Source organism: Zingiber officinale, chromosome 1A (assembly GCF_018446385.1).
Source record: "Zingiber officinale cultivar Zhangliang chromosome 1A, Zo_v1.1, whole genome shotgun sequence".
Taxonomy (NCBI): Eukaryota; Viridiplantae; Streptophyta; class Magnoliopsida; order Zingiberales; family Zingiberaceae; genus Zingiber; species Zingiber officinale.
In genome coordinates this window covers 135,661,551-135,805,729 of record NC_055987.1, presented here as the reverse complement: position 1 = coordinate 135,805,729, position 144,179 = coordinate 135,661,551, and the positions used below count along the sequence as shown (strand labels likewise).

Below are 144,179 nucleotides of genomic sequence, written 5' to 3'. Positions count from 1 at the left end.
TTGCCAATTAACAAAATGTCATCTACATATAGTACAAGAAATACCACCACGTTTCCGTCATACTTCTTGTATACACAAGACTCATCCGGACACTAAATAAATCCATAAGACTAGATTACTTCATTAAATTGGATGTTCCAAGATCTTGAAGCTTGCTTTAGTCCATAAATAGACTGATTGAGCTTACATACAAGATGCTCTTTGCCCTTTGCAATAAACCCCTCTGGTTGCTTCATATGGATGTTTTCTTCAAGACTTCCATTAAGGAAAGTTGTCTTGACATCCATTTTCCAAATCTCATAATCCATATGAGTAGCAATAGATAAGAGTATCTGGATAGACTTAAGCAAAGCTACCGGCGAAAAGGTTTCCTTATAATCGATTCCTTCTTTTTGAGTATACCCCTTCACAACAAGCCCTGCTTTAAAGGTTTCCACCTTCTCATCTATTCTTCTTTTTTTTTTGTAGACTCATTTATATCCAATGGCTTTTACACTATTTGGTGGCTCTACAAGCTCCCAGACCTGATTAGAATACATAGATTCTATTTTAGAGTTCATTGCACTTTGCCAAGATGCTACATCTTTATCTTGGAGTGTTTCATCATATGTCTAGAGATCAGGTTTATGTTCACTAGGGATCAAGTCCGAAGACTCTCCCAAAAACATGAATCTATCAGGTTGCCTAACAACCCTCCCACTACGACGAGGTACTACCTGTAATTGTGCATCATTTGTGACACGTGTTGCAGTTTCTTATGGTATCTCATCTTGTACTATTGGTACTAAATTAGACGTATCATCTCTTATTTCCTCAAGAACAATTTTACTCATGGGCTTGTGGTTCATTATATAGTCCTCTTCTAAAAATCGGGTATTTGTGCTAACAATGACCTTCTGATCTTTAAGACTATAAAACAAACCACCCTTTGTTCCTTTAGGATATCTCACGAACAAGCGAACTTCTGTACGTTATTCCAACTTATCAATGTCTCCCTTCAGCACATGTGTTGGACTACCCCAAATCTGAATGTGTTTCAAACTAGGCTTACGTCCATTCCATAATTCTGTGGGAGTAGAGGGTACTGACTTAAAAGGTACCAAGTTCAGAATGTACGCTGTCATTTCCAGAGCATATCCCCAAAATGAATTTGGTAATTCTGAATAACTCATCATTGATCTAACCATTTCCATAAGAGTCATATTCCTTCGTTCTGCTACACCATTCTGTTGGGGTGTACTAGGTGCAGACAGTTGGGATTGAATCCCGACTTCTGATAAGTAGTTCCTAAACTCTCCTAAGAGGTAATCTCCACCACAATCAAACCATAGTGTCTTGATACTTTTACCATGACGTTTCTCCACATCAGCCTTGTACTCTTTGAAATTATCAAAGTACTCAAACTTGCGATGCATTAAGTAAATATACCCATATCTCGAATAGTAATATATAAAAGAGATAAAATATTCGAAACCACCTCTCGCCTAGATAGTCATAGGTCAACACAAATCAGAATGAATCAATTCCAACACTTCTTTGGCTCTATACCCTTGTGCCTTAAAAGGTCTCTTGGTCATTTTGTTGAGAAAAAATCTCCCTTTTACAACTCCCTTTTTTTTCTTCCTTTTCTTTTCTTTTCCTTTTCTTTACTTTTGGTTTGGCCGACCCCTTGCTTGGGCACCAAGCAAGACTTGGACGACCTCTTTCTTGGGTAGGAAACAAAATTAAATGAGTGAATGCGAGGCTATGTAGAGGCTACAACAGGGACCGAGAGGAGGAATTGATTTTGGCCTCCTGATGGACTTGAGCTTCCTGTGTTCGACCCGAACACCCAACTCAAGTTCATCAATAATAACTCATACCACTAAAGAGTTATTATTGAACTACCACACCAATCCCATATTACAATATGGGCTCCTTCTTATCATGAGTGTGTTAATCTCCCTGTGTTTAAGATATCGTATGCCCGTTAATTAAATGAGTTACTGACAACTCACTTAATTAGCATCTGACTCCAAGAGTAGTTCACTCAACTTTATTATCATGTCGGACTAAGTCCATCTGCAGGATTTACATGATAAACCTTTTGAGCTCCTCAAGGGGACATCATCAACCTAAATAAATATGACACAATTTTCTTTTATAATCAACAACACCCCGTATAAATAGCACTATCTCCCAACTCATCGGGCCTATTGATTTAACGAATAAATCTCACCCATTGATAAGTCAAAGAAATAAATACTAAGTATATGTGCTTGTTATTATATCGGTATTAAGAGAACGCACATCCATAATAACAGAGGTTCTGTTCTTTTATGCAGTCAGTATAAATCGAACAACCTCAAATGGTCCTGCTCAATACACACATAGTGTACTAGTGTGATTTTATAGTTAAGACAGACTAATACCAAATTACACTACAACCGTTCCAATGGTTTGTCCCTATCCATATCGGTCGTGAGCTACTATTTATAATTTATAAGGAATTGATAACATGATATTCTGTGTGGCACTACACACCATGCTATCTATAATATAAATTAAATGGACAACTGCATTAACATATAAATAAATATAAAATGTAACATTTGACCAAAGTGATTCTCATTTCAAAATAGATGTTCAGACAAAAAGTTAGGCTTATAGTATACATCCCAACAAAAGGCGCGAGAGCATACTCGCTTATAACCTAGTCGGATGGCTCGTGAGTCTGAGATAGGCATGGTCTGCAACCTAGGGGCTAAATAAACTTTTGTAAAAAAAAATTGAAATGGCTTCACCTATATTCTCATTAAATGTAAAATTTGAACATAGTACATGAACAAATTACAAGCGTACTTTTCATGCCCTATAGGGTTGTAGATGATTCGCGCTCCAAGGTCGCTCTAATCTCTTCCCTTCTGCATCTTCAAGATAGCAAGAATTCTAGGCGAATTTTTGTACCACCTTAAATGGTCCTCCCCACTTGGGCTCCAACTTGTTGACGTCCCCAACAGGTTTAACTCACTTCCAGACTAGATCTCTGATTTAGAAAAATTGAGGGATGACCCTTCTATTATAATTTTGCTTCATCCTTTGTCGGTAAACCATCAACTGTGCCACTGCCTTATCTCTGATTTATTCTATCATATCCAGCTCCATAAGGCACTGACTAACGTTATTTGCATCATACAACCACCTTCAATCGGATTCCATACCAATCTTGATCAGAACCACTGCTTCACCACCATAAACTAGAAGAAAAGGAGTTATACCTGTCACGTCCTGAGTCGTACAATATGCCCATAATATGTTGGGCAATTCATCCACCCAGCTTCCTCCAACATGATCTAATTTAGTTTTAAGTCCTCTCATGATTTCTCTATTTGTTACTTTAGTCTGACCATTACTTTGTGGATAAGTTACAGATGTGAAGGCATACGTAATACCTTAGCCAAAACACCATTCTTGAATTTTCTTACCCTGGAATTGCCTTCCATTATCTGAGACCAGCTTGTGTGGAATTCCAAACCTACAAATGATGTGTTGTCATAGAAATTTAATGACATTTTATTTAGTTATCTTGGCTAATGGCTCGACCTCCACCCATTTTGAGAAATAATCCACAGTCACTAATACGAATCTCTTTTGAGCTAATGCCAAGGGAAAATGACCCACTATATCCATGCCTCACTGGTCAAACACACAAGAAACTAATGAAGTTTTTAATAACTTTGTGGGGTGATGGGGATGTTCTGGTGCTTTTGATAGGATAAACAAGTCCTCACTAGTTGGGCAACATCGGCTTGCAAAGTGGGCCAAAATTACCCAGTCAGTAATACATTTCGAGCAAGAGACCGACCGTCCGCATGACTTCCACAAGAACCTTGATACATTTACTGTAAAATATATTGTATGTCATCCGGACCGATGCACTTAAGTAGAGGACATAGGAAGACCCATTTATAAAGCTTATCATTGATTAGAGTGAACCGACCGACTCTCTTCTTAATCATATGTGCCTTCTCTCTCTCAACTGGCAAACTGTCCTGTTGTAGAAATAATATAATTGGTGTTCTCCAATCAATTTATAATTCAAGGTTAGCCTGTCACTCAATACAAGCTACTAGTAGTGTTTGCTCGACTGGTCTGTCTATAGCCCAAGGAATTATGGCGGAAGCCAACTTAGCCAGATCATCTATTGTTTGATTTTTTTTTATCAGGGAACTTTCTATATAATCACCTCCTAAAACTTGGTCCTCAAATTCTTGAAAGCTTCTTCATAAAGCTTAAGCGGTTAGTTATTTATCTTGAAGTTACCTAACAGTTATTGAGCGCTAATTGAGAATCTGAGTAGATTAAAATCTGGGCAGCTCCTACGTGCCAAGTGACTTGTAGCCCAGCTATCAATGCTTCATATTTTGCTTCATTATTGGTAGCTCTATAATTCAGACAAATGGATAATTACATTCTATCATCTCTGGGTGATATTATAAGGATCCCTATTTCACTGCCCTATCAGGTGAATGATCCATTCATGTATATTTTCTAGGTCTCCTAAGGCTCAGGATCTTGTACTTTTGCTATAAAGTATATTAAGTGTAAAATACCAAAAAAGGGCATATAACCATAAGGGAATTTTCTGAAATTTTTAGAAATTTTTTGGGAATTTTTTGAAACTCGTATGACAAGTTTAAGGGGATCAAATATTGGGCTCCGGGAAAGCCTATTTAGGCTACCTCATTTAAGGGAGGAAAAGTTTAATTTTTTTTATTGTTCTTTTTCCTTTTTCTTCATTTTCACCGTTTTCTTCTCCCGAGTGCCCTAGGCCTCGCGACGTCGTCTCTCCTTTTCCTAACCGGCGCCGCACGCGACGGTTCCTGCTCCTATTATTTCTTCTTCGTCTCAACCCCTTCCTCTTTCTCCTTTCTGCCCTGACGAGAACTTCCTTCCCTTCTTCTTCTCTCTGTTCTCACGAATGACTCGAGGAAACTTCTTTTCTGTTCGTCACCGGTGTCGATCCACACCATCGCGTCTTCACCGCCGACCAGGGGTACGGTTGTCGGGTTGTCCTCCTCAGCCGGTGGTGTTCCCGTAAGCCTCAGCGCCGAACCTTTCTCCTGATCCTTCTCCTCTTCTTCTGGCGGCGCTGTGCCCTAGTCGGATATGTCCAGTGACAGCAGTGTGGTGAGGTAACAGCCTTGTCTTCACTATTTTTGTTTAATCCTCTTCTCGATTCACCGATCCTTCTCTGTTCTTGATCCTCATTTTCTTTGTGGCTGAATTAGATCACGGATTGGAGACGTTGGGGATCAGTGAGTTGTGCTTGGGCTATCGGGCAGAGACTAGAGGGGTTGATGTTTGATCAGTGACCTCCTGCTTGATCTGATTGATTCCAGTGAGGTATAGTGTTCTGTGGATTTGAAATTGTGTTGTGGGTTGCTCTTTGATCCAGCAGCTCACCTTGGTTTCGACAGGACCTCCTTCTGGCAGCAAACTTGTTGGCTGAGCTTGAGGTATGGTGTAGTAATTTTGATACATGATGTTGATGAATTAGGTTTATGTGCTGAATTAGGTATGAGGTAGACTTCATGATTAGTATAATTGATTTAGGTTTGGATTATTAATCTAATGGGTTGATTGGGGATTAGGTAACTAACCCTAATTAACCGTTGGATTTAATTTAGGTAGGTTGAGGTTTATGATTTAGGGTTTTTCCCTAAATTGTTCTTGAGGATTTTTATTTAGCTATTCATTGAGTTGTAGCTAAATAAAAATATATATATATTGGTGACACAGGACTTTGATGTGAGACGAGCATCTCGACATCGGATTTGGACCGGATTGGATCCTCTTATTGAAGGCGGGTACCTTGACTTATCTATTTTGATATGTCATTTGATATGCATAGTAGTTTTTAACAAATAGTAATGATTATGTTTCATATCTGTATCAGTTTGTCACTACCGGATACTTGTTACATGCTTGTTTTTGCTTACCTATTTTGCATTTCATGTTAGTACCCACCTGATTACATATGCTTATAGGGGTAGTGACATAACCATGCCTTATTATGTTCAGGACCTAGGTTTTTATACTATATCTGCCCTGTGTACCTAGACCATTGATTGGATCTATTTATCCTATAGTACACATTATGTAGAGATGGACAGGATCAGGATATTTTCATGCTTACTGTCATGCACCATCTCACATGATTACATGTTGTGTGATAGTCGGCTCCATTATTGTTGAGCATATCACCAGTTACATAGATCTGCACACACCACCACTCATGGGTTAGTGGTATGTCAGGCAGGGTGTGTGGCAATTCTGCTATTAAGCTCCGCTGGTCCGGTGACTCAGTGTGGTAGCCGGCAGACAGTTCTGCTCTGTTAGGCTCCGTTGGTCTGGTGACGCGGCGTGGTAGCCGGTAGACAGTTTTGCTCTATTTGGCTCCGTTGGTCCGCTCATGGGGTAGTGTGACGCAGCATGGTAGCCGATAGGGATCCCTCCTCTGGACTGGCTCAGGGAGATGAGAGCATTGAGCTCCCCCACTTATGATTTGGTGTAAGGAGGATAGGTGTACTCTGACAACATCCCGTCCACTCGATCACTCATCAAGAGCAGTGATGGCAGAGTGCACGGTTGTCACAGCCCTACCCACTCGGTCTCACCATCGTGTGTGAGACGGCTGACTGGCAGTAGGGGTGACCAGGACATGTCATTGGCATCATACGCATTGATGCATTTATTGCTTGTGTTTGCTGTACTTATTTGCTGCATATTTGGTGGATGCATATGTTTGACATGCATACAAGATTTATGATACTCTCGATCTGATGACCTTGTTATCTCTATACCAAGTCCTAGTTAGTACAATTTTTCTCCTGTTTATTTCAGTTTACATTTATCATTCCTATATCAGGAGACTGTACGCATAATTATTACTATTGGTTATTTTCTTACTATGCATGTCAATAATTATCTGCTGAGGAGTTGACTCACCCCGTTGATATTACCATTTCAGGTTAAGGTTGTCCAGAGATCTCCAGTCGCTAGTCCCCCTGCAGATCACAAGGATGTTTGTTTGGTCTTTTGTTTTTTTTCTTATTATACTATCTAGACTGTGTTTTAGACTTGTTCTAGTTTTGGCACTTGGATCTTGTATGATCCTTTATTATCGCAGTCGCTAGTCCCCCTGCAGATCGCAAGGATGTTTGTTTGGTCTTTTGTTTTTTTTCTTATTATACTATCTAGACTGTGTTTTAGACTTGTTCTAGTTTTGGCACTTGGATCTTATATGATCCTTTATTATCGTTGGGTTTTCTTTTTATATTTAGTTGGATATGTTCTGCTACATGCCTGCCTAGACGGAAAAAGAGGCGAGTTGATTTTATTTGTGTCGTTGTGATTTGTGTTTTATGGGTGTAGTTGAGTAGGAATGTGATTTGAGTTTTATGGGTGTAGTTGAGTAGGATATTTGAGATGTTTTCCTTATCGATATTTTAGTGGATTGTGATACTAAACTGCGTGGTATGTTATTATATATATTGTTATTGTCCGGCCATGTTGGCCGAGGTATATGTGGCCCTGAGGGCATTGTAGAAAGTTTCATATTGTTACCTGTATAGGGAAGATGCTGCCGAAATTTCTTCTGGCATAGACTACCTAGGGCGTGACACTAAGGTTTGAGCCTTGATGGTTGCTCGGGGTTAATATTATATGTCATACTCACTGAGTTTCGTGGTCACCTTTATCAACCTTCTAGAAGCTTCAAGGTTGACAAGCACACAACCCAAGGTGTTATTGGTTAATATGATGATCGGATGAGATAAGAAATAAGGATGCAACCTTCGAGTAGATAAAACCAGTATGTACACCAATTTCTCGGGTGTGGTGTAGCGATACTCAGCTCCTTTTAATAAATGGATAAAGAATTATATAGGTTGTTGTTCTCTTTCCTCTTGCCTTACTGATGTTGCCCCATTAGCATGCTCATTGGCAGACAAGTAAATCCATAAAGTTTTACCTACTATTGACTTGATTAGTCAATTCAGATTATGGACAGTCATTTTTTAGCTTCTTTTAGATTACTGGGGGTCATGTCTTGTAGAGCTCGCACTTTGCTTGGGTTGGCTTCAATTCTCCACTCTGTCACTATGTATCCTAGGAATCAACCGCTCCTAGCTCCGAACAGACATTTACTGGGATTGAGCTTTAATCCGTATCACCTCAAAGTTGGGTAGGTCTCCTCCACATCCATGCACAGGTCACTTGCTCAGATGGATTTTATAAGGATGTCATCCACATAAATCTCCATATTTTGCAAGATCTGCTTCTGAAAGACCTTGTTCATAAGTTGTTGATAGATAACTCCTGCATTCTTTACTCTGAATGACATAACATTATAACAATAAGTGTCCTCGACAGTTATGAAGCTAACCTTTTCCTGATCATCTTTGGTGAGTGGGACTTGGTGATATCCCTGGTAGGCGTCCAACATATAAATGAATTCACACCTAGAGGTAGAATCCACCACTTGATTGATATGGGGTAATGGATAGTAATCTTTCGGACAGACTTTGTTAATATCTCTAAAGTTTATGCAACCCCGTCACTTGTTTCTTGGTTTAGACACTAGGATAACATTTGCCAATTAGCTTGGGAACTGAACTTTCCGGGTGTAACCTACCTCCAATAATTTGTCCACTTCTTTCTTAATGATTTTATTCTAATCTACCTGGAAATCCCGCTTCCTTTGCTTAACCGGATGGGCATCTGGATGAACATGGAGTGCATACTCCATGACCTCGAGTGAGACACCCATCACTTCCTTGGGCGTTCAGGTAAAAACATCACTATTACGTGACAAACATTTGATCAGCTCAGCTTAAGTTCAGGAGACAAGTCGGCCATTATTTGAATAGTAGCTTCCGACCAACCAAGTTGGATCTACACTTCTTCCTTCTCATTGTATACCAGGGCAGGAGGTGCTTCCCGGATAGTGTTGACTCCATTCTTTGAATTTTTTTAGTAACATTGGCCTCCATTTTGAGGATTTCTACGTAGCACTTGCTTGCTATCAATTGATTGCCCTTGACCTCCCCCACCTGATCATCCACTGAAAATGTTATTTTCTGACAAAAGGTCAAGACGATTGCTTGAAATTTATTTAGGGTTGGTCAGCTCAAAATGGCATTGTAGGCTGAGGGTGCATCCACAACTATGAAGATGTATTAATGTGTCCTCATCAGGGGTTTCTCCCCTAGGGATATGATCAACTTTATTTGGCTGAGTGGTTGAACTTCATTACCCATGAATCCATACAAAGGGGTTATCATGGGTTGAAGCTCACTCGGGTCGATCTGCAACTACTCGAACGCCTGCTTGAAAATGATGTTAATCGAGCTCTCTGTGTCAACAAAAGTATGAGAAAGATTATAATTGGTTATAACATTCTTAATTATTAGAGCATCATCATAGGATAATTCTACGCCTTCCAGATTTTTGGGCCCAAAGTTGATTTCGGGCCTGACCATCTGCTCTGTATTACACTTGACCGCATGAACCTCCAAACGCTGGGTGCGTGACTTTCTCGCTTGATTAGAATCTCCATTGGTCAGTCCCCCGGCTATCATGTTGATGTTGTCCCAGGCAGCATTGTTACGATTCTCCTCCTGCCAAGTTGTTAGCTCAGATTGAACTCGGGCTGGAACTTGCGCCCGGTCTGCTAGCGATAGAGGTGTTCTTTGGCACCGCTCGATTTATCACTGATCTCTCCTGGGTGAACCATCTGGCTGTTGATAAGGGTGGTGATTGGATGATGCGGTGCGCTAGCAAAATCTTGAATTGGGGTTTTGGCGATTTCTCAGAGAGTAACACTCCTGAGTATCATACGTAGTTGGCAGATGATATGTACACCACCTGCATAGTGCCTCTCAGGGGATCCCTACATGTTGCACGGCCTGAGGTCATGGTTCTTGGTGATGAAATTGAGGACCAGGTAGAGTCGGGCACTCGGAGTTAGAGGTGAAGCGGGTGGGGTGGCCTCCTTTTTCCGAAAAGCTTATGCTTCCTCCACATTAATGAATTCAGTCACCCGATCGAGTAGTAGATCAAAGTTCCTTGGAGGTCTTCTCGCTAGATCACGAAAAAAGTCGTTATCGGTAAGCCATTGAGAAAAAGCGCTCACCCAAATTTATATGATAGCTATGAGGACTTCCATAGGCACTTGATTGAATCTCTTAATATAAGCTCTAAGAGTCTCCTTAGGCCCTTGCTTGAGCGAAAAGAGGCTCTAGGGGGTCTTATGATAACATTGGTTGCTGGAGAAGTGGTGCAAAAAGACCTTGCAAAAATCCTTGAATTGGCTAATGGAGTTGTCTGGTAGTCGCTTGAACCATTGTTGTGCTGAACTGCCGAATGTAATGAGGAACATTCGACACTTTACACCATCCGTAAATTGTTGAAGGAGGGCAACATGTTCTAATTTAAGGAGATACCCTTCTTGATTAGTTGATCCCGAGTACTCTCCTATGTTTAGGGTCTGATAATATTTCGACAACTTATCATCTAGCACCTGCTGAGAGAATGGGGTACTAATTCTCTCGCGAGAGTTGTCAGTCAATGGAGCTTTTCCTTTACGCTCTTCTAGGACAGGTACTTCTCCAAAGGATTCTTGGCGTAATTCCTCTAGATCCATGTGGTCAAGATGTGTACGAAAAAGTGTTCGGGGATGCCGGATTGGTGAGAGGGGTGCACGAAGAAAAATGGAGGACTTCCTCTTGAGCTCCCCTCTCTCTCTTTGGTGAGCTGTTGTGGATGTCACAAGATTTGGTGGTGGCAACGTACCACCAGTAGTCACTTGTTGTAGCTACTACAATGCCTTTTGCACTAGAGCATTGACGATCATCTCCAGCTCCTGTTGTGTTAAAGTGATCATGGTGAGTTTTCCAACCTCATCCATCTCTGCGCCTTAGATTTAGGCAAAGATTCCCATAGACGGCGATGGTCGAATGGTTGACAAGAGCAAGATTTTTCCCTTCTTGGAGAGACCTCCTTGCGATCCTGCGCACGCGCCGATGATTCGACAGAGGGTTAGTGACCAAAAATCAGGGAAAATGATCCCTAGCAAAACCCTCTAACACTCAAGTTAGTATGGTCCTAGGTGAAGGAATTGAAAAGAAAGTAGTCACGCGAGAATAGGGTTCAGATGTAAAATTGCATACCTTACCCATGGAGAGGAAGCTCCTTTTATATTCCAGCTCCGTAATCATGAGGTGGCATCGTGTGTCGGAGTTTGTTAGTTTATTCTGTAACGAGTATACGAGGAATCTTTTATTTACCCATAGATGTATCTCTTTTGTCGTTTATGGCTCAAGCCTTTGATGAACTGTTACAGAAGTATGTTATCATACACGGTCGCCCAATGGGAAACAGGATAACCTCTGAAGGCATTCCCAAAGGAATATTCCCCAACAATTCTGACAGGTTGTTAAAATATTATTTGTTGTCTATCTGTTGAATATGTCTTAGCCAGTTAACAATGTCGATCGTCTTTACACTTGTTCTTGTATTAGGTTGCCTTATCATGTATGGAATGTTATATTATAAATCCGATCAGAGATCCATATGATGCACCGAGCATGCTAGAAATCTATTTAAGTAATACTTCGATAAAATTGTGTACGCTAAAGATTCATTGGAAATAGATATGCAACTAAGTCTCTTGACTCTGACCAATTTTATAATCGGTCGTACGTAAAGAACTTCCCGAAATTAACTGCCTCGAACTCGACCGACATTGCATCTGTCCAGGTATATATGGAAATATCTATGAGGTTATAAGACTTGAGCCCGACTGACCTATCATTTGGCCGGGCACACACACAGAGATTTATAAGATAAAGTGACTCAAGCTCAATCGGTCTTTCATCTAGCCGGGCACATATAGATTTATAAGGCTAAGTGCTTTAGGTCTGGCTGATCTTTCATTCAGTTGGACTCACGTAGATTTATGAAGCTAAGTGCATTAGGTCCGGTTGACATTTCATCCGATCGGGCACATGTAGATTTATGAAGTTAAGTGTATTAGCTTCGACCGATCTTTCATATGGTCGGGTGCATGTAGATTTATGAAGCTAAGTGCAATAGGTATGGCCGGTCTTTTATCCAACCGGGCGCATGGAGATTTATGAAGTTAAGTGCATTATGTCTGACCGGTATTTTCTCCAGCCGAGCGTAGACCGCTTGAGTTAGATAAAAAAAAAACTCCCTAATACTAAGTGGGCCATGAAATTAGATAAAAAATAAATTTTTATTTTGACTTTGACTACCACATCACCTTGACTTTAACTTCCAGATCACTTTAACCTCTACCGCCAGATCACTTCTTGAATCTACTTATTATAACTCATATCACCAACTATAAAGGTGAGATTTAAATATTTTCCAATCCTGGATGATTGCCCTATCCACTCTGTGACACTCCATCCTTTTCCTGATGCTAATGATCCAATCTCCCACGATCGAATGGACTTTGGAGACCACTGCCACTTTCCCAACTTGCAGCTCCTAGTGGGCATGAATAAATGCAACCCTACTTCAATTCCCCGTTTCAGCAGTACCTCTAACCCTAAAAGAGTATTAATAAACTTGAGGTATTGAACTGTTATTGTTTGTTATTCTATATTTCAAAGTTTATAGTACATAATCACAGGCTTACTATCGCGTGTTATACTATTTAACTGCTAGTTATATTTTATATTGGACCAATTCGGCTACAACAAAATGCTTCAAGAGCTTTATTGAAGTAACACATTAAATTAACAATATGTTAGCTAGTCCACATGAAACATCTAAAGTAATATATTTAATCGTATATTATTCTACAAATGAAGGCACTTTGGAGCTATTTTTCTTTCATCTCACCTGCTAATTCTATTTCTTTAAGCTCAGGGTTTTTGAAATTAAGTTTCCAAATCTTGATTTGATGAATCGAACTAATCGAAATTTGAGTTCAGACTTTAGGTGAGCGAGCAGCTGCAAAGTATCTCCAACTCCCACCTCCTAAGTCCTACCTAACTTATCCCTTCCCTCCATGTTCCATGTTCCACGTTCCATGTTCCATTCCCTTCCTCCTCCATCACCTCCCTGTCCCCACCTTCCTCTCGCCTTCCTTCCCCCGCCCTCCGCCCTATAAATAAACACCTTCCCTCCTCCATCCTTCCTACAATCGAACGCCCATCTCTCAATCAATTAGCCACCTTTTCTTCACTTATAATCCCTTCACCAACATGTGCAATTCCAAGGTAAAGTCCGGCCATACAATGGAGGTGGCGGATATCGGCGGCCGTCCGGTCCTGCAGCCTGCCTCCAACCGCATCGGCCCGCTGGAGGCTGCTCAGCCGCTGAAGAAGACCTTGCAGAAGTCCCTCTCTTTGCCCTCCTCGTTCGCTAAAAATGCAGCTCGAGCGGATGGGGATCACAATGCTCCTGTGACTCCTACTAAGCTCTCGCCCCCTGTCTCGCCCAAGCCGAAGCAGGCTAAGGCTGCTCCTCAGCGAGGCATTGAGTCGAACGGGTTGAGTACGAGCAGTGATAAGCTTGCGGTGCCGAAGCCGACTCCCACTAAGTTACCGCGTCCAGTGATGAAGAGGTCAATGAGCTCCGTAGGAGCCGGCCAACTGGCTGTGTCGTCGGAATCGATGGCCTTGCTTGGTTTTGACAGGGCTCCCGGCAGCATCGCCGCGGCGCAGAGGGAGCACGCCGTGCTCGCTCAAGCGAAGCGCAAGATGCGGATTGCGCACTACGGCCGCACGCCGGCGAAACTTGACGGAAACGTAGTTCCTGTTGACTCATCAACGATCGATGATGTGAATAGTCAAGATGAGAAGAGATGCAGTTTCATCACATCAAATTCTGGTGAAAAAACATGACCTTTTTTTACTCCCTTTTTCCTTCAGCGAGATCTTTGAATCGTCACTAATTTCTTGTTCTACGATTTAGATTCTGTGTATGTTGCATACCATGATGAGGAGTGGGGAGTGCCCGTCCATGATGACAAGTAAGATTCTGCGTAGAGACTAGACTAAAGAAGCTGGTTCCTCATTTTTTTTTTGTCCTTTTCACAGGATGCTATTTGAATTACTAGTAATGGCAGGAGTTCAAGTTGGTTTGGATTGGACTACCATATTGAAGAAAAGGGAGGAATTCAAGTGAGAAAAACAAAAAATATGGAACGTAGAATCCGTAAAGCCACACTAAAATTCAAGTTTACTGATATGCCTACTGGGTTTGCAGGGCCGCTTTTGCTGAGTTCGACGCAGAGTTGGTGGCCATGTTCACTGAGAGGCAAATGGCATCAGTTTGTGCAGCTTGTGTGTTGGATATAGGAAAGGTTAGGGGAGTAATCGACAACGCGAAGAGAATCCTTGAGGTACTTGAATAACTACAATGTTAATTTGTTCCTCGTCTGCATTATGTTTTGCATGCTCTCACTCTAAAAAATTTTACATCATCAAAACAACCTTGTTCTCTTAAAGGACTAGTAATTCTCAGAACAATCCTCATCAAAAACATAAAGAAGCCTCTTAATTCTTTCTGAAAATTCATAATGAGGCCATAAAGGATCGCAATTACGATATAGAGTCTTGGTGCATTTGACTACAAAGAAACACCAAAAAAAAAAAAAAAATTATACAGGAGGAAGCTGCTGCTAGTTGCCTCCTTTAGCGGCCGATGGAATAACGTGATCGAGGTTAGAGTACCTCAAAAGTTTTTTTGTCATTTTGATCTTACAATTTTGCAGCCAAATCTCTAATAGCACTCTGATAAGTACTCTATAGGCTACGTATTTAAGTTTTAACGTGACCTCAACCCACATTAAAGATTATATTGTAGTGCTCTTTATCCTACAAAATTTAGCAATATCTCTGAAAACCTACAAGCACTCTGATAAGTACTCCTTTTTTTAACACATGATTGTTTATGTCACTGGTATATCCATGGCATGAGTGACATAAACAATAAGTAAACTCACTTCACTTATTCCCTCCTGTTTATATTTATTAAAATTTAGCTTTCGTCAATTTGAATTTCCTAATCAGACAGCACGTGACTGGTTGGACAGGTCAGAAGAGAGTTTGCATCATTTGCCAATTACTTGTGGGGGTTCATCAACCATAAGCCCCTCTCTCCCAACTACAGGTCCTGCAGGAAAATCCCGGTTAAGACATCCAAATCAGAGTCCATCAGCAAAGACATGGTGCGCCGTGGGTTCCGGTTCGTTGGCCCGACCGTGATCCATTCCTTCATGCAGGCTACCGGGATGACAAATGACCACCTCGTCTCATGCCCCCGCCACCTTCATTGCTCCATGACAACAATCACCAATGCCAATGACTACCCTGCTTGACCATCACTTTGTAAATTGATTAGCTAAGTGAGATTAGGTACCCTCTGCTTATTTGTGATAGAGGAATCTAGTGAGCTGTGACCACTTGTGTAACATGGTTGTCAAGTGTGTGTGATTGAGTGTTTTTCCTTTATTTTTTCTCAAATTTAATGATAGGAATGCTAAGGAAGGAGATTGCATAATTGCATGTGCCGAGGGGACATGGCATGTGAGCTGACAGCAATTAGCATGTATTGCCATGTGATCTGACCACTACGACCTCAATAATTCCTCGAGTCATCATCCAACTCAGCACCCTTTCAGGTCATGCCATTGGGGAAGAAGAATATTTAATAACAAGCAATTGCTTTCCCTACTACTTTTCTTCCGTTTAGGTTGTGTGTGTGTGTGTTTGTGTGGCTTGCATGCTTGAATGCTTGGTCGAAACGGCTGAGATATGCCATCCAATCTTCTGAAATTGTGGCTTAAGAGACGATAAAGGAATATAGAATGTGAAATTTCGATTTGGTTGACAATTAAATGTATACCTATTGCATTGTTTCTCTTACCGTCTGCCTCAAGAGTCTTTAGCTTTTGCACTGTCTTTGTATTCCCGCTGCTGATATTTTTAGCTTATGGGCATAGAATATCGGCTGATAATATTTCGCTCAAAAATTAAAAATTGCCTGTTATTTTCGTTATCATCAAAAAGCGAATCCATATTCAAAAAATATCTCATTTTATTTTTCACCCTCAAAAATTTTTTATTTTTTTTTTTGCACTGTTAGATTACTTCAACTTATCAAAATTAATATAGGTGAAATACTATTATATTAAAATATTTTTTAAAATTAAAACTTAGTAAATAAATGTTAAAATTACTCCAATTAATTTACTAATTAAGTATTTTATCAGCGTAAAGTTAGTAAATATTTATATATGCGCACTAAATGAATTTCAATCATGTCTTTGTTCGATTGTATTCATCATCATGATGGCAAAAGGTAAATTCGCTCACCTCCAATGCCCCTATCAAGTCGTCCCAGGGCCAACACAGAAGAGGTAAATCACGGACGACTACTAGTCTTTGAAATAGTGACTAGCACATAAGGGAGATATTTATCTCGACTTTATCGAGATTCGAATCTCAGATCTCATGATAGCAACACCTCATACGCTAATCACTAGACTCATCTGAGAAGAAAAAATACAGTTCAATCGTCATCATAATTCTATTTGATGGACATTATCATTGTTTATTTAGCTCATCGTCCAGCATTGCTAGAGCATACATATGAACTTCATCAACTCAATTTATCAATACGTTAAACATTATAAGATAGAAACAATCCTTTAAAGTATACAGGTCAATACGCATACAGGTTAATACCTCCTATCTGAAATCTCCCATTTGCCTTACCATCTTTAACGGCTAGGAAGTTAAATCTAGCAAATCAAGAATCACAATTGTGAAATTAGCACGCAATTAATTAGAGATAACATTCAAGTAGCTTCGATAGAAATTTACCTAAATAAATTAGACTTGAATTTCATTTTTACTGTAAAAGCTTTCCGTTGGAAACGTCTATCAAATATTTGAGACTTCTGTTCATCCAAGGGAATCCATGTAGAACCTCCAACTTGCTTTGCCTCTAAAATCCTTCAAAACAAAGTTTCACTATAATTGGCATCAGGCTTATTATGCGATGGCCTTGTCATCCTGCGTTGCTAGTTTGACTCGTGCAATTGTTGAGTCACAGAGAGCAATATTTTGTCAATATATATCAAGAAAACATCATCCAACTTTCCTAGGTATCAAGCACAAATAGGAGTTATCATTGAACTACTTAGATGGAAGTGAATCGGGTTGACTAATAGCAATATGTAATCAACTATAGTAGCCACTATAGATGTGATTTTTATTTTTTAGAGAACTAAAATAAGCATTAGACACGGCAGAAAATAAGTGGCAGAGATAATATAATTTGACATCTCTCAACATGATCATGAATGTGTTGATAATGCCACATGAATGTGTTGATAATGGAATATCTTACCAATCCATTGGATCTCTTTCTGGAGCATCATTAGCCGATACAAAATCATATGACTGAAGCTCGCACATTTGCTCACCGGGAACTTCATAAATGAGCCAACATCCTAAGAAATTTAATTGGCGGAACCAAACGACATCACCATTCGGACAACTAATTAGTTTTATAAAAACAAATTCCAAAATGAGATCAGTAAATTTTTCAGAATAAATTACTTAAACCAAGAAAGGGATTAATAATCTAGTACAATGTATGGACAGAGACAGGAGTGGAGGATTTGCAATGCACCATTCATCAAAATGAGTTTTGCTACAAGTCCAAATTGCAAACGGAACAATGACATTCTCCAGTAACTGCAGTTTTTTGTATGATAAGCTTGCACTGAAATCTCTAAGAAACAACAGAATTGACCTATTTTTCTAGATATATTTCTTTAGAGAAGCATAGCTACCATATATGTCATCTTAGTGTAATAATCTACACGGTCAAAGGACACAACTAGAAAGATTTAAGAAATTCTTTTTTTATCAAAACATAACAGAATTGTCAAGGTTCAGTTTAATCTCCTTAGTATAGAAATAGTATTCCAAAGAGACTAAACAAAACAGAATTGTCACAGACCTTTAAAAAATGCATATACTTTAGATAATTAGCAAAGTCTAACCAATAGTTGGATATTAACAAAACTATGCAGCATATTGGAAACTTCAGATATATATTTGTGCCGTTGGATGAATGCACATCTATAATAATTTCAGTCACTCTAACAAGTTATAGTAGTAAAATCTGGCTAGGTACAAAAATGCACAAAGGAACACCACGTAGAGGTAAATAGGATCTTGAAATAAAACATGCCAATGAGTTCTGCAGTTAATTTCCAGACTTAATTGGCCTACCTTTTGCTCCATTTGGTTCTTCCCATTTAGTTGAAAAAGTACCATCAAATGCTGAGGCAGCCTAAAAGTTACATAATTAGAACACACAAAGAACCAGCAACTGAAATTATTAACAATAACTGAATGTTAAGATGGTCAATTGAAGCTACTTACAATCCCTGAAGGAAGTTCTTCACCACTTGCAAGAACTGAACCAGAACATAATCTATTAGGTTTAGGAAATTGCAAAACTTTGGGAAGAGCATTCTTTCCTTTGATATTATCAATTATTTCATTAATCACGTCCAATATCACTGGCAAAGCAATAGAAGTTTGAACAGGATCAGCAGATAAAGACACATAAAACTTTCCATCATCAACCCCTATCTCTAGCTTCAAGGAAGTGGCCAACAGCAAACTTTCAATGCAGAGAATCATTTCATTAGAGATCTGAGATCCCTTGAGCTCCATGAAAGATTTTCGATTCCTGAAGGATTTACTCTTAAGATCTTTCATCATTCTTTCAATTGTCTCTAAAACTCCAACAAAGTTGGCTAATGAAAAATTTTCAGTAAGCATTTGTGAGCACAACTTAGTCATGGCAGTGCAAATTTCTGTGACATGAACATCTACACATAATCGTTTTGGGCAAGAACTGTTTAATGAGTTGCTGTCACTAGAACCACACTCGAGTCTTTCTCTTCGCCATTCTATAGCACCACTTTGCCTTCCAGGTAATGAAATGGAGGCATCCAATTGACAATAAACCTCTCTCTCAAGTTCCTCTGCTTCTTTCTTATCACGATCTTCAAGCATTATGAGTAATTCAACTGAATATCCATTTCGACATTCTTTTCTTATCAAGGAAAGAATTGCAGCAACATTGGTTTCTGTCGCAAGGCTCCGTCTTGATAAGACCTGAAAATAACTACACATGACCAATTGTTTCCATGAGGAAAAATTAGATAGCGACTCAGCACCCTATGTATCAACCTCATGCCACTTTCTTGTGTATCTTTTTGTAACATCATAAACTCCATCTTTAGCAATAGCTATTGTATAGTTCAGCTTCTTGTTCCAGCTTCACCAAAAAAAAAAAACTTTTAGATTACCTAGTATGGAACCCAGAAGTTGTCAAAGTAGAAAACATACCCCTTTTCATACAATAATGGATTATCATAAACCCCGTCACATGGATCAAGATGCATCCATCTGCACATGCTCTCACAAATTAGTGACAGAAATTATAAGACCATCTAAGAAAAAGTCAAATATACTGTCCATACATTACCTCCCTAAAGATTGAGAAAAACACTCCGTCCATACATGATCCGTAAAATCTTGTACCTATGCATGAATCATAGAAGAAAAAGAAAGTAAGAAAAGTTTCAAATAAATTGAAATTCATAAAATTGTTGAGATTTCTACTGCATCAGAGTAATAAAACATAGAAGATTCTTAGAGTGAATGAATCCCTAGTAAAATGATAATGAAATTGGCCCGTGCTTCAAGGAAAAATATGCCATTAAGAAGGTTCAGCCAGACATTTAATCTTGATGGCCTTTTCCTTTTGGCACATGGAATTAGTAAGACATGCATATGTCGAGAAATACAGAAAGTTATTAGAATTATGAAAGGAATCTAAATCATAAAAAATTTAATGCAATGCTTAAGCTTCATTTTTCAAAATTACCAGACGAGCTTCATAACCCAAAGCTCGACAATAGAGTGTAAAGCAATTAGCCCATTCTCCACACCGACCTCTCCTGGTTTCTAGAAGCTGGAAAACAGATGTTTAATAGTAGTGTCATTAAAGGACTTTGGAAGATTGGGCATCCCGATAGTTAGTTAAAAAGCAATTACCTTGAGTGGATCATTGTACCGTGGAAAACGGGTGATACTGGAGCACATTTTGCATCTGAATAAAGATTAAAAATCAGTGAGAAGTCAAGTAAGGGCATTTAAGTGATAGATTAGGTGTTTCAGAATGAAAAAGTGTTGATCTATACTCATGGAAGTCAGAAATTAAAAGAGTACCAAAGGAAAGCACGAGACTACAGCATAACAAGTTGTCTCCCTAAACATGTAGACTTTATAGGATTAATGATATTAATTAGAGAGTGATGGCATAGTCTACAAGATAAATAACTACTCTCTCAAAGGAACCTAGCCAACTAACCACCAAAAAACAAAATGGAGTATCATGAGTTTAAAAATTATGACTGTAATGAACAAACTATACCATTCCAAGCAGTAAAGGTCTGGTGAAAAAAAAAAGAGAAATGAAAACAGGTCAAGCAGTACAAAACAACTTATTAAATGCAATGGAAAACACATATAAAAGAAACTAGTATGTTTCTAGTCTAAATTTTGTAAGGTAAGTATTAACTGGATCAATATAAAAGAAACTTGTGCGAAGCATGTACAAATATATCTAAGATATTTAAAATGAAATCTTGATATTAAATAGATACCTATAAATCTCAACACGATGACCGCCAAATTTTATCTCAGACTGCTCGGCACTGCCCATGCCAATGTTCATAGTTTCACCACCACATTTTTCGCAAGAAGGGGAATTGACCCATCTGCAAAATGTAAACTAAATTAAAGGATATAGTTGACTCATTGAGACATGTGTTTCATAACCGCAAAAATATAAGTGGCAATCTCCATTAAAAGTTTATAAACGTAGAAATAAAGATTCTAAAGCTCAACTATTAATATGGCATACCTTGGAAGATGATGAACCTACTTGGTAAATGATATAAAGTTCAACAATTCCATCAAGAATTAAGAGTCCTTTAAGTTCCCTATTAGTCCTTTATGTTCACTATGTGAGTCTTTATGAGTCCTTTATGTGTCTATGAGTTTTTGAGAGTTCTCTTAAAATGTGTGATGCAATCTCCCTACAGTGTGACAGATGCCTAGGAACCTCAGGTGTGATACCTAAGCTTCTACAATTTCACTTAATTCCAGATTTCTACTCCCCAAACCTTCCAACACTCAATCTCTCTTCTTGTGCCACATCAAGTTAATAATCCTGTAAATTGACCTACAAGATATATGACAATGCTCATTCGAAAGCACAATGCAAAGTTCTATATTGTTAATTCAATAACACAAGAAAAATCATTCTAGCCATTTGAAACTATAATTTTGCCTATTCATTAACAAAGGTGTGCTTGTTCATTCATGTTGTTGAGTGTATTCTAACATTAAATTTGACTATATATGAGTATAAATTTTCATCTAACCTTACCAAAACTTTCCAAGACATTCTTACCAAGCCTTTTCCAATGTAAGTCCTCAAATAAACATCACATTGTATGCCTAAAATAAAATTTCAATTTGGAGGAGAACCAATTTATGCCCATCTCCCAGTGACAAGAGACGACCTAATACATTTGGCTATCATACAGCTAAAAAAAAACAAAGGCAACCAATGCTAACACCATATAAACTTAAAATGGGTTATAAAAAAATTGTTTCTTTTAGAAAGATTTTAGATTTAAATCCTCCTCCCCAAAAGTGACTTTGGCTATTGTTGCTACAATGACCTAGCAAGGAGGGGACAATGTTTACTTTAGTTAATTTACAAACATAGTTTGCATTAGATGCTTAAGCTAAAAAGAATCTATTAAGTAGCCTTTCATGCATAACTAGTTAAATCAACACACTCTAGGTTTCAGGCATCTTCCTTTGCAGGAAACTAAAATAGAGAGAAGAGACTTGAGAGATAAATGGCTTTAATTCACACTCACGATTCCATTTCATGAGATAGTAATGCATCGTGTATATTCATCATGCATGTATCTGCATGGTTTGAGTAGCAATTTCATAATAACTTCAACGACCCCTGCTTGTTCATTGGTTATTTATGGCATAGAAACACCCAAAGGTCCCCATTCTCCAAAGCTCTAGGGCACTTCTTTGGTTATTCTAGTCAACAGAGAAACGGAATCTTGGATGAATGTAAGTCCAAACAGAAGATTTCAGCAGGGTACATTACATTCTAGAATTGTAAAGTAAAATTTATCAACCTGCTGGGGCAGTAAATTTAATGTGCAAAAAGAATAAAAAAATAAGCATACACTACATGCAGGTTCAGATGCAAACTGGCATCTCATTGTAAACCATGAGATATGGGGGTCACAAGAACCATGAACAGGTAAAACAACTGGTCAACTGACACAGGCATGTCAACACCAGCATCCCTTGTATTCCCCACAGCTCATTTCCCTACACGACAAGGTCATCAAGAAAACAATACCCATGTTCCCTCCATGTTAAGTGCAGTGAGATTCAAAGGCGTAGTCAGGGCTGGGCTTTGCTGGGCTCTAGCCCAGTGAAGCCTAGCAATGCCTAGCAATTTTAGGCCTCACCCAGCAAGCAATGCCCAGTAATTTTAGACTTCAACCTTGCTATGCTGGGCTAAGTTTTACTGGGCTCAGCAGTTTTAGCCCAGGCCAGTTGTTCAGCCTAGCAATGTCCAGTAATTTTAGGCTTCAACCTTGCTATGCTGGGCTAAGTTTTACTGGGCTCAGCATTTTTAGCCCAGGGCAGTTGTTCAAGCTGGCTACGCCATTGGACTGAGATTTATATCTAGACCAGCATCTTGTCTTCTTCCTATAATGTTTTCATAACTTGTGTCATTATTTAGTTTCTCAAGCAATAACTATTTCTTCTTCCTATAATGCTGCTGTAACTTGTCGTACTTATAGTTTAGTTTCTCAACCAACATATTGAGTATGAGTATAAAGAAAAATAAATCATCTGATAAATCCTCATCATTAACAATTAATTGTCAAAAAAAATATTACAGTTGATGCACTAACTTGTGTTACTGTGACACCAAAATTCCTTATTTAGTTTCTCAACCAATACATTTTAGTATTTGAACCATCTTCTTCTTCTTCCAGAGTTATTGTTCCTTTTACATTTTAGTATTTGAGACACTGCTTGTGTATTCCCACTTCTAGCACATTCGATCTCTAGATGTAGAGACTACAAAACCTTGTTACAAGATCTTCTCATATATCCTCATCATTGATAATTAAATTGTAGAAGCAAATATTACTTATGTTCACCAACTTGCACTCGTCATATGATATCAAAGTTTACAGCAATATAAGAACAACATCTTCAATGCTATCATGCTGGTTTAGTTTCATTTATTCATGGAAGATATGTGCCCCCGAGAGCAAGGTGTCATGGTTAGACCTTCCAATGGTAGATTAGGGATCTAGAATTCGAGACTTATTGAACTTTTTCTCTTTAATGGGTAGCGGACTTGAGAATGCTGGTTATCATAATAGGCCTCCATGTATACTTCCTCGATTTACCGTAGCAGCCGGTGGAAAACTTCTGTGGGGTATGGCCGATCGTCCGTTACCTAACCTAATTAATCATTTTCCGTGTTGGCCTGGGACGGGCTGGTGGAGGCGCTGCGGGCGAGCGAATCACCTTTTTGCCACCATGTTGGTTTAGTTTCAAGATTAGACATTTCAAAACTTCACTGCATTCTAATTCCTCAAATGTCCTTAGTTGTTTCAAAAACGAACCCTTGTGAGTACAAAGTTTACGTCCCCAAATTATCACACATAATCAACAAAAGTAGACGACGACAAAAGTAGACAACGACATATATGACCTCAAAAGGGGTTTTACAAAGCCCCCAGGGCATAGCGCAAATGGTGGGCGCATGACATCTTTGATGTAATGGCAGGTCGATTCTCAGGAACTGATGATCTGAGGTTTACCCCACCATGCGCCTAACGCCTGTGTACGTACATTTACCTCCCTCCATATCCATGGGACACTAGGGGGACCGTTAATGTAGCGATCTCATTTGTGTTTAGCTAAAATATGCCCTGGATGTATGCAAGTTCATTTACAAATCCAAAGATTTTAAATACATTGGTAAAGATCAATTTGACTTGTAGAATCAGTGTATAAATTTTACTATTTTATGTATACAAACAATGTGACTGAGCATATCATCAGTCTGTTTCTCCTTGTACCTGTCCAAACATGTGCTTTTTACTAGCATTATAGTGTTATTTTGAATTCTTTAATGAACTTTCATCAAACTAAAGCTAGAGTAGGTTGAGAATTATAACAATTATACGATAAACAGGTAAAAGAAATAGCCAAACCAATTGCTCTGCAGAAAGGTAATACCCGTACTGAATCATCTTCTAAGCACAAACAAAGAAACATTTTTGGGTGTTTTAGAATCACCTGAATGATTGTTTGAACCAGAAAAGCAATTGTAGCAAGATTGCATGATCTAACTCATTCTTTGAAGGTTTGAAGATTCCCTCCTATTACAAGCAAGGAACCAAAAGTTTATGGAATCAAATAATTCAAGTTATAGTCAATCAAATCATTGTATGAAAATTGGAATTGGGTTCCAGAAAGCCCTAATTTGATTTAACTTAATTTCTAACCTATCAAAACACTTCCAAACATGGTAACTCGAATGGCAAAATTTGGATCTTGTATTTGTTGAATCTAAAAGTACAAATAGGTTTCGTTGCACTAACCACAACTGTAATGTAATTTTGGAATCACAATTATAATTTTTGCGCATACTGACTTGAAGCAGTATCATTATGAACTAGTCTAAAGCTTCTGGAATTTGGTCAAAATAGGATTTGGCTTGACTCCACCAACACAAGGCCTTCATCACAGTCAACTCAAACAATGACTGTCCTATTGATACAAGCAGTCAAAAGTGGAAATATCCTGCTGTACTCTAGCATCAGCGATTTACTATATTATTTTCTGCCAGTTAGTCTAGCATTAGAATCACCCATGTTTCTAATACAAATATCTACTCTATAGTTCGTTTTCATTAAATGACGTTGATATGGGTCATTTCTGTGTAAATATCTATCATATGCAGCACGTATGGTTTATAACAGCTTCCTTTTGAATTTATGGTACAATTCTGTTGTTGAAGTTTAATCTTTCCCCATATCCATTTACGTTAGAGATAGAATGTCCTTATTGCAACTGAATACTAGAAAGAAACACACAAAGTTATTATTATATGTACCTTAGCAAGGGCGACTGATGTCTTCTCCTCAATCTCGTCAAGAGGAACTGTCTTCTTTGCAGCATCTTGGCGGACAGGATCCTCATACTGCATTTTATCTAGTGTCATTCTACAAAAGGGGAAACAACCTAAGAACTCAATATCACAAGCTGAGTCAACTGACCATGAGAACCTGCTGAACGTATGCACGGATTCTCTGTTCAAATTCTCTCCCATCACTCTTGACGGCATATTGTTGAAACATAAGTGCCTCCTCTTCTGCCTGGTAATAACAATATAAGTAACGAATAACTGAAAGTTAAATTATCAATTCCAACAGATGACTGAAGCTTTATTAATCAGTATATGACGAATTGTTTCTTGAAATGCAGTACAAAAAAATACCTGCAGCATACGTGCCAGTTCTTCGTCTGATTTCTCGACCTTGATAGACGCAACAGGTAACTTCAAAGTCCACTAAATCCATTTCTAACAAAACCTTTTCCTAGTAGAGAAGAAAGTAAAGGGAAACAACAACAAAGAAAAAGAAACCTGCAACATACGAGCCAATTCCTCGTCGGATTTGTCAACGTTGGTTGCTCGTGAACTCTCCCCCATTCCATCTTGAATGGATACCAGAAGAAGATTTTCCGAAATCCATTCAAGGTCTGACTCATCCGAGACAGCAACGCCCCCATTCTCCACCAATATCTGCGTTAGAGGGAAAAGTCAATCATCTAGGATTTTTCAATCATAATCAAACAGATAAAATAAAATGGGAATAGATCGAGGGGAAAATAGTACCTTTTGATCCTCAGGCGGCACGGAAGTGACGGAGAAGATCTGATACTGGAGAACCTAGTAAACCGAAGAAGATAATCGAGAGCAAGCACAAAGCATGAGAGATAAGAATCAATAAGAAGGAAGATTATGGATTACCTCGAAACCTAAATCTGTGTCGCACTCAATAGAGAATTGAGTGTCGCCATGACGGACGAACAAATTGCGAGCCACCATCAATTCTTCTTCTACCGCTGCAAACGATGCTTTGCTTCGCTGGAGAAACTTGGAAGAACAAAAATGTATACAGTGAGACTCCGTTTTTTCCCTAAAATGCCTCGAATGCACCAGCTGTTATTAAAAACAAAAGGTTTTAATTGAAATAAATATATGAATTATAAATACCAAAAATGAGTAAATTGAAGAAAATTTTTTAAATATATCTTCAATTTGCATATAGGCCATCTTTAATTAAAAAAAAAAAAAAAAAAAAAACTTTATTTCTATTTCTTTCATTACCTTTCTCATATAAATATGATTATCTAATTGACCCTCATATTTTTAGATTAATAAAAATCTAAAAATAAATATAATTCTTCTTAAATTTAATATTTTAAATTAAAATCAAATATATTTTTATCAAATTATCGAGTATATTTACTATCAAATTAAATATAATTTTTTTTACTTAATATATTTTTTAAAAATTTTAATATCATTTAAAAACAATCTAGCTAGTATATTTTACATCCAATTGAGTATTATTTAAAAAGAATATAGTATATTTTTCATTCAATTAAGGTAAATAAAAAAGTGCTTAATTTAATAAAAAAAAATATTATGTTGAATTTAAAAAAAATTATATTTATTTTTAGATTTTTATACTTAAAAATATATAAATTAGATAAATTAATATCTATTATATTTAGTTAGGAAGTAGAAATAAAGTTTGTTAGCAATAAGGATTGCATATAAAATTTAAATTATGATTAAAGATTGCACGTAAATTTTGCCGTGAAGTTAAGAAATATTAAGGAAAACCCACTTAACAAAGATATCCGGCTTATATTTAGGGTAACTAGATTACATTAAAAGTTCTTATCGTCAGATTTTCAGAGTGTAAAAAAATTAGAAAGATAACAGAGACAAAATAAGCTAAATGATAGACAAAGATAGACAACCTTCGTACAGATAATAGAAAGATTGCTAACCTTACAAAATATGACTTGTCGTGAGCAAAAACACAGTTCGATCAAGTATTCTTGAGAACGGAGTCATACTTTCCCAATTGCTTCTTCAGCTCCTCCACTCGGGCTTGAAGCCTCTCCATGGTGCAAACAGCCTAGTATTTCCTTGTACTGGGTTTCCTTCAACTCTCGAAAAGTACGTGCATTATTAAAAAATATTATTTATTATTAAAAAATATTAATTTATTTCTTAATATTTCATGTGTTATTAAAAAATATTTATTATTAAAAAATATTAATTTATTTCTTAATATTTTGTGTTATTAAAAAATATTTATTATTAAAGAATATTTATTTATTTCTTAATATTTTATTTGTTTTTCTATTTTACACTTACAATAATATTTATATACCACATATTATCATTAATAAAATATATGAATTTTATCAGCAATATAGCATCAGAGCACTAAATTTAATAGCAACTTTTTTTTCCTTTTCTCCATAATACCAATCAACCATCTTCTACAATGGTTGTCGCCGATGGCATCCCTCGTCGGCTATCTCTTACAAATGCTCTTGATTCACCTTTCGGTCTTATGGTTCTCAACGTCAATGCTCAGACACTGTTGAAACTCACCACCTCTAATTACTCTGCCTAGCGTTTACAGTTCAAGTCTCTTCTATTCGGATATGACTTACTAAGATTTGTTGATGGCTCATGTCCCTGCCCCTTGTGCAAATAACGCCTACAGGCGCCACACTCCCACAAGCGAATCCTAATCATATTATCTGACTCCGTCAAGATCAACTTCTCCTCAACGCTATTATAGGTTCAATATTTCCTACTCTTGTGTAGTTTATTTCTTCATCAACTTCATCTAAAGAGGTGTGGCAGATGCTAGAGAGAACCTACGTTGCTCCCTCACATAACAAGATTATGACACATCATTAAAATCTTACCAACCCTCACTAGGGTAACAAATCTATTATTAATTATATGCAAGACAACAAAAGAAATATTGATACTCTTACGTTTATGAATGTTAAAGTTGACTTTGATGAACTCTCTATTCGTGTCCTTAATGGTCTTAGCTAAGACTATTGTAATATTTTACATGCTTTACAAGTCATAACATCACTATTACCTTTGATGAATTATTCAAGCAGCTCCTCAACTATGAGGCCTAGCTAAAAGTCTCGACACCATCTCCATCTTTGACGCCAATGATTGCTCTTGTGGCTCCAACAGGGAATTCTCATAATTGGTATTCAAACTATCGTGGTAGTCGCTAGTCGATTCTATCGATGTCCCATCAGACGTGCATGTCTACCCCGGGGCTGTCTATGTGTCCTCCTGCACATCCAGCTATGTTCAGTCCCAATCGTTATCTTGGGCACTACCAGATTTGTGGTGTCTAAGGTCACTTTGCTCGCTAGTGCGGTCATATGACTATCTCGATGTCTGCTATGCTTTGGTCGGCTCTTCCGTGTGCTTCAAGTCCCGCGTATAGTGCACCGTTTGCGCACATTGTCATTCATTTTACACCTCCATCTAATTCTCGAGAATGGATGCATGGTTGACTCTGGCGCCTCTCATTATATCACCATTAATCTCACTACTCTTTTGTTGCATGAGCCTTACTCGGGGAATAATAGTGTCGTTATTAGTGATGGTTCTAGACTACCCATTACCTATACTGGTTCTTTTTCTTTCTCCACTCTATCTTTGCCTTTAGTTTTCTCCAATATTTTATGTGTCATCCATGTTAAAAAAATTTGATTTCTATCGCTGCACTTTATGTTACTAATCTTATTACATTTCTTTTCTTTGATTCCTTTTTCAGGTGTTGGATCGTTATATGGGATAATACTAGTCTGCGGGGTCCATAGAGCTGGTGTGTATTATTTGTGTCTACACTATCATCTCTTTCCCCCTTTCTGTGTCTATCTTGTGATCTATTTCCTTATGGCATAGTCGTCTAGGTCATCCTTCATTAGGTGTTTTGCAATATTTTTTTTGTTATCCTTGGGTCTTTCATTTCCTACGGATACTTTGTCTAATTTTTCATGCACTTCATGCAATATTAATAAAAGTCATAAATTACCCTTGTATGAATCTAGTATTTCGTCTCATACTCCTTTAAATATTATCTTTTCTGATGTTTGGACATCTCCTATATCATCATTTGATGGACTCAAATATTATGTTATCTTCGTTGATTATTTTATAATGTATATATGGTTTTATCCCTTACGCAAAAAAAATAGATGTATACTCTACCTTTATTGCATTTAAAATTCCTATTGAAAATCGATTCTCAATTACTATCAAAACACTCTTCACTGACAATGGAGGTAAATTCTAAGCCCTTTACTCCTTTCTTACTACTCATGATATCAGTCATCTTATCACTCCTCCACACACTCTTGAATACAATTGATACTTTGAACATTGTAATCATCATATAGTCAAAACTGGTATCATTTTATTGCACAGAGCATCTATTTCATTCACTTTCTAACTTTATGCCTTTGCTATAGCAATCTATGTTGGATCATGAGAGAGAGAGGGGGGAGGGGGTGAAGCACGAGTTTTTTAAACCAGAGTAATTTTTTAAAACTTTGAAATAAAATCACAACAGAAAGAAAAACTGAAAAGAACACAAAAAGATGTCCTCATTTTTACTTAGTTCAGAGCCTTCGGCAATTCCTACTCCAAGACTCAGGTCTGCGGACCTATCGATAGATAATCCACTAAATGTCTCTTCCAGAACCGTCGGAAGAGATAATTGAATACAAAAATATAGAGATAGTGTAACAACCTACACATTCCTTTTTAAAGTAGTAGTATAAAGACTTGCAACACTGTTAAAAGTTTACCAACAATTGGGGTGTGATCATGTGTTGTTGTCAGTCTGTTAGAGATGATCGGATGACTCGGAAAAGTAGCTCAATGGTAAATAGACTTGTATGAAGTAGTAGCAAGAAGCCAGAGCAGTCAGACCTTCAAATGGATGCGTAAAGGATTATAAAAGTGATGTCTTAGAAGCCTTGCTCGAAATGTTCTTTTATTGACCATGGGAGGCGCTTTCCATAGCCTTAAAGGTGCATCCAATGTACGAAAATTGATCCTAAATAGCTCCCTAATTGTCTATGATGAAGTCTGATTGTATCCATTGGACGCCTCCTTCCATAGCACCGAAGGTGTCTTCTATGAACAGTACGAAAGCACCTATCAATGCTTAAAGACGTCTTGGGTACTGTTCACCCGAGACTTTTTTTGCTCCTTTTGTCCTGCAAGTTAGGTTAGTTCAATACGACAATATCTAACTGTAGAATAAGTTTTAGCACAATCATAATAAGGAGTATTAATTAGTTCTTATCCTTCTAGGATCAGGAACTAGTCAATGTTTCAGTTTAGGGATCCAAAATGAACATAAACTATAGTGTTCGAAACCACTTATTTAATTGAAAGGATTTATTGGATTAAATTATAATTTAATTAGAATCTAGATTGATTTAATTAAGGAGATTTATTAGATTAATTATAATTTAATTAGATTTTAAATTTATTTAATTAAGGATATTTATTAGGGTAATTATAATTGTTCACTTGATTTAATTAAGAATTGATTTACATAAATAGATTTAATTAATTAAGTAGCCTACAATTAGGAAATTTTGATTAGTTAATTATATTAAGAAAATAGAAAAATACAAATATATAAAGACTTAGTATTTATATAATTTATGTGTATAAATTATTCATTTAATCAATTTAGAAATGAAATATAAATTTTATATATATAATACACATTATAGAGTATAAATTTAATGTAATGTGTATATAATAATTAAGAAACTATAATTTGTGAATTATAAATAGATAAAACTTAGTATATAGAAATTATAGGACCTAACATTTATGAAGGAATAAAACTTTATATGTATATATAAATTTATATAACGTAATATATATATATATATATATATATATATATATATATATATATATAGTACTAGGATATAAATATATGAAGACTTGGTATTTATATGTCTATAAATTTTTATAAATTATTCATCTAATTAAAATATAAATAATATATAAATAATATATTATATAATATAAAATGTATAATATAAATTATAAAGAATAAATAAAATTAAATAAGGAAAATATAAGATATGGATTAAAATTTTATAAAAATAATATATTATATATTATAAAATGTATAATATAAATTATAAAGCATAACTAAAATTAAATAAGGAAGATATAAGATATAGAACGTATAAAAATATATAGTGCATATAAATTAATTAAGAAACTGTAGTATTATAAATTATATATATCATGAAAAAAAATTTATGACTAAGTAAAATATATATGGAATTATATAATCATGGATATAAGTTTCTATTTAGACTTAGTATTAAGTTTTATAAAAATAATATATAGGACTTATAAAATTGGTAGCAATTAGAAATTGAGACCAAGTCATAAGTTTCCTCTTTTATTTAAACCTTCACCTAGAACTCCAACTTGTCTTCTTGTTTTCGCCGACCCTAAACCCTCATCTCGCCCAACTCTGTTGATTCTAGAGCTCCAAGTGAAGACGACTAAAGGAGGGGTTGGTAGCTAAGATTTAAAGGCATATTCTCAACCATGTTATTGTTTTATTTAGCTTCTATGTCTTGTGAAGTTTCAGAATTTATAGTTTGTTAAGTTTGGTTATGTTATGGTGTAAATTAGCCTCAATGGGTGAACGAATTTTACTTCTGTGTCTTCTTTAAAATGTAGAAAATTTAGTTAGCTTCTATTACTAATTTCATATAATTTTTATACCACTGACTGACGAATCTGGAATTATACTGTGACCCTGCTACTTTTGGTTCTGTTGTGGTGTAAATTAGCCTCAATGGGTGAACGAATTTCACTTTAGTGTCTTTTCTTGAAATATAGAAAATTTAGTTAGTTTTTATTACCAATTTACAAAATCCTTTTCGGATCAAATATAAATTTATATGATTTGTATACCACGACGAATCTAGAATTATACTGTGACCCTGCTACTTTTGGTTCTGCTGTGGTGTAAATTAGCCTCAATGGGTGAACAAATTTCACTTTAGTGTCTTTTGTTGAAATGTAGAAAATTTAGTTAGCTTTTATTACCAATTTATAGAACCCTTTTCGGATCAAATATAAATTTCATATGATTTTTATACCATGACGAATCTGGAATTATACTGTGACCCTGCTGCTTTTGGTTATGTTGTGGTGTAAATTAGCTTCAATGGATGAACGAATTTCACTTTAATATCTTTTGTTGAAATGTAAAAAATTTAGTTAGCTTGTATTACCAATTTATAGAACCTTTTCGGATCAAATATAAATTTCATATGATTTTTATACCATGACGAATCTGGAATTATACTGTGACCCTACTGCTTTTGGTTCTATTGTGGTGTAAATTGACCTCAATGGGTGAACAAATTTCACTTCAGTATCTTCTGTTGAAATGTAAAAAATTTAGTTAGCTTTCATTACCAATTTACAGAACCTTGTTCATATTAAATATGAATTTCATATGATTTTTATATCACTGACTTACAAATCTAGAATTATATTGTGACCCTGGTGCTTTTGGTTCTGTTGTGGTGTAAATTAGCCTCAATGGGTGAACTAATTTCACTTCGGTGTCTTTTGTTAAAATGTAGAAAATTTAGTCAGCTTTCATTACTAATTTATAGAACCCTTTTCAGATCAAAGATGAATTTCATATAATTTTTATACCATTGAATGACGAATCTGGAATTATGCTGTGACCTTGCTACTTTTGGTTCTGTTGTGGTGAGTTTTAAATATGGTTTTAAGAGTTATAAATATGAATATTGCATTACAATTTGGGTCATGCTTCTAGTTCTCTTCTCTTAGAAGATCCATGCTTAATTCTAAGTATTAAATTTGTAAATTTCATATTTATGGGAGTAGTTTTAAATTCTGTTTAGGGGGTCTTATTCATCATGATGTTGCACTACCATTGTTCCATGTGTTTTCTCACATCTTATTTTATTTTAGTTATTCAAGTTCATGTATGTTTAGGTACCTTATATAAGTTTCAGTTTTGGTTGTATGTATGTGTTAAGGAGATGATACCATATTAGCTTTTATAGATTTGTAGGATTTGGATTGTATAAGACCTCATGCTCTTTTATTACTTAGAAGTTGATACCATTCTAGCTCCTAGAAATTTTGATATCATAAGGTTGAATCCAAGTTTATGATTATTTTGTGTCATGTGTAGGTTCGGATCTTAGGGGTTAAGTTGCCATGAAAGTAACCATCTTGTGCTTAAGATATATGTAAATTTTTGGAATTTGGCTTTGTTATAACTTTGTTTATTTTTGCTTCTTATCATGCTAACGAATGAGTCACATGTTAATGTTAGGGAATTAGGATGTTGGATCTAGTTATGCCCATGTTTCTTTTTTTTCTTCTTCATGTTAACTTAATGAGTCATATGCTAATTCTATGTGTTTCGGACTTTTGGGGTTTAATATATGCACTCAATTATGTTTTGATAACTTAGTATGTTAGATTAGTTCATTATTTTAGGAACATGTATGTTATGAAATTGATGATAATATGCATCTGTAATGTGGTTCCAATGTGTAACTAATACCATGTGAAGTTATAAGTAGTTCTCTTTACGAAGACAGTTTAAGAACCATGCATGTATACTTGTGATGTATGATATAAAAGAGTTATATGGATAAGTAGAGGAATACGCACATGTGTGGTGACAATACGAGATTGGTGCCTCGGGATGAGCTCCGGGGAGGGCCTTTCCAAAAATGAATGATGGTGTAAAGCATTTGTTTTGACTAGTGTGAGTTGTACCATAAGTCATATGCTTGTTGCACAACTAATTGCATGATCATGGATCAAATGAACGAGCTCTAATGATGGTTACCACACCTGCGTTATGTTCATCCCTTATTAAGTTATGTATATGTTTTCCTTTCTGTAAAGTAAGTTTATGCTCCATGCTTCCTAATTTTGTTCTTGCTTATATTATGCTCTTGTTAGATTTTAGAACTTTGCATTAGTAATGCTTAAGATTATATTTTGCTATGCTCATATTATGCTTTATCTATGCAATTATTTATGTGGGGCAAAAAGTATGATAACATATATGCTTGGCAAGAGTATGTTCACGATTATACTCTCCTTATATTTATGCAAAACAATTAGCTAGAGGATAAATTAGTTAGTATAGGCTCCTCGATAGGACGCATGGATATAAGAACTAATTAATGCATAATATGATTTGAATGTGCCGAGTCTCTCGACTCACAGATTTTAACTATTTCAGGTAATAAGGCGAATGAGGCAAGAGACATTGATAAATAATAATAAGTGTCATCAAATGAGACAAGTTTAGATTTTTGCAATGTTTAGATTTTTGTAAATTCTAGGCTACTCTTATTTGTATTTCTTTAAAAAATTTCCATTTCTCTAGTGTTTCAAAATTTATTTGGCCTTAGTCTAGAACGAATCCCTAGAAAGTATGATCCTATAGATCTAGGCAATGAGCATCTCACAAGCACACTAGGTCTACCTTAATTATGTATTCAAAAATTTAGAATGATGTGAAATGTATAGGCCTTTTTCTTGGACTTTAGATACTTATATTAGTGCATCAAAATAAGTCTAGGCTATAAATACAACGGTACATTGATCAAGTTAAGTAGTCCCTTTTTCAACAAATATCTAACTGGACAATATTACTTAACTTGACTAACTAAGTAAAAACTACTATCTTCTGGTAGTTAGTTAGTAACGAAAGATTAGACATTTAAGGACTATTTTTATATGCATATTATTTTTCAAAATTATATCAGGTTAAAGGGGAGAAATAACTTGGACAACTTAAAAAGGTTTTGAAATTTACTTTAAAAAATACTTTAAAAAGAATTTTAAAAAATTCATACAAAGATTTATGTTTTGAAAATAACTTATAAGGGAAAAATATCCTTGAAAATACTTGGAACTTTTATTAAAATTTGTTTTAAAAATAAATTTGAAAAATGCTTGTAACATTCTTTGTTAACCTTTATTTGAAAAATATTTTTAAAATGGTTCAAAATTAATTTGCTTAAATTCTTTGAAAATGTTCTTCAAAATTCTTGCAAAGTTTCAAAATTTCTTTTAAAAATTATACATTTGAAAATTTGAAAAGAATAAACTTTTGAAAATGTTTACAAAATTACTTTGCAAATGGATAACTTAGAAAGTATTTGTGAAAAATGCTTTATATTTCAAAAGTGTTTTAAATCCTTTGAAAACCTTTATTGTTTTAAAAATTATGCATTCAAACATGTTTTTCAAAGACAAACACATTTTGAAAACTTTCTTGAAAACATTTAAAAAATATCTTGAAAAATAGTTGAATTTCGTTGAATAGTTCTTTGAAAAATAGTTGAAAATCTTTGACTTATTTGAAAATTTGATTTGCAAACTTTTAGAAAAATATTTGAAAATTTACTTTGCAAGTTTTTTCCGTTCAAAAACCTTTTCAAAAAAAAAAATACTTAAAACTTTACTTTGGAAATTTTTACTCTCCCTAAACATAAACTTGAAGAATATTATACTTACTACTTAGTTTCACTTGTCCTTTTGGTGTGACTTACTTATAGTTTTAATGCATTACTTGTGTCTAATGCATTACATTTTTTTTTATATATGCCAAAAGGGGAGGATAGTGGGTCAGGTTAGAAAAATCGACTCACTTTACTCAAATTTAAACTTAATTTTGCATTACATAATGCTTATTTGCATTTGTTTTTTTCTAACTTTAACTCAAGTTGTCACTACATCAAAAATGGGGAGATTTATCAGTGTAAATTGTACTAATAATCAGGTTTTGATGTATGATAAATAGGCCAAAGTTAGATATATTATTTGTCTAACCTTTTACCATGTGTATAGGACTTGATGGATCTAGAGGACCAAAACACTAGGTTGAAGTCCAACTAGGTTGATAGTTGGCATGAAGTCTAGATTGGTTGAAATCTAGTAGAAGGAAGTCTAGGTTGGTTGAGATCTGACAGAAGGAAGTCTAGTTGTGTTGATAACTGGCTGAAGTCTAGATTAGTTAAGATCTAGTAGGAAGTCCTAGTGGATTAAGGGACCTGACATCAAGGAGGAAGTTTGAAATTAGTAAGTGGAGGTGAGCAAATGGAGGAGAGATCCAATGAGAATGCATTCCTAGTTGAGGGAATAGTAGGCGTCGATCCGACTAAGAGTTTCAGCGAAACTCAAAGTTAGAATTGGACAGTCCAAAGGCTGTCAAATATTAATTTTGCTTGGACTAACTCTATTTTGTAGAAAGAAGAGTTTTGAAGAAGTTGGTCTAGGCGCCTGGAGTCTGGGCGCCTAGATTTACTCTGGGCGTTCGAGCCAGTTTTCGCAAAGGCAGCGCCCGGGCGGGTGCATGGCCAGACACCCAAGCGATCAGAGCGCCTGGAATTGCTCGAGGCGTATGAACCAACAAAACTCATCTTCACACCTAACTGGATCATAGCGACTGGCTAACCCATGTCAGCGGTCCAGGCACCCAAAGGGGGTCTGACACCCAAAGGGAGTCCGACACCCAAAGGGGGTCCGGGTGCTCGAAGGTGGATAAACTTCAAGGATAAAGCTTCAATCAGAGCTCATTATGTCAGCACAGTCTAGGCACTTGGGAAGGGATCCAGGCACCCGGACGGGGTTATAAAAGGAGGCTTCCACCAGCTGCTTAAAGACAACATTTGCTATAACTTACGTTCTTACGCACTGCTCTGAGAAGGCTTTGGCGATCTCGAAAAGTTGCTTTGACAACAGATGATTAAGGAACTTTGTTGTTACTTTCTTTTTATCGACAACTTTTTATTTTATAGTTAGTGTACTCAAATTTTATTACTCAAATATTTGAACTAATAGTGATTGCCCAACGAAAGCACTCAACGAGTATAGGCCTTGGAGTAAGAGTCATTGAATGCTCTGAACCAAGTAAAACTACTTATGTTAGCATTTGTATTTTCATGATTCTTTTCCATTGCATATACTTGTGACTTTCAAAAAACTGACGAACGTTATTCACCCCCCTCTAGCGTCTTAAATACAACAGTAACTAATGCCTTTGGGACATAATAATGACCAATGCATTAGGTTTTATTACTATAACAACCTCCGTATATTAGTATAACGACATAGGTGTTAGGTAGCTAGTGCCTCCAGTCTATAATAACGACTAATGTATAAGGTATTATTACTCTAACAACCTTCGGGCATTAGTATAATGACATATGTGTCGGGTAGCTAATACCTTTGAGCCATAATACTAGTCAATACAGTAGGTATTATTACTCTAATAGCCTCCGAGCATCAGTATAATGACATATGTACCAAGTTGAATCTCATGTACTCAAAATGATCGGTATATAGAGAGGCTCGAGAGCTTAGGTTCCAAATTGGACTAAGACTTAGCTATTGACCTGGTATTATCATCACTACCTCCATCATTTTTCTAGTTCGTGTTAAACTTCAATATGAACAGCATGAACAAGAGTTTGATTGATCTGATGGCAATGCTTAAAAATGTTGAGAAGGATATGAAGGTAAATCCTTCACTGTATGTAATGATAGTCAGAAAGACCAACAAGCGCCCTAGCACCGAGAAGTTTAATCCTAAGGATAATGCAGTGAAGAATCCCAAATATCAAGCTCAGAAGAAGATTAAGAAAGGGATACAGATACCCCAATCTAATGAGAAGGAGGTCATATGCTTCTATTGTGGCAAGAAAGGTCATTGGAAGAAAAACTGCTATATTTTCATAAAGAAGAATGCTAGTGGAGCGGATGCTTTAGATATCTTTATGATAGAGTGTAATCTTTCTATTTCTTCATCATGGCTCATAGATTTTAAAAGCAGTTCTCATATTTGTGTGAACATACAAGGTCTAAGTGACTGCAGATGGTTGTTCAAGGGCGAAATGGACCTACGAGTAGCTAATAGAGTGAGAGTTGTTGCGTTAGCTGTAGGAACTTATTCAATAAATTTGCCTAGTAGACTTGTTTTGAATTTAGAAAACTATTATTTTGTTGATATTTTCTCAAAGAGTATCATTTCGATGTATAGTTTGGATGCCAAGGAATTCGTATTTTAATTCAAGGACAAGTTATGTTTCTTTTATTTGAACAATGTATTCTATGGGATTGGTTCATTGAATAATGGTCTTTATATTCTTAACTTAGATGAACTGATTTATTGTATTGAAAGTAAGAAGCAGAAATTACATGGCTCAAACTTGACATATCTCAAGCACTGTAGACTTGGTCATATGACCTAGAAACGCATCACTAGATAACTCAGTAATGGGTATTTGGACTCTTTTTTTTTAATTGGAGCTCATAGATACATGCGAAGCATGTTTACAAGGCAAAATGACCAAGAAGCCTTTCACCAAGATAGGTGAACGGGCAAAGGAACCACTAAAACTCATACATAGCGATGTTTGTGGGTGATTGCAAGTTTAGGTTAGAGGAGCGTATACCTACTTCGTGACTTTTACTGATGATTTAAGTAGATATGGATATATCTACTTAATGAGACATAAATCTGAAACTCTGGACAAGTTTAAGAAGTTTAAGAAGTTTAAGAATAAGGTAGAAAATCAACGTGGCAAGAAGAGTGTGAGACAATTTTCCAACTTAAAAGAGTGTGAGACAATTTTCCAACTTACGCATCCTAGAACACCAGAGCGGAATAGTGTTTTAGAAAGGAGAAATCACACACTCATAGATATAGTTAGATCAATGATGAGTCATGCATTTATGTGTCAAGACACTCCTTATATATTTTGTGAATAATTATTTCATAAAGGCAAGTTTTTATAGTTAATTATTTACTTTTCTGTACGTATATGATTAATGATAAAGTCCTACAGATTAATGGATATATTAATCTAAAAATAGTTCTTGATTGGATAGATATCTAGATCAACGCCAAGTATTACTAGGTCAAGATAGATCGAGGGATGGATATCCAAGTTGTGTTTGGGGGTGCATTGAGTTTAGAGGTATACTAGACATGACCTGCTTAAGAGGAGACCACATATTAACAATCATTGGTCATTTCTCTTATGAACGAGTATAACTAATCTTTTGACATAAGACATTCATTTATTCTATGTGTGGAGTTATATACTTTAATACTATTAAAAGCAGTCTTTAATCAAATTGTGATTAATATGATAGTTAGGTGTATAACAAAATGTAGAGAGAATAATATTGAGTCAATAGAGGATTTATCGCTCTCTTAGATAAGAGTTAACAACTTGACCGCTTGATAGAGATACTAGTGATTCAAAATTCATATCCATAGGAGAAATGATTTAATTATTCAAAAAGAGTCTATTATATCTTGGAAATCAAGTAAAATAATTTATTTGGTAATGATGCATAATGTACCGAATTAATTGGGATGTAGGCTTAGATGTAGAGATTGAATTACACAGTAATCAGTTTATGATGGTTTATAGTTTATGACTGATATTAATTTTATCGTGTTGGGTGACTAAAAATTATTGCTAAATGGTTATCTTAGTCTATGTATAGATTTACACTACCTTCATATATAAAACTTAGAGGATCACACACATAGCACGTATACATGAATATTATCTATAATTGATTATTTTAGTGGATATTAAAATTAATCAATTTTACTATTTCTTAATTAGAATTAATTGGATTATTAATTAATTCTGAAATATCGGAAGCTAGTCGAGATCAAGATCAAATATGGATTTATTCGATCCAAATAAGAGAGAATTTGAATAGTCATAATTATGATGATTAATAGAGAATTCAAAGAGTTATTATAATGATAATTAATGGAGAATATGAAGAGTCATATCTCTTCATATTCCTTAGAAGCTATAAGTAACCATCCTTAGAAAGATTTAAAAGAACTCTTTCTCTCAATTTCTCCCTCGAAGACTTCTTCTTTGCTTTCTTCCATTGGAAGAGATCAATAGTGATTCCAAGGCTTTGTCGATCCAAGAGGCTAACACCTAACAGATCGTGTCAAGTTTGGGATCTAGTGCATGTGTATACCGCTAGAGGAGTTACACGTGGGCTCTTATTTATCTGTGATATCATTTATGCCTATCAAGGACTCGAGGTATGTTTTTTATTGTTATTTTGTATAAAACTATATGTACCACGAAGAGATCCATAATTAAGTATATGTATTCCGCTGCACTCCGATTCCAACACATACTTGGCAATCGATGAATGGAGAAGTAAATAATGAGTGTCATATCTAGTTCCCTTGATCCCTTCCTCCCTATATATGACAATTAATGAGTGGAGAAACAAGTAACGGAGTGCCAGAAGCCTTGTCTTCACTCACTTGTGCGGGAAGAAACAAAAGCGCATGAAATATTTGATGAGGAGATGCTTTTCTGATAATTATATAAACACTAAAAGATGTAAGTTATAAGTATGCTGGTTCTCTTATTCCTACAAGCAGAGGCTGCTCTTTTCCATTAAACTCTTCTTCTTCTTCTTCTTCCTTTTTTATCGGTGACTAACTTAAGTGCCGAAGAGGCTATGCCACAAGCTGACCTAAGTCCTAACCTATATTATCTCTCTAGATGTTGGATCTCATGAGTTGAGAAGTCGATCTAGCTTTCTAGAGAGAAGAACCTGAGTGCAAAAAAAAAAAAAACAAAAGAGATCATCAATATATAATAGTTAAAATAATCATTCAACAGTTAGTTTTGATTATATTTGAAATTATTTGATTACATTTCAAGATATAACACTCTTTTGAAAGTATACATGACCCTTTAGCTGTCATACAACAGTATGATGTTAAGTTATTACTGAAATATTTATAATTCGATTCATAGTTATGATATATTTATAGATTTTTTTTTTTCTAAATAGAGATTTTTTTTCTTAAATAGAGCACGTAATCATGAAATATTAAATTTCTAGACCAATCACTATAAGTCATTCCCAATTTAATTTGACGACCGATAAAAAATTCCTATAAGACTGAACTCATCGTCTGATTTGATATCATTTTGATCATCAATTTTTTTTTAAAGTATAGATTATGCTATTCTTAAATGCTTACTAATAACTTAGATTCTAATTTGTACGAGTATATGTATTTTGATCCTAAATTTGAATTAAACGTATTAATAATCAACTAAAAATCTTTCACAACATTCCGATTTTAAATATATTTAAAAAAAACAATGAAGAGGAACATTTTAAAAATATTCTGTCCAAACCCTCAGCCAGGTACGCTATTAATGGGCCGGATAATGCGCCGGATAATGCCGACGACTCGATAAATACGGCCCATCATTAGCCGTTTTAGATGAGAAACCCTGGACGCATGGGAACCCTTCTCCGATGGCGACGGCAACGGCAACGCCTCCTTCGTCCAATTTCACAATTCCCCTTCAGTGGACGGGCCTGCGGATAAACCCCTTCACTTCCTCTCCTTCGCCCTCCTCTTCTTCCTTTTCCCTCCCCAGAGCTCGGAGTTTCCCTTCAACCGTATCTCCTATCTGCGTCTACTCTCACCAATTCCAACCCCAATCCCAACTTCCTCTTCTCCTCCCCCGCCGCCCCGTCCCAATAACCCTCGTCTCCGCCGGACGCAGCAAGAAGAAGCCTGGAGGGTCCTCTTCCGGTCGCATCGAAGGCAGCGGTGAGGTGCGTCGGCAAGCCAAGGAACGTGCTCGCGTCCGCAGCCGCCGCCTCGCGGAGAACCGTTTCTACCGCCGCAAGCGTCAGGCCGCAAACCAGGCGGATAATTTCACCGATGACGAGCTTCAGGCTATCGGCCTCGGCTACGACCGCGCCGTCCGCTTCTTGTCCAAGGACGACCCTCTCCTCCGCCACCCATACGATTGGTACAAGTATGGCCGTTACGGTCCCTACTCATGGCGCGGTATCGTGGTCGGCCCGCCAATCCGCGGGCGATTCTCTGACGACCGCGTGACCCTCATCAACGATGTCCGCACACACGAGGAATGGGACGAGATCGACCAGTTCGAAATGTCCAAGGACTACTGCAGCCGCCTCAATCCCTCCGCCGGGCTGAGATACTACTGGGTCTTCGTGCGGCACCCCAAGTGGCGGCCGACAGAGCTCCCCTGGCAGCAGTGGACGCTGGTGGCGGAGGTAGCGATGGAGGCTGGAAACCAACGGCTGGACAAATGGAGCCTCATGGGCCGGCTCGGCAACCGGGTGCGCTCGACAATCACCCAGTGCGCGGCCTGGATGCGACCGGACATCATCTACGTGAAGCGCCCGGTGTACCAGTGCCGGTTCGAGCCGCAAGATGAATTCTTCAAGATGTTGGGGCCGCTTCTCGACCCGAGCATAGAAAGCCAGTACCCTTGCGAGTTGCAGCACGAGGACGGCCGGGTCGAGGTGTGCACGTACTTCGCTGGGCTCTGCAAGATCGTGAAGTGCAACCCCAAGGCATACGTCGACGACGTGGTGAAGGCATATCAGAAACTGAGCGAGGACGGGAAGTCCCGGTGCCTGGAATTCTTGCTGAGCAACCACCCCATGGAACTGCTCCATCCCTACACCAAGGAGTGGAAGGCGAAGCTAGAGGAAATGGAGTTGGGATGTGACGCGCCGGACGACAGTGAGGACGAGGCAGATGACGATAGTGATGGAAATGACGAATCACAAATCATGGATTGGACCGAGGAAGGTGAAAGTGATCGAGATGAGGAAGAGGAGAACGAGGATGAAGAGGTGATTGATGTTGGCGATGAGGATGATGAGGAAACCGAAACCAATCCGGAAGAGACGAAAGAGTATTGGGATGCGCTGTGGAGGAAAACCGCTAAGAGCTCAAACGATATGGAAAAGTTAGTGAAGAGGAGCATCGAATTGTCGAACAAGCATTACAAGGAGCAGATGCTCCAAGAAAATAAGAGGAAGGAAACGAATAGTGCGAACAATGAGAATGCTGTAGATGTGGATCTGGAGGATGAGGACATGGAAGAATGGTTCGAGGAAGAGCGGAACAATGCAGGTCATTCCACAAAGAGGAAGGTGAAAAAGCGAAAGATACCGCCAGAGTTGTTTTTGAGAGCTTCGGTGAGGCACTTCACGTATCGAAATCTTGTCAAAGAGATAGTCCTGATGCGGCACGCCATTATCGATGGAGATGTTATCGTGAGCTGATGAACCTGCGAATCCTTGTGAGTTGTGATGTGGGAATGGAACAGCTTGGCGGTAGTGTTCCTACATTTTCCCCATTGATGTCGGTTTCTACTTTTTCCTAGTGTGGTAAAACTAAGATGTCTTATGATTAAAGGGTTTCATTAACTTTTAATGCACATAACGACCAAAATGCATGATTTGAATATTTCCTCTGGGATATTGTTGGGGCAATGGTTTGTCCATCCATATGTTCCCTTGATTACTTCATTGTCTCTCCTTGTACTACTATCGTGATTAGTTGGGCCGAAGTACAGGATATTTGATACTAGCTACTAAAAATAAAATAAAAGTAAGTCAAATTATGATCACCTAACAAGATCATGTGTAGCCTATCTGGCTAGTGTACGATAGTCTAGGCAACTTCTTAAAATACGTATGGTTTCAGATGTATCCGGCCACCAATTGCTCCTTAAAATTATTTTGTCATCCAACCATGGATCATCTCAACAGTGTGGTCGTCCCGCCACCGATTCCCTATGTGAAACCCTTCTTGCCATCATTCCCTGCACATGTTTGACTGGTAGCAACCATAGTTTATAAAATCACGATCTGGATTATAGGATCGTACGATCCTACGATCTGGATTATAGGATCGTACGATCCGGAAATCCAAAATCGATCCAGGATCGTGTAGAATCACTTTTTACAATATGATCGGAATATAATCGGTAGGATCGAAACAGAATCGGTAGGATCGGAGCAGGATCGATGGAAGCTTTGAGAGGTCATAACTTTTGACTCAGATTGAACAACGGAGCCTATAATATATCAAATCAAAGTTCGTTCAGAGATCTTTAATAAATTTCAAAGTTTATTCTTAACCATGCTATTTCAAATCCAAAAAAATATCATTTAAATCCTTTTCAAATATCTAGAAGAGTTTATCTTTTTTTTATTAGCTTTTTTTTTCATCTTATTAGGGTTTTAAATTAGTTAAGCATATGTTTAATTATTTTTAAGTTAGTTTTTTATCAATAATATGTTGTCATTTCTTTTTCCCAAAATAATGAATTTTGGATGCCTATTGTCTAGTATTGTGTGGCATCAACCAGTCTTTAGAAGATTATTTCCAACGTTCATATTTGAATCAAAGGATTCAATAACTTTTGTTATATATGTTAGGTGCTTTGTTGGCCTTTAAATTGAATTATCTTATAAACCAAGAAAATATTTTTGACATTGAATATGTTATTATTATTGTGTTAATAGAAATTTTATATTCTTTCATTTTATGATATGAAAATATAAATATTATTACTATGCGAGAATGATAGTTGAATTACAAGTTAATTTAAATTTATACATGTAGTAATGTAATTTAAGGTGTTGAGTATAAATGATTGCATATATATACAAAATTAGTAATTTATTTATATGTAAATGAGTTTTTAGGTATTTTTTCTAATTATTAATCATGTATGATAAAATTTTAAGGGGTTTTGGTAGGATCGTACGATTCTATGATCCGATCCTGACCGATCTGATCCTGACCCTAAATCGATTCTGCGTAGGATCACGATTCTACAAACTATGCTAGCAACCAATGTGGTAGTTGACTTAGAGAGGCATAGTGTTTCCACATGAATCCTACTTGAAAGTGTTTCCAATTAGAGAGGCATAGTGGTCCGAGCAAGGTCTGAAAACATGGTAAACGATGTTCGGTGAGTGACTGTAGGCACAATTTTTGCCATTTATTAAATTAAAATATATTTGATCCTATTCGAAATCTGAGTCAGACGGAGGTCGGCTGAGATGGTACTAGTGTTGATGAAAAGACGACATTGGCACATCTAATGTATGTGTACCGGAATAACGGACCCTCACGTGGAATTCAGGGACAGTGGTGACGAAATCGGTGGTACTCAGGCTTTGCGCACACTCAGCTAAGGGAGAGGACTTCCCTTTTTATATGACGCTGCGTACCTTCAGAGCCTGCATGTTGTAAAAGAATATCAGGTGTCAGGACCTATCAAGTGAGAGAGTGTGTACCGTTGCCTCCTATTGGTGGAAGGAAGGTTCCATTCGCAGCAATAGCAGACACTAGCATATTCCCTGATGCCTGACAGTTATTCTCTAATAGGAGGTTATGATTCTCTAACATTGTTTGTCGCTTAGCGCTTTCTGTCCCACCCTAGTTTAACTACGGACAGCTCGGGATGACCGTTCGGGCGTGCCACCTGACTTGAGTCTTGATAAAGGGGACGAGTTGTGGCGAGGGCCCCATCTTTCACGCTTGGATCATTGAAGGGCCTACCGGGAGTTGTCTTACTGAAAGTACTAGGTCTGGCTACGCGGACCGAGCTGAGGAAGCCTAACTAGCCGCATAATTCCTGGTCAGCTGGTGACAAGAGGCGGTCTAACTCTTGCTCTATCTCAGATCTGGGGCCCTGCTCTGTCTGTAGCCGACCAGGAATTATACGGCTGGTGACATAAGGTGGTCTAACTCCTTTCCCCTAACTGTTGACTGTCACGTCCCTTTGACTTCTGATCCCCACGTCTCCTTGACTTTGAACTGTCCTTGACTGTCACGTCCTCTTGACTTCTGAATGTCTGGCCTTATCGGGCCCAACCTTTATGCACCATATCACAAACCTCCCCTCTAAGTCTAGTAGAAGGATGCTCAAGTTCGACTGACTAGACCCAAACTCGAGCTTCATTTACTTCGCTTTTATGACTATAAATGATACTTCTTTTCCTAGACCGTCAGCATTGTAACATGTTTAATTACTCAATCAACCTCGGATGAAGAGCTACTTTAATCTTTGCAAAAGTCGACTTTTCCCATCTTCCTCTTTAAAAGGGGGTAACCCCTACCCACAAATACATACTTTCCTTTACCTGACGTCCACTAATCATGGTGTTGAACTCTGAGTTTGGTGAACTGCAACACCTTCGCCAGCAGTTGGCTCATTTGACCCAACTGCTTGCCTAGAAGGATACGGCTTTAGCCGATATGTAGGAGAGGGACCTTCAGTCTTCCCTTTATAGGAAAATTGAAGAACTTTGGCTAGTTGCTAAATCGCGGGCACGTGTTGAGGTAGTACTGAAATAGAAAGTCTATTCAGACCTGGAGAGTCAAGCTCAATACATGATATATTTGAAAGAGAAACACACCTCTTCCATGTCCCTAATGCAGGAAGAAGCAAAGATTAAAGATGAAACAATCGTTCAACAACAGCGCATTCTTTAGTTGACTCAAGCTGAGCTAGAACAGGCTCGAATCCATCTCGAAAAAGCAAGTCAAGTAGAACGTTTTTGCTTGGGGTGCCAACTCCCCGCTGGCACCGGAAGAAAATTTTAAGCACTTAGATGACCTCTATGTTCTTACTGGTTTAAGAATGAGATTTTGAAGGGCGCTCCCTTGTAATTTATCAATTAAATGCAGACCTGATCGGGTTTTAGGCTTTATTCTTGCCCTTTTACCTTTTTCCCGCTAGAACTCCCTTGTTTCATGCAAACGTCTTTAATAAAAAAATGCATTTTTGAATAGAAGATGCTCCGCGAATTGAGTGACGGTAGCGACATTAATCGCCCCCCGAGAGGTAGTTGGTGGAGGCCTCGCTTACTTAAAACCCATGCTGGGGCGAGAGTATAGAACGCTGACCAAGAGGTCGTTGGTCGTGAGAGTATGCTCACTTATAACTCGCACTAGGGAGAGAATATGGAATGCCGACCGAGAGGTCGTTGGTCGTGAGAGCATGCTCACTTATAACTCGCACTGGGGCGAGAGTCTAGAACGTTGATCGAGAGGTCGTTAGTAATGAGAGCATGCTCATTTATAACTCGCGCTGGGGTGAGAGTATAGAATGTCGACCAAGAGACCGCTGGTCGTGAGAACAGCCTCACTTATAACTCGCGCTGGAGCGAAAGTCTGGAACACCGACTGAGAGATCATTGGTCGTGAGAGCATGCTCACTTATAACTCGCGCTGGGATGAGAGTCTGGAACGCCGACCGAGAGGTTGTTGGTCGTGAGAGCATGCTCACTTATAACTCGCGCTGGGGCGAAAGTCTAGAACGTCGACCGAGAGGTCGTTAGTCGTGAGAGCATACTCACTTATAACTTGCACTGGGGCGAAAGTCTGGAACGTCAACCGAGAGGTCGTTGGTCGTGAAAGCATGCTCACTTATAACTCGCGCTGGGGTGAGAGTTTGGAACACCGACCGAGAGGTCGTTGGTCATGAGAGCATGCTCACTTATAACTCACATTAGGGCGAGAGTTTAGAACGTTGACTGAGAGGTCGTTGGTCGTGAGAGCATGCTCACTTATAACTCGCGCTGGGGCGAGAGTCTGGAATACCGACCAAGAGGTTGGTGGTCATGAGAGCATGCTCACTTATAACTCACGCTAGGGTGAGAGTCTAGAACGTCGACCGAGATGTCATTGGTTGTGAGAGCATGCTCACTTATAACTCGTGCTGGGGCGAGAATCTAGAACATTGATCGAGAGGTCATTAGTCGTGAGAGCATGCTCACTTATAACTCGTGCTCAGGTGAGAGTTTAGAATGTCGACCGAGAGGTCGTTGGTCGTGAAAGCATGCTCACTTATAACTCGCGCTAGGGAGAGAGTCTGGAACGCCTATCGAGAGGTCGTTGGTTGTGAGAGCATGCTCACTTATAACTCATGTTGAGGAGAGAATCTGGAACGCCTACCGAGAGGTTGTTGGTCGTGAGAGCATGCTCACTTATAACTCGCTCTGGGGCGAGAGTCTAGAACGCCGATCGAGAGGTCGTTCATCATGAGAGAATGCTCACTTATAACTTGCGCTGGGGCGTGAGTCTGGAACATCGACCGAGAGGCCGTTGGTCATGAAAGCATGCTCACTTATAACTCGCGCTCGGACGAGAGTCTGGAACGCCGACTGAGAGGTCGTTGATGATCTTGGGAAATGAACCCCGTAGACCCGCCCTCTGCGGCCCTTGAAGTAATCTGCGATCATGACTCCTACCCCCCTACCTCGCCATTAGGCTTTGACCAAATTTGAATCTTTCTCTAATTCTGAGGTTGGGGTAAGGCGCCAAACTTTGATCAATGGCTCCCACCGCCTTCTATTCCTTTTCCCAAGGTAGCCACATGAAATTTTTGATCCTCGAGGTATGGTGTCACTGCTCCCATATCAACAACATGATTTTCCTGTCTTGTCCATCATAAACGTCATTTCATAGAAAATCATCACGTGCCCCACTTACTCCCTCCGATACGACATCTAGCGCACGCTTTCTACACGTGACCCGATGGCGCTTCTCTTCCCTTGATCTGACGGTTACCGTGCATCATGTTGTTTCGATTGCCTAACTCAAATCCCGATGTCTCTTAAGGGTTTTGGTTCAAAACCCCCAAAGGCCTCAAGCGATTGTTCATCAGCGCTTCCTCTTCCTTCGACCTTTCTTTCTTTGATTATTCCTGTTTGTCCCTTGTGCATCTCCTTTGTAAGTGTCTTTCCTTCATCATCTTCTGCTTCCTACACTTTTCGATTTGGTAATGGCCGACGAAGTGGTAATCCCCTGGTATACTTCCATTCCAATTTTGATAAGAGTGACCTTAAGTCGGTACACTCTAACTTGTAGCTTTCTGAAGCATACAAGCTTCGCCTTCTTGGACCTGACGACCATCCTTGTCCTCCTCCCGCTGCCTTCATGACCTTCTTCAAGGACCAGCTTCTTGACAGTCTGCGCGTTCCTATCCCTTTCTTATTTTCATCGTTGAGTCGGTATTTTGGTGTCCATTTATCTCAGTTTGCCCCCAATGTCTTCCGTGCCATGTGCGGAATGGTAATTTTGTGTCGTCTTACAAGATTCCGTTAACTCCCCAACTTTTTCATCACTTCTATTCCCTCAAACGATCATAGCCGGGTATTTTCATGGTGTAATCTAGGATCGGGTACAAGTTTTTCAAGGGCATGCCTACTTCCAATAAAGGTTGGAAGTCTCGTTTCTCCTATGTACACTTTCCTGAGTCTGTGACTTGGTCAGTTGAATGGCGTCCCAGTCTTCCCTCTCCTTTTGAGTTGAGTGATCATCAGTACCGGCCAGATTGCCTCATTGCTTCTGAGAAATTAGTAGAGGTGCAATTCCAACTCCCCTCCTTGCTGCGGGAGAGTGTGTTGTACACCTTTGGGTTGAGCCCCATCCGGACGCCTCTGACTGCGCCTTTTGGTAAGATCAAACAACTCTCCTTTCATGTCTTCACTAACTGTGGTATTTTCTTTTGCCTGTAGAAATCATCGTGTTAAGAGATTTCACCCTCGACTCATCCACAATGCCCAGCGACATCCTAAGGAAACATGGGAGAGAGATTATGACTGACTAAGAGGTTCCCCCTGTCAGTGCTTCAGTGGGAGCCTCTTCCCAACAAATAGGTGAACACGAGATTCTTAGAGAAGAATCTCGCCCCATAGCAGGACCTTCGGTCGCCACTATGTCTAGTGAGAGGACTTCTTCTCCAGCGGTTGAGCGTCCTTTGCGTCTTGAACGCAAGAGGCGACACATGACTCCCTCGGTCCAATCCTCACCCCAGAGGCCGCCTTTGTCACGGGTGTCCGGTAAGGTCAAAACTCCCGCCCGGAGCAGTACTCCAGTTTCTTCGGAAGTTGCAGCCTCCTCTCATGTCCCTACCTCAGTCCAAGAGCAAACATCCTCCCTAGCGGAAGGCCAGCCCGAGACTTCTGCAGCTCCTATTCCTCCTTCTTTGAGCCAATGATCGCCCCCTACCCCTACGCTCCCTTCTCGCCCCAAGGAGCGATCCAAGGGACGGTATGCTTTCACCTCTTCGTTTCAACTGCCATCCCTTCAAATGTTGGGTCCAATCCCCTCTTCCAGCACTTCTCCCAACTGCGGCCAGGTGTAACTTCATGGTGCCCTGACTGATTCATGGAAGAGCACCGCTGACCAGATTTTAGAATATCCTCAACTAGACTTGGCCGATCAATTCTCCCAACGAATAGTGTCGGTAAGTCTTATATGCTTCCTTTCCATGTCCTCTTGATGTGCGTAGATCTTATGATCATTTATTCATGTTTGGACGCACATCTACTTGTATTTCATAGCATATTCTATGTTTATTGCACCCTATTTCTTTATAATGTCATACTTTCATTATATTTGTTCGGAGATCTGCTCTTTGCTTATTTTATTATTGACAGGACGTTATTTGGAGCGAAAATGGAGCAAAAGTGCACACAGGAGCTTGGGTCATGTAAGGCCACACGACCTTGTGGCCATGAGCATGTTCCAGTGTGCCAAATGGCACGGCTGTGCTTGCAATCCAGAGATGAAGAGGGCCTTGGCCGTACCAAATGGCACGGCCATGCCAATCACACCGTGGCCAAGCAACACACGGTCGTGCCAAATGGCACGGCCATGCCAACATCCCAGAGGGGAGGAAGGCCACGACCGTGTGAACTCACACGGTCGTGTGACCTTGGTAGAGACGAAGAAGGCCACGGTCGTGGGATCCCACACGGCTGTGCGACTCAATCCGAGAGTAAGCCGTGTGAGGTCGTGTGGATTCCACATGGCCGTGCGACGAAGAACACGGGCTGTGCCACGCCAAAACAAAGCTGTGCTGAATTCTAGGTAGATTGCAGACCGATCGTAATTCGGCCATAACTTTGTGCTCCGTTGGAGTTTCGAGCTGTTCTTTATACCAAAACGTAGCTGACTTCAAGATCTACAACTTTGATTCATATCCAACAGAGAGAAAGAATTGTTTATCCATGCTAAATGGCACGGCCGTGCCTCCCAACCGCGGTTTCAACTGGGCCTCGGCCCAGACTGCATACCAAACTTCGAACCGCCATAACATTCGGGTCGGTTTGAGCCAGGGCTCGATCCAAGTATCAGATTGAAGATAATTTCAAGGGATACAACTTTGGTTCAGGGTGAATCACGAGAAAACCTAGTTTAATGGGTGAAAAATCTGATTTACCGGACGCCCCATAATCCTGGTTTTCCTGGGCGGCTTAGAGGAGGTATAAAAGGGTCAAAACCCTATTCTTGGCATCTTTGGTTCGGGGACTTCGTCCCTCTCCTGGGGAAAGGATTTTCTCCTTCGAGGGAAACCCTAGAGCTTCATCCACCGCCGTCCCTTGATGATCTGTCTATCTCCGGAGCAAGGAAGCATCCCCAAGACATCGGAATCATCAAGCATCTCTTCTTCCTTTTCTTCTAGGGTTGTAAGTATGCTTTTCTTTATATTTTGGGGTTGTTCTTCCCCCACAATGGAGTAGACATCCTCTTCTAGGATTAGGAGGTATTTGTAATATGATGCAGATGTAGAACTATGTAGATTCGCCTTGTTTATATTCAATGACCTGTTGATGCCTTGTTCGTGCTTGATGAGTTGTGTGTGTGCCATGTTTATGTTTCTATGCTTTGATTGTCTGATGTGGAGGATTGTTGATCCCGCAAAGGGGATACCTTAGAGTGTATTGACCAAGGTACCCTAGTGACAGGGGTAACCCTTTCCGGACGTCTAAGACATTCCCTTAAAAGGAGAAACAATCTCTTAGGAACTGCTGCTCTCATAAAGAGAGTGCTCTAGATTGTATACCCGAGGGACCATAGTGACAAGGGTAATCTGTTCACGGACGTCTATGACATTCTCTTGAAGGGAGAGGCAATTCCTCCATAAGGAGGTAGGTAACCCTTATCCTTATTGTTATTTACTAGATGTGTATCCTAGTGATCTACCGAGGCGCCCTCGTGACAGGGGGGTTAAGCGTTACAGGATTTCACAGGGATCATCTCTATTCGATACTTAGGGATATTGAATAATCTAACTTCCTACAAGAGCATGGATATAGAGGGTAGAAACTAAGAAATCTATGTAGTATCTCCTAGTATTACAATGAAACCGAAATCCTAGAATCCATCTCCCGAAGCTCATTCCACCCAAGATTAGTTCTTTCTCTTTCTCTCATCCTTCTCTTTCCCTTTTCAATCACCATTGTTAGTTTGCAAACGCCAAAGCCAGCTTTCGATCGTTTAGATAACTTACCTTACGACATCTCTAGTGCTTAATCAACAGTCCCTATGGATTTGATATTTTTATTACTGACGATGAAACCGTACACTTGCGGTTGTGTAACAAGTTTTTGGTGCCGTTGCCGGGGACTGTTCACATTAACATTAGTAGATTAACAATTTAGTTAGTCTAGACTTGTGAATAGTTTTTGTTTTTCCATCTTCATAATTCAAAAAAAAAACCTGTATTTTTTTCCTAGCAATTTAAATTCTGCGTTTTGTTTCTTGCTTTTCATATAGCATTTTATTTTTTATCTTTAATTCTTCATTTTTGCTTTTCTCTCATAATTTTTTCTTGAATATCTTGAGCACTAACATGTCAAATAGGACTTCAAGAGAATTTTTCACATCCATGAGTGCAAGATCTTCCATTGATGAATATTATGATTCAGAAGATGATCAATTTGAGTTCCTTTGTGGAGTGTGCGGTAGCACATCTCATCCAGCTGCTATTTGCTATTTTTTCCAAAAATCTGCTAAGACTCTGGAACTTCAATGTTTGATTCAACCTCAACATCAAGATACATATGAGCAAGTTCCTGATAGTTATGGCTATGACTGGGAAGATCATCAAATTCAGAACTTTCAACCTCAGTTAATTCTAGAGCAGAGTGAGCAGTCGTTTCCCCAGTAGCAGAACTTTGACCCACCTCAACCCTACAATCAGGATAGAAGGGATTATTAAAATTTTGATTATAGAAATGTGCAAGGTGTTGATCATTCTTTTCAAGCATCTCAAAGTTTCTTAGAGATTCAAGATGATTTCTCACTGGATAGACCACATCATTCACAACCAAATGAGCAGATTGACTTGAAGGACTCCCAACGCACAAATATCCTTGCTCCAAGTCAGATGGAGACCACAACACAAGTTTCTGAAGAGCTAATGGTGCAACAGGGGATCTCAACTTTATGAATATTATTTCAAATTTCTAATAATGTTGTTGATCCCTCTATTGATGACATTAGTGTTAGTGGACTCTTCCCCACTTGTGATGATGATGTGGTAGATAAAAGTGTAGGGGCATGTACTATGGAGGAAATGTCCCAAGGATCACCTCTCTTGGTTGCACAACAACTCGATACTATGGAATTTGAAAGAATAGAATTGGTTGAGGATAATTGTGTAGGGACTTGTGCAATGGAAGCAAAGCCCCAAGAATCACCACTTTTAGAGCCACTTCCACCTGAGCCAGAACTAGAACCAATTCTTAATTCTGAAGAAGTCACATCCCATTGTTTAGAACTTTCAGGTACATCTCAACAATGCAAGGTTAGTATTTCTAGTGATCTTTTAGAAATTATCATAGAGGTACCTATAATTAATTTTGTTGGATGTGATTCAATTTTTTATGCATATTCAGTTCATACTAATATGGTTCTAGTTCCATCTAATATACCATGCTTGGGAGAGGTATGTTTTTCTTTTGGGTGTGCAGATTTTCATGGGGCCTATAATTGGAAGCTCGATCTGAACCATCTTCGACCTCCTGAAAGAATTTCCAAGAAGACGAAGATGGAGAGAGTGATTCTTCACTTTTTGATGAAAGTTCCCTCCATAATAAGAGCCCTTGGTAAGAGGGTTCTAAAATATCTTACCCCTCCAAGAGCGAGATTTTGATGAATTTAATGAGGTGGTCGAGCTAATGACCTTAAATAAACACTTCTTGGGAGGCAACCCAAGTTCATTTTCATTGTTTTTTTTATATCTTTAGTTCTTTCTTTATAATAAACATGTATCCTCTACTTAATTTTTGTTGTCTATCTTCTTTTATAGGACTCAAAGATTAGGAGGAGTGCAACTACATGATGGAGAAGTTAATGACATGGATACTTGGCACGTATCATTTGGTAACTTCTCTTACTTTTAATCTCCTCCACTTTTTTTTTAGTTTTCATTGGGACAATGAAAAGTTTAATTCTGGGAGGATGCATTAGATGCATTTGGTTTTTATTTTTGTTTTCTTCTTTTTGCATAATAAAATTTTTGCTAGTTGCATCTTACATCACATCATGATTGTTTGTTCCTTATTGTAAAATACTAGTACGTTTATTTTAGATTTTATGTGTTATTTATGGTGCTAGTATGTTTAGTGATATATCTTTTTCTATCTTTGATAGCATGAAGTGAGCAATGCTTTTACTATAAGAGTTTAAGTATTGGCATTGTTTTAGGATCTCTATACACTATGCCTATTTTTGATGGTTGATAACTCTAAAATAGTCATGATTCATAGAATTGAACTAGTACTTGTGCTTCTATGGTGACCTCTCAACTATATTTTGGTTACTGGATAAACTCAGATCATGTAGCTCATTTGGGAAAAAAATAATCCCAAAAAAAGATTTGAAAGTTTGTTCAAGTTTAGTACTTTGCAAACATTCAAAAAGGAAAAAAAATGAATGAAAAAAAAATAAGGGATAAAAAAATTTGTTGTCGTGAGTAGAAACTAGCAATTCACCCCTTTGAGACCGAGTTAAGTTACTGGGGAAATGAATGCTATGTTTCTCTTGATACTGAGTATTCCTTTGAGACTTTGTGTAGACGATGCATAACATTTTTGAGGGGAACGAACCTTGCATGTGGCAGGTTAGTGCCTATCGCCGGAAGCATAAGGAACACAATTTTATGACGACTTGACTAGACTTAGGGATTAAAACTTGATAAATTTAGGTCACTTTCGCACTGAGCACGGAGGACTACTACTTAGGTCATACTTAAACTACTTTTATATCTTGCTCACCAATGAAATCATTTGATAGAATTAGATTGACTTGCTAGAGATTATGATGCACTATCTAACCACATGAATCTAGATTGCGGGTTTTGCTTGAGGACAAGCAAAGGTTTAAGTCTGGGGATGTGATGTGCGTAGATCTTATGATCATTTATGCATGTTTGGACGCACATCTACTTGTATTTCATAACATATTCTATGTTTATTGCACCCTATTTCTTTATAATGTCATACTTTCATTATATTTGTTCGGAGATCTGTTCTTTGCTTGTTTTCTTGTTGACAAGACGTTATTTGGAGCGAAAATGGAGCAAAAGTGCACACAGGAGCTTGGGTCGTGCAAGGCCACACGGCGTGTGGCTATAAGCATGTTCCGGCCGTGCCAAATGGCACTGCCGTGCTTGCAATCCAGAGATGAAGAGGGCCTTGGCTGTGCCAAATGGCACGGCCATGCCAATCACACCGTGGCCAAGCAACACACGGTCGTGCCAACATTCCAGAGGGGAGGAAGGCCACGGTCGTGTGACCTCGGCAAAGACGAAGAAGGCCATGGCCGTGTGATCCCACATGGTCGTGCGACTCAATCCGAGAGGAAGCCGTGTGAGGCCGTGTGGATTCCACACGGCCGTGCGATGAAGAACACGGGCTGTGCCACGCCAAAACAGAGTTGTGCTGAATTCTGGGCAGATTGCAGACTAATCGTAATTCGGCCATAACTTTGTGCTCCGTTGGAGTTTCAGGCTGTTCTTTATACCAAAACGTAGCTGAGTTCAAGATCTACAACTTTTCTTTAGATTCAACAGAGAGAAAGAATTGTTTACCCATTCTAAATGGCACGGACGTGTCTCCTAACCACGGGTTCAACTGGACCTCCACCCAGATTGCAGATCAAACTTCGAACCGCCATAACTTTCGGCTCGGTTTGATCCAAGGCTCGATCTAAGTATCAGACTGAAGATAATTTCAAGGGCTACAACTTTGGTTCAGGGTGAATTATGAGAAAACCTGGTTTAATAGGTGAAAAACTCGGTTTACCGGACACCCCGAAATCTTGGTTTTCCTGGGCGGCTTAGAGGAGGTATAAAAAGGTCAAGAACCCTATTCTTGGCATCTTTGGTTCGGGGACTTTGTCCCTCTCCTGGGAAAAGGGTTTTCTCCTTCGGGGGAAACCCTAGAGCTTCATCCACTGTCGTCCCTTGACGATCTGTCCATCTCCGGAGTAAGGAAGCATCCCCAAGACATCGGAATCATCAAGCATCTCTTCTTCTTTTTCTTCTAGGGTTGTAAGTATGCTTTTCTTTATGTTTTGGGGTTATTCTTCCCCCACAATGGAGTAGACATCCTCTTCTAGGATTAGGAAGCATTTGTAATATGATGCAGATGTAGAACTATGTAGATTCACCTTGTTTCTATTCAATGACCTGTTGATGTCTTGTTCGTTCTTGATGAGTTGTGTGTGTGTCATATTTATGTTTCTATGTTTTGATTGCTTGATGTGGAGGATTGTTGATCCCACAAAGGGGATACTTTAGAGCGTATTGACCAAGGTACCCTAGTGACAGGGGTAACTCTTTCCGGACGTCTAAGACGTTTCCTTAAAAGGAGAAACAATCCCTTAGGAACTACTGCTCTCGTAAAGAGAGTGCTCTAGATCGTATACCCGAGGGGCCATAGTGACAAGAGTAACCCGTTCACGGACGTCTAGGGCATTCTCTTGAAGGGAGAGGCAATTCCTCCATAAGGAGGTAGGTAACCCTTATCCTTATTGTTATTTACTAGATGTGTATCCCAGTGATCTACCGAGGTGCCTTCGTGACAGGGGGGTTAATCGTTACAGAATTTCACAGGGATCGTCTTTATTCGATACTTAGGGATATTGAACAATCTAACTTCCTACAAGAGCATGGACATAGAGGGTAGAAATTAAGCAATCTATGTAGTATTCCTAGTATTACAATGAAACCGAAATCCTAGAATCCATCTCCCGAAGCTCATTCCACCCAAGATTAGTTCTTTCTCTTTCTCTTTCTCTCATCCTTCTCTTTCCTTTTCAATCACCCTCGTTAGTTTGCAAACGCCAAAGCCAGCTTTCGATCGTCTAGATAACTTACCTTGTGACATTTCTGATGCTTAATCAACAGTCCATGTGGATTTGATATTTTTATTACTGATTACGAAATCGTACACTTGCGGTTGCATAACACCTCTATACATCGCTAATCTTGCACTCTTTATAGACCTGTGTCATGGGCTTGGTTCTTTCCCAATATGTGGCTAGCCTGCATCGAGAGAATGAGTTCTTGAAGGCTCGAACTGAGGGATTGGCATCTCCTACGACCACGAGTCGTGCTTTTGATATGACAACCCCCGAGAGCTTGATTCAATCCCACTTGCGGACGGCGAAAGACCATACTCAAACCACTCGGGGATTGGCCTATGTAGAGTTTGAGAAAGTGATGCCCCTGGAGGCCACCCTGAAGACCAATGGGTCCAAACTTAAGTCTTGGGCCTGATGCGTGCTGAAATCCTTGTAGACTTATAGGTGAGGGACACAGAGGTTACCAACCTCTCCTCCCAACTGCGGGACCTCCAAAAGGCACATGTCTCTTTGTAGGCAAACCTGACAGCTAAAACGGTAGCTCTGTCTGCCAGCACCTATCAGGAGGCCGCTCTTCAGAAGCAACTGGATGCTACTCAAACAACTCTCAAGTTTGGGCAAGCGGAGCTCTCGACAGCAAAGGAAGAGACAACGCCTGCTCGCTAAGAGTTGGCTAAGGCACAGGACGACGTACACAAGGCCCGGGAAGAGCTGAAGGACTATCGGGCGGGGAGGACTCTCGCCTTGTAGTGCACAAGGCCTCCTACTTAGCTTCCCAGGATTTTAGAGCTAAAGTAGGCTATCTCATCGACCAGATGCTGTGTTACGATGGTGAAGGGGCTTTGTTGTAGCTGCAAGTAAAAGGTTTGCTCCGGTCGACTCCTCTTGAAGACTTCCTGGAACGGACCCGTCTCCTCAACAAGCTCCCTGATGAAGCCTTCCCTACCTTTGATTAGTCTGTGATGTCTTGTAACTGTCTTTATTTTGGACAACAATGCAATGCCACCAACCTCCCTTTGAACTTCGAGCTTGTAGTTATCAAAAATGTTGTGCTCATGAGCATGCTGCTCACGTGCAGTGTTGTGCCTAAGTGTCTACTGGGTTCGCTCAGGACCCTTTGATATTTCCCTCCTACACGGGTAAGTGATAGGCTAAGTGCTCGACGCCTTTGTGTATGCCCGGTTAGCTTATCACCCGGGCAGACATCGTTGAAAGAAGGGTCACCCCATATCTATACCAACTACCCACCCGGTCGCGAGCCATAGCGATTCCAGAGTCATCCCGCCTGCCTAAGCAAGGCTTACTGTAGCCTCATTTGTTTCCGATGTTATAAAGACTTCCACTCTATTTTTACCACATGTCCTTTGATCCAGCATTTTCTGACAAGACCAATTCTGCACAATATTCCAAGATGATCCAATGGACAACCTCACTTCTATGGCTATGGCTGACGCCAGCTACCTTGTCTATGAATTGTATGATTGGTGCTAATGTCGAGGCATTCTTCCAGGCGTCCTCTCAAACAATTATAAATAGTCTACTTCGACCTCTCACTTGGACTTCTCCCTACTAGCTAGAGTCATCCTCCCTTCTCTTCCTTCTTTCGTGCTTCTGCTTCCTTGCCTTCTTTTTGTGACTTATTCATCGATTCCCCAGCACCTAAGTACACTCCCAGAGTCTCGACCTTCACCGGTGTAGATCTGGATGATCTCCTCTTCGCGTATGAAGTATCCACGGCCATGCATATCATAATACCCTCTGAGATTCATCGACTCTTCCACATTCCTCAGGGTTATGTGACTTTTTTCAAAGAACAGATTGTAGCCGGTCTCAGTTTTCCTATCCACCCCTTCTTCTCCGACGTGAGTCGCTACTTCCTCATTCCCCTTTGTTAGTTTACCCCTAATTCCATGCGGATTTTGTGTGGGTTCGTTCTTCTCTGTGAATTGTGTGACATCCGCTGGAACCCTCGCCTATTCCACTGCCTGTTTACCCCTCGACGCCATAGTGAAGGTTTTTTTCATTTCCAGACTTGTACCCGGACTACCCTTTTTGCTCCCCTTCCACCTTCAGAGCCAAAGTGGAAAGATAAGCATTTTTTCCTTCGCTTTCCCTTTACCATGGAGTGATCTACCCAACGATGAGCATTCCTTCCTTTAGCGCCCTATCTAGGGGACTATCGCATAGACCCCACTTTTAAGGAGGTGTTGGTGCAACTAGAGGGTTGGCGATTCGATCTGCGTATGCTACTGATGGAAGATGTGTTGTTTCTATTCAGGCTGAGCGTCGTTCTTTCAGAGCTACCGCATTCTCTAGGTAAGCATTTCCCTGCCCTGACCTGCTTTTGCCTTTTTATTCTGACTCTTGCTTTGTCGCAGTGGACACTCTTGCCCAAGCGCCCTTGATCAGGCCTCTCCCACTAAGCGTTTTGGAAATAAATCACCGAGGGTGCATAATCTTAGGCAGATAGGGCCTCTCGCATTCCACTCCAAGTGTGCCCAAGATGGTCGTAGATAATGCCTCTCATCCTGCCACCCCTCAAGCGCCGCCGCCTACCCACTCTATTCTTGAACCTGTTCATCAAACTCATTCAGTTCCCCCTTCTTGTCGCCCCCTGACTCCAGAAGAGGGGCCAAATCTAGATGAGCAGCCACTTTCACGTCGGTCGAGGCATAGACCTGCTTAGTCCCGTCCGGTAGCCGAGGACTCCACTATGGCCCAAACACCTAGGTCAGCTCCATCTTTCGTTCCAGAGACACAAGTCCCTCGTGACCCTATTGCCCCTCCAGAAGCCCAACCAGGGGCCTTTCGAGGGGAAACCCCAAACGTTAAAGAAGAGATCGATCTGGAGTGGCAATCTACACTAGCCTCCCAGGCCGAGCCTTCTTCCTCTAGACCATCTACCTCCACTTGTCTTGCCATCAACGGGACTGCTCCTGTATCATCCAAGTCCCGATGTTTCCGTTTTAACGTTTTTATGCCTTCAGAGCGGGGATTACATCGCGACCCTTCCATCAAGGCGTGCAGTGTCCTACTATGGGGAAAACTATCGACTATTTGGATGGAGTCCATGAAACAGATCAATTCCATCCCAGTGCCCACTCAAGTGGATCTATCCTCCGAATATACTATTGTGGTAAGCTTTTGACTTCTTTTATTGTTGTTTTCTTCCGATTCTGACTATCCTTTTATATGGCTAGATCTGTGTCGAGATGCTGCGCTTGAGTTAGACATCCCTGGATATGTATCAACAAAATAAGATCTTGAAGGATCGTATTGAGAACATGGAGTCTCATCCTCCTGACTCCTCTCTAGCCATGCTCCAGCTAAAGGTGGAGGTGGAGTCTCTAAAAAAGTTAAATGCATCTCAGGAACAAATCCTGAGCGAGGCCTTGCTGGAGTCCCATCGGCTACTAGATGACAAGAAGAAACTGGAAGTCCTCCATCAATCAGCTGATGCTAAATACCAAGACGAGCTAACCCTCAAGGAGAAGGCCTTATCATAGTTGGCTCACTAGACTACGGCCTTGGAGACCTGCAGGCTCACACATAAGCAGGAGATGGATTGTTTGACTAATGAGCATAACTTCAAAGACATACTCCTCATGGATCATCGAAGGAATTTAGAGTCTCAAGCTATAGAATTGGGCCTCTTACTGATGGAGTTATCCCAAGCCCGCTCAGCCCTATCTACTTCTGCTATTGCCTTAGAAACTTATAAGGCCGGGGAGAGCGACCATCTGCGAGCAAGCCGAGAAGAATACCTATGTTCTTTAGAGTTTGGCTCCCAAGTGGGAGACTGCTTCATCCATTCGCTCACATATGGAGTAGTAGGCACAGTTCAACAACTCCAAGAGGGAGGGTATCTATCCTCTGACCCTCCTGAGGATTTTCTAGACCATCATCGGATCATCAAAAAAATGTCCGATAATATTTTTTTAGAGTTTAAGTGACTCAACCCATGTACTGCTTCATTTTTCTATTACTTCCCTTGTTTATAAGAGCTCTTCTATAGTCTTTCAATTCTTGCTTTCTATTAGTGTTTCAGGTTTTCTCCCCTGGCTAGATCCCATCGCGGTCCTACTCATAGGTCATTGCGCACATGAGCCGAGTGGAACTTGTTCTACCAAAGCCACAAGAGCTAGTTGTGAATGAGATTTTTAGATCCTTGCCCGACCGAGCTTGGGCGATGAGGCAGGGTTTGGAAGGGTTCTACTTGGGGCTTACACTAGGAGAAAGAGAATAAAGGATTAAGCATAATCCTGGTCGGGACTTCTTGACCGATTTCTATGTGCATACACCTTGTAGTGCTCATCCTCGACCTGAATCTTTTTCTCAAACAACTGTTAGTACAAAGAGTAACATTTTCATACATGATAAGGCTGGAGGTAATTAGCACTCCATGGACGGTCCAACTTTCTACCCTGGGCGCCCTGTAGGTAATAGGCATCGGACGCTAGTTTCTTAATGACCTTATAAAGGTCATCCCACTGAAGTGCTAACTTAGTTACCTCTTTGACCGATCTAATTATTTTCCATACTAAATCCCCTTCTCTGAAGAAGCGGGGGATCACCTTCTTATTAGCATAGGTTTGTCGCATCCATTGTCGATATGTGGTTAATCAGGCGGTTGCCCTCTCATGGGTTTTACTAATGAGATCCAGCCCTAGAAGCCGCCGCTCGACATTCTCAGGGACGAAACTCCAACCTTGACTGACATGACTACTTCGTTGGCATAGACGAGATGAAAGGGAGTGAGTCTTGTACTCTCTCGTGGAGTCGTTAGGTATGCCCAAAGGATGCTGCGGAGCTCTTCTACCCAATTGACGCCCACATGATCCAACTTGACCCGCAGCCCTCGAACTCTCTCTCTGTTAGTGACCTCGGTCTGTCCATTGCTTTACAGATAGACCACGGAAGTGAAGACCTAAGTGATGTCAAACCCTTGGTACCATTCCTGAATCTTGCACTCTTGGAATTGTCCACCATTGTCTGAGACCAATTTGTGAGGGATTCAGAATCAGCATAAGATGTTCTTCCATAGGAACTGGATAACAGCTCATTCCGTTATCTTGGGAAAGGCCACTGCCTCTACCCATTTAGAGAAGTAGTATAATGCCACGAGCAGAAAATGCCTCTATCCCGAAGCTACAAGGAATGACCCCATAATGTGCGTAGATTGTATACACTTGTTTAGAATGTTTTGACGCACATTCACATACTTTGAGCATACTTTATCTATGCATTTTCGTACTTCCATCTTTCCTTTCAGCATATTTACTTTTTTTTGTTCGGAGATCTGCTTTTGTATATTTTCTGTGTACAGGGGTAGAATTTGGTGAAGGATTCATGTTCGAGGCCAAATCTGCAAGCGAAGCTAGAGAGGAAGGCGCTATACCTGAACCTCACACGACCTTGCTATGGGGAGTTGCCCAGGTCGTGTGAAGATCCTTGGCCATGTGGTTGCAGCAGAAAAGGAAGTGGCCTCGGCCGTGTGAACCTCACACGGTCGCGCCAAGATTTGAAGCCAAAAGAAGCCTCAGCTGTGTACACCACACGGTCGTGCAACATTTCCAGAGACCAAGAAGGCCCTGGCCGTGTGCACCACACGACCGTGCAAGGTTTCCAGAGGCATAGGTTGGTCAGGTCGTGTAGATCTACATGGCCATGCAAAGGGAGTTGTGGAAGAAGCATATCACGGTCGTGTATCACACACGACCGTGTAAGGTTGGCAGAGGAGGGAGTGGCCCTGGCCATGTGAACCTCACACAGTCATGCCTCGGGGCCATGTGGCGCCCAAACCTCCCCTCTATATAAGGTCTCCTTCATGAATTAAAAGGGGATCTTCTCTCTCTTTGGGGGAAATCAAGATTTGGGCGTTCCTCCACCTTCTTGGAGGGATTTCTGGCGATCTAAGGGAAGATCTTCATCGTTTCGACTCCGAGGAATGAGGATTGGATCTGAAGATGGTTCTTCATCGTAGATAAGTTTTGCTTCACTTTCTTTCTTAGATTTGGGATCAAGATGCTTGTATTCTTCTTATCTTTGGATTTCTTTCCTTGTTCTATGGATTAGATCTCTTGTTCTAGGATGGAGGGAGTAATTGTAAGGATGATTTGATGTAAAACTCTTATAGATATGTCAATTTTCTACTTCTATGATTTTGCCCTGTTTGTATCTATTCTTTCTTGTTTGGATTGTTATGATTAGGGCTTAATTACCATGCTTGATTGAATGCTTGGATATCTTATGGATCTTATAGAGGTAATTCCTCATTTGATTTTCTGAGAGATGTACGTGAAAGACATGCCCGTGTAAGGGCGTTTGAGGGATGATCTTGAAGGTGAAATAGAGTTATTCAAGGGGGTAGGATAGATATTATGCATTAATCTTTGTATCTTTATACGGTTGATGAATTGTGAACTCCTATGTTGATTATCCGAGGGGCATTCGTGACAAGAACAAGCCCGTGTAAGGACAACATAGATTCATACCTAATTGATCACATTTAGGTATAGATTTTAGTCCTAGGCCGGTTATCTATTGCAAGAGAGAACCGACAACCTTCTATAAATAATGGGTAATTGAGGAATAAGATTCGATAGATCATTTACATTTGATAACCTTACAAAGAAATCAAAACTCCTAGAACATCCCTTATCATTGCCCTTATTCTTGTTTCTTATTCTTTCATTTCTTTGTTTACCTTTCATAGTTACACTTAGCTTTTGAAAACCAATTATTAGTTGTTTAGCTAACTCGCGTTGAGACATCTTTAGTGGCTATTCCAGTCCCTGTGGATACGATATCTTTATTATTACTTACGACATTTCCGTACACTTGCGGAGAGTTAACAAGTTTTTGGTGTCATTGCCGGGGACTGCGCTATAACATTAGGGATTATCAATTGAGTTAGACTAAACATAACTTTTCTTTTCTTTTCATTTGCATAGTTGAATCTAGTTTTTAGAATTTTGTTTTCATAACTTTTTCTTTTATTCTTTTCTACTTCTTGCTTGTTGCAATTCTAATTCTGCACTTTTAATTTTCTAACATTTTAATCTAATTTTTCTTTGTCTTTCATCATGGGTCTTAATCAAAGGCATAACAACCCATACTTGAATACATACAACCCTGGATGGAAAAGTCATCCTAATTTTTCCTATAGGAATAATCAAGATCAAGGACCATCTATGGGGGCAAGACCTAATTTTCAGTCTGGGCAACAGAATTTTCAGCAACAATCTTCTCAAGGCTTTCCTATGTATAAAATCGAAAAGATGTTTGAAGAAATTATCTCTAATCAGAATGAAATGAAGCAGGACATTTTGAAGCTTACTCGGAGAATGGATAATTCTGATAGACATCAAAAGATTCAGGATAGCCAGATTGCCCAATTAGCTTCCTCATCTTCTAGAGCACCAGGATAATTACCTGGTAAACCTGATGTTAATCCTATGGAGCATTGTAATAGAATTGAACTTAGGAGCGGACGGACCTTGGGAGATCCCAAAGTGACTGCTCCAAAAGAGATGCAAACTAAAGAAGAGCTCTCTCCTCCAACGCTAAATCAGATTCAAGATGATGAGGAGAGTACCACTAAGGTTGAAGAGACTCTTCCATTTAACCAATAAAGTAGAGTTGTCCCTTTTCCTCAAAGACTTGTAATGCTCAAGAAGGATGAAGAGTTTGGCAAATTCTCGGAGAATGTTAAGGAAATATGTGTTGAAGTGTCACTTATTGATGCAATTCTACAAATGCCCAAGTTTGCCAAATTCTTGAAGGACATCATGTCGAATAAAAGAAGGAGAGGAGATATAGAGATCATAGTGCTTACAGAGGAATGCAGTGCTCTTTTTGAGAAGAATACTTCCCCAAAGCTTAAGGAACCAGGGAGCTTCTATATTCCTTGCAATATAGGAACTGAATTTATCGAGAAAGCTTTTTGTGATTTGGGGGCAAGTGTTAGCCTCATTCCTTATTCTATTTGTAATAAATTAGGTCTCAAAAACTTTAAACTTACTACTATGGTACTGCAAATTGCTGATCATTCTTGCAGGTACCTTATGGGTATCGTAGAAGATGTGCCAATAGAAGTAGGTGGGAGTATAATTCCCACTGACTTTGTTGTGCTAGACATGGAGGAGGATCTAAAAATCCCTATCATATTGGGAAGACCATTCCTTGCTACAGCGGGAGCTATTATAGATGTTAAAAATCATAAACTTTCTTTGCTAATTGGTAAGAAACGGTTGAAATATGATTTATCTAATACCTCTAATCATGTCTCCTCTCTTTTGAATGCTTGTAGCAGGGCAAGCATTTACAAACTTGAGGAATGGAACTTCCATCCTCATGGGAGGCCACCAAATGAAGAGAATAATGTGGTGGAAGATGTTGGGAGAAGGCCTCCCAACAAAGATGAAAAATATGTCTGCCCTCCCAGGGAGAAGAAAAGAGAAGAGTGATCAAGATTGGTCGAGCTAAAGACCTTAAACAAGCGCTTCTTGGGAGGCAACCCAAGTGTTCTTTTAGTTAAATGCATTTCATGTTTTTTTTTTAGTTTTCATTAGTAGTGCTTTTACTTTGTTTTTTCTTTTGTTTTCAGGTTGAAATTTCTCTTCCATGAGCTGGCCATGATTGCTTCATGAGCATGGAAGTATTGGAGAAGCAAGAAAGGAGAAAAATCATCAAGTGGAGCAAAATAGAGCATGACCGTGTGCCATACACGACCAGGCATATCCTGCAGAGGAGGAGGTTGCATGGGTCGTGTCTACACGACACGACCGTGTAGAGTCCCTAGAGAAGAAAAGGTGCATGGTCGTGTCTCACACACGGGCATGTGAAGACTCCAGAGGAGGAAAGCTTCTTGGTCGTGTCTCACACACGGCCGTGTGAAGAAACCAGTAGAGAAGCATGCACTGACCATGTCATCCGACATGGCCATGTGTTAATTCCAGAGGAAGAAATGGGTGAAGCCGTGTCCCAGACACGGCCGTGCAAGGATAGCCGAAGAGAAGAAGGTTACGGTCGTGCCAATTGACACGACCGTGTGAGTTAACCCGAGAGGGAGAAGGGAGGGGCCGTGTAGATCTACACGACCCGTGTGGAGAAAATTGTTCAGGCCGTGTCTCCTATACACGGCCAGATTTAAGTCGTGTCCACCACACACCCCTTTCATCTCAACACCCTTCTCTCCAAAACACCTTTCTTCTTCAACCAACCTTTTCTCCAAATCTTCTCAGATCTAGGTCTAAAACTCTTTCTTTTCCATAAACTTCATCTAGATCTAGATTTTTCTCTTCTCCTAGACTCAAAATCTTCACTTCCATATCCCAAAGATCTATTTCTTCAAGATCTAGCTTCTCTAATCACAAACAGTACCCTTCCCCACTCAAACTTGACAATATGTCCAACCTTCTGAAGAGACTTCGAAAGGGGGGTGGTGGATCTAGTGGAGACAAAGGGAAGGAGTCAACCAAAGATAAAGGGAAACAACCGGTGAAAGGCAAAGGAAAGATGACCTCACGTGACGAAGGTAATGACAACGAATTCAATATCGTGTTTAGAAATGATGATCAAATAACTAGATTTACAATTCTTGTCAATAGAAAGATTGTGTGTACTAGGTATATGGACCCAACCGTTTTAGATATGATTGGTATTAGAGATGATATAGATTGGATGATTGGGTTATTAGATTAGAGTGATATTTTGTACACACATCTACCTACTTATCCTCGCCTTGTTTTGGAGTTTCTAAGTTCACTAGATGTGAATTTTGCCAATGAGGATGATTATATTGGGAAGATAACTTTTAGATTAATGAGTCAAGAATTTCAATGGACATTTAGTGACTTTAACACTTGTTTTGGATTGTCTTCCGGTAGCTCTCGGAGGTTTGATTCTAGGTTTAATTGGAACAATTTTTGGAGTTCGATCACCGGATTAGATCAACCCTACGAGCCCTCTAGAGTCAAGGCTTCTCACATGCAAAACCCTGTTTTTAGATATCTACATCGAGTTATAAGCAAAAGTATTTTTGGTAGAGGGGAAAGTGATGGAGTCGTTAAGAAAGTAGAACTTTATTCTCTATGGGCTATGTTACATAAGGTTGATTTTGATTCTGGTTTTCATTTTTTGCAAACCTTAGTGAGAGCTGCGAGGGCATTTTCGAGATCAATAGTTCTTGGTGGTTTGATTACTCAAATAGCCATTAACTTGGAACTTAATTTAGATGGGTTGGAAGTTATTCATGGCAATGATATGATCTACATGGATGCATGTCTTGCTATGAAAATGATTGTTCGGGATGAGAATGATTTTACATTTCCTAGGAGGAATGATTTTTCTTTATCTCTTCCTTGTCCCAAACGAACTTCAGTTCGCAACCCAGCTAATTGGGTAATCACTGATTTAGACCCCGAGAATGTTCCTTCCATATCCAGAGATACAGAGTCACACATTGAGCCATCGACATCTGGATACCCACAGCCCTCCTGTCATCCAGATCCTGCTAGGCATTCTTTTGCCTATGGTACGGATCCCTCCAGATTTGACTTTTCAGATTTTCGTGCATCTCTAGATTCACTTCATGAGAAGCAAAATGCCCAACGAGAAATGTTGGAAGGTCGCTTCTCTTTATCAAATGACCAGTTTAGAGAAGTACAAAATCACTTTCAGTTCACGAGGAATTTTCAAGGTCAAGTGGCTGAATTTGTCCATGATTATGATACTGATCAGGATAGAATGAGAGATTTTATGCAGAGCATGAGTGTCACTAGCCAACAAGTTGATGCTCTGTTTGAGTATCATATAATCCTGAGCGAAACTCCAAGTTTTCCCATTGGCCAACCTCGTAGGCCTAGGCCTCCTTTCCCTCGTCCACCTCCACCTTCTCCACCATATTGATTTCATCGGGATGATGAAAAGTTTAAGTGGGGGGGGGGTGTTAATAACCTAAATTTTTCTTTTTCTTTATGCATTAGTTTTCAATTTTTGCTTATTTTCTACATGTTTAGTTTTTGTTTTGCATTTGCTCTTGCTTTGATTGCTTGATTTTTGATAGTCACTTGACTATCTTTTGAAAACTTTGTGGCATACATCTTGAGAATATCAAAACTTCACTTATATGCTTTCTTGTCATCAAGATTAAATGTTAGCACGCTCATTATCTAGATTTATGATGTTCAAATGATGCTAGTAGTATGCTTAATGTATCTCTTTTCTCTATCTTGAGTAGCATGAAATAAGCTAAGTATCATATGGAGATAAGTTTTAGTTTTGGCTTGACCCTAAGGATCTTACCTTCACTTCACTATACTTGAGCTTGGATAGTTGATATCACTGAAATAGTCATGATTCATCTTGTTTGTTTAGTACTTGGTTTCTATGGTGATTTCTCAAACTTTATTTTGGTTATTGGATGAGCCTCAAGTCATGTAAGCTCATTTGGAAAAATCAAAATATCCGAACATTTGTGCTAAAAGTACATTTGTAAATAAGTTTTGCACAATGCAAATACTTATGAAAAAAAAGGAAAAAGCAAAAGAAAAAAAAGTTGAATAAGGGATATAAAAAACAGTTGTTGTGAGTGGAATCTAGCAAGTCACCCCTTTGAGACCGAGTTAAGTTACTAGGGAAATGACTGCTTAGCTTCTCTTGAGATTGAGCACGCCTTTGAGACCTTGGGTTGATTGAAAAATATGAACCAAGTGTGTGGCAAGTAAGTGCCTATCACTGGTTACTTGTCTATCACCGGAAACATTAGGAATTCAAATTTGATGACGACTTGACTAGGACATAGATTGAAACTTGAAGAGTTTTGAGTTACCTTACACTGTGCACAAGAGACTTATGCTTGAGCCATACTTAACTTGTTTCCATGATCATGCTTGTTAATGGAACTTTTTGATAGAGTTAGGAGAATACATTAGGGATATGAGAGCATTGTAAAACATATAAATTTAGATTGCGGCATTTTGCTTGAGGACAACCAAAGGTTTAAGTCTGGGGGTGTGATGTGCGTAGATATTATACACTTGTTTAGCATGTTTTGATGCACATTCACATACTTTGAGCATGCTTTATTTATGCATTTTCATACTTCCAGCTTTCCTTTCAGCATATTTACTCTTTTTGTTCGAAGATCTGCTTTTGTGCATTTTCTGTGTACAGGGGTCGAATTTGGTGAAGGATTCATGTTCGAGGCCAAATCTGCAAGTGAAGCTAGAGAGGAAGGTGTTGTACCTGAACCTCACACGACCCTACTATGGGGAGTTGCCCAGGTCGTGTGGAAATCCTTGGCCGTGTGGTTGCAGCAGAAAAGGAAGTGGCCTCGGCTGTGTGAACCTTACACGGCCGTGCCAAGATTTGAAGCCAAAAGAAGTCTCAGCCATGTACACCACACGGCCGTGCAGCATTTCCAGAGACCAAGAAGGCCCTGGTCGTGTGCACCACACAGTCGTGCAAGGTTTCCAGAGGCAGAGGCTGTTCAGGCCGTGTAGATCTACACGACCATGCAAGGGAGTTATGGAAAAAGCATGTCACGGCCGTGTATCACACATGGCCATGTAAGGTTGGCAAAGAAGGGAGTGGCCCTAGCCGTGTGAACCTCACACGGCCGTGCCTTCGGGTCGTGTGGCGCCCAAACCTCCCCTCTATATAAGGCCTCCTTCATGAATTGAAAGGGGATCTTCTCCCTCTTTGGGGGAAATCAAGATTTGGACATTCCTCCACCTTCTTGGAGGGATTTCCAGTGATCGAAGGGGAGATCTTCATCATTTCGACTCCGAGGAACGAGGATTGGATCCGAAGATGGTTCTTCATCATAGATAAGCTTTTCTTCCCTTTCTTTCTTAGATTTGGGATCAAGATGCTTGTATTCTTCTTATCTTTGGATTTCTTTCCTTGTTCTATGGATTAGATCTCTTGTTCTAGGATGGAGAGAGTAATTGTAAGGATGATTTGATGTAAAACTCTTATAGATATGCCAATTTCCTATTTCTATGATTTTTCCCTATTTTTATCTATTCTTTTTTGTGTGGATTATTGTGATTAGGGCTTAATTACCATGCTTGATTGAATGTTTGGATATCTTATGGATCTTATAGAGGTAATTCCTCATTCGATTTTTGAGGGACGTACGTGACAGACATGCCCGTGTAAGGACGTTTGAGGGATGATCTTGAAGGTGAAATATGGTTATTCAAGGGGGTAGGATAGATAGTATGCATTAATCTTTGTATCTTTATGCGGTTGATGAATTGTGAACTCCTATGTTGATTATCTGAGGGATGTTCATGACAAAAATAAGCATATGTAAGGGCAACATAGATTCATACCTAATCGATCACATTTAGGTATAGATTTTAGTCCTAGGTCGGTTGTTTATTGCAAGAGAGAACCGACAACCTTCTATAAATAATGAGCAATTGAGGAATAAGATTCGGTAGATCATTTACATTTAATAACCTTACAAAGAAACCAAAACTCCTAGAACATCCCTTTTTATTGTCCTTATTCTTTCATTTCTTTGTTTACCTTTCATAGTTACACTTAGCTTTTGAAAACCAATTGATTAGTTGTTTAGCTAACTCGTGTTGAGACATCTTTAGTGGTTATTCCAGTCCCTATGGATACAATATCTTTTATTATTACTTACGACATTTTTGTACACTTGCGGAGAGTCAACACCCCACGATGTCCATGCCCCATTGATCAAAGGGGCATGAGACTACCGAGGTCTTCAGTATCTCGATAGGCCGATGAGACAAGTTCTGATGCTTCTGACAAGAGAGGCAAGTGGTTACTAATTGTTGAGCATCTCTTTGCAAGGTGGGCCAGAAATACCCGGCTGATGTGCGTAGATTATATATACTTTTATGCATGTTTGGATGCACATCTACTTATATTTCATTAGCATAATGTATGTTTATTGCACCCATTTCATTATAATGTCATACTTCTATTATATTATATTCAAAAATCTACTCTTTACTTGTTTTGATTGATAGGACGCTATTTGGAGTAAAAATGGAGATAAAATGCACACGAGAGCAACATTGGAGGAAATTAACTTGGGGTCATGTAGGCCACACGGGCGTGTGGCCATCCCGAAGCAAATCAAGCCACTACCATGTAACCCACACGGCCGTGTCAGCCCCCCGTGTCCAAGCAGCACACAGTCTTGCCAAATGGCACGGCCGTGCTAAGTTTCCAGTGGCGAGGAAGGCCACGACCATGTGAATCCACTTGGCCGTGTGACTTTGGCAGAGGAGAAGAAGGCCATGGCAGTGTGAGCTACATGGTCATGTGACTCAACCCGAGAGGAAGCCATGTGAGGCCGTGTGGATTCCACACGGCCGTGTGACGAAGAACACAGGTTGTGTCATGCCAAAATAGAGTTGTGCTGAATTCTGGACAGATTGTAGACCGATCGTAAAATGACCATAACTTTGCATTCCATTGGAGTTTCGGGATGTTCTTTATACCAAAACGTAGCTGACTTCAAGATCTACAACTTTTCTTCAGATCCAATAGAGATATAGCATTGTTTGCCCATGCTAAATGGCACGACCGTACCTCCTAATCGTGGGCTCAACTGGACCTCCGCCCATACTGCAAACCAAACTTTGAACCGCCATGATCCAAGTATCAGATTAAAGATAATTTCAAGATCTACAACTTTGCTTTAGGGTAAATCACGAGAAAACCTGTTTTAATGGGTAAAAACCTTGGTTTACCAGACTCATGTAATCCTAGTTTTCCTGGGCAGTTTGGAGGAGGTATAAAAGGGTCAAGATCCTCATTCTTTGACTCATCTTGGGTTTGGGACTTCGTCCCTCTCCTTGGGGAAGGGTTCTCCCCTTAGGGGAAAACCCTAGAGCTTCATTCACCTCCATCCCTTCACGATCTGTCCATCTCTGGAGCAAGGAGGCATCCCCAAGACATCAGACACATCGGCAAACATCTCTTCTTCCCTTTCTTCTCACATCTAGGGTTGTAAGTATGCTATATTTTATGTTTTGGGGTTGTTATTCCTTTGCAATGGAGTAGATCTCTAGATCTAGGATGTAGGAAGTATTTGTGATGTGATGGAGATGTAAAACTATGTGGATTTGCCATGTTTCTATTCAATGACTTGTTAATGCCTTGTTCATGTTTGATGATGTGTGTGTGTGAATGCTTATATATATCTTTTGTATATTTTATCAAATGGTTGTATAGAATTGTTAATCCCGTAGGGGGGATACCTTAGATCGTATGACCGAGGGGTGTCGTGACAGGGCTGCCCCGATAACGGACGTTTAGGGTATCACCTTTAAAGGAGAAGCAATTCTCCACAAGGAAGTAGGGGATCAGACATAATCACTATTTCTATCTCTATGTTATTGTATGCTAGTATGTTTCTATGTTATATGACCGAGGGGCGTCGTGACAGGGCTGCCCCGCTAACGAATTTCATAGGAATCACTTCCATTTAATAGCATAGGACATAGAGTAGGAGATTATGTCGGCTTATCCACTGCAGGGGAGAGTCGGTAATGCATCTAACTTCCTACAAGAGCATGAACATAGATGATAGGAACTAAGCAATCTATGTAACATCACCTAGCATTACAAGGAAACCAAAATCCTAGAATCTATCATCCTCCATCCTCTAGCTCAACTCCTCTTAAGATTCATTCTCTCTCTTCCCTTTTCTCTTTCTCTTACTTTCTTTTCTCATTAATTTTACGTTTGTCTAGATAATTCACCGTGCGAAATTAACTAGTGGTTAATCAATAATCCCTATGAATATGATAATCTTTTATATTACCAACAACGTAACTGTACACTTGCAGTTCGTAACAAGTTTTTGGCGTCTTGCCTTGTTGTAGATAAATGATCATTGGGGCTCTCTAGTCGATTATTTCTTCCAAGTTGATGTGTAGGTCGATATAAGCTATCAGAAAACTTTGGGCTATCGACTTATCCAGAACCCAAGTGGTCAAAGAGTCATTTTGGCTAATTCATCTGCTCTCTGGTTCTCTGCCCTGAGAATCTTGGTTACTATAACTTTCTTGAAGCCCTCTTTCATTTTCTCATATGCTTCTCTGTATAGCTGTAGCTTCTCATTGTTGACTTCAAAATTACCGGCCACCTACTGAGCCACCAATTGGGAATCAGAGTAAATGATTATCCATGTGGCTCCTGCATGCTGAGCAACCTGCAGTCCGGCCAAGAGTGTCTCATATTCCGCCTCGTTATTAGTAGCTCTAAAGTTTAACCTGACGGCTAATTGCATGATATCTTCTTGAGGGGATATAAGAAGTATCCCCACTTCGCTTCCCTACCGAGCGGACGACTCATCTATGTATACCTTCCATGCCTCCTCAGAATCATGTTGATGGATCTCCGTCAGAAAGTCGACCAGGGCTTGTGCTTTGATCATTGTTCGAGGCTGATACTGTATATCGTATTCTCCCAGCTCGGTTGCCCATTTGATGAGACGGTCAGCTATCTCCATATTGGTAAGGGCCTTCCCATGGTACTATTGGTAAGGACAATAATTGGGTGTGCTAGGAGGTAGGGACTTAAGCGACAAATAATGAGAAGCAACCCATAAACCAACTTATCGAGGGTCGTGTATTGAGACTCGACCCCTTTCAATAGGTGGCTAAAGAAGTACACTGGCCATTGTGCATCGTCATGTTATTTCACCAACATTGCCCCCACGGCCTCAAGAGTAGCTAACAAGTACACCCACAGTGGCTCCCTAGCAATAGGTTTAAACAATGAAGGCAAGGTCTCTATGTGTTGCTTCAGTTCCTCAAAAGCTTTGTTGCACTCTTCATCCCACTGAAACTTAGCAACTCTTCAGAGTACCTTAAAGAAGGGGAGCGCTCAGTCTGTTGATCAGGATATGAACTTGGAGAGTGTCGTGATTCTGCCCACCAGCATCTGGGCTTCTTTCAGATTCTGAGGCGCCTGCATGTCTCGAAGAGCCTGAACCTTTTCCAGGTTGGCTTCAATTCCTCGGTCGATAACGAGGTATCCCAGGAATTTTCCTCCTCGAGCCCTAAACAAGCACTTCAAAGGATTTAACCTTAGCCCATATTGCTCTCAGTGTGTCGCAGGTCTCCTCCACATTGGCAATCAAGTTTATTGCCCTAGTAAACTTGATCAGTATGTCGTCTACATAAATTTTCACGTTCCTCCCGATTTACTCCCGGAAGATCTTGTCCATCATCCGTTGATAAGTAGCTCCTGTGTTACGTAGATCAAACGACATAACTGTATAACAGAAAGTACTGTCAGCTGTGATGAAACTAACTTTCTCCTGATCTTCTTGGGTGAGAGGGATATGGTGGTATCCTTGGTAAGCATCGAGCATGCAAATTCTTTCGCAGCCCAAGGTTGAGTCCACCATCTGGTCGATCCTTGGTAACGGATAGCCGTCCTTAGGGCTAGCTCGGTTGAGGTTTCAAAAGTCGATGCAAACCCTCCACTTATTATTAAGCTTAGATACTAGGACCACGTTAGAGAGCCAGAGCAGAAATTGTACTTCTCTAACATGTCCTGTTTTCAAGAGTTGATCCACTTCAGCTAAGATGATCTTATTTTGTTCGACCGAGAAGTTTCGTTTATTCTGCTTGACTAGCTAGGAGTCAGGCAAGAGATGCAGCTTGTGCTCAGTTACCTCAGGTTTCACTCTCGGTAGCTCCTTGGGAGACCAAGCGAAGACGCCCCTATTGCGCGTCAGACATTTGACCAGATCTATCTTGATTTTGATCGGCAGGTCACCTGATATATGAGTGATACTCTCCGAGCAATCAGGATAGAGTTGGACCTCCTCCCAGGGAATGAGTTCCTTGACTATAGGCAGAGGCTCCTCTTGGATGACGTGGATTCTTCCATCCCGGGTTCTTTGAGCTTTACGGGCCTCAACTTTCACTATGTCGACATAACACATGTGGGAGGCCAGTTGCTCACCTTTAACTTCCCCGACCTAGTCTCCCACAGGGAATTTCATCTTCTGATGAAAAGTAGAGACTATCGCTCAGAACTTGTGCAGTGTGGGTCTTCCTAGGATGACGTTGTAGGAGGATGGAGAATCCACTACGATGAAGGTGCTCCTCTGTGTCCTCTTCAATGGTTCACTATCCAAAGATATGGCTAGCTTAATTTAATCCATTGGTCGTACCTTGTTGCCAGTGAAACTGTACAAGGAAGTAGCTACAGGTTGGAGCTTACTTGCATCGATCTGCATGTTCTCGAATGCATTCTTAAACAGCACATTAACAAAGCTTCTAATATCAACGAAAACCCTAGCCACGCAACTATTGGTGATGACGACTTTGATTATGAGGGTGTCGTCATGAGGGAGCTCCACCCCTTCCAGGTCTTGTGTCCCGAAGCTGATTACAGGCCCTACAGCTTATTCCCGACTGCACCCCACCGCATGTATCTCCAAGCGGCGCTCATGGGACTTTCGGGCTCTGGTGGAGTCCCCATTGGTGGGCCCTTCATAGATCATGTCGTTCTCCCAGATGACGATATTTCCCCTATTCTCTTCCATAGGGGATTCCACTGGCTCCTTGCCCCGGCCTGGCTGTTGAGTTCTTTGGCCTCCGCTTTTGGACAGGGTTTTACTTGATTGCCCTACTACAGTAGGTGGGTTGGTCAGCAGCTTTTGAAGCTTGGGCACAATCTCGGGTGGAGGCATGCCAGTTCGGTTGCCCGCCGAGAGTTACAAGTGAACTGGATACAGTCTCTTGTGGAATGAGTGTGAGACCTATGGTAGGTGCAATAACGAGGCCCCTACTAACCAGGTCTGGGGGCTTGAACAGCTTCGAATCTTTGTGCCGCCCTAGATTCTTGACCAGGTGGAAATCCTAGTCGGGCATCCTTGGAGAGGGGAAAGGGTCGAGCTAGAGGTTGGGGTGGCATTCTCTTTGACTTGTTGGCAGGAGCGTTGGCAGGAGCAGGCGTCTTGTCTTCTTTCCTCCGAGCAGCTTGGGCTTCTTCTACATTAATATAGTTTGCTGGCTTTCCAAGCATCTCATCAAAGTTCTTTACAGGCTCTCGAATGAGGACTTGGAAGAACTCTCCTTCCAGTAAGCCGTGAGTGAAGGCGTTCATCAAGATCTCGGAGGTAGCGGACGGGACATCCTGAGCTACCTGGTTGAAGTATTTTATGTAACTTTTCAAGGGCTTTGCAAACCCTTGCTTGAGGGTGAAGAGATACTGATCTATCTTCTGATATTTCCTGCTGCTGGTGAAATGACGCAAGAAAGAGTTCTTGAAATCCTGAAAGCAGGTGATGGATCCATTCAGCAATACATTGAGCCACTTTTTTGCCGAGCCAGACAGAGTGTTTAAGAATACTCAACACTTTATGACGTCGCTATATTGGTGCAGCAATGTAGCATTTCAAATTTTTTGGAGATGATTGTTGGTGTGGGAAGCATCGGACGATCGAACCTGTGTTTTGATTATGTCAAAGGGTCCAAAGTTAAGTTGTCTTGATATCTACAAGGTTCATTAAGCTTGCAGGAACACCCTAAGTTATCTTAGGCAAAAGTCCAAGTGGATTCTAGGCAGGTGGAAAACCCTAGGGGGTGGTAACCCTAGGTTCTAGGTGGTGGAAAATCCTAACTGTAGTTAGGCAGGTGGAAAATTCTAGGGGTGGTAACCCTTGGTGCTAGAGGGTGGTAACCCTAGGCTGAGGAAAACCCTAGGGAGTGGTAACCCTAAGCTAAGGAAAACCCTAAGGGGTGGTAACCCTAGGTCCTAGAGGGTGGTAACCCTAGGTCCTAGGGGGTGGTAACCCTAGGCTGAGAAAAACCTTAGGGGGTGGTAACCCTATGTCTTAGGGGGTGGTAACCCTAGGCAGAAAGTTCAGTCGGTCTGAAAGACAGATCTGGCAACAGGTAAACTCTCTTGAGAGGAGTAGGTGAGGACGCGTTCCCCGGCGAGGAAACATTAGGCGTCGGTTCAACCTAGAGTTTTGTCGAAACTCAAAGTCAGAACCGGATAGTCAGATGCTGTCAAATTTCAGTTTATATATATTGTTTTATGCCGAAACTAACTTTAATTTGTAGAAAATAAAGAAGTTGGAAAAAGCTGGTCCGAGCGCTTGGAAGGGGTTCGGGCACCCAAAATTGGTTCGGACACCCCGAGCTGGTCCGGGTGCCCCGAGCTGGTCCGGGTGCCCCGAGCTGGTCCGGGTGCCTCGAGCTAGTCCGAGCGCCCAAGTCGGTCCAGGTGCCCGGAACCCAAAAGTTATCGCTAAGCTGATGTGGCGCGCGTGGAGTGGCCAAGCCACGTGGTTCAGGCGCTCGGAGGGGTTCCAGGTGGCCCGGAATAATCTATAAAGGCAGCTTCGACCAGGAGCTTAAAAAGAACACAACGAACAACTTCTGCTTCTTTAAGCTGCTCAAAAAACACTTCCACGACACCAGAAAGCTCCGATGATGTTTCTCTGGAGATTTTCTCAGACAGAGCTGTCGGTATTGTTTTTAGAAGTTCCTTGTACTACAACTGTAATCATTTTGTAGTATTCCGGATTGCTTAGTGATTGCCCATCGAAAACACTCTTACGTGCGAGCCTTGGAATAGGAGTCATCACAGGTTTCGAACCAAGTAAAATTTTAGTGTTTGCGTTGTGTGTTTTATTTTCCGCTGTGTGTTTTATTCTAAACAAACGAATTAGCCATGAGTGATATTCGCCCCCCCCCCTCTAGTGCTTTTCGATCGTACAATGATCCTCTGAATCCTTACTACTATTATATTCTCCAATAGCTGGGGGCTTGTACCCCTTCCGTAGCTTCTCCTCAAGTGCCCTTAGAGAGAAGGGCACTTGCTCCTTGGGCATCTCCCTTGGCTCCTCCCGGAGGACTTAGCTTTCCCCTTCTTCGAATCTCTGAGCGGGGAACTCTCGGGCGTGGAGGCCTAATGTTACTCTTTCTTGTGGTAATACTCTGGGCAGGGGTCGGAATAGAAAGCTTGAGAGAAATTCTCAGGTTGTTTTCTTTTAGACCCCCTGTCTGAAGCGTGGGTTTGGTTTTTTGAAACAGAGGGCATCTTGTATGGTTGTGAAGCGGTGGTATGCCTTTCGGAAGTCGCTCGTCTCTTTGCTTCCTTGAATAACTCATACTCTCCGACCATCATGGTGACATTGATATTGCCAGTGTCCTCCATCGTCACATTCCAGAACAGGTGTAGGAGTTCCCCACAGACGATGCCAAATTGATCATGTCCGGAATCTAAGTCAGACGAAGACTGGTTAAGATGGTGCTGGTGTTGACGGAGAGGCGACCTTGGCACACATAACGTATGTGCACAAAAATAATAGACCCTCACGTGGAACTCAGGGGCAGTGGTGACAAAACTAGCGGTACTCAGGCTCTATGCACACTCAGATAAGCACACAGAATGTTAAAGACCAGAAACCAGGGAAAAAGTCCCCGACGTAGGCCCTCCGACGCTCAAGTTAGGTATTTTTTCTCCAGAAGAACAGTGTACGAAGGAAAAAAGAACTGTAGAAGATGAGTGTGAATGTGCGCATACCTGGTTAAGGGAGAGAATCTCCCTTTTTATATGATGTTGCGTACCTTCAGAGCTTGCATGTTGTCAGAGAATATCGGGTGTCAGGGCTTGTCGGGTGAGAGAGGGTGCATGGTGGCCTCCTATTGGTGGAAGGAAGGTTTCATTCGCAGGCGATAACAAACCACTGGTATATTCTCTGACGCCTGACAGTTATTCTCTAATTGGAGGTTACGATTCCTTGACATTGTTTGTCGCTTAGCGTTTTCTGTCCCGCCCTAGTTTAGCTACGGACAACTCGGGATAATCGTTTGTGCCACTTGACTTGACTCTTGATGAAGGGGACGAGCTGTGGCGATGGTCCCATCTTTCACGCTTGGATCGCTGAAGAGCCAATCAGGAGTTGTCTTACTGAAAGTACCAGACCTGGCAACGCGGCCCGAGCTGAGGAAGCCCGACCAGCCGGGGCAGGTCAGGCACTACTCCAGCTACGTTTTATGTCTCAGATCTGGGGCCTTGCTTTATCTGTACCCGACCAAGAATTATGCGGTTGGTGACATGAGACGGTCTAACTCTTTCTTTCTCCTAACTGCTGACTGTCACACCCCTTTGACTTTTAACCGCCACGTCCTCTTGACTTTGGACTATCTTTGACTGTTACGTCCTCTTGACTTCTCACTGCCTAGTCTTATTAGCCCTACCTTTATGCACCGTATCAATACTGTTATTGAAAAAAAATATAAAATAGATAAATGAAATTCAAAATAAAATTAAAACATAACATAATTTATTTTAAAGTTTACTATCGTGACCGATATATTCGAAATGATAGGCAATTGAAAACTTAAAAATAGTTATGAATTTATTATTGTGATTTAGATATATTCAATAGTAGGCAATTGATATAAGATTTACACCCCTTCGTCATCTCCGCCTCTCCTTTTTCTTCCCACAAACATCCCCAAAAGTCTTCCAACCGCCCAAATCAACCATCTCATCGATCGAGCCACCCTTTCTCTCCACCTCTCCTCGTCGATAAGCAAATCCACACCCTTACGCTCTCCTCCACAAACCCAATCCCTTTTTAACCCTCACTCCCTTCCTCGCTGCCTCCTCGCTTCTTCTCTTCATTTTTCTCCAGCGCTCGCCATCTATGGCTTCCACCGCCGCCGCCTCCCTCTCCCTCCTCCCAACCTCCTCGTCCCGACGGCGTGTGGCGGCGGCGTCTGCCTCCGCCGCGGTCTGTCTTCGACCTGGGCTCCGACGGATGGGTTTCGCCTTCGCGGCGGGTGATCGTTTGCTGACCGCTCACGTTGCCGACAGGATCCTGGCGGTGGCTGGGAAGAGCGGGAGAGGGATTCGTGGAGTGGTGTCGATGGCTAAGAAGAGCGTTGGTGACCTCACTGTGGCTGACCTCAAGGGGAAGAAGGTGTTCGTCCGAGCGGATCTGAATGTGCCCCTCGATGAGGACCGTAACATTACAGATGATACTAGGATCCGTGCGGCTGTGCCGACCATCCAGCACTTGATCAGCAAAGGGGCCAAAGTCATACTCTCCAGCCATCTGGTAAACGTCTTTTCTCGGTCCAATTCAGTTGCAACTCGGGCTTCTATCAGATAGCACGGTGATTGACCCGTTTACATATTCATGGACGTTCTGAAATGTTATACCTTTAGCTTGTGGATCTGCAATGCTCGCACTTTTAACTCAAAATTTGTTGTTTATTTATTTGACAACTTGATCGGAACCATCAAAGCTTATGGTTTTTGAATTCTCTTTAGTACTGTAGCAGATTCCCGTTTTTGGGGAAAAAAACAGAAGGAAATTAGGACTTTGTTTTCAAGAAAAGGTTTGAAATCTATATGATACAGCGAATACGGTGGAGCTCTTGAGTCGGGTCAAAGTTCAAAAGGCTAGCTAACATAGCGGATAAAGTCAAAAAAGGGTCAACACTCCGGGGCTGGTCAGATCCTGAGTTTCTCAGTATTAATGAAACTCTGATGCGAGTCGATACCATCCAGAGCCAGGTCCTTTCTATCACTCTTGGATAGCACGGTTAACTATTTCGGCCGAGTAAACGAACCCTAGTGCCAAACGGAGAGGTTGAGCAAAGAGGGAGGCCCCAACAACATTCCTCAAATCCGATCTGGTTGCGCTTGCAAACGACAACCGATCGAACTACAGAAGGGACTCAGTTGGTTTGCCAGCTAAGCATATTAAGGGTCCCTCAACCCAATGACCTCACATTCCTTTTTTTAACATTTTGCACCACGGACGACAGAAAATATTCCATATACAAGCTGTACATTGGAAGCTTCCACCTTGCCAAACGTAGGGATTGCGGGTCCATTTTGGAAAAGGTGATAGAGCATCTTTATGGTCTGCCATTTTTTGGAAACACCTTGAGATTCGTACACAGACAAACAGTAACACTATAAAGGGGGGGGCTATGTAGACACAGGTACACTATGCATACACCATCCTATGCAATTTTATACACTTATAGTCACTATTTGTTCTACTGTTCATTGCTTTTAGCGAGATCACTGACTTGAGCGTCGAAGTGCCGGCGACGGGATCCCTCCCTGACCTGGTTACTGACATTCCTTTTGACACGTAGGACCACGTGAAATCACTTTTTTCAGCTAGGAGTCTTCGTCCGATTAACATAGAGTCATCTGCCCAGTGCTCCATCTTCCCCTCTTTCGGACAGTATCAAATTTAGCGTCGTCTGTGGGAATCTTTGCCAGCATCTGAAAAGCGAAAATGGATGAGACTGGACGACTCACTATAGTAACTTTGTCGCAAGAAGACTTGGAACTGCTAATAGCCGGTAGAGCGGCTAGATTGGTGCAACAATAATAAGCAACATTCAGGTATCCTCTTCCCAACGACCCAACTATATTTGCGATCGACCCTCAGGCCGAGTGCAGGATCTGACTAGAAGGCTCGACCGGGTTCCAACCGATCCTTCCTCCCCCAGTCGTCTTCTTGCAAGCACCAGCACATCCGACCAGCTTCCTGCCCGTGCCCCTATCGCTGATCGCATATCACCGGGTGTTGTTCCGCACGCCCCCTGATGATATGAGCCGAATGGAAAGGCCCTAAGGATCATTTTCTGAAAATGCACCTATCCGCGACCTCCGGAAAGGTAAAGCTCCGATGGCCGATGGCTCTCCCGAGCGGGCGAGCATGCCGTTTTCCCCCATAAATCTTGGAAGATAAATTGCCGAGTCATTTCCGATCCATGTCGATCGGAGAATATGGAGGAGCAATTGTCTAGAGGACCACCTACTTAAATTCGAAAATGCAGCTATCCTCTATCAGTACACGGACGGAGTCAAGTGTCGAGTGTTCCTTACCACCCTCTCTGGCTCAACACATAGATGGTTCAACCGGCTCCCGACCCGATCGAGTCCATATGCTGCTTCAAGGATTTTCGCAAAGCATTCATACATCATTTTGCTAACAGCCGCCACTACCATAAGACGATGTTGAGCTTGTTTTCCCTTAAACAATGGCCCAGAGAGAAAATAAGGGCTTACATCAAAAAATTCAATCAGGTGGCCATGGACGTCCCTTCGGCCACCCTGGTGATTCTAGTGAGCGCCTTCTCCCAAGGGCTCACAGATGGTGACTTCTTCTGATCTCTCATTAAGAAGCCGCCAAGGGACTACGACCATCTACTCAAGCAGGCCACTAAGTACATTAACATAGAAGAAGCTTAATCCGCTTGGAAGAAGGAGGTTTCCCCTTCCACTCCTGCCTCCGTTCCTGAGTGTAGAGCTCCTCTTCCCACTCTGCCACCTAAAGGGTCCCGATAGGGTCACACGTTGCATCACCACGAGCAGAGGCAGAATGCAGTCTAGCATGTAGAGGTTGAGCATACACGATTCCTCGAGTCCCGTCAATGGACTTCGATGTTTTGTACCTACCACCGGTCGAGAATGCATAACACTAAATATTGCTATCATTATAATCAAGAAATGTAGCAAGCGACCAATCATGGGTTTCGCTAACGATCGTCTTCCCCTTACCGTTAGCGTCATTACTAACCGAATAGACCCCCAAGGCGAAGCCCTGAGAGAACCGATCGGAACCAGCAGCAACCCTAGCAAAGAAATAATCGAGCACCAGCTTGGGCCTCTACAGAACAACCTCGCCAGCTGACTCGAGAAGAAGCAAATCATAGCAATGTCGTTCGGGGCGACATTGGTATGATAGTAGACTGTCTGACCGATGGTGATTCTAATCGAGACAAGAAGTCTCACGCCTACCAACTAGAGATTCATGTAGTAGGGTGTAGTCGAGAGAAAGCATAGGGGTCCGAGATTAGTTTCGGTCCCCAAAACTTGGAGGGGGTGGAGATACCCCATGATAACGCTTTGATTATTAAAGCTGTTATAGCTAATTATAATATACATCGTACCTTATATAGGAAGCTCTGTCAATATCATCTTCAAGAAGGCGTTTGAGCAGTTGCAGATAGATAAAAGTGAACTCCAGCCGATGACGACGCCTCTCTATAGATTCACTGGAAACAAGGTATTACTGATCGAACAAATCTGATTGGCTATCTCTCTAGAGGAGGAGCCCATAATGAGGATATGATGATCGAACTTCATTGTGGTAGACGCACCTTTAGCTTACAATGTAATTTTGGGCCGATCGATGCTGAATGAGTTCTAAGTTGTCGTCTCCACATTCTGCCAGAAGATCAAATTCCCAATTGATGATTCGGTCGGCAAGGTAAAAGGAGTTCAAATGCTACATGGAGGTGGTAAAAATCGAAGCTCGCTCCGCTCGGAAAATTCAACGAGTGGAAGTTATCGTCATTCAAGAAGCTCCCCCGACTTTAGTTTATGAAGATAAGGAGGAAGTGCAAATTCATCCCAGCCGACTGGAAGTCATCACTCAAGTAGCAGTCGATTTGAGCCAAGAGCATAAGGCTAACCTGGTCGATTGTTTAACGCGCAATAATGATGTCTTTGCCTGGACGTCTCAGGAACTCACGGGTATCTTGCCAACAATAATGGAGCATGTGCTTCACATCCGCCCGAATGCTCGGCTGGTTAAACAGAGGAAGCGAGATTTTGGAGCCGAGTAGAACCAAATCATCCGAGTGGAGGTGGATAAGTTACTTGAAGCCGGGCATATCCGTGAAGTACAATTCCCAAGCTGATTAGCAAACATGGTGCTGGTGTCTAAGCCTGGGAATAAATGACGAGTCTATGTGGATTTCAAAGATCTAAAAAAGGTTTTCCCAAAAGATTACTACCCTCTGTCATGCATTGACTAGGTGGTAGACTCAATTGCTGATTACGAGTTGATATACATGCTGGATGTATATCAGGGCTACCATCAAGTTCCTCTGGCTAAAGAAGACCAAGAGAAGGTTAGTTTCATCACTGCTGGAGGAACTTATTATAATGTTATGTCGTTTGGATTAAAGAATATAAGAGCAATATACGGCTTATGAACAAGGTGTTTCGAAAGTAGATCGGCAGAAACATAGCGGTATACGTGGATGATATACTAATCAAGTCCCTCCGAGTTACTGATCTATGCGCAGACATAGAGGTCCTGAGGAAGTATGGACTCAAGTTGAACTCCAATAATACTTATTCGGGGCTAAGAGCGGGTGCTTCCTTGGCTACATCGTGACAAAGCGGGGAATTGAAGCTAACCCGAGTAAGGTGAAAGCTCTCCAAGACATGGTCCCGCCATGCAATTTGAAGGAGGCACAACGCTTGACTGGACGAATTACGGCTTTATCCCGATTCATCTCAAAGTCATTCGATCGGAGTCTACCATTATTCAAAATACTCCATCGAGTCACTAAATTCTAATGGGATGCCAAGTGTGATACGGTACTGGAGGAGCTTAAAAATTATTTGTCTGTTTTACCTGTACTCGGAAAACCCATAGTTGGCGAGCCACTATAGGTGTACATATCTGCCACTGAAAATGTCGTCGAGGTTGGTGCGTCAGGACGGCAAGTAGCAACAACCCGTGTATTTTTTAAGTCATTTATTAAAAGACACTGAATGTCATTACACTGCTCTCGAAAAGTTGGCGTACAGGCTTGTCTTAGTCGTTCGGAGGTTACGCTCTTACTTTCTTTCTCATCCCATAATTTTATTGACTAATAGCGCCTTGAGTCGAGTGCTCATCAACCTAGAGGCTTCAAGAAGATTGATCAAGTGGGCAACAAAGTTAAGTGAATACGACATACATAACAACCCCATGCGGTCATCAAATCTCAAGTCTTGGCTGATTTTGTGATAGAAATACAAAGCCCCGTGCCAGAAAAAACTTGGAGAATTTGTGTGGATGGATCGTTCAGTCGGCAGGGCAGTGGAGTCAGGATCCTTATGATACCCCCATGCGAAGATAGAATGTAACTGTCCGTTCGGCTAAAGTATCGAGCTACAAACAATGAAGCATAATATGAGGCAATAATAGTTGGTTTGCAGACAACAAAGTATATGGGTGCTTCCCAAGTCCTGATCTACTCGGACTCCCAGTTAGCAGCTCAACAATTATCAAACAATTTTGAAATAAACAATGATCGGTTATGATTATATGTAGAAGCGTTCGATGTTACAGAAAATCTCATTATCAGAGAATTAGTGTGTGAACGAGTTAGCCAAGTTGGCTAGCTCTCTAAGTCCATGGACTCTAGGTAAGTCGGTCGAGCAAACATTATTGATAGCTCACATTATGAGACAAGCTAAAATGGAGATACAAAGTAATTGACGAGCACTTATAATTTTGTTTCTTTAATAAGGAATTTTACCGGCTGATCGAGAGCAAGCAACTATAATAAAAAAGAAGGCAGGTCGGTTCACATTAATTGGTGATCATTTATACAAGACGGTTTTTTCTCGTCCTCTGCTCAAGTGTGTCAGATCAGACGATATACAGTATCTTCTACAAGATGTGCATCAAAGTTTATGTGGAAGTCATCCAGGCGGTTGGTTACTCGCTAAGAAGATTCTACTAGTCGGGTATTTCTAGCCCACTCTGTAGGCAAACTCGGCTTGACTAATAGCATCTTGTCTATCATGTCAAAAACACCAAAACATTCTGCATTGACCCACGGAACTATTGAAGACCTCAGTTGTCTCCTGCTTGTTCGACCAATAGGGTATGGATATTGTAGTGTCCTTTCCAATGGCGGTCGGTCAGAGAAAATTCCTCCTAGTAGCTATGAATTATTTTTTTCATATGGTTGGAAGTCAAGGCACTGGCCATGATAACCGAATGGATGATCATCAAGTTCCTATAAAAAAATATCGTGTGTTGGTTCGGTATTTCTTATAAGCTTGTTTCGGATAATGAAAGGCAGTTTCAAGGATAGAAGATTCAGGAATGATGCTCAAGTTATAACATTCTGCAAGCTTTTTCTTCCGTGTTTTATCCTCAAAGAAACGATCAGGTGGAAATCACCAACAAGGAAATCATCAGAGGACTCAATACCAGACTCGATCATCTTGGAGGGAGTTGGGTCGATGAGTTACCCAGTGTGTTGTGAGCTTATTGCACTATGCCCCAAGAGGCCACAGGTATAATCCCTTTTTATCTTGTGTACGGTGGAGAAGTGGTTGTACCGGTGGAAGTTGGCATAAAGTCCGATCGGAGACAATTGTACGATGAGGATAATTTCGGTCGGCGTCTTATGAAGCTCGATCTTATAGATGAAATCAGAGATAAAGTAGTCGCTCGGCTGATATCGTATCGACACTGAATGAAACAAAACTACAATCGAAGAGTCATCCCTAGATTTTTTTCAGGTGTTGATTTGGTCTGGAAGTGGATCAAGTCGGTCAGCGATGTTAGTAAATTAGAGCCATAATGAGGCGAACCATATAGAGTGGTGTAGAAGTTCACCTCGGACTCTTATTATCTCCTAAATATGGAAGGGAAAAACTTGAATCGCCTATAGAGTGCGAATCATCTACAGCCCTATTGGGCTTGAGGGTATATTTGTAACAAATTGGTGTATCTTGTTGAAAGTTTATACTTTATGAATACAGGCATATTCAAGTCAAGAGGCCTAAGTCCGAGACTCTCGAGTCGTTTGGCCGAGTTATAAGTGAGCTTGCTCTCACGACCAAATCCCAAACTCTCAAGCCGTTCGACCAAGTTATAAATGAGTTTGCTCTCACAACCAAGTCCTAGACTCTCGAGCCAAATAATCGAGTTATAAGTGAGTTTCTCTCACGATCACATCCCAAACTCTCGAGCCGTTTGACCGAGTTATAAGTGAGCCTACTCTCGCAACCTAGTCTTAGATTCTCGAATTATTCGGTCTAAGTTATAAGTGAGCTTGCTCTCACGACTAAGTCTCAGACTCTCGAGTCGATTGACTGAATTATAAGTGATCTTGCTCTCACGACCAAATCCCAGACTCTCGAGTCATTCGGTCAAGTTATAAGTGACCTTGTTCTCATGACCAAGTCCCAGACTCTCAAGTGGATCGGCTGAGTTATAAGTGAGCATGCTCTCATGATCAAGTCCTAGACTCTCGAGCCGTTCGACTGAATCTCACGACTATGTCCCAGACTCTCGAGCTATTCGGCCGAGTTATAAGTGATCTTGCTCTCATTACCAAGTCTCAGACTCTTGAGCCGATCGACTGAGTTATAAGTGAGTTTGCTCTCACAATCAAGTCCCAGACTCTCGAGCCGATCAGTCGAGTTATAAGTGAGCATGCTTTCACGATCAAGTCCTAGACTTTTGAGCTGTTCAACCGAATTATAAGTGAGTTTGCTCTGACGACCAAGTCCTAGACTCTCGAGTCGTTTAGAAGAGTTATAAGTGAACTTGCTTTCACGACCAAGTCCCCAAACTCTGGAGCTAATCAACTGAGTTATAAGTAAGCTTGCTCTCACGATCAAATCCCAGATTCTCGAGCCGTTCGGCCGAGTTATAAGTGAGCTTGCTCTCATGACCAAGTTCGAGACTCTCGAATCGATCGACCGAGTTATAAGTGAGCATGCACTTATGACCAAGTCCCTAGCTCTCGAGCCGTTTGAACGAGTTATAAGTGAGTTGTTCTCACGATCAAGTCTCAGACTCTTGAGTCATTCGGTCGAGTTATAAGTGAGCTTGCTCTCACGACCAAGTCTGACTCTCGAGCTGATCAGCCGAGTTATAAGTGAGCTTGCTCTCACGACCAAGTTCCAAACTCTCGAGTCGTTCGACCGAGTTATAAGTGAGCTTGCTTTCATAACCAAATACTAAACTCTCGAGTCAATCGGTTGAGTTATAAGTAAGCATGCTCTATTACCAAGTCACATACTCTCGAGTCATTTGGCTGATTTATAAGTGAACTTGCTCTCATGACCAAATCCCAGACTTTCGAGTCGTTTGGCCAAGTTATAAGTGAACTTGCTCTCACGATCAAGTCCCAGACACTCGAATCGATCGACCGAGTTATAAGTTAGCATGCTCTCATGGCCAAATCTGAGCTGATCGGCTAAGTTATAAGTGAGCTTGTTCTCACAACCAAGTCCCAGACTCTTGAGTCGATCGACCGAGTTAGAACTGAGCTTGCTCTCACGACCAAGTCCTAGACTCTCGAGCCGTTCGACGGAGTTATAAGTGAGTTTGCCCTCACGATTAAGTCTTAGACTCTCGAGTTGTTTGACGGAGTTATAAGTGAGCTTGTTCTCACGACCAAGTCCTAGACTCTCGAGCCGTTCTGCCGAGTTATAAGTGAGCTTTCTCTCACGACCAAGTCTAGACTCTCGAGTCGTTCGACCGAGTTATAAGTGAGCATGCTCTCAAGGCCAAGTCCCAAACTCTTAAGTCGTTCGACCAAGTTATAAGTGAGATTGCTCTCACGACCAAGTACTAGACTCTCGAGCCGATCGACCGAGTTATAAGTGAGCATGCTCTTACGGCCAAATCTCAGACTCTTGTGCCATTCGACTGAGTTATAAGTGATCTTGCTCTCACGACCAAGTTCTAGACTGTCGAGCCTTTCGGTCAAGTTATAAATGAGTTTCCTTTCACAACCAAGTCTAGACTCTCGAGTTGATCGACCGAGTTATAAATGAGCATGCTTTCACGACCAAGTCCCAGAGTCTCGAGCCGATCAACCGAGTTATAAGTGAGCTTGCTTTCAGGACCAAGTCTCAGATTCTCGAGCCGTTTTGTCGAGTTATAAGTGAGCTTAGTCACACAACTAAGTCCCGAACTCTCGAGCCGATCTACCGAGTTATAAATGAACTTGCTCTCACAACCAAGTCTCAGACTCTCGAGCCATTTTTGCCAAGTTATATGCGAGTTTGCTCTTACGACCAAGTAAGACATAAAAGCAAGGAACATAAATTGAAGAAGCATAAGTTCTTAAGTCTTATACATATCCAGAAAACTTCCAAGGAGGAGTTTCTAATATGTCAAGCAAAATCAAGAAAGGTGTCTGCTGGGATGTTATCTAAAATCTTGTGGCGACATATAAAGTTGCTAGGGAAGTCGACCGTCAGATTGCCACCCTCCCTTAGCTATTTGATGGCCCTTCCGCTTCATAGCCGAACATCTTAGTAGTCCGATCGGTGAGCATTTAATTAAAAGCTTAGGAGCGAAGATATTCTACTCTGAAAGTTTCTAACCACTCGGGCTCACCCGTCTTGTAGTTTGTCATCTCTGCCTTTGAAGCTTCTAACTTGGCCTTTAGGGCCTCCAGCTTGGCGCCCTTGGAGGTGAGTGTATGTTGCTTTTCTTCAAGCTGAAGGTCCTTGACAATTTGTTCGGTTTATCGGCTGGCTTGCTCTGAGATAAGCGCAGCCTTTGCTTTTTCAAGTTTCTAGGCAAGAGCTTGAGCTTCCTTGTTCTTCAGATCGAGGTCTTCTATAGCCCTGATTTTTCGAGTGTTCTCCGAGCGGAGAAGGCATCAGAAGTGTTCAATTGCTTCTTGAGCCTCTCAATCTCGATCTCATGGTCGTGACCCTTATCCTTCTCTACTGTAAGAGACTGCTTGGCTCTTATTAGTTGCTCCGCTAATTGTTGTAAGGGGAAATGGCATAAGAACAAACTTCTGAGAAAAAAAGGTGCAAGGGAAAACGAAGGCCGACAAAGAACTGGTCCTTGAAGAAAGTAAGATAGCCGGCCGGAGGAAGATTGGGGCGGTTGTGGCCAGATGGGATGACGAATATGATAGGTGAGACGTTTCTGGTCCACCTCCCCGCCATTGAAGTCGGAGGCGGTGGAGGTGTACCAGAGCCCGTGGACAGCGATGGGGGGAGTGGAAGCCATGGAAGAGGAAGAAAGTTGAACAAGGGACGGAAGAAAACAAACTTATGATGAAAACAAAGAGCTTGTAGAATTGCCGACGACAGATGAACCTTAAAATCCCTAGTGACGGTTGTTCACAATTGTTCGATTAAGGAGATGGAGGAGAGAGGTTTAATTTAGACTGTTAAATTTGAACCGCCAGCAGTCACATCGAATCTCAACAATCACCTGTCACATCGGATATTCTTTATCGCAAGCATGCTACACCGGGCAACAAGACACGGGTTGTATTTATGAGGGATGTAAGATAATAAGCAAGCTTATGATAAAAAAAACGTGCTCATCATACCGAACATTCATTAGTAAGTAATGTGACGTTGCCTTGTTTCCTAGGTGTTAGAGTAGCGTCAGCTCAAGTCGAGCGACGGTACAAAGAATGAGCATTCGGTCGAGTAGCCAGGGGCCAAAAGCACCAACAACTAAGTATAACATCAGCTTGAGCCGAGCGGCATAACAAAGAGTGAACGCCCGATTGAAGGACAAGGGACACAAACAACATAGGTGTCTAGTCAGTCAGACCTGCATCCTCCTTCGACTAGATTTGAAGAGGAGGCTTATGATACGGCGAATGTGGTGGGGCCTCTGAGCCGAGTCAAAGTCTAGGAGGCCAACTGACATGACAGTTAAAGTTAAAAAGGGGGCAATACTCGAGGCTAGCCCAGTCGATCATCTCGGCCGAAAGGTTATTCGACCGGATTCTTGAGCCGGTCGGATCCTGAGTCCCTCAGTACGGATGAAACTCTTACCCGAGTCAGTACCATCCAGAGTTAGGTCTTTTGCATCACTCGGGGATAGCACGGTTAACTATTTCGGTCGAGTAATCTAGCCAATCAGACCTATGGTCCGACTAAACAAATTGGACACTTTGTCCAACCGAACTCTGGGGCCAAACGGAGAGGTCCAGTGAAGCGTGAGTCCTCGATAGGGATGACAATGGGTCGGGTTCGGGTCGGATTCTATATCCTCCGTCCCCATACCCATCGGGTATAGGATCTTCGATGGGTATACCCATACACATTAAATGATCGGATATCTTCTATAATTATAATTTTTCTTCTTTCTATCCAACTATTATCATTCAACAAAAATATATTAAAATTAACAACCTATTAAAAAATATATATATAATTAAAAAAATAGATTAAACATCTATATAGTCTCCTCCTAATATCAACAAAAATAGTAAGTTGATTTTGGAAAAAGAATTTTTTTTTAATATATGTATATATATTATTTAATCGGGTATTCGGGTCGGGTTTCGGGTATTGATAGTCCCTCCATACCCTCCTCCATTCGGGTCAGATGTTGGATCCTCCATCGGGTTTGGGTGAAATTGCCATACTCCTCGACAACATTCCTCAAATCCGACTTGGATGCGATTGTAAACGACATCCGATCAGATTACAAAAGGGACTCAGTCGATTTGCCAGCTATATATATTAAGGCCCCTCGACCTAACGGTCTCACATTCATTTTTTGGCATTTTGTTCTACTGATGACAGAGAATATTCCCTATACAAGCTTATACTAGAAGCTTTCACCCTGCCAAACGCAGGGATTGCGAGTCCATTTTAGAAAAGGTGTCAGAGCATCTTTATGGTTTGCCCTTTTTTGGAAATGTCTTGAGACTCGTGCACAGACAAACAGTAATACTATAAAGAGGGTCTTCATCTATAGACGCAGGTAGGCTATGCGTACGCGATGCTACACACCCATAACCACTATTCGTTCTACTGTTCATTGCCTTTAGTGAGATCACTTACTTGAGCATCGGAGTATCTGCGCTGGGATCCCTGCTTGGCCCGATTACTGATGTTCCTTTTGACACGCAAGACCATGTAGAATCACTTTTTTCAGCTTGGAGTCTTCGCCTAGTCAACATCAGAATTATCTGCCCAGTGTGCCATCTTCCCTACTTTCGGACAGGATCACTATACATTTACATTAGAGAGTTCTCAAGAATTCTTGAGACTAAAGAATTTACAATATAGTAGCAAGTATATCCCTAATCAATGATTCCAGACGGAAGAACTAAGAGAAGGAATTCCAATTCTGATTTTTTTTTTATTTAAATTCAAACGTAAGAGTTTGAGTTAGAATTACCGGAATAATTTTTTGATCTATGCTGCACTGTAATATTCTTTTCAATAGGAATTGATTTCCCAATAAGCTGTTAAATCAATTTTAAAGGTCATTTATTCCATGCTGGATCAGCAAGTTACATTTTTTTTTCCGTGTAAAACAATGCCTTGAAAGTTCAAAGTTGAGAGTTTTGGTTAATTCCTCATCTTTCTTATTCTAACCATTTTCAGACAAAAGTGGCAATCCAGAGTTAGATATAACTGTAGAGTTTATGATCTCACAGCAGCCAGGATGTTTTCCACCTGTGTAATCTTATGGTACTGGAAGACTGAATTACAAAACTCTTTACTTCTCTTTTTTACTACTTCAAAACATTTTGGTTGAGCCATTGAAATACCACAATGAACTGCAATTTCAAGTGGCCTCAGCAAGGATTATCGTAATGTCATTGTGTCTAGTTATTATTGTTCTTTTGTGTTACAGAAAAGTTGTATTCTTCTTTGTTTTATGCTGTAGTTGATAATGCTTATACTCTCTCATTGCTACCATTTTGTTGTGTAGACTCTAGAGTCATTACCGTTGTACTTATATATTATGTATTTGAATAATCAGGGACGTCCAAAGGGTGTCACGCCAAAATTTAGCTTGGCCCCAATAGTACCTAGGCTTTCTGAACTTCTTGGAATCAAGGTTTGATCGAGTTCTAACTCATGGTATATAGCAAGCACACGGTTCTGCAAGTGGACATTTGTTGTCTCACGGTATGCTTTCTTTGCATGAATAGGTTGAGAAAGCTGATGATTGCATTGGTCCAGAAGTTGAGAAATTGGTCAATGCACTTCCTGAAGGTGGTGTTCTACTTCTTGAAAATGTAAGATTCTACAAAGAAGAAGAGAAAAATGAACCTGAATTCGCCAAGAAGCTGGCAGCACTAGCAGATCTATATGTAAATGATGCATTTGGAACAGCACATAGAGCACATGCATCAACGGAGGGGGTCACCAAGTTCTTGAAGCCCTCTGTCTCTGGTTTTCTACTGCAAAAGGTGGGTCTTAACATTGAAAACAACTATATGTCATTATGCATCTGTATATTTGAGGTTTTCAAAATACTATTGCAACACGTTTGAACTGTACATTGGTAATATATGCTGTTTGAAATACTTGTTTATTTTACTTCCTAGTTTTTGTACACATTGCTCACACTTCAGGTTCATTCCATATATCTGCAGGAACTTGATTATCTTGTAGGCGCTGTTTCAAGCCCCAACAGACCTTTTGCAGCAATTGTAGGTGGTTCAAAAGTGTCATCTAAGATTGGAGTAATTGAATCACTGTTAGAGAAATGTGATATTCTTCTTTTGGGTGGAGGAATGATATTCACATTTTACAAAGCACAAGGCTTCTCAGTGGGTTCTTCTTTGGTAGAGGATGACAAACTTGAGCTTGCAAAAACTCTTATTGCAAAAGCCAAAGCCAAAGGTGTCTCTCTTTTGTTGCCAACTGATGTTGTTGTGGCTGATAAGTTTGCACCCGATGCAGACAGCAAGGTTTGCTAATCTCGTACTAGTTGCTTGGGAAAACTATTATGGGTCACGCATCTCATCTTCTTTATCATTGTATGAATTCATAATTTATGTAAATGGAATAACATAATTCTGTGTATTTTATCAATGCCGAGAACAAATTGGTGATGTAGAACATCTCTTTCTTTCTTTTTTTTCAGGTTGTGCCAGCATCTGGAATTCCTGATGGTTGGATGGGACTGGATATTGGCCCAGATACAGTTAAGACATTTAGTGATGCACTGGATACAACCAAGACGGTTATTTGGAATGGTCCAATGGGAGTGTTTGAGTTTGACAAGTTTGCTTTTGGAACTGAGGTTAGGATAATTTCTTATTCCAAAATATTCTTCGGATGTACCATTTGAGATTCTTAATCATAACTAAGTTCATTGGATTTTGTGTGTGAAACATTGGCACCAGAAAGCAATGTTTTGATCTGTTTGACTTGGCAGGCCATTGCAAGGAAGTTAGCGGAGCTCAGTGGAAAAGGCGTGACGACAATCATTGGAGGTGGAGATTCTGTTGCGGCGGTAGAGAAAGTTGGAGTAGCTGATGTAATGAGCCACATATCAACCGGTGGTGGGGCTAGCTTGGAGCTGTTGGAAGGAAAAGAGCTTCCAGGAGTTGTTGCATTGGATGAAGCAATTGCTGTACCTGCATGAACTTGATGGCAGGTTAAGATTTCTTTCGGAATCTGATTTACATGTCAGAAACGATGGCCTAAATTCCATTTAAGAGCTATATCATTGTGATGGCTCCTTTCTCTTGTTTCGTCCCTCCCTAGAGAACCCCTCAAGACTCGGAAGAGTTTCCTGCTGTAGAGTTTTTTTGCTAGTTATAAGTGGATTATTCCTTTTAAATTGTCACAAGTTGCCTTTTAAACAGTGTTGGTGAAACAACCTGTTTATTTTCAAGTCAGATTCTCTTTGTACCTGATTGTGATAATAATAATTGCTCTTTAATCCGTGCGTGCAAGAACTGAGCTAGTGTGGTGTTTTTCGTTGTTTATCTGAAAATCAATTGTCTCCAATCTTTTTTTTTTCGTTTGTTCTTATTTCTTATATCGTTCTCAGGAAAGTTTATTCCGAGCAATATTATTATTACTTTAAATCAATGCCATGTATAAGAATAACCGTTCTATTTAGGGCGGTAAATAAGTCGAGTCGAGTTTTGGGATGTTCACTTTTGTTTGATAAAATAATCAAGTCGAGCCGAGTCAAGTTTAAAATGAACAAAGCTTTTGAAATGAGTGTTCAAATTTGACTTGATTTATTTTTTATGAGCTTGAGTTTGTTCGAAATTTGATTCGTTTAATTATTATCGAGCTTTCAATTCAAGTTTGATTCGAGTTTAATTCGTTTAGATGTTATCAAGTTCTCAATTCAAGCTTGTTTGATTGTTTAAAATTTTTAGTTATTTAATTGATTATTGAACTTGATAATTTAAATTTATTTATTTATTTTTATTATTTATTTAAAATATTAAAAATAATTTTATTAATAAATATTCACGAAACTTGTTCATTTACCATCCTAGTTCTTATATATAAATCCATTTCAAATATAATTAAATTTAGAAAAATATTAAAGCTAAAATACGCGGGGCAAATCGTTTCCACTAGCCGTTTGCACGAGCCGATGACTGAAAATGCGGAGATCAAATGCGCGATGAGGTGCACGTTGATGAGCGACATGTACTTATCGGCTCGTTCGGTTCTGAGTCAAAGTCGAACGCAGCTGTGAGTCAATGCCGTGCCCTTAGGTTATTCTCTCACGGCGAAGACTGCAAGGTGGTGTTTATTTGCCGCCGCCTCTCTTACCAAATCTCATCCCTCATCCAACCAGAAAAGCACTTGGAAGAGACGCACAGAGAGGGAGAGGGAGGACGGAGAAAATGAAGGCGACGTTTAAGGGCCGATACGAGGCGAACAAGAACGCCACCGCCGTAGCCACACTCGCCGTCAACGCTGGCGATGTCCGCGTCAAGGCATCCATGGCCGACTCCACCTTCATCCGTGGTCCCTCCCTCAACGGCCTCGCTTTCTCCGTCGAGAAGCCCGGCGCCTTCATCCTCGACTACAACCTACCCACGAACGTCTGCCTCTTTTTCCTTCTTCTTCTTCTTCTTCCATCATCCATTGATTGACCGTTTTCTGATTATCTCGATTTAGGATGTGAGATTCCAATTCATGAATTCCGTCCGGTTGAAGGAGAAGACTGTGAATCTGACCTACATCCACGCCCTGGGGAGCAACCGGACGACCCTCGATGGCTCCGTAGTCTTCGATCCCTCAAACAAGGTCAACGTTAGCTATACCTTTGGTAAACCGAGCGCCTGCAAGATCAAATACGTGTATGCGCACGGGGAATTGCGCCGGACGGTGCTGGAGCCCTGCTATGATGTGTCTAAGAACGCCTGGGACTTCGCCCTCACTAGGAAGTTCGAGGGGGGAGACTCCCTCAAGGCCACCTATCATACCACCACTAGTGATCTTGGCCTCGAATGGGGCAGGGATTCCAAGGACGGCGGCTCCTTTAAGGTAACACGTGCTCTGAGTCCTTTCCAAATCCTTCGCTTTTACTATTTCTGCATAGCAGTTCAATTTAATTTTTTTTACCTCTGAAAAAAAAGTAGCAATTCAATTTAATTTATTTATTTTTTATTGTGTTGTTGAGTAAGACTTGAAGGAAAACATTGACGCAACGGTAAAGTTGTTGATTTGAGATCAAAAGGTTACGGATTCGAATCCTGGAAACAGCTTCTTGCAAAAAGTAAGGTAAGGCTGCGTACAATGGATCCTTCCCCGGGACCCCACATGACGAGACCTTCATGCATCGGGTTGTCCTTTTTTTTTGTAGTTGAGTAAGACTTGGCCATTTGTCGATAGTTTAGTTGCCCTGAAAACTAGAAACCATGGATTATTGTTTGAGATATCATAGGCTTCGAATATGGTACATTGTGCCTGGTGCCCTCCCAATATATTAGCCAATATTCTCCGGTATAGTCATTCTGTAGTTGGCTCAAGCAAAATCAGGTTCAAATTGTCATCCTATATTGTTTTCTTTTCTTGGATACTTTTTCCCCAAAATACAAATGCATAACTCCATATAACCGTGATGCTTTGTGATCCTATCTGAAAGCGAAGTAGATGGTGAGCTTAGTACGTGACTTTGCTGTTGATTGGGAGAAGATTTCGAACGGAAGGAAAAAGGGTCTCCTCTACACACACCAAAGAGAGGGCAAAGGGAATGTTAGAGCAAGAACCAGGGAGGAGTCTCTGGCATAGACTCTCTGACACTCAAGTCAGTATGGTGGCCGAGCAAAAAGTAGAGAAGAGAATGAGCAGTAGAAGCGTGTGCGTAATATAAAGCATGAGGGCGTTTTTGCGTACATGGCCAACGGAGAGAACTTCTTTTATGCTGTCTCTCGTAACCTCCGCAATAATAAGACGACAAGAAATTTTTGGTGTCATATGTTTGGTGGTGGAAGATGTGCAAGCATCTTTTGAGGAATCTTCCGTTATCAGTATATGAATCGCTTCTTATAACCTTTGTCATCAATGAGGCAATTAAGAGAAGAAAAATGATATGCACAAGGAAAAAAACTCAATGAAAACCTCAAGGATAGACACATAAAGTGATGGGGCCCACAAAAAGTGAAATGGTGGGCCATGACTTTATGTGTCTATCCTTGAGGTTTTCATTGAGGTTTTTTCCTTGTGCATATCATTGCTTTTAAGAGAATATGTTGTCAAAATCTCGGGCAATAGAAGATACATAGTCACCTTTTGAGGAAAGTTCCATAGCACGTATATGTTATAGCAGCAGAATATTTTTTGACAAGTAGCTGTTGTTATTTGCTGACGGGTTGTTGCGATTCCTTGACGATGTTGTCCTCTAGAGGCAATCCAACCGAACCTGTATTCGACCGACTATATGTAATAGAAGACTGATAATAAAAATAAGGAACTAAGTCCCTCCGGTCTGACCGGCTATTAGGCCAACCGGACTATATGCTGAAAGTTGTATTGTAGTAATGAAATGAGCTGTCCTCTAAGTCCGAATGACATCAAGTCCGACCGGCTGTATACTGAGAGTGTTTTTGCTTGGGAGTGTGGAGCTTAGCCCTAGGTTCGTCCGACACTATAGACTGCCCGCCCATATGTAGTAAGACTTGCTCCTGAAATGTTATGCTGGGATATGGAAGTCCGACCAAGTCTATATCCGGTCGGATTTGTAATGAGAATTGTCTTGCACATTTACTATATATATGAGATAGGAATGCTAAATCATGCACACCCGACCAACCTTAAGACCGACTGGTTGTACGAAGGGAGACTGACACATGAAAAGTGGGGATCTGGTCCCCATTGGTACAATCGGCTCTTAGGTCGACCAGCTATATACTGAGAATTATATTTGGAGTACGTTGGCTCTGCGAGGCCGATCGGATGTTATACTGGTTGGCTACCCGGTTGTTGCGTTATTGCCAACCAAGTGTATTCTGAATGGATACAAGTGAAGCACGGGATCCCTCAAGTCTGACGGCTCTTAGGTTGGCCGTCCTCAAGCTGAAAGTTGCCTTAATGTTGAGATAGGGAATTGCCCTATAAACCCGACCAACCTCTGGGTTGCTCGGATTTAGTCTGTGTAGCTTGATACAGGTGTGGAGTGCCAAGACCCTTATATCCGATCGACTCCGTACTAAATGCCTTAGTGTTGAGGAGTGAGGAGATAGGCCTCGGTGAGGGTGACTCATAACCGACACCTCAACTTTAACCACTACATCATCTTGACCATCGATCCTTCATTACTTCGGGTCCACTCATAACATACCGTATCACTTTGTTTAAATTTTAAGGTAGTTAAGATCTTTTCTTTTCGAATTTTCGCTTAGTTACATATAGAAAATTTCTTAATTCACATTCAAGGCCCTTCCTTGATTTTTCAAAGTCTCCTTTCAACTTACAACTTGATTTGAAACAAGAATTATCTATAACATGATTTAGATCATGAAAAGTGTTAAAGTGAGTTTGAAGAAATATAGAGAAGGCATCTTATATTCAAATTGGGAAACCTATTTACACTAAATATCAGCTGAGTATCATTCTTGTTGACTAACAACTGCTAAACATGCTGCGGGGATTCCTCTTTACATTATGCAATTCTCTTTGCATTTATTGAATGTCAACAAATATCAGGTTGACTGAAATATCAAATGCATTGCTCGAAATCAGTTAGAAAGGGGCTGTGCCTTGTCCATCTTTTGTAAAAAAGCAGACTTTGTTGTCGCTACCACCTCTCCTATAATTTATGCAACATTGCCCAACTGAGCGTGGGACCATCTCCATCGAAGTTGCCCCTGTGCTTTAAATCAAGATGCACCTTTGCTAGAGATTTACAAAGTCACTATTGCCACACTCGATTGTTATTTTGACTCTAACTCAGTCTCTAGACAAGTGTTCTACCTGGAAGCCAAGCCACTCGCAATATCTATTAGAGGAGCTGCCCTCGTTCACCACTTTAGGACAATATCTACTTCAGTTTGGCAATGTATAACTACACCATGTTCTTACAGACTAGCATAATCACTCTCATTCTAGCCTAAAGATGGCTTTGTAGCCACTTGCTGTCTGCATGCGTCAAGAAGAGTTAAGTTCTGCAATCAAACGCTTGGTCAATTTATTTTGATGGTACCCATTCATCCAATCAAACACTTGGCCAGTTTGGAAAATTAATCCAATGGTACCCATTCATCCAATCAAACACTTCTAGGTCTTCCACTAGAGGATGAAGAGTTGGATACCAGGATTACCAAAAAAAGAAAAAAAAAATAGAGATGATATGATGGATAACCTTTAGAGATCATAGTCTAAGTCCAAAAATCATGTCCAATTAAGTCTAAAATCTGGAGCCAAGATAATTCCAAGTAAATCTGAAGTCTGATCAAGCAAAATTTACTCACAAAATTCTTGGAGTTGTCCACAGAAAGTCAAGGACAAAATTTTCAGAATTAACAAGGCAATTTCTAGTCCAGATTACTACTTCAATCATCAAAACAATCCTCAAGTGCAAAGTCTTTAATTGTGCAAATAACCGTGTAGTCCGACTCGTAAATTTTTAGCCGTTTAATACATTGGCTCTCAGTTATTTAATACATCGGATATGTTCATGAGCAATTCTTAATAATATTGAAAAGCTATTCCTTCATTAGCATTACTGGAGTATCCAAGAGGCTGGATATCTATTTGAGATCGTACCCAGAATAGCTGACCTCCGGGTGATCAGTTACCCCAGTCTTTTTTATGCTGAAGTGGTAGGCCTAACTGTTACAAAAGGTGAGGATTAGTGTATGGCAAGGACCAAGAAGTGGACTATTATAAATGCTACTAGTAGCATACATGTCAAAAGAGCTCTGCAAGTCGCAAAGAAACTATAAAAATGATACATTAAATCAGTAATTAAAGAAAAGTGTAAACTAATGTATGTATTCTTTTGTCATTTATTAAAGGGTTTAATTGGTTACATCATTAACATTGAATATGTTTCTATCTTATTTTCCTATAGCTTCGGTTTTCGTTTTCGGTGACCAATTTATAATTGTATTTTGTCTATAAAAAGAACATTTTCTGTAGTTTCATTTGTCATCCTGTAAATTGTACGTGTGATTACGTAGCTTCTATGCACATTTCATAACATTTGTTTCAGATATAATTAAATGCTGTTTTCTGTAACCATTGCTCCTCGTACAGATATGTGCAATCGTCAACTTAGCAGAGCAACACAAGACTCCAAAATTGATTGCCGAGAGTACATGGAACTATGAGATTTGATTCATGTATTTTGATAACCATTTACCAATGAGATTCACTTGTTTTCTTGGATTATATAAGACACAGAGCAATGCCTCTTATCAAATTCATGTACACTGAAGAGAAATTTTATTTTCAACGCACTATTGTGGAAATCTACTGATGTATCAACTATCAAAATGAAATAAGCTTTTTACTCTCTTTTTCTTCGGGAGCTCGTGTTTGCTCAACATCACAACTCATTTATTGGTTGAATTTGATGCTATGAAAAGTTGCAAGTGTGTCAATGTTGTCCCATCATGCCATGTCTTTATTAATTCTTTCTCCTCTTTTATGTTTCGCAGTCTGACTTTGCTTTGTTTTTTGTATGAATTTATCATTTCTTATCAATTTTCACGGGATCAATTTGGTTTTAAGATCATGCTTGGAAATTGTAGATTGTTTATAGGGCACCATCTCGTTTCCCACTTGCTGTCCACAATTTGGGAGGATCGAAGTCTTATGTTGTATTTGTGCCGACCATTTTACCATCCATATGTTTCTTATACTGGCCTATCCTTGTCATATAAGATCAATATTTGTGGGAGTTTATACTGAATATTCCTTTGTCAGATGGATGTTTTCCAACTGAAATATTGTTACTTCTGTGATCTTGTCAAACTCCCATTGCCAGCTTAGTTTCATATTTGAAGAAGTGTTATTGTTTAAAGTTTTGCAAACATATCGAATCAACTCATTGTGTCCATTTTACTCCTACAAGTTTTCGCTTTTAAATGACACTCCGGGTGTATTCTTTCTAGATTAACAAATCGTAACCTGCACGCGCTGCGTAAATTTATATAAATTAACTTTTAAAAACAAGTTAATTAATTTAAAGTTAAAACTATTTTTTTAAAAAAATTATATATTTTAAATTATCTACATGTGATAAATTAATTTTTAATGGAAAAGGCTAAAATCAAGTAACTTGATTTTATATGTGAATTTAATTCAAAATTAAATATAGAAGTGATACATTCACGTTTTAAAACGTGAAATTATTTTCAATGTTTTACATGCTTATAATCAGTTTTATTATTCAGTTTCTAAATATTATAATTTGAATAATATTTAAATATCTATATGTCTGTAACAATTTGTTTCTGAAAAAATGTCATAAAACACGATGACCATTACACATAGGTTAAAGCAAACAACATAATTAATCGTGTATTAGTAATGATGTACTATAAATAACAAGTGCAGCATTGCTCTTAATCAAATTATTTTGATATTTTTAGAACGAGGTTTAAGTTAAATTCATTTTATGTTTTTGCTTAAGTTTGTGATAAGTGCATCAACCAATGCTGATTTTTGTAAACCAACTCTAACATACTGATGCTGATCTTTAAATATAGTACCAACAATATTGATTTTATATCAACATGTTTGAGCTAGCCTTTAAAGATCAGCTCTACTTAATGCTGATTTTTAAAAATTAACATCAACATACATGTAGAATTAATACTGATTTTTAAAAATTATCATCAACATATATGTAGAAGAGATACTTGTATGCATATAGGAAGAAAAGAAAATTATATGTAAATAAGAAAGAAAAATAAAAATAATAATTTTGGTCATGTCAAATAATTCATATGGGATTTCATCTACGGATATACAGGCTAAATCACCCGAAACATATATATATATATATATATATATATATATATATATATATATATATATATATATATATATATATATATATATATATATATATATATATATATATAGTATTGATCTCCTGCGCGACGCGCACAGTCGTGCACTGTGCGTGTCGCGCGGGAGATCAATTAATAGTTTTGTTTTTTTTTATTTTTTTTAATATTTTAAATTAAAAAAATTAACATTTTCTTATATAAATTTTTAATATATTAATATATCCCCTCAACATATTACAATACTCAATAAATACTTAAATTAATTTTATTTTATTTTATTTTTAAAATCAAACACTATAATCTAATTGGGAAGCCTGAATCCTAGAGGTAAAATCTAAAAAAAATAAATAACTTTGATACTATAATCCAAAGTCTGAACCCTAAAGGTAAAATCTAAAAAAAAAATAACTTTGATACTATAACCCAAAGCTTGAATCCTAGAGGTAAAATCTAAAAAAAAAAAAATAACTTTGATACTATAACCCAAAGCCTGAACCCTAAAGGTAAAATCTAAAAAAAAAAATAACTTTAATACTATAACCCAAAACCTGAATCCTAAATAACTTTGATACTATAACCCAAAACCTGAACCCTAGAAGTAAAATCTAAAAAAAAAAAATAATTTTGATACTATAACTCAAAACCTGAATCCTAAAAATAAATTTTTTAAAAAATATTTTAATTATTTTTTTTAATTCAAAAATTTAAAAAAACTAAAATCAATGATATATATCAAAATTATATATATATATATATATATATATAGATGATTTAAACTGATAATCTTAAATCTATATGATTGAATAAGTCGATCGTCAAAGTTATTAAATTGGTGACTTCTCCGAATGTCGAGTCAAGGACATCGATGCCAACAATTTAAGATGGACATCGGAGCATCATTCGAGGAACCGCGATATAATCTCCTTAAAATAAATTCGTTCCCTCTAGCAATGTTAAGAAATCATTCTTATACGTCTATTTCTTAAATAAAATGATGAAATTATGATATAACCTAATATAAATTAATATGACATATGAAGTGTATATCTGGACACTATCATAAGTATATGTCGAGAGCGACAGATTACCCGACAGAATAAACGAGGAAAAAAACTGTGGAAATCTCTTTCTTTACCCTTTTCCGTGTCCGCTCGTGCTTTCTTCTCACGAAGAATGGCTTCCGTGCTCGCACAGGCTCAGATGTGTTTCTTTTATTTACAAGATGCACCTCCTTTCAAGAGTGGCCAACATGCATGCAAGAGCATGTGTCACTTGCACATGCATATGAGCATGTAGCAATTGAAGCATCAAGCAACGTGGACGAAGCAAAATCATGTTGTGGCAAGCAAACGTGGATGTTTGCATGTAAGACACCTGATATTGCTTATGCATGAAGACATGTGGCAAGTGTTCCATTGGACACTTGTTCATACACATGTCACTTGTGCAAGTATGACACTCAATCATTGTAGAACTAATAATCTATAAATAGAACTGTCAACCTAGATTAGGCTCGTCGAGTTACACTAACTTATTAAATAATTTAAGTATATTGAGTTAGAATTTTATCAATCTAAGTTTATTATAGGTCGACTCGTTTAGATCCGTGACCCGCGCGGGTTGACCCGCGATGGATTTGGATTGATCCACGGGTTGAGAAACACATGTAAACTAAGTTTTATGAACTTGGATTGATTCGCGGATTGACCCGTCTGACAGCTCTACTCACAAGTCGTGTTTCCATTCGTATTTTTCCAACAATCCTTCACATAAATGACAATACGATATGTGATAGCATTCGACAGTTGAGTCGTGTATATGATAGGTATGTTGGGACTTTCGAGCTGCAAAAATCGCTTTTTGCGTTGCGGAAACCCCGAAGTCCCATGCCATCGGATCCGTGTGAAGATTAAAAATTTCGTGTACTTGTTTTCTAACCCAGATTTACACTAGATCTACATATTAAAGAGTTTATACCTTTGATGTGAAGCTCTTCGCTTATCCCGCTCGTCCAAGGTTCGTCGGATCTCAAGGGTGTCAAGTGAACACCCCTCTATTTGTATCCACACGAACAAAAGGATGGAGAAGAAACCTTAGAGTGTGCTAGCACTCATGGAGGTTTCGGCCAAGGAGGAGGAGAGGGAGAGAAGAGAAGAGAGGAGGAAGAAGATGGAGTTACACAAGTACACCAAATGCACACTTAAGTGGTCGGCCACTTAATGGAGGAGTTTTTATCTCCATGGTATACCAAGGGTCACAACTCTTGGTCTCCCTCATGAGGTGACACACACTCATGTAACCTTTGATGATGCGGCACATCATCATTGGCCAGCCATATGCAAAGTCACAATGACATGACATTTGGTCAAGTCAAGGTCAAGTCAAACTTGACGCTTCATCTTTCCTCTCAAGTCAAGTCAAACTTGACTTAAATTCTCCCATGGTTGATCAAATCCAACCTTTGATTCAAGTCAATTTAATTTAGTGAATTTCTATCCATTAAATTAAATTGATTCAATGAGTCATAATCTAAATTAGACTCATTGGACACATGAATCACATTGAGTCCAACTCAATTAGTCTAGTTTGGATTACTCTTAATCCAATTTGGTTTATCACATGAACCTAATCCTCTTGGTTCATCAAATGAACTTAATCTCCATCTAATTGCCCTTTGTGTGTGACCCTATAGGTTTTTGAACGTTGGCAATGCTCCTAAATCCATTTAGGAGCATAAGTAATAAGTGGTATCTAGCAACACATCATTACTACCCAAGTTACAAGAATGTTGAGATCCAACATCACCTTTTGACTACTAATTGTGACTCTTCATAATATATGACAATGTCCTTCTATCATTGACATCTAAATTGATCAATGTGAGACATAGACCGTGTCATCATCTAATCAATCTAAATCTTGAACTCTAAGTAGACTCACTCTAATCAAATGAGCTCAATATCTCATATTGACTCATTTGGGCATGGCTATGCACTTAGTGGTCTCACTCTATCAAGAATAACAATGTCACTCCCGTTATATAGGAGGGATAGACCCCATCTACATCACTCACATCCCTCCACATAATTTGTTACATACCCAGTAATCACCTTTATAGTCCACCCAGTTACGGGTGACGTTTGACGAACCTAAAGTATGCAACTCCTTATGTAGGGATCCATGGTGACTTCAGGTCCAAGGACTAATAGTCATACTAATAGCCACATGAGAAAGTATATGACACTCATATAACGATCCATGATACTTTCTCATGGCGGGTCATTCAGTATACATTCTCCAATACATACCCATGTGTCAACTTGATATCTCTATATCCATGACTTGTGAGATCAAGTCATCGAGTTGACCTACATGCTAGTCTCGTCGCATTAACATTGTCCCTGAATGTTAATACTTGACTAGGAATGATTAAGAGTAGTGTTCTATATATCATCTCACTATCGATTCAACCAATCGATTGATATAGATAAGAACCTTCTACTCAAGGACGCTATTATACTTAGTTATTTGACACCAATACAAGTAAGTATAATAACCAAAACAAATGCCTTTATATACATAGGAATATGATACAATGAGTCCGCACAACAATCATCATATGATTGGCTCTGGGGCTCTAACTAATAAGGCAGGTGTTACCCTTTGAACCATCCCTTGTGAAAATCTGTTTGCTCACTAGCTAATCAATAGACATGATGTTTTTGAACTATTCTATCGTTTGTGTAAGTATGGATAGATTTCACCCAGAGCTCTCCTTGATATAGCGCAGGTCTCATGAGTGTATTTGTTCTTAACCATGAACACGCTTGTTTCTATGAGAAGTGCTAAGAATTATGCCTCCAATTCTATTTGAAATGACCCCACTTATTTCTATATGTGATCTCTCTGAATATTTTCTATTACTCCACTATGATCATTAAAAATAAGATTTCTTACCCTTCATCTGATCACTGATTTATTAGGTCATTCTTGTTGGGGATCTTATATGGTCAGCTAGAAGGGAGGTTGAATAGTCGTTACCCCCAACTCGATCGCTTCCTACGTATTTGTAAGCATAGTGGAATACAAATAATACAAACACAAATACGAAAGCTAAAGACAAGGAAGGAACAAGCAAACCACTACACGTTGTTTAACATGGTTCGGAGATAAGACTCCTACTCCACGGCTGTCCGTAAGGTGGACTATCCCGATCATTCGGTGGATGACTCCCCGACAAACTCCGGCTAGCTCACGTAGCTCCTTGTGGGTGGAGAAATCTCACCGCAACTCTCACAAAGACCTCTTGGAACACAAAGAACACTTGAGCACTTGTTGACTACTAATTAGGGTTAACCACCACTAATTTCATCAATCTTAATCAAGCTTCCAAGCCTTAGTTATATAGGTCATAGGTTGGAAAATCCCGCCTACCAGTAGACTGGTGAAAGTGCCAGTCAACTGGTCTCTGTGGAGATTCGATGATTACAACCCAACGACTCGATACCAGTCGACTGGTGAAAGTACCAGTCGACTGCTCCACATTGGCTGAGCGAACAGAAGCATTCTGTTTACTCCTAGTGTAACAACCCACCCTTCTTACTTCTACTATCTAAGGGCGAATGTTACCTAACTACAACTCTCTATCTAGTGTCACTGACGCTATTATTAGCAATACTTAGATTTATCACGGTTCAGAGGAATTCCTACCGAAAAATTTCGGCAGAGTCTCCCCTGTACCGGTGACCAAATCTATAATACACAAGATATATACGCAGCCACATGCGGCTGGGACACATTTTATTCACAACCACGCAGTAATAAATTCATACTATAACCAAAAGACTAGACTAGCAACCAGAACTAAACACAACTCCCAGAATAGGATTTAAATAAGCTACAATACGAATCAAACTCAATCACAATCACATAAACTTCATAACAGTATTTAAAGAAAAGAACTAAAGCATAAACTCTAATCAAATAGGTCCTGCAGGTTTGATAACACTCTCTGGATCTCTCCATAGTCGCAGTCATCACACACCTTCATCACCACCACCATCCTGTCGTCTCCCTTCATATCTTAGCTTTTCCTTTATCTACAGTAGGAGGAAAGGAAAAAAGATCTATAAGCGAAAACGCTTAGTAAGTACTAATCTATCTCACAAAAACTCGAAGTGCATAAAAGCAATGCAATAATACTGAAACTGAAATGCTAAATCAAAGCTGCATGTACTCATGGTATACAGAAATCAAACTGAATACTAAACATGCTCACTATCTGACAGGAAAGAAATGAAACTACTACTGTAGGCTTAGAATTAAAGAACTAAACATTTATTGATTCTAAGCATAAACTTGTTTCATCTTCTTATATCCTTATACTAGAAATTAATCTTTTGATTTCTCTTTTACTTTCTTCTTCTTTTTCTTCTTACTTTTCTTATACTAGAAATTAATCTTTTAATTTCTCTTTCACTTTCTTCTTCTTGTTCTTCTTTTCTTTTCTTTTCTCCTTTGGGCCCAGGCTTAGTACCATCTTTGTTTTACGCGCTCTCTAATAGTAACTGGGGTAGCGAGCCTCCAGCCCTATGAGGATAAAGACCTCGGTCTTACCAGGGCCAAGACCTCGGAATTGGTCACCTGGATTTGTTTAACGACAACCTCGGAAGTCGGGTACTAGCCTCTTACTTTAATTTACTTGTTATCTCTTTTTAACTAGACTTTAGTCTTTTTCTTTACTCATGGTTCTTATAATCCTTTATTAGAGCCTATTAGAATCCTATAGATATATCTAACAAGTATAGGATTACAACTAACCAAGCATGCTACATGAAAATAACACAAAGGAAAGCAAACCTGAACTCTCTAAGCATGATATAAAATAAAGCAAAGGAAAGCAAATCTGAACTTACTAATCATGCTGTAAAATAGAGCAAAAGAAAGCTAACTTGGACTTTCTAAACATGTCGTAAAATAGAACAAAAGAAAGCTACTTTGAGCTTACTAAACATGCTGTGAAATAGGGCAAGGGAAGACTAATTTGATCTTATTAATCATGCTACAAAACACACTTTATATATAGCTGTTCGTGCCCTATTTTGGCCAGGAAAACTGAACTACAAGGTGCTCTAAATGTATGTTGTTTGTGCTTAATATAACAAGGTAAAACTAAGCTACAAATAAGCTGTTCAATACTACACAGTTTAAATTAAGTTTCATGGCAGCAAGGGGAAATTACACCTGCCCAACTAATTTCTAATGGAAACTACTCCATTTACCTAAAACCTCTTCTCAACTTCCTATAAAACTCACGGCAACCAAAAGAAAGCTGAAGAATTGCTACTGTTCAGTCCACAGGAATGAACTAAATTCAAAAGAAATCTAAAACAGCAAGTATCTAAAGCTAACACCACATGCTTTAAACTAGAACATACTTAAAACCATTCAAATCCCTTCTTCTCCCTTTTATCAATTCACAGCAGCCACCCAAAAGCAAGAATCCAACTTGCTGAATTGAAACTTAAGAAATCCAAATCTAAAGACTCAATAAACACATAGCAATGTGTACGCTTTACAGATAACATAGAATCTACTACTGGAACCAAGTAACAAGGCTGATCGTGCCCCTGTCCTAGCATAATTCTGCTTGCTGAAATGTTACAAACAAAATCCACGTAACTTATTCAAAACTATACCTTCACAGAATCACAGAAACCTTTAGGCATGTTACAACCGAAAATAACACAAAGGGAACCCACGGCAGAACACCCAAAGCCAAAATCTTTACAGCATGTTTCGGATTCAAGAAACTCAGAAAAAAAACAAGGAAACGAAAATCGAAAGATCGGAGCAACTCCTACCACAGGTGAGTAGTACTTACCCTTGATTGCTTGGACTTACAACCGAGAGAGGAAGGAGACTTCTAGGGTTCGGGCGAAGCTCTAAATCTCAGCGTTTCCTTTGTGTCCGCATCTCTTCTTGACGAGAGGAGTTCAATGGTGTAATGTCCCCTCGGAGACGAGTGCTCGCCGGCCACCAGAATGCCCTAGCCTCGCTGCGTTTTCGTCCGAGAAGAGCCGGCGCCGCGCACGCGTGAGGAAGAAGAGAGGTAGAAATTAGGTCACGGGAAATCAAGCCCTAAGTTCTCCCTTTATAACTCCAATATTTCTATTATCAACTATCCTTTAAATTACTTCCGTTCTTTCCTTAATTAACAACACTCGCTGGCTCAGCTGTCAACCGGCTTTTAACCGAAGCCACAGATCGCAGCTTCGATCCCTCAGCCGTGCACTTTTTTTTTCCAATTTATTTTAAGTGTTCCAACTACTGCATATATACATTTCGTTCAATATATATTCACAAAAGACCCGCGGCTCACTTGGTTTCCTCGCTTCGCTTAAGGCTTAGGACTTGTCCGAGGTCTACGGGTCGAATCTCAACTTACACAATTTTTGTCTAAACTTCTTCGTTTTGTAAAAATACCAAACAACCTCAAAAAATTACGTAAAAATACTCTAAAAATTTCTAAAAATCTCTAGAACATTTTAAAAGCATTTTCAGATATTTTTGAGGACATTTAGAACTCGAAATAGGGAAAATTGGATCGTTACAATAAAAAGGCGCCTTTTTATTGTAACGACTTGACCCTTTTGGCCTTTTGGGCGGCCCAACTGGCGGCCCTTATATCGTCGACCCATTTGGCGACCTCTCATGTCGTCGACCGACGACCCTTTGGTCGTGCCGTTACTCACTAGGACTTTCCACCCCTGGCAATGGATTTTTGCCTCCCCCAGGATTCGAACTCTAAACCTCCAGGCTTAAGTATTAGAGTTTATGAATCCTGGTAACCAAGTGAGATGATCTCACTTGGTTACCAGGATTCATAAACTCTAATACTTAAGCCTGGAGGTTTAGAGTTCGAATCCTGGGGGAGGTACAAAGCCACTGGTGAGAGGTCGCCAAATGGGCCGACGACATAAGGGCCGCCAGTTGGGCCGCTACAAGGGCCGCCCAAGAGGCCAAAAGGGTCAAGTCGTTACACCCAGTTGACTGCCCAGTCGATTGTACCAGTCGACTGGTACCCCGAGTACAGTCTCTCAGCACTCGGACCCTCACCCTTACGACTCACTTGACTCTTTCTTGCAGCTTTGACCTCTTGTCTTCAAGCCTACTTTCTTTGGCTCTCGTCCCTCGGATGCACCCAAGCCCGTGGTTTGTCCCAATGCCATCCTTCGCGTATGCCTCAAAGTCGCTTCCCTAGGCATTGCCTTCAAGCCTACTTTCTTTGGCTCTCGTCCCTCGGATGCACCCAAGCCCGTGGTTCGTACCAATGCCTTCCTTCGCGTATGCCTCAAAGTCGCTTCCCTCGGCTCTTACTTGCAAGCCTTCTTCCTTTGGTTCTCGTCCCTCGAGTGCATTCTGTAGGACCGTTAGATTCGATAGACGGGGGGGGGGGGGGGGGGGGGAATATCGATTAGAAATTTTAGAGTATAAACGCAGCGGAAAAGTAAAATAGACACAAATGTTTTTTACTTCGTTCGGAGCCTGTGACGACTCCTACTCGAAGGCCCGTGGTCCTTGACCACTTTCGTTGGGCAATCACTAACAAGTCGAAATATGATTACAGAATGAATACAGGAAATGCTAGTGAAAATAAAGCAATACCGACAAGGAAATTAAATAAAAACCAAAGAAGCACTTTGTCGGAGCGTTGTTGGCGTCGCACTGAATGTCGAGCAGCAAGACCAGCAGTAGAAGAGTTCTCAGATTGATTGATTGTGAAACTCCTGCCTGGGGCTTCTTTTATATGCTGCTCCGGGCGCCTGGAATGTGACGTAGCTGCTCAAACCGAGATGCTCCACGTGGCGACGACTTGGCTGGATAGAATTTGCCTTCCGGGCGCCCGGATCCCCTCCGGGCGCCCAGACCACCTTGTTCCAGAAATCTCCTTTTTCCTGCAAAACAAAGTTAGTCCGAGGCAATATATATCCTGCAAAACAGATTGTTAGCACATTTTATCATAGTAGGAATTAGCACAAGTAGTATGACTTAGATTCCATTTTTCCGAGACCGGAATCTAGTCACGATCACGACTTAGACATCCGAAATGGTTCTAAGCCGGATCGACGCCTAATGTTCCCTTCCCGGGAACGCGTCCTCGCAGTCACTCCCCTCCAGTGACTTACCTCACTTACCTGCCAGACGTCCGGTCAGCCCGTCGACCCATCTGGACTTCTCGCCAAGCGTCCGGTCAACCCGTCGACCCGCTTGGACTTCTTGCCAGCTATCCGGTCAGCCCGTCGACCTAGCTGGACTTCTTGCCAAGCGTCCGGTCAGCCCGTCGACCCGCTTGGACTTCTCGCCAGCTATCCGGTCAGCCCGTCGACCTAGCTGGACTTCGTGCCAGACATCCGGTCAGCCCGTCGACCTGTCTGGACTTATCCTGCACACTCGATCAGAGTGTTAGATAACGACGAACCTAACTTAACCTGATTTGTCATTCATCAAAACCTGAGTTAGACCGTTAGTGCTAACAGCACCAACAATCTCCCCCTTTTTGATGAAATGACAAACTGGTTAAGTTAGTGATAAATATATGCAAAAATCAAGCATGATTTTCGAGGTTTTTAAGTTAGTTTTTCAAGTTTGCATTTAGTTGCTCTAACTTAACCACCTAACTTAACCACCTAACCCTCCCCCTTTGACATTCATAAAAAAAAACAAGGGTAAACATAGTGTAGAATTACTGTAAAACAGCTGATCTTGAAAAATATCTGAGTTTGGTTCAAAAATTCAAGAAAAAATATCTGAGTTTGTATTTAACTTAATCAAGTTGTCTTGGGGGAGACTAGTTGAATTTTGAAAAGTATAAAGTTAATCAAGTTTTAACCTTTCAGGCGTGTAAAATTTTTCGGTTTTAAGTAACATTTACTTTTCAAAACGTAAATTTTCAACTTCACTTTTTCAAAACAAAGTAAAAATTAAGTGAGATTAAATTTTGCCAAAATAAATTTTTGAGGCTAATTTGATAAAAGCTAAATTTGTAAAGTTTAATAGTCAACTTTTTAAATCAGGTTTGAAAATTAGGTGGAATTAACCTTCCAAACACTTAGTTAAGTTTAACTTTTTGTAAACATAAATTAGTTTTAAAAACATTTTTCAAACACACAAAAATTTTAGTTAATTTCTCCCCCTGAACTTGATACTTAAATTTAACCAGCTGTCTAACCAATTAGGTACTAACTAACTATCAGAAGATAGTAGCTTTCACTTGGTTAGTCAGATTAAGTTGACTTGACTGATCAACTTAATCTGATTAATATCTGAGTTGTATTTAACGTCCAGACTTATGCTGATGCACTGAAATAAGCATCTTAAGTCCAGACAATTGACCTATGCATCTCACCCCTTTCTATGTTTGTCGAACACAAGAAAGGTAAACTTAAGGTGTTGGTGAGATGCTCAAAAACTAGACCTATGGGTACATGCTTTCTAAGGATTCAAGACTAGTCTAAAGCCAAAAACTGTTTTTGAAAATCTAAAAATGGAAAGTTTTGAAAACAAACAAGTTTAACTTATAATTTGATAAAATCATTTTTGAAAGTATTTTTTTAAAATAGAACATAATCAATGTAAGTCTAAAATATCACTAGATAAATCAAAAATATTTTACAGGTGGTGAAGCTACAGAAGTGAGTCATAACTAGATCTACTGAGATGATGAAGGGGGTGGTCCAGATCCCAAGGATCGGAGAAGCGCCATCAGCTCAGTGTGTCGGGTATCCCCGGCAGCTCGTAACTCGGCAACCTCTCACCGAATGTCTCAATGAAAATCTGAGTTCTCCTGCTAGAGACTCGCCATAGCTCTCTCTAGTCCGGTCATACGGTCGGCTAGAGTGCGGGGAGCGTGACGTGGTGCTCGAGCTGGGGGCGGTGGTGGAGCCTGTGCGGCTTCCTCTGGAAATAGTGCGAGCATGAACTCGTCCACCTGTGTGTCTGGATCGGGCTGATGCTGTGCCCCCCTCCGCCAAGACATAGTCCCGTCATCCCTATCTATCTAGACACCAGCTAGGGAGAAGTTCCGAGCTGCTATAACATCGAATTCGGTCATATGGGCAATGTCTCCTCTAGTGATATCAATGTGCAACGAGGACATATAGGCTGTCAAAATGTGACAAAATGGCATGTGGACTCGTCTATCGGTCACGAATCCAGCCGAGTAGATAATGGTGGAGAAGATATGTAAGCTGATATCAATATCTAACCTATGACTCAGGGCATAGAGTAAGAATGAATGGAATGGGCGCATCACAGCGATGTCCCGAGTAGTCAGTGGTAAAATGCAAAGGACTAAAACTCTATAGAGAGCATAGTCCTGAACCCGAAGCTCTACCGACCTAAACTGTGTCACAGTGGGATCTCGCTCTCCCCCAAAAAATTATGAATAAATCGTATCGAGAGTAATATGTGAGTAGGGATCTCCGAATGGTAGATCCCTGGGAGGATAGCACAAAAAGGAACAGGTAGATGGACGCAACTCTAAAAACTCTCGGATAGTCGTAGGGGAAAATGTGATATCAGTGCCCGCTGCCCTAGTGGTATAGGTGGGATCGTCTACTTTCACTAGGTTATTGCAAAATTCGGCACACAGACTTATGTTTATTGGACTCGTACATTCTACAAGGTTCCTTAAGTTATAGTAGTCTATAACCTCTAAAACGGAGGGACATGAAACTAAAAAGAATGACCTATCTATGCAGATAGTCCTAATGGCCCTATAAATAGTTGACTCAAACTTAATCCTAAGTTCGTCTGTGGGAAACCTAGGGTCTGTACTAGCATTGGAGGGTCCAACACCAGTATTTGTTCGTTTCCTACTGTATATATATAATAAAATATTCTAAGAAAAAAAATGAGAGGACAAATTCTAATAAAAATTTTAGAGAGGGGAAGAATTTTTACCGAGGAGCCATCGACAAATATAGATCTGACGACCTCGGTTGAATCGCAACAGCGTCTTCATCGCAAGAAAATTTTGATTTAAAGTACTTTCGCACTGAGGTTCGGATGAACCTTGGCAAAAGTGAAAATTGGTGGGGCAAAGGTTGGGGGCGCCTGCTGCCCCTTATTTATAGGGGACTCCGGGCGCCCGGGGTTGATTTAGGGCGGGGCGCCCGCCCCTGGTTTTTTTTTTTTTTTTTTTACGTTTAAAATTAAAATTTTGAAATTAATTTTTAAGTTTAAAATTAAAGTTTTGAAAAAAAAAAATTTTGTTTAAAATTTTGAAATTAATTTTTTAAGTTTAATTAGAATTTTGAAATTAATTTTTTAAGTTTAAAATTAAAATTTTGAAATAATTTTTTAAGTTTAATTAGAATTAAGTTTAAAATTAAAATTTTGAAATATTTTTTTTAAGTTTAATTAGAATTAAGTTTAAAATTAAAATTTTGAAATAATTTTTTTTTTAGTTTAATTATAATTTTGAAATTAAATTTTTTTTTAAGTTTAAAATTAAAATTTTGAAATAATTTTTTAAGTTTAATTAGAATTTTGAAATTTTTTTTTAAGTTTAAAATTAAAATTTTGAAATAATTTTTTAAGTTTAATTAGAATTTTGAAATTAATTTTTTTGTTTAAAATTAAAATTTTGAAATAAATTTTTTTTTTAAGTTTAATTAGAATTTTGAAAATTTTTTTTTTGAGTTTAAAATTAAAATTTTGAAATAAATTTTTAAGTTTAATTAGAATTTTGAAAATAATTTTTTTTGAGTTTAAAATTAAAATTTTGAAATTAATTTTTAAGTTTAAAATTAAAATTTTGAAATTAATTTTTTAAGGTTAAAATTTTGAAGCCTTATTCATCTCACCCAGTCTATATTATCAATCAGGGAATCCTATGATTTTGTGAGATGAAATTGGATTTTTAATTATGGAGTTTTGGTTTAACTTGTGTTAGATTCAGATTTAGCTTTGGTCTCCACAAATAGGCAATCTTCGGATAAACTTCTAAGTTTGGTGAGTCACATGGACGTCATTAGAAGTAACCAACCTTTCGAGGTTTTCCGAATAGTCCTATCCACGGAGCTTAGTACTAAATCTTGGTCTAACTGGTTAGGGTTCATTTAAGGGTAGCTTCGGTCAGTTCCACTTGGCCAAATGCACCAGATCGAAACCATATCTTTCTAGACATGCGATGCTCAAGCTTCCCTAACGTACTATCACCAAAAAACTTCACCAGTACCATGATTCAAGTTAAACTTGGTCTCTTTTTAACTAATCCTAATTACCCTGCTGGGTTAGTTAATTTTGGGTTACCCTGTCGGGTAAGTTAGTTTTGGAGGTGCCAGCTATTCTGGAGCCTCCCCCTGAATTATTGGCCATTAATTTAAATTTTGGTTTTAGGTTTGTGTCGATTCCTTTTGTAGTTATAGTTAACTTGGTGATAATTTTGTTGATTTTTAAAGTGTTTAAATTTTGATTTAGGTTTGTATTTTGGATTTTGGTTTGGTTTATTCGATTTTATATAATGTATTTTTTCTTTAGGTATATAATATTGATTAAGTCCTATTTGCGTGGTTAAGCATGCTTTCGGAACCCAAGCTAGATTGGTTGATTTGTATTGGGTTATTAATGATTTGAAGGTTTTATTTGAATTCGACTTATATCCTAGTCCGGTTTTATTATAGCATGTTTTTTGATTATTTAGGATTAAGTCTAGATTTTTTGATCTTGTTGTGAATTTTTCTAACATTTCTTTTAAATTGTTAATCTCATTTTTTAATGATAAATTCTCCTCCTCAAGTGTTAGATCTTGAGTTGGATTTGAATTTTTGATTTGTTCCTTGAGGTTTTGATTTTCCTCAAAAAGTGATTTGTTTTCATTTTCTATTTTGGTTAATTTACTATTTAAACAGGAAATAATTCTAAAAAATTTTTTGTTTAAATTAAAATATACCTCATTCGGGCCTTCGGAAACGAGTACGGACTCGTGGCTTGTTTCGGGTTCAGACCCGTCTTCATCTTCCGACTCGTCTTCTGTTTCAGCTTCGTGGGCCATCAGTGCGAGGTGGCTCTGATGTTTCTGCTCTTCTTCCTCTGATTCGTCCGAGGAGTCGTCCCACGTTGCTTTGAGTGCCTTCTTTCTGGTTGGCTTTGGTTTGTCGAACTTCAGTTTTGGGCATTCGTTCTTGTAGTGTCCCTTTTTATTGCAGCCGTAGCAAGTCACGTTCTTTTGTTCTGAGGGAGAACTGATCTTTTGAAGATCCTTTTTGCTGAAGCTCCTCTTTCTCCTGGTGAACATTTTCTTACCAAGTTCACCAGGTGTTCTTCGTCTTCGGAGTCTTGGTCGGAGTCTTCTTCAAATTCAGGCTTGCTTTTCTTTTCTTTGGTGGAACCTGCAAATAAAGCTACACCTTTCTCGGCTCCAGCATTAGTTTGTTCGTGTAATTCTAATTCACAGAAAAGCTCATCTAATTTTAATTTAGAAAGATTCTTAGAAATTTTGTAGGCATCCACTATTGATGCCCACAAACTATTACGTGGAAAAGCGTTTAATGCGTACCTTATTAAATCTCTATTATCCATCTGGTGGCCTATCGCATGAAGCCCGTTGAGGATATCCTTGATCCTCGCGTGGAGCTGATTCGCCGTTTCACCTTCCTGCATTTTTATATTAAAAATTTTATTCAAGAGCAAGTCTCGTTTGGTTACCTTGGCGTCGCTCGTTCCCTCGTGTAGCTCGATCAATTTGTCCCACAGCTCTTTAGCGTTTTTGTGTGGACCGACTCTGTTTAGTTCTTCTCTTGTTAATCCGCACTGTAGAGTGTTGATTGCTTTATTTTCTGTTGATGCTTTCTTCTTCAAATCAGCTGTCCAGTCTTCAGGATCTAGTATATTCCCAGAAGTGTCTGCTGGAATTTTGTAAGGCCTCGTAACGCTCATCTACTGGTCGAAGTCTGTTTTGAGGTAGACCTCCATGCGCTTCTTCCAGTACGAAAAATCGTCCCCGTTGAAAAGTGGAGGTCGTACTGTGCTGAAGCCTTCTTGTTGGGGCATCCTGTACACAGATAAATAACCAAAAAAGACCCAAGACTTGGTCTTGGATTAGTAGTGCGGGAAGAGAGAATAAAAAAAATCTAGATTGATGTTGCACCAATTTAGTTTTAATTGCAACAAAAAAATATTAAAAAAAATGATACACCAGTTTTGAGTTTAAGTGTAAAACTGAAGACCGAGAGAAAAAAAGAAAAAAAATTTCACCCCCAGTCTGATTGGTGGTTGCACCAAATCAGAGCGGTACCTGCTCTGATACCACTTGTAGGACCGTTAGATTCGATAGAGGGGGGGGTGAATATCGATTAGAAATTTTAGAGTATAAACGCAGTGGAAAAGTAAAATAGACACAAATATTTTTTACTTCGTTCGGAGCCTGTGACGACTCCTACTCGAAGGCCCATGGTCCTTAACCACTTTCGTTGGGCAATCACTAATAAGTCGAAATATGATTACAGAATGAATACAGGAAATGCTAGTGAAAATAAAGCAATACCGACAAGGAAATTAAATAAAAACCAAAGAAGCACTTTGTCGGAGCGTTGTTGGCGTCGCACTGAACGTCGAGCAGCAAGACCAGCAGTAGAAGAGTTCTCAGATTGATTGATTGTGAAACTCCTGCCTGGGGCTTCTTTTATATGCTGCTCCGGGCGCCTGGATTCCTTCCGGGCGCCTGGAATGTGACGTAGCTGCTCAAACCGAGATGCTCCACGTGACGACGACTTGGCTGGATAGAATTTGCCTTTCGGGCGCCCGGACCACCTTGTTCTAGAAATCTCTTTTTTCCTGCAAAACAAAGTTAGTTCGAGGCAATATATATCCTGCAAAACAGATTGTTAGCACATTTTATCATAGTAGGAATTAGCACAAGTAGTATGACTTAGATTCCGTCTTTCCGAGACCGGAATCTAGTCACGATCTCGACTTAGACATCCGAAATGGTTCTAAGCCGGATCGACGCCTAATGTTCCCTTCCCGGGAACGCGTCCTCGCAGTCACTACCCTCCAGTGACTTACCTCACTTACCTGCCAGACGTCCGGTCAGCCCGTCGACCCGTCTGGACTTCTCGCCAAGCGTCCGGTCAGCCTGTCGACCCGCTTGGACTTCTTGCCAGCTATCCGGTCAGCCCGTCGACCTAGCTGGACTTCTTGCCAAGCGTCCGGTCAGCCCGTCGACCCGCTTGGACTTCTCGCCAGCTATCCGGTCAGCCCGTCGACCTAGCTGGACTTCGTGCCAGACATCCGGTCAGCCCGTCGACCTGTCTGGACTTATCCTGCACACTCGATCAGAGTGTTAGATAACGACGAACCTAACTTAACATGATTTGTCATTCATCAAAACCTGAGTTAGACCGTTAGTGCTAACCGCACCAACACATTCAAGCTCGCAGCTTGTCCCAATGTCATCCTTCGCGTATGCCTCAAAGTGTGCTTCCCTCGGCTCTTATCCTTGCTGCCTTGTCCAAAGTCCATCGGATGCTCCATCCTTCACCGAACCCAAAGCCGTCAAGCTGAGTCATATGTGTATCTTGCAAACCTTTACAACTCAAATACACATATCAGATACAAGGGTGAACCTAACTTAAATCCTTTACCCAAATACCAAAACACATGGTCGTACGAACCATTGGATTACTCCAACAATCTCCCCCTTTTTGATGTTTAGCAATACATTTAAGTTAAGAAAAACATAATAGCAAATAAACATGCTAAAAACAATAGACCTATGTTGCCAAGGATACACACTTGGACTTACACCACCGAATGGACTTACGTTGCCAAGGTTATACACTTGGACTTACACCGCCAAATGGACTTACGCTGCCAAGGCTACACACTTGGATTTACACCGCTGAATGAACTTATGTTGCCAAGGCTACACACTTAGACTTACACCGCCGAATGAAAAATACAAACATGTATTGGAGTCTATCTCAAGGCTCCCTCTACACCTATGCTCCCCATTGAGCTAGGAATTTTACCACAGGACTATTTAAGAATCTATCATAAGGCTCCCCCTACACCTATGCTCCCCATTGAGCTAGGAATTTTACGCAAAGACATTTAAGGTTTTCCTAACTAAACCTTACTTCTCCCCTTTGTCTAATAACCAACCTGACCCTAAACTCATGTATTTATCCCCCTAGGATCTCATACACCTATACGAACTGACCCGGTCAAAATCCAGTGTTGAAAATAATTTCAGACTAGTATCAGTCGACTACCCTTATCAAAACAAACTCACATAACCATTATGTGTTCGATAAACATTGTTACTAGTCGACTGATAACTGCATCAGTCGACTGATACACTTTTTCAGCCCATTTCAATATTTCTAACTTAATTTCAGGAATGCACCAGAAATTCTATAGACATCCAAAAATCTCCAAATTTTATGGAGAGGTCTGTTTTATCCATGTCTACTTGGGAAAAATATATTAAAAAATATATTTATCACCAATCCCAAGATTGATACAAAACCCAAAACTAACTAAATGGTTCAATTGAACCTTGACTTAAGTCCTAGTTTTGGATTCCTCTTGATGTATTTGCTCATACTAAACCATAATACATCTCTAACATTGGTTTATATGGTATCTACACATCCAACACCAATTATCATGCAATATGACCCCCAATGTCATATTTCCTTGCATGAAACACAACCCAATTGTGCCAATTCCCTAAGGTTGAGACTCAAATTAGTCTTCAAACCTTTTGTCACACTCTATGGATCCTCTAAACTCCCAAGTAAAATCCACTTGAGATCCATTTGCCATGGGTCCCAAATTGACTCTTTGAGCTCCCCGAGAACTCTTAGTCTTAGCCACCTCTCTAGGTGACTCATCCATAATTGCTAGGCCGCATCGGTGCACCTCCGGTAACACTTAACCTACAAACCTAACATTTTTAACCTTGGACACCTTGCCCTTTATTAATTTCTTCTTACTATTAAATGACTTTTCCTTGTCATTTATTGACTTCTCCTTGCTATAGTCATATGCAACCCTAGCATAAAACTTTCCCTTAGTCTTGGAGACACTAGATCGGTATCTCAAACCTGATCTATCATTGTTGGGTATTTGACTACCCAATACCATATCTAACCCTCTAGATCTAACATTGAATCTCTCTAGGATTTTCTCCAATTGATCAAGCTTTTCCTTTAAAGCTTGATTCTCCCTTTCCAGGTCCTTAAAACTAGAGTCAACATATCCACCATGGACATTCCTAGACCTACCATTCCTAGGCATGTATCTCCCCTTCTTGGGATTGATGCCTAAGTTATCCATTGCCTTCTTCTCTTTAGGTAAGGAGAATTTGACGTGTCTAGGTTTATCATGCATAGGTACCTTAGGGTTAGCTCTAACATTTTCCCTATTTATATCATGATACCTAAAACTAAAAATTTTATTGCTACATAATGATAATCATTCTTTTTCCTAGCATGCATGGGAACATAAGAATTTGAATTTGAATTACAATTCAAATTAGGGTATACCTCTCTTACCCTTGAAGCTCCCCCTCGACTTGAGCTCCTCTTCTTCTTTTTCTTCCACTTCTTTAGATGCGCTAACTTCTTAATCTCCCTCTTCTTGGGCCATTTGGTGTGGTAGTATCCCTTCTCCCCATACGTGAAGCATACGATGCACATTCTCCTCCTTTGGGCTTCTTCATTCCTACAACCCTTGTTAGTGTTTAAATTAACTTGAATGAGTTTAGGATTTACCTTCTTCTTACCCAATGGACATCTACTCTTGTAGTGCCCCTTCTCATTGCACCTAAAGCACACAATGTGGTCCTTTGACTTTGCTTCAGTGGAGGTGCTCACTAGGTTGACATCCAAGACCTCTTCTTCATCCATCTTGAATTCTTCTTCAACCCTTGAGGATGTTGATGATGCTTCCTCATCCTCCTTCTCCTCCTTGGATGTTGAGCATGACTCAACTTCCAGTTGCTCCACCTCCTCTCCTTGAGCAATTGAACTCATTTCCTAGAGCTCTTCTTCTTCTTGTATAGGTATAGGTTCTTCCCAAGGAACCTTCTTTATCTTGCTCTACAAATCATAGGCGTTCTCGTATTTACCTACACAGCTCATCACGTCATTAGGTAAAATATCAATTAAGATTGATATTACCTTATCATTTGCCTTCGATTGTGAGGTTTGCTCCTTCATCCAATATCGTGGTTGGAGTCTCTTCCCTTTCTTATCTCTTGGGACTTCGAATGGATCCCTGACAACCATCATGGTGTCCCAATCCGTATTGAAGAAGATATCCATCTTCATCATCCAACACGTGATGTCTCATAAGCCTCCTCCTTCAAACTTTGGAGGTGCTATCAAGTTAGCCATCTTCTTGCTTCCTCGGGATTAGTCTGAAGGAGAGCGTCCTCGCTCTGATACCACTTATTGGGGATCTTGTATGGCAGACTAGAAGGGAGGTTGAATAGTCGTTTCCCCTAACTTAATTGCCTCCTATGTATTTGTTAGTACAACGGAATACAAACAATACAAACACAAATACGAAAGCTAAAGACAAGGAAGAAACAAGCAAACCACTACAAGTTGTTTAACGTGGTTTGGAGATAAGACTCCTACTCCACGGTTATCCATAAGATGGACGATCCCGATCCGTTAGTGGATGACTCCCCGACATGTAGGATCAAAAAGCGCTAGAGGGAGGGGGGGGGGTGAATAGCGCTTGTAGCTTTCGCTTTCGTTTTGAAATAATCAATCAAAGATACACAGCGGAATAATAAGAATCAAACACAAACACCTAGATTTTTACTTGGTTCGGAGCCTTTGACAACTCCTACTCTAAGGTCTATACTCGTTGAGTGTTTACTTTGGACAATTACTATCAATTCACAATATTACTGTTACGTCACTGCAAGTGTACGGTTACGTCGTTAGTAATATAAAAGATTATCGTATCCACAGGGACTGGAATAAGCACTAGAAATGTTTCAACACGAGTTAGCCAAACAACTAATCAATTGGTTTCCAAAAGCTAAATGTAACTAATGAAAAGTAAACATAGAAATGAAAGATCAACCAACAAGATTATAGGCTATGATAAAGGAACGTTTTAGGAGTTTTGGTTTCTTTGTAAGATTCCTCAATATAAATGATCTACCAAATCCTATTTCTCAATTGTCCAACATTTATAGAAGGTTGTCGGTTCTCTCTTGCAATAGACAACAGCTTAGGACTGAAATTTATACCTAAATGCGATCAATTAGATATGAGCCTATGTTGTCCTTACACGGGTATGTTCCCGTCACGAAGATCCCTCGGAAAATCAACATAGAAATCATTACCTCTCAACCCATAAGATATAAAGATTAATGCATAAATCTATCCTACCCTCTTGAATTTTCCTATTTCCCCCCTAAAGCTCATCCCTCACACGTCCTTACACGGGCTTGCACCTTACGCGTGCTTCCCTCGAAAAATCGAGTGAGAGATAATCTCTATAAGATCCACAAGACATTCAAACAATCAATCAAGAATGTGAATTAGGTCCAAATCACAACAATACATCCAAAATTGAATTGATACAAATGAGACAATATCATAGAAACAAGGAAATGACAAATCCATAAGAGGTTACATCAATTCATCATACAAATACTCTCTCCGTCCTAAAACAAAGAGATCTACTCCATGAATCAAAGAGAGAAATCCGAAAATACAAAGATTACAAGCATTTCTTGATCCCCCAATCCAAGAAGAGGAGAGAAAGAAAACTTATCTAAGATGAAGCTTAGTCTTCGGATCCAATCCACGCTCCCGGAGTCGATTCCGTTGAAGATCCTCCTTTAGATCGCCCAAAAATCCTCCCAAGATTAAGAGGAAACACCCTCTCTCCCCAAGAGGGAGAAGATCCCCTTTCAAATCTTGAAGAAGGGTTTAAATAGAGGTGAAGTTTGGGCGCCACACGGCCCCGTGGCACGGCCGTGTGAGGTTCACACGACCCTGCCCACTCTCCTCTCTGCCAGCCTTGCACGGCCGTGTGTGAGACACGGATGTGGCAAACATCCCCAATAGTCTCTTTACACGGCCGTGTAGATCTACATGGCCTGAACTGTCTTAACCTCTGGAAATCTGGCATGGCCGTGTGATACACACGACCTGCTTCCTTCCTTGCCACTGAGAACCTCACACGGCCGTGTGAGACACACGACCGAGGCTTCTCCTTGCTCTGGAAAACTCACATGGTCGTGTGGTGCACGCGGCCTAGGCTCCTTCTCAATCTGGGTTCTTCAGATCCTTGCACGACCGTGTGAGGTTCACACAGCCATGACCTCTTCGTTTCCTGCTGCAGCCTTCTGGCCCGTGATCTCCACACGACTTGGGCAACCCCCCAGAGCAGGGCAGTGTGTGGTTCAAGTAGGGCACCTTCTTCCCTTTCCTTTGCTCACAGATTTGGCTTCAAATATGAAATCTTCACCAATTCCGACTCCTGTGTATAGAAAATGCACAAAAGTAGATCTCCGAACAAAGAGAGTAAATATGCTAAAAAGGAAAGCTGAAAGTACGAAAATGCATAGATCAAGCATGCTCAAAGTATGTGAATGTGCATCAAAACATGCATAAAAGTGTATACAATCTACGCACATCACACCCCTAGACTTAAACCTTTGCTTGTCCTCAAGCAAAATGCTACAATCTACATTCATATGTTCTACAACACATTCATAAACCATAATGTACATTCCTAACTCTATCAAAAAGTTTAACTAACAAGCATGATCATGAAAACAAAGTTAAGTATGGCTCAAGCATAAGTATCTTGTGCACAGTGCAAAGACAACTCAAAACTCTTCAAGTTTCAATCTATGTCCTAGTCAAGTCGTCATCAAATTTGAATTCCTAATGTTTCTAGTGATGGACAAGTAACCAGTGAAAGACACTTACTTGCCAAACATTTGGTTCATATTTCTCAATCAACCCATGGTCTCAAAGACGTGCTCAATCTCAAGAGAAGCTAAGCAGTCAATTCCCCAGTAACCCAACTCGGTCTCAAAGGGGTGACTTGCTAGATTCCACTCACGACAATTATTTTTTATATCCCATATTCACTTTTTTTTTCATTGTTTTTTTTTTCAATTTTTTTCCATAAGCATTTGCATTGTGCAAATCTTATTTCACAAGTGTACTTTTAGCACAAATGTTGGGATATTTTGATTTTTCCAAATGAGCTTGCATGAGTTGAGCCTCATCCAGTAACCAAAATGAAGTTTGAAAAATCACCATGGAAACCAAGTACTAAACAAATAAGATGAATCATGACTATTTTAATGATATCAACCATTCAAGTATCAAGTCAAAGTATAGTGAAAGTAAGATTCTTAAGGTCAAGCCAAGACTAAAACTTATCTCCATAAGATACTTAGCTTATTTCATGCTACTCAAGATAGAGAAAAGAGGTACACTAGGCATACTACTAGCATCATTTACAACATCATGAATCTAGATAATGAACGTGCTAACATTTTATCTTGAAGACAAGAAAGCATATAAGTGAAGTTTGATATTCTCAAGATGTATGCCACAAGATTTCAAAAGATAATCAAATGACTATCAAAACAAACACTCAAGCAAGACAATCAAAATAGAATGCAAAACAAAAGCTAGACATACAGAAAACAAGCAAAAACTGAAAACTAAAACCCAAAAAGAAATTAGGTTTGACACCCCCCCCCAGACTTAAACTTTTCATCGTCTCGATGAAATCAATATGGTGGAGGCGGAGGTGGAGGTGGATGAGGAAAAGGGTGCCTACGACGTGACTGTCCAATGAGAAAACTAGGGAAATCTGGAGTTTCACTCAGGATTATATGATACTCAAACAAAACATCTACTTATTGGCTAGTGACACTCATGCTTTGCATAAAATCTCTCATTCTAGCTTGATCCGTATCATAATCCTGAACAAATTCAGCCACTTGACTCTGAAAGTTCCTTGTGAACTGAAAGTGATCTTGTACCTCTCTAAACTGATTATCTGATAAAGAGAAGCGACCTTCCAACATTCTTCGTTGGGCATCATGCTTCTCGTGAAGCGATTCTAGAGAAGTACGAAAATCAGAAAAGTCGAATCTGGAGGGACCCGTACCATAAGCAAAAGAATGCCTAGCAGGATCCGGATGTCCGGAAGGTTGCAGGTATCCAGATGTCGAGGGCTCAATGTGCGGCTCTATGTCTCCGGATATAGAGGGAACATTTTCGGGGTCGACATCGGTGATTACCCAATTAGCAGGGTTGCGAATAGATGTTCGTTCAGGACAAGGAAGAGGTAGAGGAAAACCATTCTTCCTAGGAAATGCAAACCCATTCTCATCCCGAACGATCATCTTCATGGCAAGACATGCATCCATGTCAATCATATCGTTGCCATGAATAACTTCTAACCTTTCTAAATCAAGTTCCTAGTTAATGGCTACTTGGGTAATCAAACCACCAAGCACTATTGATCCCGAAGATGCCCTCGCAGTTCTCACTAAGGTTTGTAAGAAATGAAAATCGGAATCAAAATCAACCTTGTATAGCATAGCCCATAGAGAATAAAGTTCTACCTTTTTGACGACTCCATCACTATCACCCCTACCAAAAATAGTTTTGCTCATAATTCTATGTAGATATCTAAAAACAGGGTTTTGCATGTGAGAAGTCTTGGCTCTAGAGGGCTCATATGGATGATCTAATCCAGTAATTGAATTCCAAACATGGCTCCAATTAAACCTAGAATTAAACCTTCGAGAGCTACCGGAAGACAATCCAAAACAAGTATTAAAGTCACTAAATGTCCATTGAAATTCTTAATTCATTAATCTAAAAGTTATTTTGCCAACATAATCGTCCTCATTGGTAAAATGGACATCTAACGAACTCAGAAACTCCAGAACAAGGCGAGGATAAGTTGGTAGATATGAATACAACATATCACTCCAATCTAAGAACCCTATCATCCAATCTATATCGTCCCTAATTCCCATCATATCTAAAATAGTTGGGTCCATATACCGAGTACACACAATCTTTCTATTAGCAAAAATTGCAAATCTAGTTATTTGATCATCATTTCTAAATACAATATTGAATTCATTGTCATTACATTCGTCGCATGATGTCCTCTTTCCCTTGCCTTTGACTGGTTATTTCCCCTTGTCCTTGCTTGGCTCCTTCCCTTTGTCTCCACTTGAACTACCACCTCCCTTGCGTAGTTTCTTCAAAAGATTGGACATAATGTCTAGCTTAAGTAGGGTGGGTACTATTTATGCTTAGAGAAATTAGATCTTGAGGAAATGGGTCTCAAAGAACAAGATCTTAGGTTAAGGAAATGGAGATCTTAGATCTAGGAGAAAGAAAAGGATCTAGATCTAGGAAAAATTTATGAAGAAGAGAAGGGTTTAGAACTAGATCTGAGAGAACTTGGAAGAGAGGTTTGATGAAAGAGGAGTTTTGGAGAGAAGGGGCTGCAAAGATGAAGGGGGTGTGTGGGGGACACGGCTTGGATCTGGCCGTGTATAGCAGACATGGCTTGGCAGAGTTTCCCCGCATGGGCAGTGTAGATCTACACGACCCTATCCCTCTCCTTCTCGGGTTGAGTCACACGGCCGTGCCAATTGGCACGACCATCTCCTTCTTCCCCAATGGTACTGGTAAGCTCTCTAAATAGATGTCACAAATTAACTCCCAAATTAATGTTCAGATCGAAAACCCACAACTACACAAAGCAATGTTTTAGTATAAGGCCCGAGTCAAATTTCTGAGGATTATGTTAGAACGTGCTTGTTTTGGATTAAGAACACACTTTTTGGGTTTTCTAGATATAAAAATGGGGGTTTGGTATTGAAATGCAAAAGAGAACAGAATTGAACTTGCTAACTAATCATTTATTGCTGCAGAAATACATTCTTAAGCCAGCTAGAAATCAAACACTTACACCACACTTGCACTAAATGAATTCAACCAAACTGCCTTAATTAAAACTTGTGAATTCTGAGCTAAACGTCAACAACTAGAGTCTAATCTTAAGTTCCAGAATTTGTTATAAACATTACTCTAGTTAACCAATTAAACTTATCTATTGAAAACCTAGATGCAGAATTCAGATTACTTCTCGGAGAGTTAAATCAATAACCAAAGTTTAATACCTCCTCAATTCATCCACACATAAAGATTAACACTACTAAAATCTATCAGCATAACTGAATCATCCTCTAATGGATTGCTAAAACAGAGGATTAGCTAGAACAGAAATTACTTCACGAACTCAGAAATCAGAATTGAAGAACGCTGTGCAGAAATCAGCTCTAATCCGAGCAGAGTTAAACTGAACCTAAACAAAAGAACAAAAATTATGCAGGAGAATGACTTGCTAGCAAATCTACTCTATGAAACTTTAAATTCTGAAACAAAGGTGCAGAAACAAGAAAACATAATCCAAAAACAAATTGTAAAGAAAACCTAACATCCCTACAACTCAAATCTTAAATTAGTTTGTCTTCTCTTTGCTGTCACACAAAGAATCTGTAGAGAACACTCCAACAGAAATCGATCTGGTGTCCTCAGCTTCAAAACGAATTCAGATTCACTTGTATCATCTCACAAAACTTCAGCGAGATCAGATTCTGATTTGGTTCTCTATTGCACACTGCTGGGTTCACAGTCGCTGGAATCGCAAGCTGGACGAAGGGTTACGAAGGATGGAAACTAGTCGGAAAGGGTTCAGAATCACTGGAGGACCACCGCCAATAATCCAGTGAAGGAATGGAAGCTCGAATCGGAAGAACACCTCCAACCCGAGATGAAACTCGCGACTCACAGCTACAGTGTCTCGCCTGCCAAAACGCTTGCTGGAAGTGCGCCGATGGTCGGAAGCTGGTCGCCGGAAGCTGAGGAACTCACGCCGATGATGACAAGCTCGCTTGAAGATCTGGAAGAAGGGAGGAGTCGCGACCGCGCCGTCAAGAAACTGGCACGATGAACAGTAGCGCGAGCTCACTGTTCACCGTGCCAAAATGTTCTTTAAATACCTAGGGTTTTGGCTCATTGAACCCTAAGTTGGTGTAAGGCTCATGTGTGATCTAGCTTGGGTTTAAGCTCCTTGAAATCCATTGGACTCTAGGTTTAATTGAGCCCAAAGGTGGCCTTGCACTACTCCATTTGGTTGAGTGAACTAAGCCTCCACTTGAATCATGAGTCCATGTGTACCCTACAAGACCAAATTCACAAAATGAGGAATAAATCACGCATAAGAGGGAAAAACATCATAAAGCTCATAAAAACCTTGTTTGGGGAAATATAATCAAAATTGGAATTAAACATGTGCAAATATATAAAGAACACCAAATATTAACCCAAAATTAATATGTCAATTCATAGCTTATCAGTACCCATGCATAACCGTGTCTAGGACACAACCCCAACAGCTTCCTCCTATGGATTCTTCACACAGCCGTGTCAGATGGCACGACCAGTGCAGGCTTTTGCATTGGTTCCCTCACACGGCCGTGTGTGAGACACGACCGAGAAGCTTTCCTCCTCTGGATTCTTCACACGGCCGTGTCGGAGACACGACAATATACCTTCTCTTCTCTGGAGACTCCACACGGCCGTGTCATGTAGACACGACCCAAGCATCTCCACTTTCTGCACTGTAAGTCTGGCTGTGTGCAGCACACGGCCATGCTCTGTTTTGCTACAATTGACACTTCTCCTCCATTCTAGCTCCTCCCACACTTCCATGCCCATGAAGAAATCATGGCCAGCTCATGGAAGTTAAATTTTAACCTGAAAACAAAACAAAAACCAAGTAAAAGCACTACCAAAGAATAATAGAGACATGAAATGAAATTAACTAAAAAGAAACCCTTGGGTTGCCTCCCAAGAAGCGCTTGTTTAAGGTCTTTAGCTCGACCAATCTAATTACTCCTCTCTTTTCTTTGCCCTTGGAGGGCAAACATATTTGTCATTTTTGTTGGGAGGTCTCCTCCCAACATCTTCCACCACATAGTTTTCTTCATTTGGTGGTCTCCCATGAGGATGAAAATTCCATTCCTCCAATTTGTAAATACTTGTCTTGCTACAAGCATTCAAGAGAGAAGAGACATGGTTAGAGACTTTAGACAAATCATATTCCAACTGTTCCTTACCAATCACCAAAGAAAGTTTATGATTTTTAACATCAATAATAACTCCTGCTGTAGCAAGGAATGGTCTTCCCAATATGATCGGGATTTTCGGGTCCTCTTCCATGTCTAACACAACAAAATCGATGGGAATTATACTCCCAGCTACTTCTACAGGCACATCTTCCACAATACTCATAGGGTACCTGCAGGAGTGATCAACAAGTTGTAGTGCCATGGTAGTATGTTTAAAGTTTTTGAGACATAACTTATTACAAATAGAATAAGGAATGAGGCTAACACTTGCCCCCAAATCACAAAAAGCTTTTTCAATAAATTCAGTTTCTATATTGCAAGGAATATAAAAGCTTCCGGGGTCCTTTAACTTTGAGGAAGTATTCTTTCCCAAAAGAGCGTTGCATTCCTCTGTGAGTGCAATGGTCTTTATGTCTCCTTTCTTTCTCTTATTTGACATGATGTCCTTCAGGAATTTGGCAAACTTGGGCATTTGGAGAATTGCATCAATAAGTGGTACCTCCACACAAATTTCTTTCACCTTCTCCAATAATTTGCCAAACTCTTCATCTTTCTTTAACATGATCAATCTTTGAGGAAAAGGGACTGCTATATTTTGATGGTTGAGTGGAAGAGTCTCTTTAACTTTAGTGGTACTCTCCTCATCTACTTGAATCTGATTTGGTGATGGAGGAGAGAGCTCTTCTTCATTGCGCATCCCTTTTGGAGCAGTCACTTGGGGATCTCCCAAGGTCCGTCTGCTCCTAAGCTCAATTCTATTATAGTGCTCCATGGAATTAACATCAGGCTTTCCTGGTAATTGTCCTGGTGCTCTAGAAGATGAGGAAGCTAGTTGGGCAATCTGACTTTCCAAAATCTTTTGATGTCTATCAGAATTATCCATTCTCTGAGTAAGCTTCAAAATATCTTGTTTCATTTCGTTCTGAGCTTGTTTCATTTCATTCTGACTGGACATAATTTCTTCAAACATTTTTTCAATTTTGGACATAGGAAAGCTTTGAGAAGATTGTTGTTGAAAATTTTGTTGCCCGGATTGAAAATTTGGCCTTGCCCCCATGGATGGTCCTTGATCTTGGTTATTTCTATAAGAGAAATTAGGATAACTCTTCCATCCAGGGTTGTATGTATTTGAGTAGGGGTTGTTCTACCTCTGATTGTAACTCATGATTGCATCGCATTGCTCTAATTGATTGATTTGTGCAGTTATAGCCCCCAATGGACATGAGTCACTTAGATGTTCAGAACTTCCACATACTTCACAAGAAGAAACAATGGCATTGGCTGTGTTTGAGCTAGCTCCCATATTCTCAAATTTTTTTGTAAGAGCATCCAGTTTTGCAGCCAACAAGGTCACTGCATCAACATCAAATTTTCCTGATGCTTTTGTTGTTGGTTTCATACAAGAATAGCCACCACTTCTTTCATTAGTCCATTGATGGTGGTTTTGTGCTACGCTCTCGATTATCTCCTCGGCTTCATCTAAACTCTTGTTCATAAGTGCCCCTCCAACAGTTGAATCAAGGGACACTTTTGTGTGATAGTTGATGCCGTTATAGAACGTGTGTAGCACTAACCATCTTTCCAAACCATGGTGTGGGCATTGTCTGAGCATGTTATTGTATCTATCCCATGCTTCAAATAAAGATTCTCAGTCCGCTTGTTTGAAGCTTGCAATAAGATTCCTCATATGAGCTGTTTTGCCAGGGGATAGAATTTGTCAAGAAATTGTTGCTCGCATTGTTCCCATGTGGTGATGCTATTTGGAGCCAAATAATTCAACCATTGCTTGGCTCTATCTCTCAAAGAAAACCAAAACAATAGTAGACGCACTGCTTCTGAATGAACACCATTCATTTTCATCATACCACATATTTCATAGAAGACTTCCAAGTGCTGATTTGGGTCTTCATGCGGTCCTCCACCAAATTGATTTTGCTGCACCATAAATATGATTGCAGGTTTGATCTCAAAATTATTTACCTCAACTGAAGGCCTTGAAATACTAGATCGAAAGCCCCTAGCATAAGGTGCTGCATAATCCTTTACTGGTCTATTTGCCATAATAGAATGTTCTTGTTCTTCTTGTTGTTTTTGCAGAATTTTTCTTCTATGAAATGTTCTATCTATCTCAGGGTCTAAAGGAAGAAGTTCTCCTGCAAAGTTAGATCTTCGCATACACAAGAACAAGGTGACAAGATATGTTTACAAAAGAAAAAGACAGAGAAAAAGTAAATCAAAAGAAAACAGAGAAAAGTTAGACAAAAAATATTAGAATCTAAAATGCAGAATTAAAATCACAATAGACAGAAATTGTCAAGAGTGTTATACAAGAAATGAGAATCTTATAAAAACAGAATTCTAAAAGTTAGATTACAACTATGCAAATGAAAAAGAAGAAAGAAAAGTTATGTTTAGTCTAACTCAATTGATAATTCCTAATGTTATAGCACAGTCCCCGACAACGGCGCCAAAAACTTGTTACGTCACCACAAGTGTACGGTTACATCGTCAGTAATATAAAAGATTATCGTATCCACAAGGACTGGAATAAGCACTAGAAATGTTTCAACACGAGTTAGCCAAACAACTAATCAATTGGTTTCCAAAAGCTAAATGTAACTAATGAAAAGTAAACATAGAAATGAAAGATCAACCAACAAGATTATAGGCTATGATAAAGGAACGTTTTAGGAGTTTTGGTTTCTTTGTAAGATTCCTCAATGTAAATGATCTACCAAATCCTATTTCTCAATTGTCCAACATTTATAGAAGGTTGTCGGTTCTCTCTTGCAATAGACAACCGGCTTAGGACTGAAATCTATACCTAAATGTGATCAATTAGATATGAGCCTATGTTGTCCTTACACGGGCATGTTCCCGTCACGAAGATCCCTCGGAAAATCAACATAGAAATCATTACCTCTCAACCCATAAGATATAAAGATTAATGCATAAATCTATCATACCCTCTTGAATTATCCTATTTCCCCCCTAAAGCTCATCCCTCACACGTCCTTACACGGGCTTGCACCTTACGCGTGCTTCCCTTGGAAAATCGAGTGAGAGATAATCTTTACAAGATCCACAAGACATTCAAACAATCAATCAAGAATGTGAATTAGGTCCAAATCACAACAATACATCCAAAATTGAATTGATACAAACAAGACAATATCATAGAAACAAGGAAATGACAAATTCACAAGAGTTTACATCAATTCATCATACAAATACTCCCTCCATCCTAAAACAAAGAGATCTACTCCATGAATCGAAGAGAGAAATCCTAAAATACAAAGATTACAAGCATTTCTTGATCCCCCAATCCAAGAAGAGGAGAGAAAGAAAACTTATCTAATATGAAGCTTAGTCTTCAGATCCAATCCACGTTCCCGGAGTCGATTCTGTTGAAGATCCTCCTTTAGATCGCCCAGAAATCCTCCCAAGATTGAGAGGAAACACCCTCTCTCCCCAAGAGGGAGAAGATCCCCTTTCAAATCTTGAAGAAGGGTTTAAATAGAGGTGAAGTTTGGGCGCCACACGACCCCATGGCACGGCCATGTGAGGTTCACACGGCCCTGCCCACTCTCCTCTCTACCAGCCTTGCACGGTCGTGTGTGAGACATGGCCGTGGCAAACATCCCCAATAGCCCCTTACACGGCCGTGTAGATCTACACGGCCTGAACTGTCTTAGCCTCTGGAAATCTGGCACGGTCGTGTGATATACACTACCTGCTTCCTTCCTTGCCATTGAGAACCTCACACGACCGTGTAAGACACACGGTCGAGGCTTCTCCTTGCTCTGGAAAACTCACATGGCCATGTGGTGCACACGGCCTAGGCTCCTTCTCAATCTGGGTTCTTCAGATCCTTGCACGACCGTGTGAGGTTCACACGGCCATGACCTCTTCATTTCCTACTGCAGCCTTCTGGCCCATGATCTCCACACAGCCTGAGCAACCCCCAGAGCAGGGCGGTGTGTGGTTCAGGTAGGGCACCTTCTTCCCTTTGCTTTGCTCACAGATTTGGCTTCAAACACGAAATCTTCACCAATTCCGACTCCTGTGTATAGAAAATGTACAAAAGCAGATCTCCGAACAAAGAGAGTAAATATGCTAAAAAGGAAAACTGAAAGTACGAAAATGCATAGATCAAGCATGCTCAAAGTATGTGAATGTGCATCAAAACATGCATAAAAGTGTATACAATCTACACACATCAATTACAAATTAAAGTACATTGATTAAATGCAGTAATGGAAATTATGCCAACAACTAAGAATAGAGAATTTTTAGACTTCTCGTTGTCGAAGTTGCGTTACGGCTTTGTCAGATCGTCTTTTGAGTAGTGCGCATGCAGTAGAAAGATTGCAAGTTACTATTCTATTTTTGTTGTTGCTCGAACCAGCTTCAAATAGCCCGTTGAGGGCACCTCCAGCATCCATAGGAGGCGCCTCCCATAAGGATTTCTATCCCCTCCGCGTTGGTGTTGATAAGCTCCGCTTCCTGCGCTGCTTATCCACTCGAAGGCGCCTCCAAGCTCCATGGAGGGCGCCCCTTATCCAACACCGAAGGCGCCTTCAGCAGCCTTGGAGGGCACCCTCTGCCTACTTCTTGCACAGCTCCAGCCAAGGCGCCCAAGGCACCTCAACAACCCCGGAGGCGCCTCGGACACTGTTCATCCGAGTATATCCTTGTGCAACTTTATTCTTGCAAGGCATATTAGTCCACAAGTAAAGTATACCTGTAAAACCAAGTTAGCACAATAAAATACAACAAATACAAGTATTTGATAGTCACCTAACTGTTCGATTCTGACTTCAGATTTCCTTTGGAAACCCAAGGTCGAACTGACACCTACTATTCCCTCTTCAGGGAATGTGTCCTCACCTACTCCACTCAGGAGAGTTTACCTTTTAGCAGACCGATTCTCTAGACCAACTGGACTTTTGCTCAGTGCCCGAGTCTTCAGGACTTCTCCGTTGGACGTTCGATCCCCGACCCGTCTAGTCTTCCACCTGGTTCGCGACCACTAGGATTTTCACCTAGAGTCCTCGACTCTAAGATTTCACCCAAAGAACCTCAACCCGCCAAGACTTCCCACTTTGGGTTACCACTGTAGGACCGTTGCGGCCGGCTAGAAGGGGGGATTGAATAGCCTGTAAAACTCAAAAACAAACCAACCCTTCTCGAACTCTTAGACTGACACTTGCATAAAATAAGAGAAATAAATAAAAGCAGAAAAGTAAAAGGTACACCGAGATTTACTTGGTTACAACTGGGAAGGTTGTTAATCCAAGAAAGCGTAGCACTAGTATCTCCTTCAAGCGGAGAAGCCTTTTACAGCAATGAAGCGCACAACAGAAGCTTAAAACAGAAAAGCGTACAAGTGTAGAAAGAATGCTTGAGTTCTCAGTTGAATTTGAAGCTTCTGGACCAAGGTTATATTTATAGCCTTGGTCGGGGCGCCTGGAAGGGTTCCGAGCGCCTCCCCCAACGTTCAGATCGAGTCAAAGCTCGATCTTGTCAATATTCAGGGTCCGGGCGCCCGGAAGGGTTCCGGGCACCACGGAGGGCTCCGGGCACTCCGGTGGGCTCCGGGCGCCCCGGAGGGCTCCGGGCGCCCCGGAGGGCTCCGGGCGCCCCGGAGGGCTCCGGACGCCCTGGACTGCTCCAGGCGCCCCGGAGCCCAAAGCCAACAGGTGTTTGACTTTTTCGTCCGGGACCTCTTCTCTGGTTCAGTCCCGCCTCGGTCCGGTTCTTCCGCTCCGGACCAGGTCGCTTGGGTGATCTCGGCAATCCGGAAAAGGGCTCACCCGAACCCAACTTCCGGTCTTCTCGAGCGTGCTTCCCTCCGGCTTCTCGTCCCTCGGAATTGCCGCGTGTTTCCTTCTCGTCCGCTAGCGTACTCATCCGCAGTCTTCGTCCCTCGGTCGTCAACCTTCTCGCTAGCTGCGTCTCTTGCTCCCCGAGCAATCTTCCACTCCGGCTTTCGTCCCTCGGAACCACCGCACGTTTCCTTCTCGTCCGCCGGTGTACTCTTCCGCAGCGCCTCGTCCCTCCGACGCACAGCGTGCCGTCCTTCTCGCTAGCTGCGTCTTCCGCTCGACTACCTGTGCTCCTAAGCTCCTGCACACTTAGACACAAGGTTAGAAACAACGCAGGACCTAACTTAACTTGTTGATCACACCAAAACAACCTTGGGGTTCCAACAATCTCCCCCTTTTTGGTGTGATCAACCCAAGTTAATCTAGGGTCAAAACTAGACATAAAATTAAAACAAGTTATTGCAATAATGTGCAACAAAATTAAATTTTGAAAATTTTCAATTTTTAATTTCTACCTCCCCCTAGGCTTATACTAATTCTTCTCCCCCTTTCATCACAAAACAATGGGGTTTCAAAAAAAATCTAAGGGTTAAAGACTTAGAAAATATTAAGATTCTTAAAAAAAAAAAATTCTACAAGCTTTAAGCAGAAATTTTCAACTTCAAAACGGCTTTTAGTTTCAGGAAAAAGTTTTTCAAACTTAAGAGATTGATTTTTGGGAATTTTTCTAAGAAGAAAAAAAATCCTAAGTAAAAATATTTTTGAAATAAATTTTTAGAACTTAAAAAAATCCTAAGTAAAATTTCACTTCGACAAGAAGTATTTTTCTAAGTATAAAAATACTTTGAAAAAGAATGTTTTAAAAAAACTTTGAAAGCATTAATTAATTTTAATTTTAATGCTTTGACAGAAAATTAATTAAACATTTATTTCAATATTTTGGCTTCCAGGTCATGGCGAGGCACTAGGCCTTATTGGTTATTGGAGCAACAACCACTTCCTTAGACAAAGCCTCATAGAGAAACTCATTGTTTAACTTTCTCACTGAAAAGTGCTAATTTTAATTTTAAAACTTAGACTAAGCAAGATTTAGGAACCCAATAAAGGTTCCAGCCTACTGGATTGATTAAAAATTTCTTAGGGACATATTTTCTAGAGATATTCTTAATTTGTCCCGGGTGATATCTATAATACCAATTTAAATTTTTAAATTTTTTAGAATTAGACAAGCATGCATGGTTTTTCAAATTATCTACTTGAATTTTCAAATCATTATTTTCAAGTTTCAATTTTTCATTTTCCAATTTTGATTTATCTAATTCTTCTAGAGGGCAGGATTTAGCTAAAATTATTTTTAAATCTTTTATTTCTTTTTCTAATTTACAGCAGTCTTTAGTTAATAACTTAACAAATTTATAAAGTTTATCGGGAGGAAGAGAACGTACCTGACTTACCTTGTCGAGTTCATTTTCCGTGTCTCCCCCTGAACTGCTGCTTTCTTTTGACGAAGCTCCCCCTTCATCGATGCTCTCGATGCTCATTTCGGAAGAGCTTGACTCGCAGTCGTCGTTTTGATGACTTGCCATTAGAGCAAGTCCGGAGAATGCCTCGACTTCCGACTCCGACGACGTATCGTCCCACGTCGCTTTTAGGGCTTTTCGCTTTTGGATAGGCTTCTTACCCTTTTCCTTGTTCTTGTTCTTCAGCTTGGGTCAATTGTCCTTGACGTGCCCTTCTTCGTCACAGTGGTAGCAGCGGATTGTCCTTTTCTTCTTCCCCTGCGGATGGTTAGTAGATCTGGATTTACAAAGCTTCTTGAATCTTCTTACCATCATTACCATTTCCTCGTCATCGAGAGAAGATTCCGACTCTGGTTCGTCTCTCAAAGCTTTGAGGGCGACGTTGTTCTTGGGCTCCTTCATTCCTGCACATCTTGACTCATGCACTTCAAAAGTAGAAAAAAAAATCTTCTAACGAGATCTTTTCTAAATCTTTAGAAATATAAAAGGCATCTACTAGTGATGCCCATTTTGAATTTCTAGGAAATGAATTTAGTGCGTACCTTAGCGAATCTTGGTTACTTACCATTTCTCCGAGATTCGACAATCCGGTGATGATCTCTTTGATTCTCGAGTGCAGGTGCGCGACTGTCTCATCTTCCCCAAGTTGCAGGCTGGTGAGCTGATTCCGAAGCAGATCTCTTCTGGCGAGCTTGGCTTCGGACGTCCCTTCGTGCAGCTCGAGGAACTTTTCCCAAAGTTCCTTTGCCGAGTGGTAGTGTCCGATTCTGTTGACTTCTTGAGGTGGAAGAATGCTTAGCAGATGGTATTCTGCTTTGTCGTTCGCCACGAATTCAGCCTGCTCCTTTTTCGTCCATTGACATTTTTCCTTACCTTCTGGAGCTACAAAACTGGATTCCATTGTTAGAGTTAATTCAAAGTCTGTGGTAAAAAATACATGCATCAGATTCTTCCACGTAGCGAAATCCCCTCCATATTTCGGCGGGTGGATGCTTGGTCCGGCCATTATCTTTGCTTCGATTGGCGGTTAGTCCTCCTGAAGCGTCTTGGCTCTGATACCACTTGTAGGACCGTTGCGGCCGGCTAGAAGGGGGGTTGAATAGCCTGTAAAACTCAAAAACAAACCAACCCTTCTCGAACTCTTAGACTGACAGTTGCATAAAATAATAGAAATAAATAAAAGTAGAAAAGTAAAAGGTACACCGAGATTTACTTGGTTACAACCGGGAAGGTTGTTAATCCAAGAAAGCGTAGCACTAGTATCTCCTTCAGGCGGAGAAGCCTTTTACAGCAATGAAGCGCACAACAGAAGCTTAAAACAGAAAAGCATACAAGTGTAGAAAGAATGCTTGAGTTCTCAGTTGAATTTGAAGCTTCTGGACCAAGGCTATATTTATAGCTTTGGTCGGGGCGCCTGGAAGGGTTCCGGGCGCCCTGGGGGGGATAAATTTTATCCCCCAACATTCAGATCGAGTCAAAGCTCGATCTGGTCAATATTCAGGGTCCGGGCGCCGGAAGGATTCCGGGCGCCCCTCCTTCCGGGCGCCCCGGTGGGCTCCGGGCACCCCGGTGGGCTCCGGGTGCCTCGGAGCCCAAAGTCAACAGGCATTTGACTTTTTCGTCCGGGACCTCTTCTCTGGTTCAGTCTCGCCTCGGTTCGGTTCTTCCGCTCCGGACCAGGTCGCTTGGGTGATCTCGGCAATCCGGAAAAGGGCTCACCCGAACCCAACTTCCGGTCTTCTCGAGCGTGCTTCTCTCCGACTTCTCGTCCCTCGGAATTGCCGCGTGTTTCCTTCTTGTCTGCCAGCATACTCATCCGCAGTCTTCGTCCCTCGGTCGTCAACCTTCTCGCTAGCTGCGTCTCTTGCTCCCCGAGCAATCTTCCGCTCCGGCTTTCGTCCCTCGGAACCACCGCGCGCTTCCTTCTCGTCCGCCGGTGTACTCTTTCGCAGCGCCTCGTCCCTCGGACGCACAGCGTACCGTCCGTCTCGCTAGCTGCGTCTTCCGCTCAACTACCTGTGCTCCTAAGCTTCTGCACACTTAGACACAAGGTTAGAAACAACGCAGGACCTAACTTAACTTGTTGATCACACAAAAACAACCTTGGGGTTCCAACAACCACCCCCTAGGACCTTGAGTTACCACCTCCTAGGATTTTCGACATGCCTAACCGTAGCTAGGTCTTTTGCCTAAGTACACTTAGAACTTTTCCTGCAAGCTCATTCAAACTTGTTAGATAACAACTAACCTTAACCTTGAATCATTTACCATAATCAAAACCCAGGTTCGGATCGTCTGGTACTTCCCGCACCAACAATCTCTCCCTTTTTGATTATGACAACAAAATTCAAAGTTAAGTAAAACACATCAAAAAGTAATGCAATAATAAAGTACAGAAATACAATTTAAAAATTTGTAGCATAAATACAATTAAGTGCAATTTAAAGAAATACAATATTTAGAGCAACTTTTTATAGCTCCCCCTTAATCACTCAACTTTAGAATTTTCTGATTCTCTCCTCGTTTGCCATATATCAAAAAGAAATTGATAAGTAGAGAGAAGGTTGTATAAAAATACACTGTTTAACGTTAAGCTCCCCCTGAAGGGTAGCACTTAAAAACTTAGCTTAAGTTTTGAATTGTCTTATCTTCTTCAAAAACTTAGTTAAATTTTAGTTTTGAAAAAAACTTATCTTTTTTCAAAAAAAAAAAAACTTAGCTAAATTTTAGCTTTGAAAATGACTTAGCTTTTTCCAAAAAAAAAAAAAAACTTAGCTTTGAAAAATAATTGCTTTTGAAAAAGAGAGAAAAATTTAGCATTAAAAGGAATTTTGATAAACACTTAGGTTTGAAAAGATTTTCTTGCAAACATACTTAGCTAGGAAGATTATTGTTTAAAAAGAAATTTTATCAAATACTTAGCTTTATCAAAAGTTAGTTAAGTATTTAAGCAGCTTGAGAAAAATGATAACAACTTAGTTTAAAAAACATAGTTAAGTGAAAAGTATTTGAACCTGCTTTTTCAAAAAAAAAATAATAACTAAATTTATTTTTAAAACAAATAGTTTAACATTAAAAAAATACTTTAATTTACTTTCACTCCCCCTTGGTTAATGTCAAAATTTTTTAAAGTCCAATCATAAGAAACAACATATTTTCAAACATAAACATCTACTTTTAAACAAATGTTTAACTTTTAGCTACTAGTTGTTTAACATGAGGCTGTAGTTTTCACTTGGTTAATCAAATGAAGTATTCTAGTTAGTTTGACTAAGCATGGATAACTTAACTTGATTAATTTGATTTTGGTATTTATTACCCAGACTTATGATGATGTACAGACATAAGCATTCGAAAGTCCAGGCAGTACTCTATGCATCTCACACAATTCTAAGTGTTTTTCATACACAAGCACGGTAAATTTAGTGTGCTTGTGAGATTCTCTGGCTGAGACCTAGGGGAACATACTTTTTAGGGGGTAGATACCTATCTAAGTCCAATCTTTTAAAAATCTAATAAAATTAGAATTTTGGAAATATTTTTCCAAGAATTTTTAAAACCAAGGTAAAAATATAACTTTTGAAATAGCAATAGTAAAGAGGAAAATTTTGAAAGTAAACTCTATTCTACTAAACACATCCCTATTTGTCTTCTAAGTGCACTAAACTCAAGTTCAGGTAGGGATTTTGTGAAAATGTTAGCCAGGTTTGACTTGGACTCAACATAGTTAAGTACAATGCCACTTTTAGCTACACAATCCCTTATAAAGTGATGTTTTACTTCTATGTGTTTAGTCTTTGGATTTTTATTTAAGTTAATTGAACTTATATTATCAATTGAAATTTTTATATTTTTATGCTCTAATTGATAGTTCTTTAAGGTAAGCATCATCCATAATAGTTGAGATGCACATTCCCCCATGGCTATGTACTCTGCTTCAGTAGTAGATAAAGCAACATAGTGTTGTTTTCTGCTTTACCAACTTACAAGGCACTGACCTAGAAATTGACAGCTTTCACTTGTGCTTTTCTATCTAGTTTGCACCCAGTATAGTCTGAGTCAGAATAGCCAACTAGGTCAAACGTGCTAGTACTAGGATACAAAAGTCCTATATTTAGGATTCCCTTAATGTATCTAAGTATTCTTTTAATATTTATTAGGTGTGATTCTTTTGCACAAGATTGATACCTAGCACACATACCTACTGCAAACAAAATATCATGTCGACTTGCAATTAGGTATAATAGACTTCCTATAGCACTTCGATAATATTTCAAGTTTACTGATTTTCCTTCTAAATCAGAGTCGATTTTAACATTAGTTACCATTGGGGTATTTATATTTTTAGAATTTTCCATGCCAAACTTGTTAATTAATTCCTTAGCATATTTTGTTTGAAAAATATATATTCCATCTTTGGTTTGTTTAATTTGTAAGCTTAAGAAAAAGTTAAGTTCTCCTACTAAGCTTATTTCAAATTCACTTTCCATTAATTTAGTAAAATCTTTTAAAACTTAGTATTGGTTGAGCCAAAAATTATGTCATCAACATAAATTTGAGCCATAGATATATCTTTTTCTAAGGTTTTAACAAATAAAGTTTGAATTATATGTCCTTGGTTAAACCCTTTGAATATTAGATAAGTTGATAGGCGTTCATACCAAGCCCTAGGTTCTTGTTTTAATCCATATAGGGCTTTCTTTAACCTAAATGCATGGTTTAGGTGGTCCAATTCCTCAAATCTTGGGGGTTGACATACTACACCTCTTCCTTGATGAACCCATTTAAGAATGCAGATTTTACATCCATTTGGTATAACTTGAATCCTTTATGTGCTGCATAGGTCAACAACATCCTTATAAATTTAAGTCTAGCTACGGGTGCATAGGTTTCATCATAATCTAATCATTCTACTTGGTTGAACCATTTTGCTACTAACCTACCTTTATTTCTTACTATTTCACCCTTGTCATGCAATTTATTTCTAAATACCCACTTAGTGTCAACTATGGATTTATTTATGGGTTTAGGTACTAGTTCCCAGACCTAGTTTCTTTCAAATTGGGCTAACTCCTCTTGCATTGCTAATATCTAGTTTGGGTTATGAAAGGCTTCTTCTGTAGTCTTGGGTTCAATTTTAGAAATAAGGGCTATCTGACTCAGGTTTCTATAGGATGATCTAGTTCGGACTCCTAGGGTTGGGTCACCCAAAATTTGGTCAGATGGGTGGTTGGAACTTATTCTTGAAGGTCTTATGTTAGGATCAACAACTAGTTCTTGTGATTTTTTAGGTTTAATTTGAACATCTTCATCATCTTCTATGTTTCTTGCATTAATCTTTTCTGTATTTTGATTGTTATTTTCAATTGTTAAATTAGTTAAGTTATTTTCTTCATCAAAAATTACATTAGTTGTTTCTTCAACTTTTAGGGTATCTTTGTTATAGACTCTGTAAGCCCTATTGGTCGCGGAGTCTCCTAAAAAGATTCCTGTTGTTGATTTTAATGTAAATTTTCCTAAGTAGTCCTTAGTGTTTAGAATGTGGACTTTACATCAAAACACCTTTAAATAATTTAAGTTAGGGATTTCATTATAATATATTTTATATGGAGTTTTATTTTACAATTTATTTATTAGTATTCTATTTTGAAAGAAACATGTTGTATTTATTGCTTCGGCACAGAATTGATTATTTAGGTTGTATTCGTTTAACATGGTTCTAGTGGCTTCTTGTAATGTTCTACTTTTTCGTTCTACTAGATCATTTTGTTTTTTTTTTTTTGGGGGGGGGGGGGGTGTCTCGGACATGAAAATTCATGATTGTAGCTATTTGATTGGTAAAATTCGTTAAACCTATGATTATCAAATTTCCCTCCATGGTCACTTCTAATTCTTTTAATTTTAGTATATTTTTCATTTTCTATTAATTTGTAAAAAAGATTTAAAGATTTCGTAAGTTTCATCTTTTGTTTTCAAAAATTTTACCCAAGTAAATCTTGAGTAATCATCAATTATAACTAAGCAATATTAGTTTTTGCTTAGTGACTCGGCTCCATGTGAATCAAACAGGTCTAAGTGTAGAAGCTCAAGTATTGAGTTAATTCTATTCAGGTTAGTTAACTTGTGGGTTGACTTATTTTACTTACCCTTTTGGTAAGCATTACAGATTTTATTTTCTAAATTTTTTAATTTGGGTAAACCTCTAACTAGGCTCTTTTGACTCATTTTTTAAATGAGTCTGATATGAGTGTGACCTAGTCTTCTATGCCACAACTTAGTTTCCTCATGTTGTGTCAGGAGACACTTTAGTGAGGTGGTTGATAGGTCAATTGTGTAGATGTCTTGTTTCCTAATTCCCTTAAGTGTAATTTCAGAATTTTTGACATTTTTAATTATACACTCAGAGTTTGAAAATGTCACTAAGTACCCAGAGTCGCATAGTTGACTAATGCTAAGTTAAAATTCAATTTATCAACCAATAGTACTTTTCAAAGAATAAAATTGGAACTCAATTCGATATTACTTGTTCCGATTACCTTAAGTTTTCCGTCGTTGCCGAACGTAACTGACCCTAGATTTTTGAATTTTATCTTTGTGAACTTCAATTGGTTTCCAGTCATGTGTATGGAGCATCCACTATCCAACATCCATTGGTCCAAATCGTTATGTTCCTACACATAAAGTATTGATTTGGATCCAATTTTAAAGAATTATAAGATAGATTAGATTGAGTTTAGCCTCTTATTTTCCATCTCACCCAATCTAGGTTTTCAATCATGTTATTCCTATGGGTGACTATGAGATGGTTGATTGAGTTTTGTGTTTAATTGAATTGCTTAGGACTTATTAAGTTAATTAAAATTATTAAGTTATGAATTGATTAGATTGATTAGATTTAATAATTTGATTAGATTTAATTGATTTATTTGCATAAGATTTATTAATCGATTAATTTATTAATTGATTAATTTTGATTAATATTGATTAATTTATTTGATTAAGATTTATTCATTGATTAATTTATTTGATTAAGATTTTTTTAATTGATTAAGATTTAATTAAGTAAGAATTAATTGAGTAAGATTTAATTAAGTAAGATTTAAT

At 39.9% G+C, this 144,179-nt stretch overlaps 5 protein-coding genes and 1 non-coding gene across 10 annotated transcripts; 5 read left to right on the top strand and 1 right to left on the bottom strand.

Moving 5' to 3' along the window:
- The first annotated feature begins 13,026 nt into the window (after positions 1-13,026).
- Positions 13,027-15,938, top strand: LOC122034594. Its single transcript, XM_042593910.1, has 5 exons — positions 13,027-13,908; positions 13,993-14,050; positions 14,118-14,201; positions 14,287-14,422; positions 15,116-15,938. The coding sequence occupies exons 1-5, from the start codon at positions 13,281-13,283 to the stop codon at positions 15,398-15,400; spliced, it is 1,191 nt and encodes a 396-aa protein (XP_042449844.1). The 5' UTR covers positions 13,027-13,280; the 3' UTR covers positions 15,401-15,938.
- A 636-nt stretch (positions 15,939-16,574) lies between these two features.
- On the bottom strand, positions 16,575-26,483 carry LOC122034566 (peptide-N(4)-(N-acetyl-beta-glucosaminyl)asparagine amidase-like). Of its 5 annotated transcripts, none has more exons than XM_042593871.1 (18): positions 26,290-26,483; positions 26,155-26,208; positions 25,903-26,061; positions 25,756-25,815; positions 25,535-25,633; positions 25,372-25,458; positions 24,552-24,634; positions 20,783-20,896; positions 20,172-20,226; positions 20,002-20,088; positions 19,600-19,655; positions 19,461-19,520; positions 19,302-19,389; positions 18,483-19,226; positions 18,330-18,390; positions 17,437-17,539; positions 16,908-17,039; positions 16,575-16,825 (listed from the first exon to the last, which is right to left on the bottom strand). In XM_042593871.1, the coding sequence occupies exons 1-18, from the start codon at positions 26,365-26,367 to the stop codon at positions 16,747-16,749; spliced, it is 2,199 nt and encodes a 732-aa protein (XP_042449805.1). In that variant the 5' UTR covers positions 26,368-26,483; the 3' UTR covers positions 16,575-16,746. The 5 variants fall into 5 exon arrangements, with proteins under 5 accessions (XP_042449805.1, XP_042449813.1, XP_042449819.1 ...); XM_042593879.1 differs by having other exon boundaries at positions 25,756-25,794; XM_042593885.1 differs by having other exon boundaries at positions 25,756-25,827; positions 25,914-26,061; positions 26,290-26,378.
- A 15,284-nt stretch (positions 26,484-41,767) lies between these two features.
- On the top strand, positions 41,768-43,751 carry LOC122034557. Its single transcript, XM_042593859.1, has one exon. It carries the CDS (start codon positions 41,797-41,799, stop codon positions 43,594-43,596), a length of 1,800 nt encoding a protein of 599 aa, XP_042449793.1. The 5' UTR covers positions 41,768-41,796; the 3' UTR covers positions 43,597-43,751.
- A 36,233-nt stretch (positions 43,752-79,984) lies between these two features.
- Positions 79,985-94,945, top strand: LOC122034550 (phosphoglycerate kinase, chloroplastic-like). Its single transcript, XM_042593848.1, has 6 exons — positions 79,985-80,594; positions 93,027-93,104; positions 93,199-93,459; positions 93,646-93,963; positions 94,140-94,298; positions 94,434-94,945. The coding sequence occupies exons 1-6, from the start codon at positions 80,181-80,183 to the stop codon at positions 94,641-94,643; spliced, it is 1,440 nt and encodes a 479-aa protein (XP_042449782.1). The 5' UTR covers positions 79,985-80,180; the 3' UTR covers positions 94,644-94,945.
- Positions 94,946-95,693: 748 nt separating this feature from the next.
- Positions 95,694-101,001, top strand: LOC122034542 (outer envelope pore protein 24A, chloroplastic-like). Its single transcript, XM_042593838.1, has 3 exons — positions 95,694-96,075; positions 96,152-96,520; positions 100,733-101,001. Exons 1-3 carry the CDS (start codon positions 95,875-95,877, stop codon positions 100,811-100,813), a joined length of 651 nt encoding a protein of 216 aa, XP_042449772.1. The 5' UTR covers positions 95,694-95,874; the 3' UTR covers positions 100,814-101,001.
- Positions 101,002-131,310: 30,309 nt separating this feature from the next.
- On the top strand, positions 131,311-131,416 carry LOC122039302. The gene has a single exon (XR_006128154.1). It is a non-coding gene; the product is annotated as a small nucleolar RNA R71 (small nucleolar RNA).
- The last annotated feature ends 12,763 nt before the right edge of the window (positions 131,417-144,179 follow it).

Excerpts from the sequence above, each read along its gene's own strand:
- LOC122034594 (XM_042593910.1), top strand. The coding sequence starts at position 13,281 with ATGTGCAATTCCAAGGTAAAGTCCGGCCATACAATGGAGGTGGCGGAT. Across the intron at positions 13,909-13,992 it reads TTTCATCACATCAAATTCTG|ATTCTGTGTATGTTGCATAC; the intron begins GTGAAAAAACAT and ends TCTACGATTTAG. Across the intron at positions 14,051-14,117 it reads GTGCCCGTCCATGATGACAA|GATGCTATTTGAATTACTAG; the intron begins GTAAGATTCTGC and ends TCCTTTTCACAG.
- LOC122034542 (XM_042593838.1), top strand. The coding sequence starts at position 95,875 with ATGAAGGCGACGTTTAAGGGCCGATACGAGGCGAACAAGAACGCCACC. Across the intron at positions 96,076-96,151 it reads ACTACAACCTACCCACGAAC|GATGTGAGATTCCAATTCAT; the intron begins GTCTGCCTCTTT and ends ATCTCGATTTAG. Across the intron at positions 96,521-100,732 it reads AGGACGGCGGCTCCTTTAAG|ATATGTGCAATCGTCAACTT; the intron begins GTAACACGTGCT and ends CTCCTCGTACAG.
- LOC122034557 (XM_042593859.1), top strand. The coding sequence starts at position 41,797 with ATGGCGACGGCAACGGCAACGCCTCCTTCGTCCAATTTCACAATTCCC.
- LOC122034566 (XM_042593871.1), bottom strand. The coding sequence starts at position 26,367 with ATGGTGGCTCGCAATTTGTTCGTCCGTCATGGCGACACTCAATTCTCT. Across the intron at positions 25,634-25,755 it reads AACTGGCACGTATGCTGCAG|GCAGAAGAGGAGGCACTTAT; the intron begins GTATTTTTTTGT and ends TGTTATTACCAG. Across the intron at positions 18,391-18,482 it reads AAGAACTTCCTTCAGGGATT|GCTGCCTCAGCATTTGATGG; the intron begins GTAAGTAGCTTC and ends TGTAACTTTTAG.
- LOC122034550 (XM_042593848.1), top strand. The coding sequence starts at position 80,181 with ATGGCTTCCACCGCCGCCGCCTCCCTCTCCCTCCTCCCAACCTCCTCG. Across the intron at positions 93,460-93,645 it reads CTGGTTTTCTACTGCAAAAG|GAACTTGATTATCTTGTAGG; the intron begins GTGGGTCTTAAC and ends ATATATCTGCAG. Across the intron at positions 93,964-94,139 it reads CACCCGATGCAGACAGCAAG|GTTGTGCCAGCATCTGGAAT; the intron begins GTTTGCTAATCT and ends CTTTTTTTTCAG.